Below are 101003 nucleotides of genomic sequence, written 5' to 3'. Positions count from 1 at the left end.
TTCCCCCCCTTGCAACCGCCCCTGCTCGCTGTCGCCCCATGCGAGCCCCCCGATTGCTATGCTCCTTGTGAGCCCTTCTGATCGCTCTTGCCCCTGGCGACCTCCCCCCTTGCGAATGCCCACGTTCGCTGTCACCCAAACCTGCTTTAGCCTCTGTCTCACACCCAAACCACTGTCTTACGCCTGCTAAGCTAACCCATCCCACTCTCGCCTGAGCCTTTGTCACACACCGGCCTCACTCTTGTCCCAAGTAGCTTTGGTGCCGGCCCACTGTTGCCTCAGCCTGAAGGCCCCCTGTCCTCAGCCTGGGCTGCTGTTCCAGATATGAAGCTTGTAACACAAGCCTATAAGTAATGTAAGTCTATCAAAGATAACAAACGGAAACAGGAGAATCAGAAAAAGACGTAGCATCAAACTTTTCATACTTGTTGTAGGAAGACACATTTTACTGTAATGTGGAAGTAACCAGAGGGGTGTTTAAATGGAACACCTCTCTGCAATGGGCTGCACGAGTGAAGAGGGGGAAGGGAATACACAATTGTGTCACATTACTTGGTTCTCATTGTGTACTTTTATCAGGCTCGAAAATATGTGAATCATGTGAAAAAACAAAGAATTGGAAAATTGTCAAGACAGTGTTTGAACTGGCAAACTCCTATACCAGAGACCAGCACACTATCACTGAGCTATAACAACATACTGTCATTGACCTGATGTGGGCTACTATTCTCTAGAATAACACTCCACAATTAGGTCCCAGCACCTGAGGAGAGGTAATTTTTGGTCAATTTTCCCTCTCCATTTTCTTGATTGTTGTCGACATAGTCCCTGGTGTTGCCTCAATAGTTGCCCTACTATCCTGCCATTTCTTTAGTTATGCAAATTCTGTAAGCGTTCTTTCCACTTTTTTCATGAGGGTGGGACCATAGGTGCTGAATTATGTAATTTCCAGTAGGTGCCGAGGGAAAAAAAAATAGATAAAAATAGTAAAGGTCAGAATTGATCCAGCAGCCTCATGGTTATGAACCCAATGCTCTACCTATGACACTATACAGGCACAGTTAAAACACTAGCTGAACAAATGAATTTCTTATGAAACTCCCCGTGCATTAGAAATGTTAGGACTAGCTACCTCCTTCACCTAAGACGACCTTTTACCACTGAGATATAAGTCCATACAAACATGGGCCTGATGAGGGCAAGGCTTCTCTAAATTTCTGGGCCGAAATTAGGGGACAGCATCCCACTGGAGGAGAGGGAACATTTCCCCATTTTTCATGAGGGTGGGACCAAAGGCGGTAAATCATGTTCTTCCCAGAAAGGGCCAAAAAAAGAAAGAAAGAGAAAAAAAAAAAAAAACTTATGAAGGTCAGAATTGATCCAGGGGGCTCTTGTGTATAAACCCAATGCTCTGCCCATGACACTATACAGGCACAGACAATGTGTTAGTCGAACAAAAAAATATATCTTATGAAACACCCGCAGTCGTGGTCTTAGGCTGAAACAATGTGTACAGTGGTCCATGTAAAATGAGAAAGCATAAGAAAAGTGTGAAGGCTGTGTTAGGACTAGCTCATTCACTGACGACAACCTTGCTACTACTGAGATATAAGTCCATACAAACATGGGCCTAATGAGGGTGAGGGTTCTCTCAATTCTCAGGCCAAAATTAGGTCACAGCACCCCACTGGAGGAGAGGGATCATTTCCCCATTTTTCATGAGGGTGGGACCAGAAAGTACCGAGTCCAAAAGGAAAAAAAAAAAAGGGTGATGGTTGGGATCGATCCATCAACCTAACGTATAGGAACCCGGCACTCTACCAATGGAGCTTCACAAGCTTAGTGAACACTGCAGCCAATTTAACATTAATGTTATGAAAGACTGCACTTGTGTATTTGCAGAAAACGGAAATTACAGCTTAAGCATTAATATATTTCATTCTTTTTAATTAGGGTAAATTCCTCTGACCGCCCAAAGATTTGATGAGAGGGTGCACCAGCCCAGCAGCACCCTCCATATAAAGAATATTTCGTTGAGAGCGAAATAGTACGAGGAACACACAGAGGGACGGACAGGAAACGGGTAAACTAAACTTCCTGTCACTATAAACTTTAGAAAAAGTTGATTTTGGAGTCAAAAACATCAAAATTGAAGCATCTTTCTGTGACAGAGGGGTAGTATAAACATGTACGAGTCTAAAACTGTAGCCGTTGTGAATAAAGAAGGAAATTTGGAAAAATTATGAATTTCAGAGAAAACTCTTAGAGAGGCCAGCGTGCTGCCTGGCTAAGACCTCTGGCCATTTCCACGGAGGATGGGTGGGACCACTTAGAACCACTTAGAACCACCAAAGGCGCGAGTGTGTGTCCAAGTTGGTGGAGGCTCTCCGTCACTGAATTATTTTTTTCAATTTTGCAGGTGGCGCTGTTGTGCCATTTTGCACGTCCCACATTGGACACTCACATTTTCGTCAATTTTTCACCAGACCGGATTTTTCGGTGATTTTTTATTGAGTTTTCGCGCATGTTCAGGGGGTCAAAATCCAGTTTCCGAGAGAGGAAAGCAGAAAGATAGAAAGAAAAATAATAGGTTTTTTGCCAAAAAAACCTAAGCTGTTGCCGTTACCACCACATGCTATACACCATTGGAAAGCTCTGGCTGAGGCGCACAAAATACTTGTGGGTCATTTTTTCCTGGCGTGTACGTGGAGCGCGCGGTTGGCCGCTGAAGCCCTCGGGAGGGCTTTTCTGAAAACACAGAAACAATAGACCCTACCGCCATGTATGGCGCTCGGGCCTAATAATAATATTTTTTGCAGAAACAATATAGCCGTTTTCCCACCCACCACATTTTATACATTTTCGGAAAGGTCTGGCCTAGGCCTATGCGTCTGTCGGGGTCCTAGGTCGCTGTCGTGTCCCTTGTGCGCTCCTTTCGCCCCCTGGTGGCCCCCTGCGTTGCAGAAACAATAGTCCCTATCGCCATGTATGGCACTCGGGCCTAATAAATCTGGGACCGCGGTGCACGATGTGGGCACACACTAAGCTCAGCAAGACCCTGAGCTCCGGCCCTGCTCCGGGGAGCATGTATCTGATATAATGGTGTCAAATGAGAGACAAATGAGCACAGAATGATACCAATATGAGAAGCTCAAATTTACCTCAAGAGATGAGATTATTCCCATAGGAAAAATGTGATGCTCATGTATGGTTCAGTCACCAGGCAAGATTTGCAAACTCAAACATATGCAAGTGGCTCCAGTCCAAACACAACTCCAGGTATGTTTTTGATAAGGGAACATGGTAAAAAGTTCGAAAAACTTTATTTTGCATAATACCCCCTTTCCTTTTAGCTAAATGTAGACTACACCAGGTAGGTGTTTGATGAGAAATGCAAAAAGAAAAAAGTTTTTGCACAATATTTTAATGTAGTGCATTAGGAGGCTGTAGAAGTAAAGCACTGCTCCTGTGTCGTCAAAGCAGCTCATCCAGACAGACCTTTAAAGAAAATATGATGACAAACAACATTCTGGCAACTGGAGAGTGAAAACATAGTTTCATAAATCCAATCTATCAAACCAACTGGATCATCTCGTCTCAAAAGCTGATGTTTCGCCACATGCATGTTTTGTGGCGAAACATTGGCTTTTCAGTTGAGAGTTGCTTTGATTTATTGCACTAATGACTTACCCAGTGAGCCAGTGCACACGACGTTCCCCAACACTTACTACATTGGTTGATTTCTCTTAATAAATTCTCAATATCACCATTTTCATTATCGGTTATGAAAATAAATACATAAATAATTCCATTAGAAGTTGCACATTGTGTTGAAGGGACAATATATTATACAAAGAAATCACAGGCCAAATCTGAATCAAAAAGAAGTACAAAGCTTGGCAATTTAAAACTAAGAATCAAGTTTTTAACCAAAATCATAGTAACAGCATTTTTTGATACATTACATTTTCCTTTCAGTGTGATCTTTCAGTGTGACTTTAAACATAATTTCTGAGTATATTTCTGTGTGAATTCTATAAATAATTATAAATATGCAAAATTATTTTCAGGAATGGTAGAAGATGCACAGTTTTTATAATATTTTTTTTGTTCTTTTTCCATGTTTCTCCCTGCCCGCCCTCGACGACATTAATAAAGCCTTTTTGGGCTGCTAGCATAGGAAAAGTCTCTCAATAATGATCATCTTAAGCTCAAACTCTGCATCTCGGAGCTGGGAGAAACGGGAGAGGACTACTCGTCTATCCTAAAGGCAGCGTGTCACTGAGGGCGTCAGAAGCGGGTCAGGAGCAAAGCGATCAGGAAGAGGTTTGAACACAGCAAAAAAAGGACAAATCTACACAAGTCAAAACAGCTCGTGTGGAGACTAGCTCAGATTTGCCCACCAGATACTCCTGCTTGTAACAGACAGTAGGAGTGGGAAACTGCCTTCATATTTCACTCTATGCTCATGTTGAGAACTGCTCTGTGAGCTAAATTTGGATCAAAAAGAGAATATTGCAAATCTAATGGCAGTTAAAACAACCATTGGGTGGGGAAAAAAATCAATTTAATGCGTTTTGACTCAGAGATTCTTTTTTTGCTGTGTTTGTTTCATAAATACAAATGCGTAGAGTGTTCCTGAAGTACATGCCCAGTCCACCAGGGGGCTGCAGTAGTCCTTTTGATCGTAGGTACATAAGACAGTCAAAAGAAGGAGCACCATTTATCAGTCAGGAGTTCAAGTGTGACGTTTCAGTCGCGTTGTTCAGTACAGTGTGAGCAGCAGCGGCTCTTGTGGACGGAGAACTGTCTGAAGTCCAGAGAGTGGTCAGCCGGGCTGGTGGTCAGCCAGGCCAGTGGTCAGCCAGGCCAGTGGTCAGCCGGGCCAGTGGTCAGCCAGGCCAGTCGTGCGGTGCGTGTCCTGTGTTCTGCTGAGTCATCAAAAGTCATTTTGTGGTGAATCTTTTGGTTAAACGACCCTATTTCTCCTGATTCTCGCTCTCACTTATATGCATGTGCATGTGCACGTGCACAGCTTTGTCAGAATGAAGCAGGGAAACTGGCCACAGAAAATACCACACGCTGATTTAGTCAGTGGAGGATTACATGCGCATGTGCATACAGCAAAGAAAGGTTTGCCGTCATCACAGCAACAACACAGCACATTTTGGGGTCTGCGATCATGAACATAATTTGTTTCATAAATTGCTTTCACTCTATGGGAGAAAACATATTTTTACTCTACTAGAGTAAGTTCAATCCAGGAACTTAAGTGGACATCCTTATAATTGCGTCTTACAGAGCTGCTTTTTGGCACGTAAGCATTAACATTTAAAGTTTCATGACTTAAATGAAAATGGAAACAAATATTGCTGAGTAGAGCTGCACGATTAACCTTTATCGAATCAAAATTGAGGTTTTAGTTACTGTGGTAACCTAAGGTTTGTGCCTCCGCCATGTGACTGAAAGACATGTTCGTCAATCAGAATGATTGATTGATGGTGGTTGGAAGGGCTGATGGCGCAGACTGGCAGCTTTGCTTCTGTCAGTCTGTCCCAGGGCAAGAAATTGTAAAGTGACTGTAAGTGTTTGGAAAAGTGCTATGTAGGACTTATTATTACTATTGTAAAAACAAACTCCACGTGGGCCTCATGCAGAGCAAACTGCAAACGATTCTCAGCGCTAGGAACAAACGAGTGTCCCGTGACCTGCAGGTCGGATTAGGTCATTTTAATTTAGTCGCGAAGCAGGTTGGGGTGGTCAAAAAATGCCGATCGCATCAGCTCATCCCTGTATGTGCGGATCATTGTAAAATCCTGACAGAAGGTTTTTCACGTATATATGAGGCAGATTTTCATAAAACAAGCTTGTGATTCGGAGAATGCTTTTATGTAGTTGAATAGAAGAAAGAGTGTGAAAGCGCCAGGTTTATTAGAGAGGATTAAAACTAAGGAGGATGTTTATCTGACAAGTCCATAAATTGTCTCTTTACCTCTTGCAGATGTGTATCTTGTTGCTGCATGAAGCTGAAATGTAATTAATTAAATGCAAGTAGCATGATGTTTAACAGAAGTATATATGCAGCTCAATGCTTAGTTGCAAAAAATACTAAAATTGCAAATTGAATTGCATTATCGGTCAGAAAAATCCCTATTAGGTTTTCTGTTAAATTTGTGCAGCCCTAACACTGAGTAAGGACTTCTCTTTTAGCATCTTGTATGTTACTTGAGCGCCAATTTGGCAAAAAAGACAGCTAATGCGAGTTGTGTTCCTAAAGCTATGTCTCTACGCCTTCATTGGTCCAGAGAGAATGCGTTGATGGAAGTAAAACAATCTTTGGAGCAGTCCCAGGACACTCTCTCCAGAGAACACAGGAGAACACCACATGACCAGCCTGGCTGCCACAGAAGATTCTGTTCATAAATAGGATCATTTTCTCCACATAGTTTCACATTTCACATGGCACAAGAGAAGAGTTTGCCCAGAACTGTACAGCAGCGGCCCCAGTCACTGTCCATCTTGTAAATCAATAATTGGAATAAATAGTTCCTTGTCGTATGGCTAAGCCCTGGAGGTTTAGGTTCTTAAGCTCCTCTCTCAGCTCTTCCTCTGGCAGTGCGGCTCCAGTCCGGCTCCCTGCTCACTGACTGGCGTACCGCAGGAGCCCGTTTGGGGGCCTCCTGAGCGTCGTGTGGCTGCAGTGTGGTGTTTGAGTCAGCAGGTGGGGCTCTGAGCTCACTCTTCAGTGTGTCTGTCTTTCCCTCGGTTCTTCTCCAGCAGGACCTTCAGCTCCTTGATCTTCTTCTTCATCAGAGCACGATCCTGGGACGAGCTCACCCCGAGAGCCTGCACAGATACATGCTGAAGTCAGATGGGGTAGAACTACAGAGGATTGACAAGAATGGTCAATACACCTTTTCTTGAATATACATTATTTAACCAGACATTCCCCTTATCGATCCAAAGATCCCCCAATAATAACTCAGTCCATGTGTTTTTACACTTAAAATGACAATTAAATATATACTATTGTAGCAATTACCGACAGTAAAGTAGTATGTGGGTTGGGGTTAGATTTACTTATAAGCTCAATACAATTCCTTTCAATGGACTTGTGTATGCCTCTGAGGCTCCACAGGGAGCCCGGTCCAAAATCCTACTTTGGAAACCATTGTTAATTCAACAATACAGGTGCTCGTCATATATTAGAATATCATGAAAAAGTGCATTTACTTCTGTTATTCAACTTAAACGGTGAAACTAATATATGATAGACTCATTACATGCAAAGTGAGGTATGGATAGCCTTTATTTGTTTATTGATTATTATGGCTCACAGCTTGTAAAAACCCAAATTAAAAATCTCTGAAAATCACAATATTTTGGGTTAAGGTTATCAAAATATGTATCAAAATTACAAAATAAAACAAAGGCTTCACTTTGCATTTAATGAAACTAATATATGATATAATATAAGAGCATATATATTAGTTTCACATTTTAAAGCAGTACTAAATAACTTGTTTACCTTAATAAATCATTTTCGTAGTCCCTCTGGCGGTGACACAAGTGTTAATGGTATGATTTTTTCCACATGGAGGCACGTGTCGGCCAAATGGCTCTTTCACCCGCTTTGTCGAGCTTTTCCATAACAAAGGCCAGGGCCAAACTGGTCTGACCAGGTATAGGTTTTGTGACCGACCTCTGGCTGTGGCCAAAGCACTGACCCGTGTCTGACGTGACGTGAACAGACTCTGGCCTCGGTTTGGCAACGAGAGAGTGGACAGTTCTCACTATTGACCTGCAGGTCATACGGATTTCATATTTCACAGCATCATACGGCTGTTCTAAAAGGGGATTTTGCCAATATTACCATTTAGCCACTGTTAGCGCAGCTTTAGCTGATGTTAGCATAACATTAGCATATGTAGCTATCTTTTCTGTTTTAATACAGCTTGGCTCCTCTGAATGATTCCATAAGTCCCACCAGAGGGCAGCATTTGTCCACATTTGTTCTCATCGCGGGTCTAAACACTTTCCATGACGATCTGTACAGCTGCTCCTCGTGGGGGCGTAGACCACAGCAAATGTGTGGTGGAAACAGAAGTGTGTGTGGGGTAGAGTCGATACGTGCACGTAGATCGTGCCGTGCGCGGCCGGGTTGCGCTATGTGGAACGATGGCTCAATAGAATCACAAAGAAGAAGCTAACAGGCTAACGGGCAAAGCAAACTGCGGGCTAGCGCCACTTAAAGAGTATTTACAGCCAAGTTTGAGTGAAAAAAACGATCTCCATTGGTTAAATAGATGAACAATATCCCTCTGTCCCTTTGTCTTTTCTGTCAGCGTAGTATTTACTCTCACGGACAATTAATACGTTAAAAAATCTAACTGGCTACGACACCTGCAGTTGCGCTAGTACTGCTTTAAGTTGAATAACAGAAGTAGAACTTTTTCATGATACTCTAATTATATGACAAGCACCTGTATATCCCATGGACACATGGGATTATGTTTACTGTACTTGAACACAACAAATCAACTAGTGTCCAAACACTGTGCTAAACAAGAGCTCTAGGAGCATTAGTTTGTGTCTGGGCAGATGCATCCACCTTGTAGGGTAGTGCCACGTTCTGCTGCGAGGTTTTTCTCAAAACAAGTATTTAAGAAAAAGGATCCAAAAGCATCCCACATGCAACGCAAACAGAGGCAAAAAAGTGGCCCAACATAAGCAATATGAACTTTAAGTTTGTTACTTTACATTTTGTTGTATTTCACAATTCAAGACCTTTTTACACAAAGAAGTGTGATTAGCATTTTCATGAAAAGCATTTGGAACCTTACACTGCCCGTCATTTACAGTTTGTACCTTGAGGTCAGTGCTGTCCAGCTCGAGCAGCTGTTGTCCGTCGATGCTGTTGGCAGTGAATTGCGCGATATGTTGCTTTAACCCTAGGCCCATGAGCCAGAGGGACACCTGCTCAGAAGTCCAGTCCGGGACAGAGTGGCAGTGCAGCTGGGACTGTTGGGCCAGTGAGGGCTCGTCCTGGAGCTGCAGGGCAGTGCACACATCATCAGACAATAGTTCATTTTGCATGATATAGGACCTTTAAATAAAGAAATTGTATATATTATTACAGACTGATAGTTGTCACCAGTGTTGGGAAAAACCACGTTTATAAATAACAGCGTTAGTAATCTAATGAATGACTATTTCCTCTGTGAGAACGGCATTCCCGTTACTGTCCAAGAAATTCATTATGGCTGCGTCCCTCAGATCCTGCTCTCGTCTCTTTTGTTTCAGGAAGTGAGAAAGATCATGAACCAGATCATGAACCAGTCACATTGATTGGCTGACAGAGTGATTGACTGCACAAAGGGCCAATCAGAGGAGGTGCTTTGCGATGTGTGTAAGTCAGAGCAGAGATATTAGGTGTGTTTAAGATGCCGTTGTGTCTCGCCTGGATGATCGGCGAGAGTAGCCGGCGCAACGGGGGCGGAGAAAAAAGTCTGAAGCCCATCCGACCCTCCACATGCAGAACAACGAGAGCCTCAGATCAGCAGCGTCTCGCTCAGATATCGCCTTCATTTAAAGTTTATCCTAAATAAAAGTCATTCACCTCCTGCTCTGTTGCCTTTACTCCAGAGACGTCATTCTTCATCAGAGGAAACTTTCCCATTCGTTTGTTTGTTCAAGTTTGTGAGATAAAACACGTCCTTTTAAATCATGAGTTTGTTCTGAAAAGCATCAAACATGAGCTCTATTTTAGGGGCGATGCATAACTTTAATAGTTTCAGTCATAGTTTATTTGTTCAGATCTAAAGAGGAGAGAGGAGGGGGAGGAGCACGTTTCTGATCACACAGACTCGTATCCAATCACCTGAGCGTGAGGACAGGTGGGTGTTTTCCCATCATGCACTGGGCCGTGGAGCCGCTGCAGTTCCTCTGGAGAGATGCAGCGGCTGATCCAGTCGGCTGCTCTCGTTGGGGTCTCAGATCTTTCCGTGCCCCACGTGCCCGTGACGTCAGAGCCTCTGGAGCAAGTCGGACAGAAGTCTAACCGGCACCGAGAGTCTGCAGTCGGCTGTGAAACTGCGTCCGTCTGGCTCATCTCAAACACACCTATTATTACTCTGAGCTTCATCTATCATAGCCTGAATATGTTCTGATATCATTATGAGTATATGTGCTGTTTGGCCATTGTTGTATTGCTGAAAGATGTCAGATCAGTCGCTGTAGCTTTTACCGTAGTGTTTGCTGTTGTGTCAGTGGCTGAGCTCTGGGTCAGATTTGCAGATTTGTTTGTGACTCAGTATGACTTTGTCATAGTGTAACTCAGTTACCAACGCAGTTACTTTTCATTACTTTTTAAAGTAATCCTCCCAACACTGGTTATTACAAAAAAGTTGTATTAGCTGAGAAGTACATGACCTGCTACTCCCAGAGTGTCATGCAGAACATCAACATAAAAAAGCCTCACCTCGTCGTCGATACTGTCCAGACTCTGAGCAGCACAACAGAACAACACCAAGTGTTAAACTATCACAGGCTGGAAGTATATATGCACAATGTCATCAACCAGTGAACCAGTGATCATGATTACGGTGAAAATCCCTTGAAACATGTTATACAGTTTTAGTTTCTGTTTGTGGAGGTTTGCAGAGATAACGAATGGTTGTGTTGTGTAACCTGTTCTGTCTGTATTTACCTCGTCTGAAGAGAGGGTCAAAGGGGAGGGGCCCACTTTAGTCCCGCCCATGTCCACCGAGCTGCTGCTGCTCGCACTGAGGTCATCACTGAGGGACGGCCCCTGAGCATAAACATCATAACCATGGTATTATTATCTAGATCACAAACCAATGGTTCTCAAACTGTGGTCAAGGTCCCACTAGTGATTCTTCAGGTACTACTGAGAGCCATCTGATATTTTCGACTTCAGACTTCATTTCTGTTGAGCTTTAGTAATGGATTCAAGTTCGAGGTTTCTGGTTTCGACAGATCTCTAATTCTGATTTAACCCAGACCTGCTTTGAGCTTGGTCTGGTTGTATTTAGTGTGAGAAGTTTAAGAACAACTGATTTATTGATTAATAGACATTATTGTCTAAATCATCATCATCATCATCATCATCATCATCATCATCATCATCATCATCATCATCATCATCATCATCATCATCATCATCATCATCATCATCATCATCATCATCATCATCATCATCATCATCATCAATCAGGTTTAATTTGTTTGGTTGCACGGCTGTGAATCTTTAATTTTATTAACTGATAACATTTACAGTATTATGAGCATTCATTTCAAATTCCATTCCATATTGTCGGTGTATTATGTAAATGTTAATCTTACTCAGCTTTTAGGTTGCGTTCATGTTAGAATTTGTCATAAACTCTAATGGACAAAACCGCTCACTTAGAATCAAATCCACAAACATTGAACCTGATCGTTCATTGTGTTTTTTGTCTGTTTCCTGTTGGAATTGAATCCACAAACTCATGAAAGAAATACAGTATTAGCCCTTGTTAGCGCTAGTAGAGAGTGAGCTGTTTGCAATCGAAGCCAGTCCTCACCAAGTGGCTGAGGTCTCTTGCTATGAGCAGTGTTTTGGATCTTCACCTTGGATACACTCAGTCCTAAGGGACTCGATGAAGATTGATGACACAATTAAAATCACAATATCTTCATAAGCCTCGGGGGCCTGTGCCCTCCCACTTGTATCTGTGGCCCACCCTACGGTCAGCGCCATTCAGCGTTCATGGCCTACACCTTTGTCTGCAGGACCTCTCTGTTTCCCTTCATCATGTCCCCGACCCGGGCCTTGTCATCCCCACAGAGCTGTTCGTGACAAGTGTGGATCAGAATCCAGACAGTGATCATTCATCTATAGTGTTGAAACTTATATTAAGCCCAAAGACACAGATGTTTCGCCGAGACGTGTCTTTCCCCTCTCCCTCTCTGCAGGTTGCTAACTTTCTGTCTGAACAAGCCCGTTGGACTTCGGTCGGGATGCAGCACTCTAGTTCACACAGATTTTTAGACGTCGCATTGCACAACAGGGGTAATGGTAACATCGTGAGCTGCATTCGTCTCTGCTGAGCGATTGTTCAAACAGACAATAGCAGCTGTGACCCAGGTTTAATCATAGCAGTTTCAGTCTTCAGAAGGCGCGTGTTTATTTCCACAGAAAAGTGCAGAGAAGTCCTGCTGAGTCGGACCCGCTCATGTCCGGCCTGTGTTTCTGGTGACTGGTGGCTGCGCTGACACTGACAGAGATCCTCTCTGTAGCGAGAGGAGGCTCACTCTTCGACTAAAGCCAATCAGGACGCAGAACACAATGCGTGGATGGCGTCCACACAATTGTATTAAAAATAATCAGCGAAAAAGTGCGGCTGCGAAAGGTGAACCGCGTTACAGTAAGAGACCACGTTCTATCTTTTTAATGCTATTTGTGGTCTTCACATTTCACTGACATAGTACCCTGATGCTTTGTTTTTGGATCAATCAGATTTCAGAAATATGCATTATAAGTAAACATGCCTTGCCTTTGGGTTCCGTGTCATGTGACTGCCTTGTTCAATTAGTTACACCACAAATACAGGTGTGCATACCAATGTATTCATGTCTGATGAAGGGTAAAATAAATAAATAAATATTTGAGTTGTGCGGACAGTTGTTGATCATCTGTTCACGACTTTTAACTTGCATCCAGCAGCTCAAGGTGACCCTGGTGGAGGTGGGCAGGTGCTGCTCCCCCACTGAGCACTACTATCTGACATGAACGCAACCTCTCTCCCATAAATGTTAGTATGCTTTAGTCTTATCTCGTATATGATCATTTATTGCAATCATTGCAGTTTTCAGCGTATATAGTATATATATATAGTATATATAAAAGCAGTACCACATAGTATGAATAGGAGAAGAAGTGTGGCCAGGTGAGCACAGTCTGTCCAATACAAACACACTCTTATAGTTTTATACAGTGACATGTTGCAGTTCATATATGTCTGTAATGTTTACCTTGGTCTTGAGTTTCTCAGGGCTGTCCTCTGCTGACGGCTCCATGGACCTAAACACACACACAACCTGTGTGTGATTGATGAGAATTTCACAGTGTCATTGGGACACACTGCCTACAAAAGTTTGTTTTTTGCACCATCAGAGTGCTCCATACATTTATGGGCAGTTATTATGTCGTTACGTTATTACTTGTCATAAAAACAAGTAAGCAGAAATGTAAACTTTGCTTCATCAAATTCAGAGTTTGTTGCCACAAATAGAGGCAATTCAAATATCTTGTTTCCAAAAGAAAATGTGTCATAATAACATTTTTTTTATCTTATATTTATATTTATACAATCTTCTGGAAAGGTTTAAATTTGAGATCTTTCTTTCTTTCCTTTTGAACAGAATAGCATATTTTTGCTGTGCCCATTAATATAGTCCCATACAGAACACATACTCTCACAGCTGGAGCCTGGGCCTTACCTGTTTCCTAGTCGTTTTTTTCTGGATGAGAGTCAAAAAATCATTTGACATACATTGATACATTGACATTGATAAGTCATGACAACCACGCCCCCTATTGGCCATATTTGGTGCCTCTAACATTCCAGGCTTGTCTAAAGCTGAGTCAGACTCCATTGCCTTCATCTCACTTTTGGCCCGTCGAATTATTTTATTCAAATGGAAAGATCGCCTGCCACCCACCAACACACAGTGGGTTCATGATTTTCTTTTTTTTCTAAAACTTGAAAAAATTACGTTTACCCTGCGCGGAAACTTAAATGCTTTTTATGTCCAGTGGAATCCATATCTGTCTGCCTTAAAACAATGTGTTCTGCAACCTCCAACTTCATCTTTCTAATACATATGTACAACGAATCGTATCCATAGCCCATGAATCAGCCTTTGTCTGTGTGCGAGAGAACGTGTGTGACTGCGTTATTAGTATTATTTTTGATTTATTTATTTTTTCTCTTCTTTCATATTTCTTATTATTTCGTTTTTTTTTTTTTTCTTCTTTCCATTTGTTTGCTCTTCCTTTTTTGTATCTGTTCTATGTTTTAACCAATATCATTTCCCATGTACAACTAATGAAGTTAAAAGAAAAATAATAAAAAATATATATAAAAAAAAAAAAATCATTTGACATTTCGATGATCATGAAGCACAAATAAAGTTGAGCTGGTTATGTCTTTATGTGGATGTGGATTAAAAATTATTCTTTCAGCTCATTCATGGTATTATCATCAGACATTATTCTCATGGTTGCTCTTAAAAATCATTATTACCATATTTATAGTTACACTGTTTGTAGCAAAGAACATTAAACAGTTCCACAAGAGAATGTACCAACACCACAGAGCAACAAGGTGAAACGTCCCCTACTCTGAACAACCAGTACAGATGAGGACTTGAACAACCTCTGTGACTGAAGAACCTGTTGACAGTTTTGCGGTGGCTCACCCCGGCTTCAGAGCTCTGAGATCCTCCACTCCTCGAGAGGGGCTGGACCTGCTCGGAGAACCTGCCACAAAAACAGTCACGTTCAAATGGAAGTCGCACACTCAAGGAGCCCAAATTCACAATTCAATCATTCCTGTGTCTGCATGAGTGGATCAGTACAGTCCTGAAGGAGAGGTTTGGACTGAGGATCTGTACTTCACTCAGGTAGAGTTTTGAACATAGCACTTTTACTCCTACGTTATTAAAAGAAAAGTATAATGCTTTCTACTCTGTTACATTTCCATAAAAGCACTGAAGGATAAAATGTCAAGTTGGCAGCACATTTAAGAACCTTATGATCCACACTCCTACACTGTAGGTGGCGCTGTGCAGCTCACTGTCAGTGCAACTCACAACACAGAAGAAGGTTTTTCCTCGTCGTGTACAGGTGCACGTGGTGACGTTGGGTGATCTTCATGTTTTTGATGCTGCAAATGTATTAGTCAGGACTTGAAATGAAGCAGTACGTTGACAGAATACCTTTTGGGTTTTGTTGGAGTAACATTGGACTAGTATCAGTAGTGATGGATCTTCGAATACACTACCACTCACACACACAAGTGGCTCTCAGCTGAAGCATTGGGCCCCACCTGCTGCCACTTAGACAGCCTTAAAATAGAAACTATTGGCCATGAGTCAACAGAGAATCGACGATGGCAGGTCAGATCTCCTCCTACAGAGTCTGTAGCTGAAAGGCAGGAAAGTGCAGTTTCTCGTTCAGAGCTCAAAACACTTGGTTCTACTGCCCTAAATCATAAGATGGTCATTTCGGAAAGTGTCGAAATGCATCTAACTTTGGCGACAGTGACTGCCATGTCTTTTGGTGCCAGCAGAGGTCACAGTTGCTGACTGAGCTGTTTTCCTTGGATTGTGATGGGTTACTTTCTCTCTACCCTCCCATGTGTCATTTTCAGTTGTAAAATGAAATACCTATTCCAAGCGGTATTAGTCATTAAAGGGGGAACTCTAGGATATGAAAACACAATAATGGTCTGGGCAGGGGTGATGTGTGCTGTCTCTGACCCTCTAGGTGGCCCCCTGTCCTCCTGGGAGACCCCTCTGCACTGCCCGGCCCCCTGGCTTCACAGGACATCCCGCTGCGTACCAGTCCACTGCGGCTGTGGGCCGGACTCCCCGCTCCCTCCGACAATACCTGAACACAAACACTTCAACTGTTACAAACGCAAAATAATACATCAGTGTTTGGAACTGTGTGGGAACATTATTATCTCAGTCAAAATGGACTTATAAATTATTATTCCTTACTTAACGTCAATGACATATTTATACAATTAATTTCAATTAAAATAAAATGAATAACAGTGATCAGTGTATTTATATTGCTGTGATGTAATAGGATCAAGTTCAGTACGTGGTTTGTATGTTTCCTTCTTGCTGTGTTGACATTGTAGAATCTACGATATAGATAAGGTCAGCATAAGATTTTAAAAATGAGAGGAAAGGATAAAGGACAGACATGTAGGACGTTTCCCCGTCTCGTTGATGAAATGTGAGAGTCGGGTGTTCATACGGGGCGAGGTGAACACCAGTGGACCAGCACCCACAAGGAGCTCGAGGTTATTTACGGCCGACAGCGGGTCACATGCTTATGCGCAGTTTACATGAGGACTTTGTGCTCCTGTTCGGTCTTTAATTCATACTTCGCATGTGTGTGAGTCAGCCGCTGTGTTCTGATGATGTGCATGAGAGCGCACGGCTTTAAACACCATGAGGCGTTTATAAACTAGGTTCTGGTGTCGGAAGATTTGAAAATGCTGTTTCTGTACATCTCCATAACTACAGACCTCTATACTATGGACTTCTCCTCAAGTTAAGTTATATTTTATTCATCTCTGTAGAGAAATGAGTTCTCTAATTTGTCGCTGGGCGACCTGTAGGAGCTGTGAGCTGCCCGCATGGGCTGGCGCTCGGGGACCCATCTCCATGATGTGGAGCCAGGCTAATGGTCAGAAACACCTGGCTGGAGGATTAACCTATTGCACATGTTTTTACCACTAACCTACACAGACATGGGGCACCCACACAGACATGGGGCGCCCACACAGAAAGGCCCCGTCCAGGTGGGAATCGAACTCAAACCTTCAAGCTGTGAAGCACTAGCTCTAACCGCTGCGCCACTGTGACTGTGTTTAAACACTAGCACTAAAATGATGGTGAGGATGATGCTGATGAAGAAGATGATGATGGTCTTATTGTGCACATGAAAAATGCACATACATACCTCTCCTTCTGTGGAGCTGATGCTGCCTCGGAGCCCTATGTGGGACTTCCTACTGGGAGACGCCTCCATCTCTGCACTCACACAAACAAACAAAGTCAAGAGTTTCCATGTGGAGGATTAAAGAAAGGCGTCTGTATAGGATGCACTTTTACTGGTTTACAAACAACCGGACATGGGTTTGCCGAAGGTCCTGAGTCCAGACTCACAGCCTCAGGATTCTGTGACAGACCCAGATGTGAGGAAGTCCAGGATGAGAGTTTAATGCTGCGTTTACACATAACGACGACAAGTCACGAATGCCACGAATCCACATCCGTGGCCGAGGATCACGAATGTGAGTGATTCGGGGTAGAGGTTTCACGCGCCGCCACGAACTGTTGCGACCTGTTACTGCGTGTTACGATTAATGGCACGAATTATTACGCACGGTCACGAATATGCGTCCCGCACTGCTGCGCGCTATTGCGAGCTGCTGCGAGTTATTGGGAATTGTCGCGTTCTGTCAAAAATCTGTCAAGAATTGGGCGAATGTGGACAAGATCGCCTTCCGCGCACACCGGGCTGGAGGCGGAGCAGGGACGTCTCGCTCCGCCTCCAGCCCCTGACTCGTTGGGCTCTCGCCAAATCGGGTTAAACAAAAAGCAAATAGAGCAGCTCAGGCCTGTCCATATACTGGAGAATAACAATAGTTTTTCAGTCTATGGGACAGTCACACCTGTTCAACCCCGCTCCTGTCAATGCGTAACACGGGCAAACGCATCAACAAACGCACGCGCTTCATGTCAGATAAGTCCGTGCAACAGCCGCACAATTTGGGCTGACTTTGCTCCACAGAATAAACATAAAAACCCTACACTCACTGTGCACTCGATCTCCTGAGGATCCGTCGTCGAACTTGCTGCTCTTAAACCTCTTTATCCATGATTCTCACTCGTCTGGTCAGTCCTCAGCTCCAGCTGGAAAAACTTTATAATCCACAAAAACAGTCCTGTCTTCACCTGCCCCGTGCCCACCGCCGCTTGCTTTACGTGTCTAAGGTTGTAAGCCTTAACTTCTCCATGGTGTAGCTGTTGGAACCATGCGCTGTTGTTTTGGTGCGAGGCAGCGTGGGAGATGCATTCAGGGGCCGCGGGAAAGGCGCACTTCTTACTGTCCCTTTTCCCCCACAAACGCGGGGGAAATCGTGACAAATATATAACAGTGGGGTTCTCCAGCGGGGGGGCAATAGGGGTGGCAGGAACTGGCTCCTAAACATCAGGAGGAACGACCGCAGGAGGAGGAAAAGCACCTGAGGAGCGGCGGCGGCAGGTGCTGCTGTCCTGGGCCTGGAGCGCGGACTGGCCGAGTTTGTGTGACTTTTCTTTTGCTGCTGCAGGTCCGAAAACTTTTCAGTGTAGCGTGTGTTTACATCAATTTTGTGCGTGAAAAACAGTGATTCTGCTCTACAAATGCTCTCACGTTGAATTACGAAGCGCCACTACGCATCACGAAAGGACGCGCTCCGCTGCGAACTCCACGAACAGAGGGTGAATCGTGACATTCGTGGAAGATTTTTTGACAGACAAAAACTTTCTCCACGAACATCACGAATGTCACGAACTGATGCGCTCTGTTAAGAATCCCATTAAGACGCGTTAAGTCATATTACGAACGTCACGAATGACGAAAAAATGTCATTCGTGACGCATCGTGCCTATGTGTAAACGCAGCATAAGACCAGATGTGTTTGGAGGATTAGAGTTCACAGGGGTCAAAGGGAGAGTGGTCAGGCTCAGGTCTGGAGTTGAGTAGAGGATTAGTCGCTCTGTTTACTATGAACGTGCTGTAATGTGAAAATGTCCAGTCGCAGGACTTTTTTTGAAAGGCTGTTTTCAAAACTAAACTCCTTTTGTCCCCCTTGTCGGGTAGGAGGGTCTGAGGACAGGAGACGCCTGGGGCATGTTTCTATCTGCCGCTGACTGCTTATTTAGGTCATCTGTTATGATCTGTTTGGATGTTATATTTGCCTGGACACTACATTTGCTTGGACATTACATTGGTTATTTTGTCACCGTTTTAATGTTTGATCCAGCCCTGTGAGGGAACTTGTTTTCCAAAACAACTTGATTGATTGAAATGTCCTTATAATATCACCAAAGTACCAAACTGTAACAATGGTGGGAAAATGGCCATGAATAAGTGCATGAAAAGGAATACGTTATGCATGTATGTAGTTTGTTGCACACTGACATTAAAGTGTTCCAATGTCAATTCACTTGTTGAGTAGATGAGTTCTTGTTCATCCTGGTGCCACCCTAAAATATCTAAGTACACCTCCAGAGGCCCATGAGAAAGGTTAGTTGGGACACTTCCCTGTCTTTTGCCAGTCCTCATTTAAACCAAGATGTAGTTTAGTCCGAGTTTAATCCTTAATCTTAATCTTGGAAAGTCTAAATGCTTAACCTCAGATCACGAAGGGAAACTACCATTGCCATGACGTTCAAAGAAAAAGTAATGTGCATGGAACAGACCTGTAGATGGTGCTCTCACACTGCTCTGGACTGCCTGCCTCTCTGTACTGTTGCTGTTGTTATTGTTGATCTGCAGCCCATTCTGCTTCATCAACTGCATCAACTCTGATTCCAGTGTGGTAATCTGCAGAGAGGAGGACCAGGGTTAATGACCAGTGTGGTAATCTGCAGAGAGGAGGACCAGGGTTAATGACCAGTGTGGTAATCTGCAGAGAGGAGGACCAGGGTTAATGACCATTGTGGTAATCTGCAGAGAGGAGGACCAGGGTTAATGACCAGTGTGGTAATCTGCAGAGAGGAGGACCAGGGTTAATGACCAGTGTGGTAATCTGCAGAGAGGAGGACCAGGGTTAATGACCAGTGTGGTAATCTGCACACAGGAGGACCAGTGTTAATGACCAGTGTGGTAATCTGCACACAGGGGGACCAGTGTTAATGACCAGTGTGGTAATCTGCAGAGAGGAGGACCTGGGTTAATGACCAGTGTGGTAATCTGCACACAGGAGGACCAGTGTTAATGACCAGTGTGGTAATCTGCACACAGGGGGACCAGTGTTCATGACCATTGTGGTAATCTGCACACAGGAGGACCAGTGTTAATGACCAGTGTGGTAATCTGCACACAGGAGGACCAGTGTTAATGACCAGTGTGGTAATCTGCACACAGGAGGACCAGGGTTAATGACCAGTGTGGTAATCTGCACACAGGAGGACCAGGGTTAATGACCAGTGTGGTAATCTGCAGAGAGGAGGACCAGGGTTAATGACCAGTGTGGTAATCTGCACACAGGGGGACCAGTGTTAATGACCAGTGTGGTAATCTGCACACAGGGGGACCAGTGTTAATGACCAGTGTGGTAATATGCACACAAGGGGACCAGTGTTAATGACCAGTGGGTAATCTGCAGAGAGGAGGACCAGCGTTTATGACCAGTGTGGTAATCTGCACACAGGGGGACCAGTGTTAATGACCAGTGGGTAATCTCCAGAGAGGAGGACCAGGGTTAATGGCCAGTGTGGTAATCTGCACACAGGGGGGCCAGTGTTAATGACCAGTGTGGTAATCTACACACAGGAGGGTCAGTGTTATTGACCAGTGTGGAAATCTGCACACGGGAGGACCAGTGTTAATGACATGCGTGGAAAACTGTAGAGAGGAGGGTCAGTGTAAATGACCAGTGTGGTCATCTGCAGAGACGAAGGTCAGTGTTAATTACTAGTATGGCAATATGCACAAAAAAGGGCCAGTGTTTATGACCAGTGTGTTCATTTACACAGTGGAGGACCAGTGCTAATGTGATTGTGTTAAGCCGAGCCACTGTGTGTGTTACTTTTTTTTATTTTTTTTGTTTATATCTGTTCTCTTTTGTAATGTGTTCATGTCTTTGTATTTATGTTTCCTCCAAGTCAAATGTGTCCCATGGGAGAAATAAAATAAATAATCCTGAACTGTGCAGCGCTCCAAGTTCGGTGCAAGTGTGATCATACAAATAATAAGTTGAAATAAAGTAGCCTAAATGTTCTTTATCAGAATAAAATGGTTATTTGTTTTAATGCTGTTTACAATGCAAAACAAAATAGAAGAATAGAAGTTAAAAGTATAAAGTATAAAATAAATAGCATCACACTGTCACGTGTTGGCCATTAAGTGTTCATTTTTTAGTTTTGCTTCTACATCAGCTAAAACACGTGCAGAGCAGCGCGTTTGACGCCTTTATTTGGGCTGGTCCTGGACAATATTCTGCTTGTGCTTTTGTCCGACAAAGCTTTTGAGGCAAATTATGACCAAGACTGGATCTTATGCGCTAGTACGATGCATATCGTCAGATTTTAGCACTGTGGTGCGTCGTGGCATGGTGCATTGTTACACAGATACACAGAAGTCATGACCACTTTACATCCTCTATGCTGACAATTGCACTGGTCTTCCTCTGCAGCAATGGCCAGAGGTCATTAACACTGGGTATATCCTGTGCAGACCACACAATTCAGTACACAGAGGATGACCAGTGACCCTCACTCTGTTGTTTACTGTTCACTATCACTCATGTCACGGTAGACGGGTCTGTTCCCGCCCAGAACTGGCTGTACATTTTTCACAGGATGTGCCTCCTATGGAGGACACACAGTCATTATTGAAGTTTCATGTGCTAGTGAGGAAAGGTTGAGTCACTCAGTCCCAGTCCCCATCAGACTGTAGTTCTTACTGCTCAATTTAGATTTATCTTCTTTATAAGTTGTTCAAATTTTGAATAAAATCTGACTTGAATTTACTGAACTTCAGCGGCTAAACAAATGCATGAAGCAAAGTGACCCATACGTACATAAGAGTACACAACTTTGTAATATAGCTAGGAGTTTACTGACACATACTGCACTCATCATTTTAAATGGAAGGAGAACGGGTTGTTTTCCTTTTGCTACCGTTTGATGCAGAATTACCTATGTAGAATCGAAGAGGTTAAGATTAGATTAAACTTTATTGTCCCTTGTGGGAAATGTGTCTCGGGCTCACAGCTGCTTGCTGAATACAACAACATTACATACAACATGGATACATACAGTATACTACAGCACAGACAGTTCTGTGCATCTAACAGTACAGAAAGTACAGCCAAAAACACAACACGCATGTAGAGATAATTTAAAAAACAACTTAGAATAAAAAGACATTATTGGCAGTAAGTAATGCCCAACTTGGTCAAAAAACTCACCGATGTCGGTGAGTTTCGATGTTGTTCTTATGTAAAAGCGCCCTGAACCGCCTGCCAGGGGGAGAACCTCATATTCGGCTCTATGTTAGTCTGATTGAAAGTGTCCTTGTTTTTAATATCACCGCATGGTTCGGGTATCTCACGGTGGCAAACAAAGACAAGCTACAAAGAATCATAAAAAATGAAGGAAAGGTGATTGGCTGTGGACAAAAATCACTGGACGTCCTTTATCAAACATCTCTGTGTAGAGCAGCCAAATCTATTGTCAGTGACTCAGAGCATCCTCTGTCTGATGAGTTTAGTCTGATGCCTTTGGGCGCCGCGACAGAGTGCCTTAGCTACAAAGAAGGTGTATAAGGGCTAATTTGTGCCTAATGCAATAAACCTGCTGAATAAGTGCTAGTGGAGTACGCAGCACAACTGCTTTAATTGTTCTTACTATTAACTTATGGTCTTTGATGCTGTCTGTCGTGTCTGTTATGACGATGTGTGATTTGAACCAAAGACAAATTTCCACCTCGGTGGACAATAAAGTTAAATCTAATATAATATAATCTAATCTAATCTAATCTTCCCCGTTCAGTAGGTGGCCTGGATTTGTGATGATTTTTCTTGACTGGTCAAGAGCTAATCTGTCGTAAATGTTTTTTAAAGATGGATATTCTATTTTCACTTTCATTTCTTTGCATTTTAGCTCTGTGTAGTCTCTGAGAGTGATCCATTTCATATGATTGTCAACACAGACCCCCAAATATTTAAAAGGTTAAATATTTTTAGGTTAAGTTTGGATGAATGAGACTTGATCAAAATGCAACACTTGCACTACTTTTCACCCAATCTATTATAGAAAACGCAATCTCAATGGCCGCCGCCTGGGCGCCGCCATTTTTATTTCCCATACCGACTTTGAAGCTAAGCAGGGAAGGGCCTGGTTAGGACTGGGATGGGAGACCGTTTGGGAACACCAGGAAGCCTGACGAGAGTAGTGAGTTTGTGCGTGGTTGGTGCTGACCGTATTCCGTCTCCAAAGCTTTGTCTCCGAAAAAAAGTACACGCAAAACATTGCCCAAAACCTGCTCAAACACGAGCCTCTAATCAAACGCGCTGCTCCGAGTGATTTATCCTCCGTGTGAGTAAAAGCGAAAATGAAACTACCACTTAACGAGCGCATGGCCTGCACTGCGTAGTTTTTTTTCTTTTTTTTTACTTTGCTGCTGGACCATTTGTTTTCTATTTTGCTTTCACGTATTGTGAGCCCAGAGGTACATTTTATTCTAAAGCAGCTTGGAAAGCATTGCCAATTTTATTGTAAGGTTATAAATACTGTCTAACAACGATCATTAGGCTATTTCAGTTCAAAACCAACTTATTATTTTTTTGATTGTGCACTACCGTGATGCACCAAACCACGGGTCCTGCACCGTGACCCAAACCGTTAGAGCTGAACCCCTAATATTTATCCATATTTATTCCACTGTCTCTTGAGTTCGATTCCCTGAGTTTAGCGAAAATATTGTCGTAGTTTATAAGAAAGGAGCACGGGTGCATCAAACACTCCAATTGCAGTTTGTTTGAAATTATTTTTAGCATTCATTATTTTACACATTTGTAGTGCCCATAGTTTTTGGAATGGGTTGGGAACCACTGGTCTACAGCTGAACTGTGTGACGGGTTGGACATTTCTTTGTAATCACTCATAATCTCACAATATCAAATGTAGTAAATAGAATAAAAGACAAGCATTTAGTTTATAACAGATATTTTTAGTGATGAAAAATGGCACCAAAAAAAAGAACAAACAAACATGTCTTTTCTGTGAGCGGCTCACCTCTCCTAAGACCTGACTTGTAGTATCTTTACTGGGAAACAGATGTCTCCATCCCGTCACCAGGGAGATGGTGACTTAAAGCAGCCAATTATGACATTTTAGGTCGTCATCCAAGTCTATACTTTGATTACCCACAGCAAAAAAGTAGCATTTTTTTGTGTCTCGCCACTCATCAGGAGCATGTTTTGTAACAGTATAATCCAAAATGTTAAGCAGTGTGACTTTAATGTAAGATTGATTGTGTTTTTATTAATTTTTTTATATGAAGGCAAAACGAATGAAGGCTTGGTTTACTTTTTCTTTTTAAGGGTAGTTTCCGCTATTGCCAGAAGTGGGCGCTTCACTCAAGGACTAATAATCTAATATAGACTTTATTTTAAGATACAAGTACACAAAGACAGGTTTAAAAGCCCAAGTTATGACAGGTCCAGTTTAAATTGTGGGTTGGGTAAAGGTTAGGTAATCTCGCCTCGGTAATGGCACACAGGCCAAGAGGAAATGTTACCCGAACTTGCAGGCCCTGGATCTCGGCCAGATGAGCCTTCTCTGCCTCTTCCAGCCTCCTGCGCTCCAGGTCTTCCTTCTGCAGCAGCTCCACCTCCCTGTATCCACCGGAGGAGAGAACACATGAGAAAACATGGCCTCACCCAGCACGAGAGAGCACAAAACACCACAGAGCCGCCAGAGGAAAGAACACATGGGCATCAGCAACTCTGACTTTCTGCCTTACAGTCAGTAAACAAGCTGGACAATGAATGAAAGCAATCTAAATAAAACCATTCTTCTTTCAAATGAAAAAATATTCTATAAAAATACTACAAATATACAAAATCTACATATTGAATGCAAAGTTTTGTTTTGTTTTTCTTTTGTTGTTCTTAAAAAAACAACAACCTTCAAACCTCATTGTTATAAGGGGGGTTAAAGCTAAATAAACAAGACTGCAATTGAAAAATGTATGTTGTGGCGTCTGTAGGAGTGACTTTAAGGGCACAATGTAACGAAAATGGTGTTTCAAATTACACAGAAGTCTACATAAAACTATACTTATATACATTTAAATATTTAAACACCACGTTGTGAAGATTAGGAAATTTATTTGTTTCCAGGTGAAAAAAATAAATAAAAATGGCAGCACAATCTCCCCTTAAATAAAGGGGGAGACGGTGCTACCATTTTGCCTTGTCTATAACAAACAGACAATTTGTTAAAGTGTGTGTGTGTTTCCGTGTATGTGTGTGTTTCCGTGTATGTGTATGTGTGTGTTCCCATGTGTATGTGTGTGTGTGTGGACTGACTTCTGCTGGTAGTCCTTGATGAGCTTCTTGGCCTTGCTGTACTTCTTCTCCAGAGCCTGGTACTGCGCCTGCGCCTCCTTCAGGTGTTCGTTGACCGTGTGGCAGAGCGTCTGGGCCTCGATCCAGTAGCTCTCCAGTTTCAGCATCCTCTCCTTGTTCTCCTCGATGCTGGCCTTCAGCTGACTCTTCTCCTTCTCCCAGCGCTGCTTCTCACGCTCCACCGAGGCCAACTGAGCGGCACACAATCACACAGACATTTCTTAAAAAATGTGAAACTGTAAACCGGAGAATCATTAGGGTGAGACCAATTATTCCAAAAATGATCTAATTTTACAAATTGCAAAAACCTTTGGGGAAAAAAGTATTAGTATTAGAACAGGGGCCACCAAATACATTTCACCACGGTCCGAATTGAAAAAAAAAAATATCAAGCAAAGGTCCTGAACATATGGGGTTAATTCACGGTGGGGATTTTTAAGCCTTTATGTAAAATGTCTGTGATTTGAAAATAATGCAATTAATTGAATCCTGATATTGTTTATTGCTCTAAAAATAAGTTTTGGCTCCTAATGCATATCGCCTCTAGTATACACAATGTGCACATAATATATGACAGTGTGTTTCTCAGTTCAACACACTGAGCCCTGCTTAGTCCAGGTTTAGTCCGGGTTCAGACCTGCTCACTGCTCACAAACAGTTGTGCTTTTCGCACACTACAATCGCGCGTGCATATTTAATTAGGGCATTCTCCGCTTTTTTTTCTTTCTTTTTTTTAGCAAAACGTATTTCAGTCATTCTGAAACTGTTTCTAAAAATGTGAACTGCATCATGAAGCTAAGAGGTAGGACTTTCTCTTTACCGCTCTGCAGTCAGGGAGGGAGGGAGGGAGGGAGCACACGCAGCCGCTCCACTGAAGGGATTCAGGGTCGGGTCCAAAGTTCAGATCCAAGGTTCAGGTCCGGATGTGCTCGCGCATGGGTTCAGATCCGGACCAAGGTCCGGCGTTTAGTGACGTCTGCGTTAGAAAGTACTACCACCCCTGGTCCCTCTAACGTACCTCTGTGCATTATGGTGCGGGGCGAATATTCGAATCAACTCCACACTTTACTCCGGGAGAAAATCTGAGGCGTGGGATTATTTTTGGATTGACAACAAAAGAAACTTTATGATGAAACTCCCACATGAGGAACATGTGGAAGGAAAGAGTCTATCCCGAGAACTAACGTCACGAACTTACAGGTAAACCCATCTTTGGAACAACCACCGGCATGGCAGGGCCCAACTCTAGGAAGAGTCCTGGTGGTTCTGAACGTCTTCTATTTATGAATGATGGATGTCACTGCGCTCTCTGGGACAGTTTCTCTGTCCGTCCCCAGATCTGTGCCTCGATACAAACCTGTCTCTACAGACAGCTCCTTTGACTTCAGTTTAGTGTTGGCGATATGGAAAATAAAACATATATCACGATATGGACTATTTTATATCACAATAACCATATATATCACGATATAATACAATAAGTATGATATTCTTTCAATATGTGGACACAAATATACTTTCTTACTTTTTATACATTTTATTTTGGAGCAGTGGTTTTGTCAGGGATCATTTCTCTCCTTCATTTTGACGGACAGGGTTGTAAAAAATCTGTCATGAGCTATTTCTATCCAACATGAATGTATTAATTGTGCAACAGAAATGTGCATAAGCTCGTGCGTAAAAGTCTCAGAGAAGAACGACTTATTCAGCGCGTCATCTGCTCATCAATATTAAAGCTCATATTACACTAATACAAATGCAAATGGGAGCTTATTATTTGCATTTTAACATAATGCTTAAGATAAACTTTGAGGATGCATAGAGACAAGACAACACTAATACATTCTTTGTGGCCTATTTAATGAAATATTTGATTTAATAATTTATCAAATTAGTTTAGAAACGATAGAAATGAGAGAAATAGTGCTATTTCTCCTCTATCATTGATAGACACTTTTCGATATGTATGGTCATTTCACCCAGCACTACTTCAGGGTTCAGTTTCTGCTCTGACATGCTCTGGCAGCTATAGAGAGGTGTGTGTCTTTCCAAATCAAGTCCAACCCATTTATTTTAGCAGAGGTGGACTCCAGGAGAGCTGTAGAAGCATCTCAAGGACCATCTGTGGAAAAGGATGGTCCTGAGCTCACGGTGTGAATACTTATGTACTTGTGATATTTTAGCGTTTTATTTTTAATACATTTGCAAAACAATCTTAGGAACAGGCCACCGTTTTCACATACTGAGATATGTTCTTACCTGAGCTTTCTTTAGTTCTTTAGGACCTGTCTGATCTTCACCCGTGCCTTCAGTCACGTAAACACAGCACAGACGGCGTTAGCATTTAGCCTCTCCCTCTCTCCTCTATAGCTCCAAAATCCACGCAGGAATCTTCACTTTACTGTGTGGATGCCAAATTACTCCTGGTATTATTACGCCTTACAATATAGTTCCCCCTTTTATCCACTTAGAAAATCCACATTGTTTAATTTTGTGTAATTATACTTTGTAGTGGAACACTTCACGTAACCATATTTAAATAGGGAAAACGTGGAAGAGCTTGGTAGCTTCTGTCTTGACCTGTTTTGGAGCTATAGAGGAGAGAGGGAGAGGCTAAATGCTAACGCCGTCTGGCGTCTGCGCTGTGTTTACGTGACTGAAGGCACGGGGGAAGATCAGACAGGTCCTAAAGAACTCGTCAAAGCTCAGGTAAGATCATATCTCAGTATGGAAAAACGGTGGCCTGTTCCTTTAAGACTTTTTTTCACTTTGCCATGATGGGGTATTGTGTATAGATTGATGTGAAAAAAAAATGAATCCATGTTGGAATGACACTGTGACATAACAAAATGTGGGAAAAGTGTCGGGAAGTTAATACTTTCCGGATACACTGTACATGCACCTGCTTCAGACTGGTTCATTTAAAAATGTAAACTCGAATGTGGAGAAGCTGAAGTAAGAACTCAGTTTTACATATCTATTTATTCAAGTGCAAGTTATTGATTGATGATTTTTGAAAAAAAAACAAATAATGAAAGAGAATCCACAGAATTTAAATGTTACCTGTGGTTCAAACTCATTCTTAACTTCTCTAACATATTTGTGGCAGAGTGATTCTTTACAGGATGGGTTTATTGGCATATTTCTCAACTTGCAGGGTTACTTTTCAGGGTGTCTTTCACAGAAATGCTACAAAACTAGCCTTCAAGTTCATATAATTGTTCCAAATCTAAATTATCATTAGAGGCACAGTGTTTTTCTGGGTTTTACATACTAAAGGTGGACAAAGCACATTTTGTTCCATTACTCAAACAAAAATCAGATGTAGCACAGACAACGGTAATAGTTTCAATCTCTTACAATTACTAACTACTTGAGTACTATTATTGCAACCAACAATACTCCATTGTAAATACACTTGTCCACTCTGACTACAGACAGTATTATTAACTGTTCTGGGATTAGAGCTGGAGCAAAGTGAGACAGGAAAGGTCGAACGTCTGTGGCATTTCTGCGCTGCAGAAATAAAGCGGTAGTAGATACAGGAAAGGGTCTTACCTTGTTCTTGAGCTTCTGGATCTCAGCCTCGGTCACAGTGTGTTTGATCTGCAGCTGTAGGGCGCAGAGACAGACATGGAGTGAGAGACTGAGAGTAGAGAGAGGGGACGGGGAGGGCACGTGGCCCAACATTTCCCCCTGAGGCGGAACTCAGTGCACTTGGTAAGGCAGGGGCCACAAGCGGGCTGATGGCCCTGCGAAAAGTCATCTGAAATAAGTACATGTGTCCTTGATTTGAGTAAGAAATCTGTGGAATTAAGAAAACAGATCTCATTGCACTCAAAATGAAATAAATAATCTTAATGAACTTGAATAACTGTTGTAGGCATGAGATTGGTCAGCCAGAATTTTAAAGACTTGTTTGACCACAACCTCCTCATGCAAAACCTTAAAGAACCAAAGTGTGTTTTTCTGCGACGGGAGCTACAGAAGAGTGGATTCAGACATTACTGATGACATTACATCTCAGATCGAGTTTTCAGTCCGTTGTGTTGAGACCAGTTCAATGACCTGTGGCTGTTTTCCAGTTTTCCTCTGACTCTCGCAAAGCATTTTGGTCTATATTGACCAACTACTCTCCAACATTCATTCACTCTTTGGTCCTCTGAACACCACAAGGAAAATGCTATGACCAGTAGATAGAGCACTAGGCTTAGCATTCACATTCATATTACATATATGAGTGTCCAAAAAAGCACTAAACAAGTTTGATGTATATTATTATTATTATTATTATTATTATTATTATTATTATTATTATTATTATTATTATTAGTCAAAACATAAATGAGTACAGAGTTCATAGGGACAAGCACAGATGGAGCCGAGGTGGTGTTCCTGCACCTGTCCCTTTCTCAGGAGTGCATTACATACTTACATTTTTTTGACATTTTAGTTTGCTTTAATATTTATTCAACAAGGCAAACTCTGCTGAAAATACAATAGACCTTTCGCAAAACCCCGCCCCAAAACAGTCATTGTCCAATCATACCTCATAGCAACGGTTGCTCTCATAGAAACTAAAGGCGCGGGACTCATTTCACACTGGTCAAAGCTGATAAATAAGTTAAAAAAACACAGCCTGCTAAGCTAATACTTTACCACTAGTCTTAAAGGAGCAACAACACTCTGTCACCGTGTTCGCCCTGCTCTGTTAGAGAAGGCAGTGCAGCCCCTTGGCTTTGAAACAGAGTCATTATTCAATACCTTATACAAACTTGTTCGGCAAGAACGGTTGTTATGAGGAATTGCTGAAACTGGCTTAAATGAGGAGGGGGAGGTAAAGGGGGAGGAGCACAGCAACATGAACAGCCCAGTTTTAAGATTTAAGAGCATGTGATTGACTTTACAAGACAACGTAAGTCTTGTAATCTATCTGTGCATATTAAAGGTAAATTATGGAACTTTTTTCGAGAAAAAAAAGAGTTATGTGTAGTTCTTTGACCTTATTGTGACTGAGTGGTTAGCATGGCCACTTTACTTTCAAATATAGGTCTCTTTAATGCTTCTGGATCAGTTTCTTTTAGAGTTTCTGGTACGTTTTCCTAGACCCTCTCACCAGATAACCAACAACACTTTTTATCCTGGAGCGTTGTAAAGGCCATAGTGATGGGCATCAATGGAACATCATATACCAAAAATGTTCCATACAGCCATTTTTGTGACCCAATGGCTGTATGGAACATTTTTGGTATATAATGTTCCATAATGACAATTACTTAACAGTGTCTGTCAGTGTTGGTTATTAGATACAGTAAACACAGTATTAACTCTTTATTTTAGTGGGTGGTGCCCATTTTTTCTTGGTTGTGGACCTGCCACTCAAAATATACACTAATCAAGGCAAAAGCAAATCTATCTCAACATCCACAATTTGATGTCTGTGTAAGCTCTCAGTCGTACAGGAGTTGTTCATCCTTAATGAAGGTATTCAAGTCGTCTTCTGTACTCTGTACTTGAATACCTTCATTGAAGATCCACAATTTGAATTTCAGATAAAGTGTTATGAATCAAATCAAATCAAATGAAACAACAACATAAACTATGATAGATAAATCCTCTGCAGATTTGAGAATAGTTTTTGACACTGTGCCTGGGGGAGTGGGCAGGCTGTGTCGGTCTTCTGCAGACTGTGACTAATGGCGTTGCTGCGGGTTGCCATTTTGATGCCAAGTCATGTGTCACCCATCGACACCCAATCGCAGCACCGTTGATACAGTGCAGCATGGTTGCGTCGGGGTATGGAGTCGCCCAGTCGTGTTAACTAAGTGCTGAACTCTGGGGTGTTGTGTAAAAACAGCAGAAAGTGGGGGTTGTGTGTCGAGGTAAATGGGACAATAAAAGCAGGAAGAGAGCTGTGAGATCCCTGAAGAGCTGAGCAGTGCAGAGCTTTGTCTCCGCTGTCAAGAGGAGACACTCGACGACGAGGCGAGCGGGAGGAAAAGTCTGGCTCACTAACACCTTCGCTAACACATTACATCACTAACATTGCAAACGCTGATCGCTCTGCGTGTCATCTGTCTCTCACGGTCTGGTGCAATGTTCCCATTCTGATTGTAAATGATGTGAATACAAAACTAATAGAGCTTTAACGGTAAAATCACCATGGGGCTGGTTGTCTCACCTGTCTGACCTCACCTTAGGGCTGGATGTCTCACCTGTCTGACCTCACCTTAGGGTTGTTTGTCTCACCTGCCTGACCTCACCTTAGGGTTGTTTGTCTCACCTGCCTGACCTCACCTTAGGGCTGGTTGTCTCACCTGCCTGACCTCACCTTAGGGCTGGTTGTCTCACCTGTCTGACCTCACCTTAGGGCTGGATGTCTCACCTGTCTGACCTCACCTTAGGGCTGGTTGTCTCACCTGCCTGACCTCACCTTGGGGCTGGTTGTCTTACCTGCCTGACCTCACCTTAGGGCTGGTTGTCTCACCTGTCTGACCTCACCTTAGGGCTGGATGTCTCACCTGTCTGACCTCACCTTAGGGCTGGTTGTCTCACCTGTCTGACCTCACCTTGGGGTTGGTTGTCTCACATGCCTGACCTCACCTTAGGGCTGGTTGTCTCACCTGTCTGACCTCACCTTAGGGCTGGATGTCTCACCTGTCTGACCTCACCTTAGGGCTGGTTGTCTCACCTGTCTGACCTCACCTTGGGGTTGGTTGTCTCACCTGCCTGACCTCACCTTGGGGCTGGTTGTCTCACCTGTCTGACCTCACCTTGGGGTTGGTTGTCTCACCTGTCTGAACTTCTGGTAGAGCTTGTTGGCGTCCAGGTCAGAGGGAGACAGGACGTCCTCCGACTCTGGCAGGTCGAACACCTCGATGCTCTTCTGTCCTGGGGCTGTGTTCTCTGTGTTCTCTGTGTTCTCGGCGTCCTCGTCGTCAGTGGCGTACTCTCCGGTCTGCTGTAAACAACCACAAACCATCAGAACATCACAGACATGCACCACAGGAAATTGAGGTCCCAAGGCCTGAAAACCCAGCCCAGGGGGGAAGTCTCAGCAGTCCAAGGGCTAAAGTGCTCCATCACTACGATGGATTTCCATCATTTTGAATAATAAGGGAACAATATCAATCACCTGGAAGCTGTCAGGATTAAATATGATAAAATAAAAGGTATGACTGTCTTAATGTCAGGATAGCACATCAAGTCGACACTTCTTCATTGAAGCAGCTCGACCGGTGCTTTCAGCCTGGTTGGTTAGAGGGATGTATTGTGCACTCTGGGCTAGCCCACCTTCTAAGCTAAAGAATGCGAGCTGCGATACCAGTTGTTGATGGGGGGGGGGAGGTGTCAGCGAATGGCTGTGCTCCATTGTTTTTTGTCATCTTAGAAGTAAGCTGCCCCTCTCTGTCTGAGCACGAGCAGCGTGAAGAGTGAAGAGTATGTCTGCTCAGAGCAAACATATACAGGTGAGATACAGCACATCAGTTATTCATGGATAAAATGTACATGAAGCGCTTCTGAAACGGCCGTTGTCTTTAAGTGCAAATGTTCGTTTATTGACCATCAAATTTACAGTAAGCACCCCCGTAAGCAAAGATCTAATGAGATGTGGCATTATGGAGTAGTAATGTTTCTCATTCGTTCATGCATGTGACTGTCTGTGGTTTAGTTTTGTGAGTTATTTTAATGCAGCCTGATAATGAAAAAAATAAAAAATAAACAAAATGATTATAACAAAAGAAACTAAATAAAAAAGAAAAGAAAGAAAAGAAAATGCTAAAACCTTTTTTCAGGTCTTATACAACATGTGCACAGCCATTCCATTGTTTATACAGTGTAGTGTATATAAGTATATCTTTTTGACCACTTGAATAAATGTATTTTTTAACGTCCTGTGGTCTTGTTTGGCCATAATGACCATGGTCATGTTTGAAGGAAAAAGCCTGAGCTCACCATCCCAACTGTGAAATACGGAGGTGGCAGCATCATGCTGTGGGGTTGTTTTGCTGTGGGAGGGACTGGTGCACTTCACAAACTAGATGACATCATGAACAAAGAACTCTCTGTGGAAATGTTGGGGCAACATCTCAAGAGGTAAGTTAAGTTTAGTTCAGTCCAGTTGAAAATGTATGGGCAAAGCTGAAAAGGCATGTGCGCACAAGGCGGCTACAAATATGTCTCAGTTACACCAGTTCTGTTTGGAGGAATGGACCAAAACTCCTGCCAACTAGTGAGAAGCTTGTGGAAGGAAATCCATAACCCCACACCACACAGGGAGAACCTGGAAAGTAATGATAATCACACTAATCCTTCACGGAACGGGAATTAACAATCGACTGGTGTGGTTCCCAAAGTGGAAAGAATGTCTATAAAACAAATGTTGAGTGAGTTAATACATTTTTTTGTGTATTTGTTTCATTTGAGCATGCAGCCTTCATTGTTTTTGTTTTTTTAGATTGTAGGTGGTTAAACTTAACAAATTGTAATATTTCCAGTTGGCTGATGTTTCAAGCCTAAAAAAAAACTTTGTGTAAAGAAATCCATAAATAAAATATTCCCAGCAGTGATGTGTCTGAAAGCCCTGTGTCCCTAATAGAATAAAGAGGACAAACACAAAGCGCTGTAGGCTGGACGTGTTTTTATCAAATACATAATGTAGAATCGATGCGGGCCATTAGCAGAGTGGATGTGCACAGAGTCCTTGGCTCTGGTCCATCAGACAGGCAGACTCTACTGGACATTGGAACTCTCTCATACATGAAACACAATGAAATGCATCATTCTCCACTGCTATTGTTTACTGTTGGTGATCCTGCACATGCGCCGTACGCTGACGTATTCTCAACTAATACAGCGCTTTTCTACCTTCATTAGGACCAAAGCGTACATCAAGGAACCAGTCACCCCATTCACTCTCATTCATACACCAGTGTACGCAGACACTGGAGGCAAGGTGGGGGAAGTGTCTTGCCCAAGGACATGACAACAGTGTGCAACTTCAGGAGCTGGGAGTCAAACCCCTGACCTTCCGATCATGACGACCTGCTCATGATTGTCTGGATCGGACTGCTCCAACTGCGTAGCTAGTCCAAATGAATTACTTATACTTGAGTCTACATTTTCGCCTTAACCTGTCAACGCTACAATATTATCATAAATAAAAAAATATTTCTCAAATCACTGAGGTACATTGTGGCCATTTCAGGCCTGTCCTCAGTATTTGCCACTTGTTCAGTATGGGAACATCTGCTACAACTATTTGATAAATACTCCACGATTTACCTGATGGTGTTAACTTTTTGTCTGTGTATGTAAGTATGTATGTAAGTAAGTAAGTGCTTTATTATTATTGTACAAGCACACAACGAAATAGTATCATGAGTGTGTCCTGAGCTGGTGTGGCTGAGCCAACTGTGCACTCAATGCTCATACCTCACGCCCCTGTCTTGACTGCACTGTCTTTTTTACTCTGCATTTACTGCATCCGTTTATGCTGTATAACCTAAAGCCATCTGTATAATGACTGTGCTGTTGCCATAGCACCAGCAGACACTACATTTAGTGACGACACACAGAAGAGAGAGGTTCTGGCAAGAGATTAATGTACATTTCTAATCTGCAAAGGGGGTTCTTTGACAAATGTGTATAATATATAAAATCCAGACCTTGACTTCAGTCTGATGGAGGATTAGCAGGAAACTGATGGGACCGTGTCGAAACTGAATGAAGGTCTCGGAGGAAAGTTCTCTACTGTGGCAGACACCTTCAATGCCTCCTCCCGTCAGACACTGAACAAACCTGCTTCCAATGTCAGCACTGGTTGTTCGGCCTGACAGTAAACGCTTCACACCAGCATAATCATCAAAGACAAGGGTGCCCTAAGTTATTCCATTTAAGATAGCACAGTCTTTGAATGTGCTTCCTCTGGTTAGTTCAGCGACCACCATCAACCTACATCGAGCACAGTGATCCAACTACATCAGGGATGTGTCCGCACATTTTAACTGGAGTCATGTGGTGTCTGTTTATTATTTATTGTGTTGCTGCTGAAGGTTATCCTCCAATCAGAAAGCAGAATGAGACACACACTTACGTCTGGGAGACACTCGAAGATTTAAGAATCTTTTCTGATTGTAAAATATGATACAACGTGTAAAGACCACAGACATAATCAGGCTAAAGCGTTTCCAGATCTTATAACTAAAACCAGTTTGGAAGTAAATGGAAGGGACTCCTAAAACCCTGTCCAAGGATGTGTGCCCATGTGTTACCTCATCATCATCAGCATCATACTGGGCATACTGCTGTTCCAACAGCTCCCTCTGCCTCCGCTCCTGCTCCAGAGTCTGCTGGATCAACGAGGCCACTTCACTCTGCTGCCCCGGGCGCTCCCGACCAATCACAAACCTGCGGACACACCAAACAGCCAATCACAAACCTGCGGACGCACCACACATTCAATTCTAAAACATTTCAATTCTACATGGTACACACTTACAGTGAGAACCATAAAGACACAATTGCATCTTTTCTCTCTGTCAAACATGAAACAAGAAGTTACTTTTATTTATTTTTGGTCAATTAGACTTTTTCTTTTTTTTTGTCTGTCTAACTTGGATTAAACATTTTGGATTTCCTTCCGCAAGCTTCTCGCAATAGTTGGCAGATATTTTGGTCCATTCCTCCAAACAGAACTGGTGTAACTGAGACACATTTGTAGCCACCTTGTGCGCCTATGCCTTTTCAGCTCTGCCCATACATTTTCAACTGGACTGAGATCAGGACTTTGTGATGGTCAGTCCAAAACATTGACTTTGTTTTCCTTAAGACACTTTGTGACCAGTATTGGCAGTTTGCTTTGGGTCAAAAAAACATCTGCGCTCAAGCTTTAACTTCCTGGCTGATGCCTTTAGATGTTGCTCCAATATTTCCACACAGTGTTCTGTCTTCATGATGTCATCTATTTTGTGAAGTGCACCAGTCCCTCCCACAGCAAAACAACCCCACAGCATGATGCTGCCACCCCCGTATTACACAGTTGAGATGATGTTCTCAGGCTGCAAGATTCCCCCTTTTTCCTCCAAACTCCAAACATGACAATGGTCATTATGGCCACAGGATATGGCTACAAAAATTAAAGTCTTTATCCGTTTTTTATTTGCAAACTCCAAACTGGCTTGTTCACTATTCTTTTGGAGTCAGAGCCTCTTCCTGCAGAGTTCCCTCTCAGCCCATGTCGGTAGGACTTGTTTCACTCTGGATAATGACAAACTCTTACCAGTTTAAGCATCTTCACCAGGTGTTCTACATTTGTTCTTGGGCTGATATTCACATTTCAGACACAGCACGTTCATCTCTGGGACACAGAACCCGCCTTCTTTCTGATCTGTATGATGATTGGTCATTTCCATCATTGTTTTAACCAATGAACCTGAACCTTCAAGTGTCTTGAAATTACACCCAAGGATGAACCAGACTGGTTTGGTTGAGTTTGGGGGTGGGTGCTCATCAGCTCATTGCTTCAGCCCACTCCTTTTGAGCAGAATGTATACTGCTCAAATTGACTAATTGAAAACTTGAGCAGTAGATTACTGAAATATGAGGTCAAATGATGTATTTTCTCTTCTGAACACATTGAACACAATCAGCAAATCACAAACAATTTCTCCTCGACATTTCATGTCATTAAACACTTCTCATTCTCAAACCACAAAGTACACAATAGTTTAATGTTTCTTTTTTCAAATGACTTAAATATTGTATTATTATTAATTATCGTTGTGAAGCTTAAATCGTCGACCAAGATTGGTTTAGTTGAGGACGTTTCACTTCTATTCAGTCGAAGCGAAACTTCCTAAACCAAACCCGGTCCATTTAATCTTCAAAACGATGAATACTTGCAGGATGAATGAGAGCCTTCACCATGATTAAATATCATTCTAATTATTATGAATCTAGTAAAAAATAGTTTAGTCAAAGAATAAATAGGATATCCACAGTCCTCACTGAAAAAAATCTTGTCTGTGTAAATGCAACACATTTTTTTTTTTTTCATATTTCATTTCACCGTATGAACTAAAAAACAACAACATATTCCCTTAATATTTATGTCATAAATCTACAGAAGGTTCCAAAGTGATATCTCAATCTCTACTTCAGTTTACTTTTGTGTTGTCTCTTGAATGTAACTTTGAGTCGGATGTGCTCAAGTCGCAGTGGGAGGTCTCCAGTTGGCCTGAGCTCCGTCCTGTGATGGATATTCCCGAAGACATTGGGGTTTCCGCTCCAGCAGATAGCCCAGTGAGGTCCATAACTGAGGGGAGGACGCTGCTAAGAGAAAGCGTCCCAAAGCTGGCCGTGAGCTATGGGGCTGTAGACGGGACAGAGGGGGGTCAGGAGGAAGAGCTGACCCGGAAACAGCGCCTTTCCTCAGGCATAAAGGAGCGCAGTTAGCCTCCTGCTTCTGTGGATGTCACACGCACAGATCTGATCACGTAATAGGTGACACTAGTATATAACCAGGCCGTTCCAACATAATACACAACATTATCTGTTGGATTGTTTTGCTGAGTAAATATACGGGATTTGTAACTTCAACAGCAATTTTCTCTAAAATGTATGTAGAGACGATATCACCACTTACAGTCGCACTTACACACAGAAACTACATTTCCAGTTCTGGACCCTCAAAAAACTACGTACAATTTCTACTCTTTTCCCCAGTAAAACCTAGTTTATCAAAATACCAAATCAGTCATTTATTAAGTTATATGTGTGTCCGCACTCAGGAGACGAGAAAGCGCCGCAGTGACATGCCGACTCAGAATCTGTTTTAAATATAGGCTGAGCTGAAGAGGTGAATGTAGGACGGAGGCGGAGGAGTGAGGGGGAGGAGACAGAGAGAGAGATGGCAGGAGAGGCAGAGAGTGGAGGAGGGAGAGAGAGTGGGCGAAGAAGACAAACCAGGTCGCTCTGACGATGATGAGAAGTGTTCACGATGTATTAGAGCTCTGGTTAAACCATGACACTGAAGCTGTGGGACCTCACTGTAGTACATCAGCGTGGACATCAGGATGAGCTGAGGCCTTGCACAGGGGCGTGTTCTCTAGGTACAGTCAGGTCCGTAAATGTTGGGACATGGACTCAATTCTTATGTTTTTCGCTCTATAAACCACTACAATCAATTTCAAATGAAACAAGATGTACATGACTTGCAGGCTATAAGGTTTCATTTGAGTATTTACATCCAAATCTCTCCAGGTGGTGTATGTGTCAAAGTCAACAATCAAGAGAAGATTCACCAGAGAGAATACTGACCATTAACCACAAGGTGTAAATGGAAGGCCTGGGCTGGTTTGGGCCAATGGAACTGTTCCCTTTTATTTATTGATGATGTGACTGTTGACAAAAGCAGCAGGATGAATTCTGAAGTGTTTCAGGCAATATGTGCCCCATGGTGGGTATCCAGGGACACAAGTCGGCTGACTCAGTTTCCCACAAATCGAGAAAGAAGTTTGCAAGAGTTTACTGAGCAGAAGGTACGCAAAGGTCAGAAGTTTAGAGCCCGTTTTCTCTGCTTAAAAATATCCTGAGAGGTTCATATTTTCACAGGTTCTCCAAATATGATCAGATTTCCATGTTACACAACATTGGAAAGCTTGGAGGCTACAGTTTCATAATCTCTGAATAGCTCAAAAGTCTTTACTTTCTGTGTCTGATCACATTATGAGTCAAATGCTCGGACGTCTCTTTCACGGTGCAGATGGACAATGACCCAAAGCTACTGCCAAAGACACCAAAGAGCTTTTAAAGGCAAAGAAGTGGAATGTTATTCAATGGGCAAGTCAATCACCTGACATGAATCCAATTGAGCAGCATTTCCATTGCTGAAGACCAAACTGAAGGGAAAATGTCCCAAGAACAAGCAGGAACTGAAAAGACATTTACAGGAGAGGCCTGGCAGAACATCAGCAGGGATGAAACCCAGAGTCTGTGACGTCTGTGCCTCTAGACTTCAGGCTGTAAATGACTGCAAAGGATTTGCAACCAAATATTAAAAAGGAAAAAGCTAGATTTATAAAATATTTTAAAAATGTGAAATTGATCAAAATGAGGAAACAATTGTGATGCCTTGTCCAGCCCTACTTTCTGTAGTGCACATAATTTGGGCCAGATGCATAGCTTTTTATTTGTGTACAAATCAACAGTACAATACCAAATAAAGTAATAAATTCACTATTTGAAATTAGTTTTCACCTCAAATCTCGGGATACATAAGGTTATAATTAGGAACTGATTTTTGGGGAAACTATCCTGATCATCCTACACAGGGTTAATAGCAATAGTAGCAGACTAAGTGAATGATTAACTGTTCACTTTAGGAATGCTCCTGCTCTCAGTACAGCCACATCCTGGAGGTCCAATGAAAACGCCTCAGGTCAACATTAGCAGCGCAAACAGAATGTGTCAGCTGCACGCGTCCACAGCTGAGAGCATCAACCACACAGAAGGATGGAACAAGGTGTTTTCATTGTTTCCATGTTTTTGAGGGAGATGTCATTCAAATAAGCTTTTCTGAGCTCAAGTGCTTTTGTTTTGAGTAATTCCGTTTAATATGGTTGTTCCTTCTACAAATGCTGAAAAGTGTCCCAATCTATGAATGAGTGTGTGCGTAGGGGACGACGGATGGAAATTAGCCCAAGGCTACAATCCAGTTTGGCTTGTTCATTAACAAGCACTGTCCCTGCCAAATAAACCAATAAACTAAACTAAACTAAACTAAGCTAAAGGATGATTTAAATGTAGCGGGCTGAAAGTCCTTAAGGGGCCAGTGGAGTCTACAAATACAAACACAAATCTAGAAGTGAGGGATGTAATCTGTCTGTCATTAATATTTCGTTGACCTTTCCAAATCTTCATGTTGGTGTGGATTAAGGCCTGTAAAGCACTTCTTAGCCCTGGCTGTGCAGTCGGGTGTTGGCCTGTGCTCCCTGGCTGAGGCTAAGGACTTGTGGACTGGCACTTGTCTGTTAATCCAGCCCTGACCTTCTCACTTATGTGGGCAAACATGTGGCGTACAGATCCTGTTCACTTGAGCTACAACGACTCAATATGTAAAATTAGGTTCAAAACAGGGCTAAATGGGACAAACCTGGAAAACACATTTTTTTAAGCTAACCAGCTTTTGTTTTGGATATCAAAGACCAAGCTAAAAATGTGTCTCCTTGCGAAATGGATTCACTGAATACAGGGATAATGATAATTTGCCCAAAAAACTTACCGCACAATTCCAGATGTGTTGCGGAGCACGGAGGCTGCGAAGCTCTGAGTGACCCCCACCAGGCTGGTCCCATCCACTTCCACAATCTGGTCATTCACCTTGATCCTGCGCACAAGAGACATAGCTTATCAGCATAGGACAGGATATTCTGCCCCATTGGGGAAATGTTGCTTGTTGTTGTTTCAGCTCAAATAAATGATACAAATTGAAAATTAATGGTATTTTATTAAATAAATTAACATTAATGTTTTCTTGCACTAGATGACATATGTTTGAATACAGGTATGGGAAAATGTATTGTTCAAGTATCATTAAAGTACCGGTATTGGAAAAGAAGTCACGGTACCCAGCCCGAGTGACAAAACATACACAGAACGTTATTACATACAGTATACAGCCTTACTGAGGCCTTTAAGAGCCTTACAGGCAGGAAGAAGGTCTGGTTCTCCTTTACTAATACTTTACTATCTTCATCTATATCATATCATCCCAATATCATCCAAGTCCTGGATGTTCTCCACTTAAGTACCATAGTAAGAAATCCTCAAAGAGTGTGCTGTTACAAGCCTGAGTTGACAATATTCTCAAACTACTACCTCCAGTTATTATTCATTCACTCCACACAACCTTTTCCACAACACTTATGCAAAGGCAGGTTGTGGGAAGTGTCTTGCCCAAGGACTCAATGGCATTCTAATGAACCTCTGACCTTAGCACGCCCTGGCATTGTTAATTGTGTTGAAAGTTGTCACATCTCAATCATTAGGCGCACTAATAAAATGGATCTCTGAATGTGACGTGATACATCCGAGATATGGAAAGTACAAGGTGCAGTTAAAGTAGCAGTAAAATCAAATCAAATGTAGCCTCTATTCCCAAAATAGAAATGTTCGGCCATGGATCACATTCTGCTGCGGTCCGCTAGAAATGACCTCTGATGGACGGAGCCTGTATTTCAGCCTGGCAGGACAAGCTCACGCAGCAGTGCACTGCGAGGGGCTTACACACCAGTTAAGCAGAGGGGCAGAGAGGAAGTGGAGGCAGGGAGTGAAGGCCATGGATAACTAGCCCGGGACGAAGCACAAAAGATAAAGGTATTTCAAATGTAATAAACTGAAGAATGGAAAGGATGAGGCAAAGGAAGAAAGAAACGAGAGGAATGAAGTGTAACTGGTGCAGGAACTGTGCAACCTTCTCTTTTGTCCTGCTTTTTTTAATGACAAGGACAATGCACACACATCTGCAAAGTGAGTGCAGCTGGATTTTAAAATATATAATAATAATAATATTTTTTCTTTTTTTTTTTTCAGTAAAATATGTATGCACAGTAATGCTACTTTTCTGTATCTGATTTTTTTTGTCAAACTGTGACAAAGGAAACTTGTTAAATTCAATGCAAAAGGTACTTTTGGGAGCGTTTAATCTGGTCATGGTGGTTTCCCTGTCGTTAGGACTTGGGTGTGGTTAAATGATCGATTCATGCATGTCTGAGCAATCCTGTCCCTGCCCGAGACCACAGACCTGCTCTCACGCAAGGTTTTCCAATGTTACGGCCATCGCCAATGTTACGGCCCTCGCCAATGTCACGGCCGTAGCACTGGCGAGGGTCATAACATTGGAAAGACGCCTCGCCGTGAGCTGCTGAATTTTGTAAAAGTTATAGACCTGAGATCCTCTGTTTGGGAAGACCAGAAAGCAGGGCATTACAGTAGTTGATACGACTGGTGATAAAAGCATGCATGAGCGTCTCCGTGTTGGCCCGAGAGAGAATGGGGCGACTCTGGCTATGTTCTTTAGATGGTAAAAACCTATCTTTGTGATATTCTTAATGTGTGCAATAAACGCCAGCTCAGAGTCAAAGATCACACCCAGGTTCTTCACCTGTGAGGAAGGATTCATAGACAGTGACTGTAGTTTGGGTAGAAGTCTCTCTCTCAAGGCGTCTTTCCAATGTTATGGCCTCAGGGCCGATGATTAACATTTCAGTTTTGTCCTGGTTAAGCTGGAGAAAGTTTTCTGCCATCCAGGGTTTGATCTAAAATGCAGTTAAAAAAGTGCATCTATTGGCCTGGTGTCATCAGGAGACATGGAGATGTATAACTGTGTATCATCAGCATAACTGTGAAAATTCCCCAGAGGAAGCGGCCGTGTGGCATGAAGCCTGTACCTGCCATCTCTCTCGGCCGCACCGCCCTCGATCACCGTTTTGACAAAGATGCCGAGCTTCTCCAGCCCTGCATCAGCTCCCACTCCCATCCCGATGATACTGATGCCCAGGCCGTCATCATCTGAAACAGAGCAATAAAGAAACAAAATCAACACATCATTAGCTATATTTACATTTAAACAACCTGTATCATTTTTTGTTTTATTTGTTTGTTTGTGTATTTGTACAGTACATGTTAATGAACACGTCACACCGGAGTGTGTCCATGGCCTTATTTGCATATGTTGTCCCCCACTCACACTCTCAAACACGCTCTCATTCATTTTTTCTAATTCTACTTTACAATGCTTTTGGACTGTGTCATCTGCCCTGTGAATATTTGTACAGTTCTGGCACATTAACCCTGATGTTTCTGTCCCAACTTCCTGTGTTTGCCCATGTGGAAGCTCGCCTCAACACTGACCGAGCATGTATTTTGGAAATGAGGAATTGGTTATAATCTCAATCAAATCTTGATCATTATATTGCACTTCATTAGTTAGAAAGTTATATGTTGATTTATCCTCCATAGCCTTACATCCTGGTTCAACAAGCAAACTTGCCCTTACATTCTTCACTCATCAGACACTGAATAAATGCAACAGTACATATTTTGAGTGCAAGTCTTTTTAACTGGACAATCAGTTCTTACAGCATAGTAAATCAAAATAAATGGATTCATCTGTCGGTGACCTACAGTGCATGTGGTCAGTGGAATCCCCTTCCTCTGAGTGCCCTGCATAATTCAGGAGCAGCTGGTATAACATCCATCCTCTGACATCCACAGAACGGCTATTTCTGGAACCTTTTCTCTTGAACACTTTGGAGTTTAGATACACTACAGGCACAGCTCCCACTGAGGATGTGTTCACCTGATTAGAGACATTTCAAAAGACCTGGACCAATCAAACAACTAGCATTGAACATGTCAGCACCAAGAGGTTGGGTTAATATTAAGTTATTTAGGGTTGTTCCGATGGACGTGATAGAGGAATGAACATTGTTTATTGGTTTATTTGGTTTGGATAGTGCAAGTTAGTGAACAAGCCACACCGGATTGTAGCCTTAGGCTAATTTCCATCCGTCGTCCCTCATGCGCACAGTCAAACACACTCTCATTCATCCTGGCCTATTGTACATGTTTTTAGTGGTGGGGGAAACCGGAGTACCCGGAGGAAACCTACACGGGGAGAACATGCAAACTCCACACAGAAAGGCCCCGTCCCTGGTGGGAATCGAACCCGGACCTTCTAGCTGTGAAGCACAAGCAGCAACCGCTGTGCTACCGTGCCGAGAACCTGCCACGCCCCCTTCTGTCAATCACGCACTGATCATCTGTAGGCCTAGTGTACAGATGAACCGTGCAGGAATTGCACTGTTCAACTTTAGGTTCATCAGTCCACTGAATATTGTCCAGTAGTGCTGTGGAGCATCCAAGAGCTCTTTCGCAAACCAAAGTTGAATAGTTTGGGAGGAACACACAATGTCTTGTGAGGAGGACAAATGGAGCAGCACATCAACGTCAAAACCCTCTCCTCACTGTGAAGTCTGGAGCAGGAGAATCATGTGGGGCTGTTTTTTTTCCTCAGGGCCTGGACAACGTGACATCATCAATAGAAAAATTAATTCACATGTTTTTCATGATATTTCTCAGAAAAACCTGAGACATTCACAACATGCATTTGAATTAGTAAGTGAACCCCTGTATTAAATATCTGCTGATCCTTCTTTTGCAGCAATAACTGCTTTTCTGTAGTTGCAGATCAGACGCTCACAACGATCAGGATGAATCTTGGATCATTCCTCTTTACAAAACTGCTGCAGTTCAGTGAGATTCAGGGGGTGTACTTACTTATTCCTCCCTCTCCTGTGAATGTTTACATGTTATGGCCAATAAAAATATGGTCACAATGTAAATGGGTGGTATTAGTTTAAGCAGACACTGTTGAATCATTCCTGTGATTTTGATGAAGATCACACCACATTTAGTGACCAATTCAGGCAGAAATGTGAGAAATTCCACACTTACTGTTACTTACTTTTTCTCGCCACTGTATAGCGAGCGCTAAGCATTTATACGTAGACTACAGTTCATGCCTGTAGTTCATGCTCATTATTGTTGCCTTAATCTGTCATTTGTCCACATATAAAATAAAGCTCAGAAGTGAATCCACTGTGCTATGATTGAATACAGTTGCTGTTTGCGTGAAAAATCAGGAAAAATGATCAATAAATGAAGGTTATATATAGGTAAATAAATAAATAACCTGACCTAATGTTGCTTTGAGTATTGTAATGCACCTGACTTGTTTTGTTTTTTTCTTACCTCAATTATTGAGTTGAATGAGGAACTCTATATTGTTGATGTGTGTTGTATAAATTACCCTCTGTACTGTGTAATGTCTATAGAATGAGAATGGACCCCAGGAAGAGTAGTCTTTGCGTTGGTAAAGACTAATGGGGATCCTTAAATAAAGAAACAAAGAAAGAAATATAGGTGTTTATTATTGGTAACGCATGAGTACTCTAACATGTTACCTTCATAATAAAGTTGCGCAGTAACAAAACAAGCAACTTTTCCAGAGGAGCTAACTTTACTCTAACCCAACACTGGACCTAACTGAGAGGGCATGGGCTTGGAGAATCACACGAAGGACAAAGAGAGGGAAGAGAGGAGAGAAAAAGAGAAAGAGAAGAGGCGTGGTGCGGTGCAGGAGGTTCAAGCGGGCATGAAGAGAGCAGCTTCAAAAATGTAGGTTATGATGCAAACTGCTAAATATGTTCACCTGTTCACCCACTGTTTCTTAAACATTATGTTGAAATTGAGAATCTGTTTATATTGCGAGGACAAAAAACATGCAGAGTTTTAGACTTAGTTTCACATTTAACAAACTATAAACAACTGTATATCAATGCATGTACTGTGACCCCAAGATCATTTTTGTGAAATGTACACAACAGCGATTTCAGCTCAAATGTAAAGGAAGAGGACAAACACAGAGCCTGTTTTATGTTGCTTTTATCTACAGCACTGTCATTTGAAGAAAGTGGTGTCCAAGGTGATACAAATATCAGATATAATCAGACTGAGTGCTGTGTGCAGACTCACCTTTCTCCAGCTCCACAGGGAACAGCTCCAGCTTCTCCACCCTCTTCTCCAGCTCATACTCAGCTGAGGAGGCCACGGGGTCCACCTCCTCGTTCCGCCGATCGTAGTCCTCGTTGGAGTAAGTGCTGAACACCTGCAGACCACAAGCTCTGTCAGGACAAACTGTTCCTGTTTAAGCCAGGCATTCAATCCATTCACCCATATTCTTCTGCTTATCCAGGGTCATGTTTGGAGAAAGCAGTGCAAGCCAGGACTCATACACTTCCCTCACCCCAGACACTTCATAGATAGATTTATTGATCTCACAGATGGAGAAATTACATATTTAATATAATTACATATATTCATCACTTCACCTTGAACCTCAAGCAAACCAGGCAAATCCAGACATAGTCCCTCCAGCCTGGTCTTTTCCGTTGGGACATGTCTAAACAAATCCAGAGGGAGGCGCCCAAAGCATGCTTTAAAAATGCTTTTTTTTTTTTTATGACCCCACTGGTGAAAGAGGTCACCTTCCGCAGGTGGAACTGTGTTCGGAGCTCTTTAGAGACTGAATATGCAGGATTACTCAAACACAATCTCAGGTCTGTTTTTTCCACAAAAAAAACAAAATGATGTTAACAACAAAAGGACAACTACAATATAGTAGGAGCCCTTCATGAAAAGAACATACAAAATGTGCACTGTTTAGCACAACATTGTGCCGTCATCAAAAAACATTCTTATACCGAGTAGTATGTTTGCTTCAAGTGGGAGTAGTCCCACTTAGGCTGTCTCTTGTTTAGTTTATGTTTTAATTTTCCACAGCTTATTGCATGATAAATAGAACTGGGAAATGTCCTCCACATTTTAAAGTCATTGCATCTTCACTGGACTTTATCTTAGCAGTTATTGTATGCACTCAAACTCTGTCCTTAATGGATCATTGATTTGAGCTTACCTTTAGCTAAATGTTATAGCTTGTATTCTCAACAGTTCTCAAGACGTTCCTACCCACTGGAACTCGTGTTATGACATGATTGAACCGTACCTTGAACAGCAAGCAGCTATATATTCAGCACTCAAGGAGACATCACTCAGTGATGAGGATGTGACTATGTTATTGAAGTGCTCAAACCTCTAAAAACGATCACAACTCTGATGAGCACTGAAATAAAAGCATCAGTGTCACTGATACTCCCACTGAAAGCCACTGTCCTCCACTCTATGGCACCAAAACATGAGGACTGTCCAACTGTGAGAGAGGTCAAGGTAGCACTAACAAAGAATCTGGAGGACAGATACTCTACATGCTGTGACTTCTTGCACTGCCCTGGACCCCAGATTTAAAGCCCTGCCTCATGTAGATGATGATGATGAACAAGAGAGGATATTCACTGACCACACAACAGAAATCATCTCCACAGAAGAACAGGTATTGTATTTAACACACTTTTTTTTATTTGCAATGAAAATAGGAATTTACCTAAAACAGCAGGAGCATCTTCATCTCCTGGGACATCCACCTCATCACCTCCAGCTAAGAAGTCTGTAATTACTGACCTCTTTGGTGAACATTTCCAGGGACGGGTGGGAAGTAGTGAGGTACCCTTTTGGAGCAGGTCCAAGAAGGTACAGAGCTTCAGGGTGCCTTTCCCTTGAAGCTGACCCTCTTCTGAGGTGGAAAAGCAATGAGGCCTCATATACTACCTCTCTATTCCAGCTACCTCTGTTTTTTCTACTGCTGGAGATATTGTCACTGCAACCAGATCTGTGCTCTCTTCAGAACATGTGGATAGGTGCAACTTTGGCATCCAAAAACTTAGTTAGTTTGTTGATATTCAAGCTCAGGAGTGTTTCACGTCCTAACTAACTAACTAACTAACTTTTTTTACAAGTTGTAAGCCATAATCATCGAAATTAAAACAAACAAAGGCTTGTCATATGTCACTTTGCATGCCATGTGTCTATTATATATTAGTTTTACATTTTAAGTTGTATTACAGAAATGAACTTTTTTATGATATTGTAATTGTCTGCGTTTCACCTGTATGGTCAAAATGGACTGTCCAGCTATTACTGTGATATATTTGCTAAATTGTAAGCTTTTTGATGTGTCAAAAAATACCTTTGAATTAATAAATCAGAACCAAATAGACCTGACATTAAATACATAAGGAAAATCCTACCAAAATGTGCCCTATGCACATTTTGAAGTTATGATAATAAAAATAATAATGACTTACATTTTTGTGCTTTTACAAGCCTGTGATCACTATGCATCATACTCTGTAGTGGTTACCTACGAGCTGACCTAGGGTAGACTGACGGAATCGAGGCTTCCAATCTGCGCCATCGGCCCTTCCCACCACACCCTCACTCACACAAGTAAACACGCCTTCCTGGCTTCTTCTTCTCTGATATGGAGACTTAATATTGTGATAAGAACCAGCACTGTAAGTGACTATATTTATTCCACCGCACCATTGTGTCCATGAGCAACACACTTCCCCCGCCTCGCCTGATGTGTCTGTGTGCACTGCTGTGGGTGTGGTTTATGAGTGCAAATGTGGGACAGCGGATGAACATCGGCCCTTAGCTATCCATAATCCAGCATGTTTACATGCGTGACTTTCACGTACAGGATGTGCCTGAACACACCATGCCCCACGAACTAAACAAATAATCAATGATGATCTCTCCAGAATGTCAGGTCACCAGGTCATATCACAATTCAATACATCTATTCTAGTCATCTATCCCCGTGACTGAGCCATGTTGACCATAATGGATGACCCAAAAAGTCACAATCCCTCATGGCAGAAAATGTCCCCTCCACCAAAACGGCTATAAATATATATATGGGCCTGGGAGAGTTCTGTGCAGTATCTTTGCAGTTCCTAGAACTGCACTTTTCTGGACCGAGATGTCTGATGTATTTCCACAGAAATTTGAGCTTTAAGGAAAGGAAGGTCTAGAGCCTTTCATAGACACAAAGCACCTGGGACAATTTACATTCACCCCATTCTTGGGGGGGGTAAGCATTGGCTCCCTAATTTTAATCTAATTTTAAATTAGATTTAAATTTTAATCTAATTTTAGCTTACATTTTTAAAATTACATTACATTTTAACCTAATTTCAGGTAAAACATTAAAATTAGATACAAATTTGAGATAATGTTTTTATTAATTTGAATGTAAAACTAGATTAAAACTTTAGCAAGGTTCATGCACCACTAAAAAACAAAACAAATAAAATGGAGGCAGAAAAGATGATAGCCTTCTTAAACGTTTGGGCAAAATATCTAAACGTGATATCAATCAGAGTTCACAGTACACCAGGAGAAGGAGCAGTATTTCACAGAAAACTGAAAGATCCACTGCTGAACTAAGACAAGCATCCCCTGCACGGCAAAGTCCAGGGTTGGCATTTTTTTGTATTACAAGGCCCAAGTTATTTGTTTGCAGAGGGCATTGCACTGCCTACGAAATGACTACAGAGTAGCGCTTTGAGAAACTTGTCAACACAGGCTTGTAAGGCGCAATGCAAGCGTAAACCCTTAATATCAAGTTCAAGTATTTGTTTTTGGGAAGTTTATGTTTAGCAGTTTATATTTCAGTCCATGCTCCACAGTATGTTTGAAATATGCTCTGTGAACTCAATCTTGATTCTTTAAAGGATCTGTATCCTGCTATTTTAGCCATTCCAAAGTTAAGTATAGGCATTTATATGATATATTGTACCTCTACCATTATGGAGCACTCATTTTTGTGATAAATATAAGTGTTTTCTGGAGGTATTTTTCAAACCCAGAAGACACAACGCTTCGATTCAGTTAACTCCGCACATATAACTTTACCGTAATATAAATAAACAGTGAAGTTACTTCACGATGCAGTTATACGGAGTTGACATCTGCAACACAGCTTCATAAATGGCTAACACACAAGCTAATATGCTAACACACAAGCTAACCGCTCTGGTCCATCGCTGTTTACATTATGGGACTCGCGTTGGTTATAAAAGTTAATACACTTTGGTTCTGGTGAAGGTTCACCAAACATCCATCAGAGACAGTCACAGAAAAACAATATTTTGCTGATAGTCGCTGAATTCCGGAGAAAAAAATAACTTCTGACGAGTGGCCTCTTTAGAAAGGTTGAATAAACTCCTCGTCCTCGTAGCCAAACGTGCTTCTTTTTCTCCGTGACATTATTGTTAGGTAAAAATAAAGAACAGGTGTGTCCAGTTATAACGAGCTCCATCTTCAGCTGCAGCGCAAACATGACTGATCTGTTCAGACGCTCAGGGTTTGTTTGTTTTGGCCACGGCTGACCTGGAAGCACCTCGGACACATCCTTTTTATTTTTTTCCTTTTTTTCCTCTTTGTTTCTTTCTTACGACAGAAATAATGAAAAAGCTGTTTTACAAATTAAAATCAGGCTGTAAGCATAGAATTAAATCAAATGCCAAATGCTATATATTTTACAATATAAAATGCACAAAATCAAGCTTAGGGTGTAGGTTATGACCACAGTTACTACATTCTGTTCAGTATCCGGCTTAATATGGTTCTAATACTGTGCTGTCAAGTAAAGTGCTACTGCAGATGTGTATTCTTCTGAGCAGGGGTGCTCTGCCCTGCCCTCTGCCCAGTCAGCACTGACACAGACAAGCAGATTGGTTACTATGGAAACACACACATATCACTTCATCCATCCATGTCCGATGTCTCTATGCACAGCCCTAACATTCAGTGGCTCTGTGGGGCCCCTCACACAGAGCTGGGCCCCGGGGCCATGGCAGGACAGGTTCCCGGGAGACGGGCAGGTCCTGCACTGGTATGAAAGCTGCACAGCCAAGAGCCACAGTTATGGTCAACGGCAGAAGCCTTTATCACAGTGGGAACCTTGCTCTATTGGTATTCCTTCAGCAAAAGCAGCTGAGAAAGAGCTCAAAACGCTCTGTTCCACCAGCTGATGTCATCAGGTCATGTCTACTGTGTGCTTTTAATGGAGGCACGCCTTCTAAAATGGACCTATTTGATGTTTTAATGTTATGGTATTGTTCCCTTGCTAAGTAAACTACTTTTATTTTTGTATTTGATCTTATTTTGTTTATGTCAGTAGAGGACAGTACACAGGACAGTAGTTATCTTCGTGCATGACATCATCAGTAGTGGCCCAGTCTAAGCTATGGTCTATTGTGGTTAATAAAACCACAGCCGTGTTGTCTTTCACGGAACTCAAATATTCATGTCCCCAGAGGATCATGTGTCCCAGGACAACACCCCCAAGCACCACACATCAATAATGGACAGGCTGGGACAGAAACAAACTGCCTGCACACACACAGTAAAGACCGACCCGGAGAAAGGCTCGGCAAACAGTACAATACTGAATCATTGGATCTGTTTATGGATCATATGATGCCCACAGGTTTCCCCTGCCCACTCTTTACATTTTGTGTGAACTGACCCAACGTTGACAGAGAAAATTGATGCTAAAGTCATTCCACAAAGATTCAGAGGAATTAAAGGGCCTATATCGTGCAAAATCTTTATGGAGCTTTTAGCCATGTTGTTATGCTATTTCCTTATCAAAAACAGCCCCAGAGTGGTTTGTGGCTTCATTCACGCAGTTCTCAGCAATCCTCCTGAATCCTGCTCTCTGAGCAGCTGCTACGTCATAGTATCAAACAGGAAGATCACAACTGCTGTAATGTAGTGCCTTACAGCCTGATTTTAATTCATAAAACAGCTAAAAACATTTTTTTTAAAAAGGAAGCGCTTCCAGGTCAGGGCTGAAAACAAACGCAAAACAAACGCACCCCTGAGCGTCTGAACAGATGTCATGTTTGCACTGAAGGATGTGAAGATGGAGCTCTTTCTAAACTATTCTGGTCACACCTATTCTTTATTCTTACCTAACGATAATGTCACGGAGAAAAGTGCGTTTGGCTATTTGGCGCATTGAGTTGCCTTGTGTACAAAATGCGCGGTATAATTAAAGTTGCCTTGCCTTGCCTTACGAGAGGTGCAGGACTTTTTTCAACCTTCCCAAAGAAGAGGCCACTCGCCAGGAGTTGGATTGTCCTTCCAGGATTTCACTAAAATAGTGTTTTTCTGTGACTGTCTCTGATGGATGTTTGGTGGATTAACTTTTATAAGCAACGCGAGTCCCCAATGTGATGGAGAGGCCAGGACAGAGCGGTGGTGAGTCAAAACGTGTGTTAGCTTGTGTGTTAGCGTGTGTGTTAGCTTGTGTGTTAGCTTGTGTGTTAGCGTGTGTGTTGACATTTGTGTTAGCTTGTGTGTTAGCGTGTGTGTTAGCTTGTGTGTTAGCGTGTGTGTTGACATGTGTGTTAGCTTGTGTGTTAGCGTGTGTGTTAGCGTGTGTGTTAGCGTGTGTGTCAGCGTGTGTGTTGACATGTGTGTTAGCTTGTGTGTTAGCGTGTGTGTTAGCGTGTGTGTTAGCTTGTGTGTTAGCGTGTGTGTTGACATGTGTGTTAGCGTGTGTGTTAGCGTGTGTGTTAGCTTGTGTGTTAGCGTGTGTGTTAGCTTGTGTGTTAGCTTGTGTGTTAGCGTGTGTGTTGACATGTGTGTTAGCGTGTGTGTTAGCGTGTGTGTTAGCGTGTGTGTTAGCTTGTGTGTTAGCGTGTGTGTTGACATGTGTGTTGACATGTGTGTTAGCGTGTGTGTTAGCGTGTGTGTTAGCGTGTGTGTTAGCCATTTATGAAGCTGTGTTGCAGATGTCAGCTCCTTATAACTGTATTGTGAAGTAACTTCACTTATTGCTGATATTTATATTTATTTTACTGCTAATAATGCATGGGCAGATCCGCTTGGAGAGAGGGGGCGGAGTTAACTGAATCAAAGCGTCTTGTCTTCCGGGTTTGCAAAATACCCCCAGAAAATACTGTATGTTTCTCAAAAAAAATAGTGCTCCATAGCGGTAGAGGTACAATATATCATATAAATGCCTATACTTGACTTTGGGATGGCTAAAATAGTATGATACACATCCTTTAATGAAAACATGATGTGAAACAGACGAGCGTCAAGGCGTCTAATTTGCAGGCTCTGAGCACAGAACTAGTTGTGTTTGAGACTAAAATATATTGAAGGGCAAAAGATGAAATCAAATGGAATCAAGAATTTTGTGATTCCCGGTTTTAGCAAGCAGACTCACCCACACAACATCAACAAGAGGAACTGCGGATGGAGAAATATTTTTGGCCTGGTTTTGAGGGCACTTGAGTCGTGGGAGTTTCTGGGCTCATGCAGTTTTAGCTCAAACTGATGAGCGACTGTCCTTATACCAGATAATCTGTGGCTCAGACAGAGCAGTGGACATGAAGTCACTCCTGCATACAAAGTTTGGATATGGTCCAGTCCTCACAAGTGCCACAGCGGACACGGGCCTTTCCAACAATTACACTTTTTCTTGATTGAAGAGAATATCGAATTGAACATTGCACACAATGCAATTGTCAATTGCAGTTTCATGTGAAAACACATTGAATGACAATGACAATTTGAAAGCTAAGACCTACGAAAGTGATCATAACTTTTTTGTCACGTTAAACGTCACATTTTTGAAGCGCTTTTGTTGTGTTACCGTCTCTTTTTTGTCATGTTTTTCCACATTTCTGTCACTTTTTTGTTTTTTTATTTATTGCATTTTTGTCACTTTTTGTTGTGTTTTCATCCTCGTTCTCATGCTTTTTTTTAAGCCAAACTGGAGAAAATGTGCGGTTTGGGCGGGAGGTAAGAGGTTAAAGCAACTGCACACTGTCCTTCAAATAAATGAATAATCTAAAGTAAACTATGGCAACGCACTGTATGCAGATGTGAGGTTCTGGCAGTTTTTATCATTAGATAATTGAGGAAGTGGGTGTGGTTTCACAAGGCACTTTAAATCGACACAGTGGGGTTGAAGGGACATCATTCTTCCCTTGCCATCCAGTAAAAAAAAAAAAAAATCGATAAAAAATTGATATTAACAATGTTCTTCACGCAGGGCTGGTTCATTCATACTGTACGGAGTCAATTCTCTAGCAAACCTTAGTTCAGATGTCCCAACAAACCTTTGCACCATGTCGTGTTCTGCAAGTGACAAGTGAAGTAGGGGAAGGCGCAGAGAGAGAGCTGAACTGTTCCAATGGTGTCACATGAAAAATATGATCATGGATGTATTGAACTTTAGCCAATGGCATTCCTCCCCACATTAGCGGATTGTACAGTGCTTCTTTCAGTGGTGCTCTTCCATCCTAATGCCCTCCAGGGATCAGGACTACACTCCAAATTAAACTGGCACCAAGAGAGCTGGATGTAGAACACTCCCTCTGCGCCCTACATCCTTTACCACAGCTCAGGGAAGGACAGAGGGAGGGAGTGACAGTGGCTCAGTTGTTTGGAGTGGTTGCTATTAAGTCCACAGGTCAGAGGATTGAACCCCAGCTTCCACTGGTCAGACTGTCCTTAGGGAGGACACCTCTGCCCAATGACCATTCTTGTAAAACAGAAGCTGCTTTATGAGGGATTGTCTGCAGTGGAAATATGAGCATTTGAAATAACCAGAACCACAGCAACAACGTACAAAAGCATCCAGCAAAACAGTGATGAACACAAAAACCACCGTTGCAGTTCACAGAAAAAGGCAAAAAACGCTGCTGTACCGAGGCAGAGGAAGTTGCTGCTTGTTTACGCATTGCCATGACGCAATCAGGCCAATGCTAGCTTAAAAACAATAATAGCTCCAAAAACTTTGAGCACTTTGCCATTTTATGTTTACATATAAAACAAGGTGTTTTATGCCTAAAAATGCCTCAAATTTCCCATCTATTCGGCGACAAAATCTGAATAACGGATTGAGCTCCATTCAAATGTATTGTATTGTTGTATGTATGTATAATGTATGGTTTTATTTTATTGATATATGAGACAAGACTTTTTCAGAGGGGATTTTGGATATCTTGTTAAGTTTTAAAGGGGCTAGATGCAAGTTTTTGATTTTATACTCTCTACTGCCATCTCAGGCCTTATGCGTAACTGCAGCTTTTATATTAAGCTCGTGCACTTCGGACCCGAATGAACACCTTTTTGAGTGACAGTGCAGGATTTTAGAGGCAGTTTTGGCTCGTAGGTCTAGGCTCATCATTCTACACATTAGGACATGGCTGGAACATGTAGGGGGAGGAAAATGCATTATTTTAACATTTTTAAACTCCGTATAGTCCCTTAAAATAAGCTGTTATAGAATTTTCGCCTTATATTTTGACATTCAAAACTCAATAAATCAGGCTAGAAATTAGTTATCAAAAATCTTCAACATTTTGTTCAGTCCAATGCTGATAAATTGCTAGTGCAACTGACGTGGAGATAGTGTCGCCACAATGAGAGAAAAATGTGTTTTGAGAAAAAGGCCCTTGAAATTAAGTTCAACCTGTTATTGTAAAGATTAGGTATATTTCTGTTTCCAGGTGAAAGCGTATATGTTCAGAGACCAATTTGACCCAAAACCTGAAAACTGAAAAAAAGAGTTTTGCCTGTCTCCCCTTAAACAGAACTGCTCAGTCTTGTGACAGGAGTCAGCAGAGAAAACAGAGAAAATAAGCCATTATCAGGTCATTCTCACAATCTGCTGTGTCTGTGGGTCAGCGTGAACAGAGGAGCAGCTGTGAGTGCTGCCTGTGTGGGGGCGGGTCTTTGGGTCGAGTGGGCGGAGCGTGTCTAACTGTGTGATGAAAGAGCGCGTGGCTCTTTTCAGTTCTTGCTATCAGGGGTTTCAAGTGGGAGCTTTCCAATACACTTGGCTTTTCTTTTTTCATGCACTCACATCATTTTCATTCTAGTCATAGCTTTACAGTAAAAAAAAGCTGCTTAACAAATTCAAATATTGTATTTGTCAATTCACAATGAATCAAAACAGTTCATTCTCTCGTCCTTGTTGTGGAGCAGGCAGTGGGGGTAAGGGGTGGAAGCACAGGGAGGGCAGGGAAGGGAGGGAGTTCAGCTTCCTGACAGCCTGGTGTATGAAACTGTTCTTCAGTCGACTGGACCTGGCCCGTGGATTTGTGAGTCTTCTCTCTGAAGGCAATACTTTGAAGAGACTGTGTGATAATAATAATAATAATGCATCGGTTTTATATAGCGCTTTTCTGGACGCTTTACATTGCACTATTCATTCACTCCACTGGTAAGCTACTATTGAAGCCACAGCTGCCCTGGGGTAGACTGACGGAAGCGAGGCAACCAGTCTGCACTATCTATCTAATGATATAAATGGTTTTCATTAATGTGCCTGTGACTGTGGTGTTTTATGGTGATTACTGTATGTAACTTGGAAACCTAGTAATGAAACCAACGGAACTGGGGATGCAGGTTTTCAAGTATTTAAATAGTTGGGAGTCCTGAGCCATCAGTAATTGTAATTGTCTGCACACAGCTGGAGGCTCTCGTAATAATCCAGGTCTCTGTCTTTGCTGTAAAAGCCCAAGTGGGGGCAAAAAAGAGCTCTTTCTCCTCCATGGTAGAACTCTTCCTGTGTCTCACTAGATTCTAGTGTTACTCAAGCGGACACGCATGCGCTGCCATCTAGCAGGCGGGAGTAAAAGTGCAGGACCAAAGTGAGACGCTGCAATGAATATTTCCCCAAAAATGGATGTTTAAATATCAGAACGGCGCTTTTTGGATCGATATAAGAATCGCGCGACGTAATATCGCAATATATCGGCGGATCGGTATTTTTCAACACCCCTATGCGGAAGAAGGATCAGCCAGCTATTTAATACAAGGGATCACTTACTTATTCATATGCTGTCGTGAATGTCTGAGGTTTTTCTGAAAAATATCGTGATAAACTTGTGAACACATTTTTCTATCGATGATATCACGTTGTCCAGGCCCTGAGGCAACAAAACAGCCCCACACCATGATTCTCCTGCTCCATGGTAACGACAACTGGGAAGTAGCAAGATCTCTAAGTATAATATTAATGTGCCTTTATAACATAAAAGTCACTATCTGTAATAAAAACAGAAAAAAAGTGATGGACATGGACATGTATGTATGGTCATGTCCATTTAATAAATGACTTTTAACTAAGTCAGAGTGCCTCAGATCATTTTTCTCCTCTGCTTTCTATCGGTAATGTTTGGCATTGATAAGAATCTGAAAGAAATATATTAATGGTAGCATTGTGCTCGACATCGTACATGAAACGAAACCGTTGTTGTAGTTGTGCTTCATTTCAGTTAATTATATGAACAGTTCAAATAATGGTTTGTAAGTTTAGTCTGTGTTAATATAGCCGCTTGAAATGTAACAAGTTCTCTTTTGTCAATGTCTTCATCATTGTTGTTTGTAGCATTAATCCTTTTTGGGAATTTATACAGAGACAACGGCTAACTTTTCTCCGCTCGCCTCTCTCCGCTTTCTCCGCTGTCTACTCCATCTCGGGGCTGAGGCCCGTCTCCTTTTCTTACTAAATCCACTGAAATACAGTATGTCCTGCTTCTTCGTGTTGCCAACTTTTATCTCCACTTGACAGCACTATAGCTAAGTTGAAGCTTCGTAGCAGCAGTATCCCTGCACTGCGATGTTGTCACATTGGGAGGGAGTTCAGCGTCCAGATAGCCTGGTGTATAAAAACTGCTCTTCAGTCGACTGGACCTGGCCCGTGCATTCCGCAATCTCCTCCCTGAAGGCATTACTTTGAAGAGGGTCCCCTTTGCGGGTGAGACGGTGGACTACATCTCCTTAATTGAGGGGAGAGGGGCTCCACAGATCTTCTCCGCTGCTATCACGATGCGCCGGAGGCTCCTTTGGCAGCAGGCAGTACTGGAGCCGTGCCACACAGTGATGGAGCTGGTCAGGATGCTCTCTATAGTCCCTCTGTAGAGGAACCACACAGTGATGGAGCTGGTCAGGATGCTCTCTATAGTCCCTCTGTAGAAGAACCACACAGTGATGGAGCTGGTCAGGATGCTCTCTATAGTCCCTCTGTAGAAGAACCACACAGTGATGGAGCTGGTCAGGATGCTCTCTATAGTCCCTCTGTAGAAGAACCTCACAGTGATGGAGCTGGTCAGGATGCTCTCTATAGTCCCTCTGTAGAAGAACCACACAGTGATGGAGCTGGTCAGGATGCTCTCTATAGTCCCTCTGTAGAAGAACCACACAGTGATGGAGCTGGTCAGGGTGCTCTCTATAGTCCCTCTGTAGAAGTTGCACATAACGGAGGCCGGGACTCTGGCTCTTCTTAACTTGCAGAGAAAGTAGAGACTAATACTTTTAATACTCAGTAATGTGGTTTGATCTCTCTATTTTATTTTATTTTATTGTTGTTGCATATTATAATGGCGCTTTTTATTCTTATTTTGCCTGATTTTACTGTAAAGCACTTTGGCCACCTTGTGTTGATTGATTGATTAATATATTCCCGTATTTTGTGTTAGTAATATGTTAAACTCTTTAAAAATATATTTTTGTAACTCATTATTTTTGTATCTTGTTGCCCTCTACATGCACACTATAGCAAAAAAACATAATCATTCTCCACTTAAAGCAGTACTAAGTAACTTATTTACCTTAATAAATCCTTCCCGTAGTCCCTGTGGGGGTAATACAAGTGTTTATGGGATGATTAGAGGGTCTTTCATCTCCCCCTGGTGTCTCTGGCCAGAAAACCATGTTTGCAACTTGACTGCCCCCGGTGCGGAGAAAGCAATACACACTAATGTAATCACGAAGAAGAAGCTAATATGTATAATATTGTATAATTGGTTGCACAGTAACCCTCTCTCCCTTCGCCTTTCCTGTCTACTCTCCAACACAATTAATAAGTTAAAAAATCGTAACTTGCTACTACACCTGCAGTTGCGCTTATGGCCTCTAGGGGCAAGAGTTACTTAGTACTGCTTTAACAATGACTTGATGATCCTGTCTGTCAGCTGCATAAAAAGGATCATGAAGGGGGAGGAGTCAGCAAAAGGGCATGTTTACCACGGAGTGTACGCCATTATAATGCTGCGGATAAGGCTGGAAAATATTTGTTTAATCTTCCAAATCCCGCGGCTCAGTGAGCAGACACACAGAGGGCCTTTGTTTGTCCCCTCACTCTAACAACAGCCGTATACAGCCCATAATATCCATGTGCATGTGAGGCATATGTAATCGCATAAGGAGCTCCAGATCTATGGAGATAAGGCAGGGTTTACTCACAAATCACACCCAGTATGTGAAGCACAGGCTGAGAACATTCCATGCTTTCGGACTCCTGCAGGTTTTTAACTCCCCTTGGAGAGAGTTCTCTGCATTACATGTTAACAACAGCTAAACCCAAGGCTCTGGGGTTTGATTATCTGGTTCCTCAGTATTATATAAGTTTCTGTTCTTCTAAGGAAATTTGTTTGCAGTGAGTGCAAGGTTTTCAGCAGACACGAGTACATATTCCAACTTGAAGTACGTGACAATTTAGACAACCTCCAATATAAGATCTGATTATTAAACCGCTGCATTGTAAACACTATGTTTTTTCACTTTCACCAATCAGTCTCTTATTACAGTAGTGACCCCAGCATGACTTTTATCCCAGGCTTTGCTAAAGCTAAGGCTTTGCTAAAGCTAAGCCTGGCTGGAACAGTCACAGCAACATTAGCAATGCTAGAGCTGCTAACTGTGGTATTTTGCAAGATGATCTGTTATGCGTCTTTGAACTGTAAAACTGATCAAATGAGATAGGCGTGTCCAGATTCATCAAGTTGTCAAGTTGTGATGGTTATTTGTTTGAATGTTTGCCAAAACTGGTGTAACTCGTTCAAAGAGTCACTCAATGATCAGTGTTGGACATGTTGTTATTGATACCCAATAAAGCATTTTTCCTGGATTGGCACCAAGTTCTGTATTGGTGCATCCCTACTTTAAGAGAGATCGGGAGTCTGTATTCATAGCACAACATTTCCATTTGGTGCTATAGTACGCTAATGGAGATTTAGCATTCAGTGTTCTATTGTATTGAATGAAGAATCTACTCGAAGTTGTTCTTTTCTTACAAGGAAGCACTTAACAGGTCAAATTTGAAGAAATATAACGCTATTTACCGATTTTTTTTGGTTTACAAAGAAGGAAATAAAGCAAGTTAAGTTAAGTCCAAAGTCATTCCTCACTTTCCTGACTTGTTTCAAACATTTCAATTTCATATGTGGAACCAGAAGCGCTATATCACGTGACTTGCCCGAGCTAGTTTTAAAAGCTACGCCCATAGCCTCTCATAGTAGGAGCCGTGGCGCAGTAGTTGGGCCGTGGCCTAAGCCTCTGTACACCTGGGGGGGAGGGGGGGGGCGTGTAAGTTTCATTTTATCTGTTTCTGTACACCCGTGACTAAAACTTCATCCTAAATATTCTGAAACCTTTTACTGTTTGTTCACAGGGGACCTGTGTTTACCTGATGTTTGCCCATCTGATTGCCCTGGTCATTTTGAGGGGGCAACAAAATCTGCTGTTGAGCTGTTGCTCCCAAGTTGTGGAATGACCTCCCTCTGTCGCTACGTGTGACCGACACTGTTGATTTCTTTAAAAACCAGCTGAAGACATAGCTGTTTGGATGAGCTTTTAGTTGAGAAGGCTGTGATTGTTTCATGTAATTTTATTGTTTGTGTCCCTGTGAAGCACTTTATCATTATTTTATCTGTGAGAGGTGCTAAATAAATCAAGTTTCTTCTTCTTAAGGTCTTCTTAGGGATGAGTTCAAAAGCATGTTTCACAACTTTTTTAGGAAGCAATACTGCAACGATTATGCAAACAAGATATTAAATAAAACTGAATGGCTATCAGCATTGTTTTTTGTTTGTTATTTTCTTGCCAGCTATAGCATAGTCACAATAACTCAAAATCGATCAAAACCGTATCAAGGAAGTAAGTGGTGTTTCTCATTTTATTACATTGCATTGGGTTAGAAAGGGCCGGTCAAAACATGGCTGCCAGAATTGCCATTCATTCCAACGTGTTATGTGCTATCTAGAGTTTTATTAAAATTGTTGGCAATAAAGAACTACTAGCAGCTCCTGCTAATTCCACATACGAGGGCCAGACAGGACCTTTTTGTGTGGAGTTTGCGTGTACCACTAAAAATATGTACAATGAACAATGAATATGTACAAATATATATGTGAATGAGATGCTTCGTCTCAGTGGTACGTTCCTTGTTAAAACAAAGGGTGAATAAAATGGCTTTCAATAAGGTCTAAATCTTCTTTATCAGCTTTTAACAATATAATCAAGGAGGATTTCATTTTAGCCTGGTTTTGGTCTTAAATTAGTCGTAAGTCGTTTTTGTAACAGATCTTTTTCACCTGGTGCTTAGGAGAGTTTGTGCATAATTGCGTATTACTGTACAACTTAAAAAAATAATAATAATCTTCCGCACACTGCCAATCTTGCACAACAAACTATTTTATCATCATTATCTTGATTAAATTTGATTTAAAACAATAAAAATAAAATAGATAAAAATCGTCATTGCGATGATCATGAACCAGCATGTGTGACTAACACCTGATTATTGCCTGATAGGTCTTGATAAAAGCATGCGTGGGAGCGGTGTGACTAACAGCCCTCACACGTACGTCTCCCGAGGCACTTGCTCCAAAACAGCACAGCTTCATCCGACCACATACAAGAATCTATTTATCTCTCTGCTATTTTCAAACAGGCAGTCATGGAGAATGTACTGTTAATGGTTTTTAAAAGGTTCTACAATGCCTTAAGCTGCAGGACAGGAGTACAAGTTTGTGGACAAACCAAACCTTGAGGTCAGAAACTTCAGTCACTGAGATCCAATAGGAGCTGATTTGGGACAGTCATTTTTTGAAAGTTGGTTTTAGCCAAAAGATCTGGCAACTGAACAAACAAAAAAGAAAGCACTTTAACATCTTGTAAAATCGTCATTCTAAGGTCTGTATAATTGTTGACTGATGAGAATATTGCCCATAAACAAACCAACCTCCTAGTCTGTTTTGAAAGGCATAATCATACATTTGAGTCCATATTAAGAAATGCCTTCATTTGCATAGCACCTTTCACAGACATGGTCACGTTTTGCAATATACATTCACTCCATACTGTATTCTAAAAAGCACTTCTGTTTCATTCTAGCATGCTAATGGTCAGCCGAGCAAGATGCTGTAGCTCTACCTCCCGTCCAAGGCCCAAACTCTCACGCTTTCACCGCGAGACACACAGATTTGAGTGCCTTCACACGCTCTCACACCACACTCGTCATATCTCACGCTCAACCAAAAAATATTCCTGACTATTACCAACGAGCGGCTAGCCTGGCTATCGCCAGACAAAACATCGCAAATGCGTTAGTCTGGGGACCACCAATTCATTTTCTCGTAGGAGAGAAAATGCGTATATCGGGCGCTATGAATGTCTATGATATGTGTCTGCACGTAGCACAGCCCAGGGTTGCCAGGTATGGACAGCCAAACCCGCCCAAAAATATCTGAAAACCGCGGAAAATATTGTTTACTAGTTAGCAGAGCCCATGTGCTCCTACGATGATGAGAAACCGCCCCTACTCCCCTCCCTTATTGAAAAAGCAGCTTACAGAGCTTTGGATTTGCCTTTGAAATAGAGATTTTGATCAATTCAACATTGATTACAGCAAGGCAAAAAACCGCGGACAGTTTTTTTCACCCGCGGAATGGCTTTAAAAAACGCCCAATTCCCGGTTTAACCGCGGACCTGGCAACCCTGGCACAGCCAATCGTATCAGATGACGCGGTAAACTTTGGAGCTTAACTTTTTTAGAACACGGTCTAAAGCTTGATTAAAATATGGAGTCGCTGCTGTCATGTTGGATCTGTAAATACACTTTTAAAAAAAGAAAAAAGTTTTATTCGTAAACAAACTAAAAGCTTCCGTATGTCGAATAGCTCGTCATCGTCTTGCCGTCCCTCCGTCGTCTGTGATTGTTCCCCAAATCCATTCGAAACTTTAGGCCATGGTCCCCAGGCTGTTGTACATGTATGTGAGAGAGTACAAGCTAAAAGGGCCACGAGTTAAACATCTTCCCTGACCTTTGATGAAGAGAAGTCGGACTTTTTGTTTTGTTTGGAGCTCTGCCTCATGAAGACTGCTGGCCTGGTGAGTCAGTAAAGCTAATAGGCAAGGCAAGTTTATTTGTAGAGCACAATTCATACACAAGGGAATTCAAAGTGCTTCACAGTTGCATAAATATAAGAAAAAAATACAATACAAATACAATCAATAAAAACATCAACATAGAATTAATCAATTACAGTAAGAGGCAAGAGTGTAGATAAAATACTTTCAGTTATATGTATTTTTAAGTCTTGTTTTGACTCGCTCTGTCTTGAGCACTATTTCACTCTGTCTTGACACTATTTTTTAAGTCTTGTTTTTACTCGCTCTGTCTTGAGCACTATTTTTCTTGCTCGTTCACACAAAGTTACCTAACCTCTGTTAATCAATTACAGTAAAAGGCAGGAGTGCAGATAAAATACATTCAGTCATATGCTCGGGCAAAAAGAACTGTTTTCAGCCTGGATTTGAACATTGTCAGAGTTGAGGCCTGTCTCACATCCTCGTGAAGACTGTTCCAGATTTTAGCTGCATGAAACTGAAACGCAGCCTCACCATATTTATTATTGACTCTGGGAACCACCAGGAGGCCCCTCCCTGAAGTTTTCAAGGCCCCTCATGAGATGGTTCATACGGCTGTAACATGTCAGAGATGGACTTTGGTGCTAAACCTTGAAAAGACTTGTAACAAGCAGAGCGGTTTTAAAGTCTATTCTCTGAGTGACAGGAAGCCAGTGCAGAGACCGGAGCACTGGACTAATATGGTCGTATTTCCTGGTTCTTGTCAGGACTCGAGCAGCAGCGTTCTGGATGTACTGCAGCTGTCGTTACAGTAATCTAACCTGCTACGTTTTCCGTTGTTGACTTATTATGTTATCTACCTGACAATAGTTTGAATTATGTCATAAACAGACTGTCTCACCTCTACTGGGCAAGGGAATGATGTGTTAACGACCTGCCACATTAATATGCGCATTTTCGCGCATATGAATGTGTTTCATCATCCGCCAATTAGCTACGCATTTATGTAGCGTCTTTCTGCGTGCTTTGTTCTAAAACAGTCACTCCTAATGTGAAGCGCAAACTGTTTATGTAGCCTAATATTTGTAGACCTTTTGATGGCCATAGAAGACTCCCTCAGAATTCCATTATTTGGAAATGATTAATATATTTCAGTTATAGCATTAATATTTATCTAAACCCTAAAAAGAAAGGACGACTAAAAAAAAAGTTGTTAGCAGAGAGGGCAACAATTCGGGCGTTCTGCTCTCCCAAAATTCCACCCGATGGGCGGGGGGAGCGATAAAAAAAAACATCTGTCGTTGCCTATTTCACTTCCGGTTGATTTAATGTAATGGCGAATATGGCTGACAAGCGACTGACAGTGCCTGAATTGCGTGGAAGGTTGAAGAGAAAGGGTATTTGGAGTGTGGGGAAACGAAAGGAGGAATTGTTGTTGCTAGTTGAACGAGCGGATGGTGTTTATGAAGATTTAGAAGAAGATGAGAGCGAGCAGAGCGAACAAAAACGTCTGTGTGCGAGTGAAAGACGGTGACGATGTGAATGAAGTTCAGCTGAGAGGGAAGAATGTGATGATGAAAGATCTTCAACTATGGCTATACACACGATCTGCACAAGGATCTCCGCAGTATTTAAGCACATATCCAGCCCATATGTCCGAATAAAGGACTATTATTTGTGCCAGTGGACAATGGTTATTCCAAGTTAGCCCCGTTAGCTTGTTACAATCGCCTACAGCTCATTGTTGATGAAAAGTCCGCAATAAACCACAAATACATCAAGCCCGGCTCAGTGTGTGATCATCTCAAAGGCTGCTTTATATAGTTACCGGCTGTATTTATGTTATTATTGCATAATACTTGTTTTCACCGGATCTATGCGCTGCTAAGGAGCTAGTTAGCTCCGGGCGAGCGGTTAGCAGCTCGGCTACGGACTTATTTTTTGACATGGCTGATGTTCTCACGTTGAAAACACAGACTCGATAAAGTTGTATTGGGCAGAGAGATAATCAGAGGCTGTCAGTGCTTATGAAATGGCTGCTTTTTACTATAGTCTCCCAGGGACAGCTCACAGACCTCTGGGGCAACGGTTAGTTATCCGGCCCAGCCTTCGAGGCTCCGAGCCGGGCAGGAGACTGTACAGCGGGGCAGTGCATGGCTAAAAGTGTCCGCTGAAGGCAGGAGGGGAGGCGGGAGGTACGAGCCCCAAATGTAGGGAGTCGGAACAGTTGAAGTCTGCATCGTAAAATATCTGCTACAGAATTGTATTCCTCTCTTAGCAGAAGATGAAGCCAGCAGAGCGAGCGAAAACCATAGACTGTAAAAAAAAATGGACGTCTTATGCTCACTCCTCCCCGTTTACCAGAATGACCACGGCCGTGGGGCAATTCATGGCGGATTTACAGACTCCCCCTCCCCAGCTCTGACGTAGAATGTTCCTAAAAAGGACATACAGGCGGGATTTTCACCGTAGACTCGGCCCTTGCGTGACGTGTAGCTCGCACTGCTCCAATGCTAACGGTCCGAGCCTCATTAAGTACTAGATTTCAAAAATTCATATGACGAAAACCAGCCTGGTTTCATATATTGTTATTAACCCAGCGTTATCTCAGGAGGAATATCTAGCCTTGTCTAGTGTTGAAACAATTGAAACCAGGCTTTGAAGTATTTTTTAACGTGTCTAAAGTCCAATGCTTTTCAATGGGGGCCTAGCGGCGATATGGAGGTACTGCAGCAACGGCGGAGCAATGGCGGCCCCCACGTTTGTGGTCAAAAAGCAGGGCAGCCAGCGGCCATTGGCGAAAACGCTCCAGCAGAACCGGAACTTGCGAAGACTATTGGTCACCCATAATGCACCGCAAACTTCAGTCGCTCCCCCGCCCATCGGATTAAATTTTGGGAGAGCAGAACGCCCGAATTGCAGCCAGTATTGCAGACTACAATGATTTCATGTACAGTACAGAACAGTACAGGCTACACTGTTTCATTCCTAAGATGAACTAAATGGAGGTACCATTTTGCAGCAAAAGCTCTGCCCGGATTATCAATGCAGACACTCAACAGAAAACTAAACCTAATGTCACTGTCAGCACCAGCCAAATACAATCAAACCATTCTCATCAGTTGAATGTACTTGAGTATGTTCTTTATCAAGTCTATTTGCTGATAATCAATGTCTACACTGACGTTACACACAGCAGGCTCATGTCTGTGCTGCATCTACTATAAAAGTCCTGATATAGGAGCACACAGCCAGCTATGACCATTATAACACTGAACACACCAGCTATGACCATTATAACACTGAACACACCAGCTATGACCATTATAACACTGAACACACCAGCTATGACCATTATAACACTGAACACAGCCAGCTATGACCATTATAACACTGAACACACCAGCTATGACCATTATAACACTGAACACACCAGCTATGACCATTATAACACTGAACACACCAGCTATGACCATTATAACACTGAACACACCAGCTATGACCAATATAACACCGAACACACCTGCTATGACCATTATAACACCGAACACAAGAGCTACTTATAAATAGGGATGGGTATCGTTAAAGATTTATCAATACTACTACACTTATCGATACTCCTTATCGATCCGGTACTTTAACGGTACCCTTATCGGTGCTTTAAAAGGTGCTTTATAAGTAAGGTTCGGTACCCAACCCTACTTATAAAGATGTACATATACATACACATTACATATACAACTGTTCCATCACGCAGTGCTTGTAGTTCAGCGGATCAGATGCGCTCACACAAACAAACCGCGCTGTATGAACTTTCTGCGCTGATCGGATGAACAAGCGGGAGGGCATCCAAAACAATACTAATCGTTTAGTGTAATAATCAAAATCATAATTGAATTTCAATTAATTGCACAGGCCTAGTTAGCTGTGTCTGTTTCTCCCAGTGGTTAGCAGTGTGTTAGCTAAGTCTGTTTCTCCCAGTGGTTAGCAGTGTGTTAGCTGAGTCTGTTTCTCCCGGTGGTTAGCGAGGTGTTAGCTAAGTCTGTTTCTCCCGGTGGTTAGCAGTGTGTTAGCTAAGTCTGTTTCTCCCGGTGGTTAGCAGTGTGTTAGCTAAGTCTGTTTCTCCCGGTGGTTAGCAGTGTGTTAGCTGTGTCTGTTTCTCCCGGTGGTTAGCAGTGTGTTAGCTAAGTCTGTTTCTCCCAGTGGTTAGCAGTGTGTTAGCTGTGTCTGTTTCTCCCGGTGGTTAGCAGTGTGTTAGCTAAGTCTGTTTCTCCCGGTGGTTAGCAGTGTGTTAGCTAAGTCTGTTTCTCCCGGTGGTTAGCAGTGTGTTAGCTGTGTCTGTTTCTCCCGGTGGTTAGCAGTGTGTTAGCTAAGTCTGTTTCTCCCAGTGGTTAGCAGTGTGTTAGCTGTGTCTGTTTCTCCCGGTGGTTAGCAGTGTGTTAGCTAAGTCTGTTTCTCCCGGTGGTTAGCAGTGTGTTAGCTAAGTCTGTTTCTCCCGGTGGTTAGCAGTGTGTTAGCTGAGTCTGTTTCTCCCGGTGGTTAGCAGTGTGTTAGCTAAGTCTGTTTCTCCCGGTGGTTAGCAGTGTGTTAGCTGTGTCTGTTTCTCCCGGTGGTTAGCAGTGTGTTAGCTAAGTCTGTTTCTCCCGGTGGTTAGCAGTGTGTTAGCTAAGTCTGTTTCTCCCGGGGGTTAGCAGTGTGTTAGCTAAGTCTGTTTCTCCCGGTGGTTAGCAGTGTGTTAGCTGAGTCTGTTTCTCCCGGTGGTTAGCGAGGTGTTAGCTAAGTCTGTTTCTCCCGGTGGTTAGCAGTGTGTTAGCTAAGTCTGTTTCTCCCGGTGGTTAGCAGTGTGTTAGCTAAGTCTGTTTCTCCCGGTGGTTAGCAGTGTGTTAGCTGTGTCTGTTTCTCCCGGTGGTTAGCAGTGTGTTAGCTAAGTCTGTTTCTCCCAGTGGTTAGCAGTGTGTTAGCTGTGTCTGTTTCTCCCGGTGGTTAGCAGTGTGTTAGCTAAGTCTGTTTCTCCCGGTGGTTAGCAGTGTGTTAGCTAAGTCTGTTTCTCCCGGTGGTTAGCAGTGTGTTAGCTGTGTCTGTTTCTCCCGGTGGTTAGCAGTGTGTTAGCTAAGTCTGTTTCTCCCAGTGGTTAGCAGTGTGTTAGCTGTGTCTGTTTCTCCCGGTGGTTAGCAGTGTGTTAGCTAAGTCTGTTTCTCCCGGTGGTTAGCAGTGTGTTAGCTAAGTCTGTTTCTCCCGGTGGTTAGCAGTGTGTTAGCTGAGTCTGTTTCTCCCGGTGGTTAGCAGTGTGTTAGCTAAGTCTGTTTCTCCCGGTGGTTAGCAGTGTGTTAGCTGTGTCTGTTTCTCCCGGTGGTTAGCAGTGTGTTAGCTAAGTCTGTTTCTCCCGGTGGTTAGCAGTGTGTTAGCTAAGTCTGTTTCTCCCGGTGGTTAGCAGTGTGTTAGCTAAGTCTGTTTCTCCCGGTGCTTAGCAGTGTGTTAGCTAAGTCTGTTTCTCCCGGTGGTTAGCAGTGTGTTAGCTAAGTCTGTTTCTCCCGGTGGTTAGCAGTGTGTTAGCTAAGTCTGTTTCTCCCGGTGGTTAGCAATGTGTTAGCTAAGTCTGTTTCTCCCGGTGGTTAGCAGTGTGTTAGCTAAGTCTGTTTCTCCCGGTGGTTAGCAGTGTCTTAGCTAAGTCTGTTTCTCCCGGTGGTTAGCAGTGTGTTAGCTGTATATGGGATAAAGCCTATTCAGACTTACTGTGATGGGAGCGGTGCTGAAGCTGATCTTCCTCTTAGAGGGTATGTCCTCTGAGGTCTCTGAGGGAAGTCCAGGGATCTCCACCAGCTCAGATCCCGGATCATAGACAAAGTCCTGATCCTCCCCGTACAGGTCGTCCTCTGGATCAGTGCAGCTCTCGCCCCAGCCCTGATAACAGGCGTCCCCATCTGCCGTATAGATGACTCGCGCTGGGCCGCAGTATTCCTCATCCTCTTGCTCCTCCTTAGCTCCAGCTGCGTCGCCCTGTGAGGTGAGGCTGGGCTCAGGGCTGATGGCTTTGTCACTCTCCTTGTCGAATTTGGAGGGTTCTTCCAAAAGTTTTACTGTTTCAGAGCCCTCACTCTGTTTATGGTCTTCATCATAAGAACCATTGACCTGCACCCCGTTAGTGCTAGCTCCAAAGAGATGCTTTGGACTGTCAGCGTGGCCTGGTTTGTCTTTGGCATGAATGTCCTGAGAGGCCTCTGCAGGAGGACTGTGACTGAGGAGAACTTCTGCGGACTGTGATGGTGGGAACTTTCCACCTAGTCCCCTTCGATTCGTCCCGCGCACAGGGGAGAGGCGGGAGTCATCCTCACTGAGGTCCCCAGGCCTCTGAAAGCCATCAGGGGAGTATAATACCCTCCTGCCATGCCCGCGGTAGGATGCCTGGGCGTGGTTCTCAAAGACTGCACTAAGCTGGCTGACAGTGGGCGAGGAGGCGTCTGTCCTGGAGCACAGGGAGTCCAGAGAGTCCTGGCTTCCCCGGTTGGACCGTATCCCTCTCCAATCGTCAAGGTTCTCGTGAGACCCTCGCTTGTCCCGCCCGTAGGAGAACACTGGGGACTGAGACTGGTCTCTGGACTGCTGTTCGAACAATCTCCTAGTCTCACAGAACTTGTGTCCAGCCGCTCCGATCCGCTCTGCAGAGGTGGAGTGCTGCAGCCTGACCACAGACCCATCGCTCTTGTTGATGAAGTTTGTTGGCTTTGCTAGTTTTTGTGGGGAAGTTTCATCACAGACCCTTGCCTTGGCTCCTGTGTTCTCAGAGCCCATCTGCATGAACATGTCCTTGATGCGGCTGACATGGGCCCCGTACTGTCGGCCCCGGGGTTGCCTGGGCTCCTTGGGTTTGGACTCTCCATCGGTGCGCGGCTGGTCGAAAGCTTTCTTCAGTGCTTGGAACTCAGTGCGGTAGGCATTACGGTGAGGGGAGGCACTGCGGAGGGTCCGCTCCCCCGAGGCTTCTGTCTTCAACATGCTGGGGGGTCAGGGGGTCACCATCCTGCACACAAAGAATTATAGAACTATGACGGTGCACTCGACTGAAACCAGTCACACCTGTGTACTCCTGTGTTTCTCTTTGGGCCAGGGTTTTATGTTTGTTTTGAATGATTAACAACAGACACAATATTAGCAATGACCATAAACCACCCACAAAAAAAGCAGATTGTATCATTACATTCCTAATTGTCAATGTGAGAAACATCTTTAGCCATAATAAGGTGTTTTCTTTTGAATATTTTCCAAATTGATTGAGTTTCATTCCATGACTAGTTACAGTGGTGCGGTCTTCACAGCCCACTGTAAACTCTGGTTTCTATAGTGATGAGCTGCCCACTGCTCCAAAATCAGAACAGGGGCATGGACAGATCTGTGTATGCGTGTGCATGTGAGCGTGCACATGACCCATAGCTAGAACTGTGTCACTGCACAAACAGAATGGTGCTGGACTTGTGTGGAGCTGATAATGGAAATGAGAAGTGTCCATACAGCGAAGAGGCTTCCCTCTGAAGTTCACACATTTTACTTCTTTTATACACTATTGATTTACTGATAGGTTGATTTGAAGAACAAGCTGACAATAGTGAGGGGAAAAAATATATTTGTTATTTGTGCTGTGTATCTAATTTTTTACTTTTTTATTTTTGGTGTACTAGAAGCGGTTGTTGACATTATGGTGAAAAAAGTTGCAAAATGTGTTAAACCCGTGTGAAGATTTCTGATGTGAGAAATGTATTAGGAATGTTATGCATGAGTTTGGACCACAACCATTTAAAACAAATCAGGGATAGGGCCTTTAAATCCACAATTGCTTGCAATGATTTTCCATACGGAAACGTATTAACATTGTAGGGAAGTCGTTTTGATGAAAATCAGTACGATCAACGGGCCTCATTCACGACAGTTCACAACACATTCTTAACTCTTCACTTCTTAAAAGCTGAAAACGTTTTTCTCTAAGAACAAATCCTAAGAAAGCCAAATTAGGATTCACCAACTTCAGAACACATGTGTAATCAAGTTTCCACCAGATACAAAAAGTCACACTCACCCAATAAGTAGAGCAAATTTACCTGATGTGGACAGTGCATTTAGCTGAACACACATGGTCTTCATGCACATTAACACACCGTGCCAGAGTGGAGACAATTCAGCTTGCAAGCACGGTTACACTAGTCTCTGTGCAATGTTACATTTAATTCAGTGCATTCAATGCATTAAATCTTAAAATGTGACTCTTTGGAGAAAACTTTGCTGTTCTCTTGGATCAGAGCAGGCAACTGACATCACAATGGTCACCCTTATCATTATCTTTAGTTGGCCGTGTGAATTCTGTTAAAATGGTTATTCTGCCAAAATTTCTGTATTTTTTTTTCAAACACTGCCAATTTTTCTTCCTTGCTCTTTCTTTTAACATCTTGACTCAATAATATCTTCCTACTTATGGCAAGGCAAGCGACCACGCTTGAGTAAAACTTATCTCCAGAAGTCTACTGTTGGTCTTGCTTTGCCAAACTTTCGTTTTTTATTATTGGGCAGCCCATCTGAGATGTCTAGTTCATTGGTCCTTCTATTACGAACAGCCTGAGCGTCCTGACTGGGTTGCACTGGAGTATTCTTCAAACAGCTTTTCTCTTCTGGCTAGTGTGGGCTCTGCCCTACCTTTACCCTCCATTAGTCAATTTAATAATCCTTTGGTTAAACATACTCTGAAAATCTGGGGTCAATTTAGGAAACAGTTTGGTCTTGGTGGCTTTTCGCTTTGGAGTCCTATGTTAAATCAACTTTTTAAACTTTCTACAATGGACATTGGCTATCAGAGATGGCATCAGGAGGGTATCACTCATTTTAAACATTTGCTCAAAGACGGCATCATTGCATCTTTTTCAGAATTGAGAGATAAATTTAACCTTTTACAATCTGATTTTTTCTGTTATCTTCAGATTAGACATTTCCTTAAGCCATATCTGTCTAATTCTGCAATTACTCCACAAACAGCTGCACTTGCCGAAATTCTGTCATTAAAGCCAACCAAAGGACTCATTTCTTGGTTATATAATACTATGCTAGAACTTAAAAGCCCCTTGATGGACAAATTTAAAAAAGCTTGGGAAGAGGATTTGGGCATCAGTATGACCGAAGATGCTTGGGCTGGTGCACTCAAACTAGTCCACGATTCCTCTTTCTGTGCTCGCCACAGGTTAATCCAATTTAAAATGGTACACAGGGCACATATTTCCAAGTCCAGACTGTCTTCCATGTACCCTGAGATTAGCCCACTGTGCACCAGATGTAAACGGACGGAGGCCTCCCTCAGCCACATGTTCTGGTCTTGTTCGCACTTAAGCAACTTTTGGGGGACCATTTTCAGCACATTATGTCAACTACTGAGCTTTAGGCTCGAGCCAAATAAACCCTATTCGTACGGGATTAGAATTACCTAAGGGCCTGGGGTAAACTGTAGGTAATATGGAAGGTAAAACAATCCTTAGGTGATTCTTGTGCAAATCAGCATGTCGAAGTTTGGAAAGTTTTTAACCAGCATAATGAAATCTTAATAAGGGCAACATTGATTTGAAATGTCTTTTTAACAGTATGTTTATGTACAAATTTAAGCTATGACCTATAGTATGCCATCAAAAGGTTTCTCGGACCCAAAGGCTGTTTTTTTTTAATCCATTTAAAAAATATGAAAGAGGAAACAAACAATGATGTTTTCAAAGTTCAAAGTTTAGATGAAGGGGGAAAATCTCACAGACATGATGTGGATGTCGTCACATCATGTCTGGCTTTTGTCGCTAAAGCAAAGCAGACACAAACAAACCTGATAATCAGCGCTTGCAACCCGAATGAATAAAAGGCTTGTTGTCACCGCTCAGTGTTGTTTTCCCCAGAGGTTAGGGAGTTAGGGCTTTAGGTTTAAATCCTCTCCCATTTTTTTTCCATATAAAAATAACTTTCTATGAGGCTTTGCGTGCTTCTGATACCCTAAGCCCGAGCAGCCTATAACTGTTTGGAGTTTACAACAATTTAGACGCTCTTGTAACACAAAGAAACAGCAATCTTCCACAGTGTGGCTTTAAGTAAATTGTGCACCTGTTTCACCTTTTATCATCACATCAGCACGGTGGCACAGCGGTTAGCACTCCTGCTGCACAGTCTGAAGGTTCCGGGTTTGATTCCCACCTGTACGGGGCCTTTCTGAGTAAAGTGTGCATGTTCTCCCCGTGTCTGCGTAGGGTTCCTCTAGGTTTTCCCTACCACTAACATTTACAATATGTTCCCCTCTAGGGCTAGGAGCTCCCTGAAAAAGAGATTCTTTATTCTTAATCTCAGTGGGAGTTTCCTGGTTAAATAAAGGTCAAACTTCATGGCACATGTTAAAACCACCACTGGGGCCATGGAGAGTAAATGAACTAAAATAATATGAATAGAATAAAACGGTTCTTATAAGTCATGTTCTGGGTTTTGCCTAATGCCTAATGCTGGTGCCTGGAGGAGCACCAGGCCTGGACAAACCCAGTCCAAACGCACGGCTCCCGACCAGACCTGCGCATCATCCAGCCCTCAACATCCGCACACCGCTGCTAGGACAAAGTTAGAGATGAGGGGATCACGGCTGCAGGCAGGCAGCAGCCATCCTCAGACGCCTACCCGACACATCACAGCTCCTCGGGCACAAACACACGTATTTAGCATGGTTTCAACACGTGAGCTGCGCGCTCCGTTACCTCTCACCTTCCAGCATGACAAAAGAAAGCCCAAATACATGAACAGTGACCCTTAGCGCCGCGGTGCACCGCTACAACAACAAAAGACTCACAGCCGTGGCTCCAGCGTCATTCCGACACCGTGCTCCAGAATAGCGCGCAGAGCGCTGCGTGCAGCAGCTCCCAGCCTCCACAATAGCGCCGCGCCGCTGCAGCGCCGCTGGGGTACGGTTCTGGTGGTTCGGGAGGGGGCTGAGGACACCGCCGAGCCGCTACCACGGGGTCATCATCGCCGGGCTCTGGGTGATGCTCCAGCCGCTGCTGCACAATGACCGGTCCGCTCTGGGCACGGGCCTACTCCGCGGAGGCTGCGCAGAGGCGGCTTGATGTCCGTCAGTCCGTGCACGGCTCCAGGGCACTCCGGCAGGTGCATACACGCACACACACACGCACACACACACAGCGAACACGTACATGCATACGCTCGGCTCATGTGACGAGGCTGAACTCGAGGAGTCGCGGTGGTTTTTGGTCCTAATCCAGAGCGGGAGGAGGGGCGCAGCCGCAGTGTGATCCAGCGTCTCTCTCTTCGCTCTAGTGTTGCTCAGGGGCCGGGGAGGTTTGACTGACAACTGCACCTCTGCGACGCACTGCACTGAGGGCTGTAAACATCATGTGTTTAATCTTTTCTCCATTTTACAACCTCACCAGTGTAGCCCAAAGTACTACAATTTCTGCAAATTCCAAAATTGTTCATCAGTGGTTGTCAAGTGGTTTGGGTTCAGGACCCACCGGTAGGCTATAATGACAAGCCAATGTCATATATCGTATAACATATTGTATTTTTCACATAAATACTCACAAATACTCTCAACTTTTAGAGTATTTGATCTCTTATTTGCTAAATTATATTTCTCAAATTCTTCTTAGGGGCCAGAGGTTCTGTGCTGGAGGGCTGGATTTGGCCCCCGGGCCTGACGTTGTCTACTCCTGATCTAGTGCAATCTCTGCTGAACGTCCGGTTCATGTGACTGTGTGAGAATGGCTCTTTGAGAGGAGCTTTAGTCTTGTGTCTGAGGAGAGATCTGAGGCGAGCCAGGGAGCAAACTTGTCGAGCTTTCGACAATCATCACCGGTACTGCCCCCCCCCGGGGTCAAATCGCAGCCTCCAACATAAAGGTTTTACAGAGATATCCAAAGAAAAAAATCAAATTCAACAGATATGAATAAACATAAATAAGCATAAGGTAAATAACTAGAAATGCAATGGCTGCGCCAGTGCGATTGACTGCGGAATTGCGGGAAGCGAATGCAGAAATTGCATAAACTGTTCAAATTGCATAATTTGCATAATCTAATTTGCATAAACTTGTAAAATGCATAAAATGTCATGTTGCATAAACTGTATTCACCTTATTCCGCCCCGCCCACTTTTGCCTCTTTTTGCGTTGTCTCGGCACTTCCGTTTTCCTGACACTTCCGGTCGAGCGCGAAGCCCGTTCATTTAAACAGAGAACGAGGGAAAACATTCTCCGCTCAAATCTGATGTTTAGTCGATTGATTTGTGTAAAATGTTCAATGTTCATTTGCACCGACATGTCGACACTGCAGCGTTTCTCTGCGCGGCCGAAAAACGGCTTTGTTTTCGTGTAGTGACTGATTTTATGTGGACTTCTCCAGTCCCATGTTAACACATAGAAGAAAAGGGGCGGGCACAATTCATGGCGGTGCCCACGCGAACGTCCTGAATAAGGTGAATAAACTGCATAAAGTGGTAAAATGCATGAATGGGTTCATTTGCATAAATTATGTAAATTGCATAAGCTCTTTAAAATTCATAAATCCTAAATGGCATAAACTCTTAAGTTGCATAAACGGTTTGAAATGCATAAACTGGTTCAATCCCATAAAGTGGTTAATTTTTAAATTATTAGTATTGGTATATGGTAAATGGTCTCAACTTATATAGCGCTTTTCCACCTACATTAGGCACTCAAAGTGCTTTACATCTACTCACCCATTCACACTCTCATTCATACACCAATGTACGCAGACACTGGGGGCAATGTGGGTGAAGTGTCTTGCCCAAGGACACAACGACAATGTGCACTTTCAGGAGGTGGGATTCGAACCCCCGACCTTCCGATCACGAGATGACCCGCTCTACCATCTGTGCCACTGTCGCCCCTTTACCGTTTATTGCATAAACTGTTCAAATTGCATAAACTGTTTAAATAATCTGTTTTGCATAAAGTGGTAAAATGCATAAATGGCTTAATTTGCATAAATTGTGTAAATTGCATAAACACTTTAAAATTCAAAAGTCCTAAATGGCATAAACTCGTCAGTTGCATAAACGCTTTAAAATGCATTAACTGGTTAAATCCCATAAAGTGGTTACTTTGCATAAATTATTAATATTGCATAAACTTTTTAAATTCCATAAACTGGTCAAACTGTTGAAATGGCCTCAGTGCTTCAATGCTGCACAAATGGCTGAAAGTCCTGGAGTCTCCCCATTGGCTGGATTCCCCCCATACACACTAATGGGCCAGGTCCACATACACACCAATGCAAACATTTCAAACTCCCATATAAAAACAACTGACAGAAGCTGAACATGCACAAAGTGCAGAAATTGCAGAAAATGCAGAAAAAAGTGCAGAAAAGCATGGATTTGTGGCAGCCCAATTATAAGTCAATGGGAAAAATCGCCGACATTTTGGCCGATTGCGGAAAAACCGTAAGTTGCAGAAGTCCCAAAAGTAATAGCACCTTCTCCTCAACATGCGGAACGTTTTGATGCATAACTTGCATAAATTGCACAAAGCATGAAAGTGCTGAAAGCTGGTGAAAATCGGGAAAAAGATGGAAGAGGAATAATAATAAAGAACATGAAAACCAATAATTGACTGCGGAATTCTTCCGCAGTCAATCAATAAACTGGCGAGGACTGGAGAGGACCAGGATTTGAAGGTCTGGCCCCAACATCAACAAACACACCCAATAAAAATGTGCGGTATTAAAACTGTATGTTCAATTTATTTGTCACCGACACAATTGCAGTATAACTGAAGGCATCTGGGCTACATGACCAAACTGCTGGCATCTCCAACCCTGTTGCCCTGTGAGTGTCTTTAACCAAAAGTGCCCCAAGCTACTATGGAATATGTGTGCGCTGGGAATTAGTTTGGGAAAAGCCCGAAGAGCTGCCAGGGTTGTCGCAGCGTTGGTGATAGCGCCGCTAAGCAGAAGGTAGAGCCTGTATTTTTCAAAACAATAGGTTACAACTAAACAAAGACAACTAAACATGTTTTCTTTTTTTTCCCCTCCCCCTACTATGGTGACCAAAAGGTAATTACTGGAAGATAAGATAAGAAATAACATAAATAAATAAATAAAATACTTATATTTATAAGTAATATTTAATATTTATTTTATTTCCCTCGTATTTCCATGAAATTACTTCATAAAATGTGTATACAACATTTCCATAAAATTACTACTGTATTACAGAAGAAAGGTATTCATGGATAATTACCACATAATTTCTTTTACATTTCACTCTGAGTGAATATTGAATTTGTGTATAATTTTGTGTATAATTATTGTTAATAGCGTTGGTCTTAACAGTGGTAACCAAAGGGACTACTAATTTACATGCAGTTACTATTTAATTTCTGTTAAATTAGAGTATTTCCCATAATTCTAGCTACAAAGTGGTAATGGCTGTGTAATTTCTTTGTAATTTCCATGACATTCACTTATTGTGACAACAGGGTAACAACCACCTTACAACGTAAGCTAGTATTTGAACTTATTTCTACAGAAATACCCTTGTATAACATGTGTTATATAATCTAAGTAATTTACTAAAGAATCAGGGCTGCAAAATGAACTTTTGACTGTTTCACCTCTATTTCATGGAAACAAAACCATGAAGCATTTTTACTAGTTTTTATGTAACAAACGGGAATCAGGACTGCAAAGTTCACTTCATGCTGTTTCTGCTTTCTCTCTGAGTAATAACTCAGGCTAGGTACCATTAAACAGTACTTGGTACCGACCGAAAAGCTCCGGTGGGGGCAGTATTGAAAAACTTTTTTGTGTGTGCTTTTTATAGGTACTTTTTCTCTCCAGATATCAATAAATGATCTGCAGTGGGTCTAAAAAAGCCTAAACTCATGAGCAGCTTCAGCGCAAATGCAGCCGTTATCTTAAAGCGAAGCAAGCTCTTACTAACACTTACTTAGTCATTATGGTGAGCGCTCACTCTGCATTAGCCATTTTTGGAACCGTTTTGGTACATTTTTAGTGACAGAGTGAGCGCTCACACTATGTAACAGGTCTTTGACGTATGGAGTGCTTCCCCTTTGTCGAACAGCGCAGTGTGTTTAGAAACATTTATCTGAAATAAAACGGTGCCTGATGTGGATCTGATCTGTCTCTTATGGAAGCCCGTTTCCGCCATGTTAAAAAATAAAAGCCCAACAAGATTTAAAGTCATAATTCTGTGTTTAAAACACAAAATTTCAAGTTTAAATCTCGAAATTACGACTTTTAAACTCCTACTACGAATTTAAATCTGGAAATTACGAGTTTAAATCTCGAAATTATGACTTTTAAAACTCGGAATTTCGAGATTTAAACTCGGAATTACGAGTTTTTAAGATCCGTGATCATAGACGTCAGCCCTATTTTACTTTGAAAATCCGGATGTTGTTGCCGTTCTCTTTCCTGTCTGATGCGTCTGAACTGTGGAGCTTGATCTGGCCGAGACGTATCTTGGAATCGTATCATGCCTGAAAAACAACTGCTAGTTTGGGGCAAACTCGTCCCTCTTTGCCTCTGCCATGTCCCATGGGGGTCCCCCTATGGTCTCCCCACTTGATAAAAGGGCGATGCCGGTGGACAATGGCAATTAACCACAAATGTCTCAATCCCGACCCAGTGTGTGATAATCTTCAAGGCTGCATTATGTGGTTACGGCTTTATTGACGTTTTTAGTGTATATTACTTAATTCCACAAGATCCATTATTGGAGCTGGATGTTAGAGCTGCTAAGAAGCTAGTTAGCACCGGGTGCTAAGCAATCGGCTACGGCCAGTTGTACATGAAGTGTGAGTAATAAACCAGCCCGGCTCAGTGTGTGATCGTTGTTAAAGGGATGCTTTATGTAGACGGTGGTTTTATTTACTTTATTCATGCATATTTCCCATTTTCACATGATCATGATCCGCACTCTTGCATTTTACTGTAATTGATTCATTTTTGTTGATGTTTTTATTGATCCTATTTGCTGTGTATGAATTGTGCTCTACAAATAAACTTGCCTTGCCATGTATACCTTGCTTCTTGTAGTTATGTAAGTCAGGAGTAATTTCATGGAAATGTTGTATACACCCATCATTCTATGATGTAATTTCATGGAAATAAAGTCAATATATTAAGTATTTTATTGTAATCAAAATTATTTGGACATTTCATAGAAATGACATTTGTTATTACATGTTATCCATGTTACATGTTAACAGTTTATCTACAGTGGTGCAAGGGTAAATAGAAGGAAAGGACAGTATTTGATTGAATAGAGTTACGAATTTGAAAATATCTAAAGAGATGATTTTTTTGGAAGAGAGTACTTGTGACAAAGCTCATCAAAACTGGCAAAAACATTATTAATATAAAAGTCACTTTATTTTGCCAGTCCATGGCTTCTTCACAGTAAAAAGGCTGGGTGTGGAAGGTGGTTGTTTCTCGGGTCCTATGTTCCCCGGGTGCGTTTTTTTTTGTGGGTGAGTTGATACATCAACCAATCACAAGTCATGAGAGTGAGCCGTCATACATATATCAATTTATCCAACTGAGACACATACTCATGCCTCCTGTCGTCTGAAGATCTCAATTCAGCAGATATTCACTTTTTTTAACATATATTTTTTGAAGAAGGAAGACAGAGAAGGATTTTCATATAGATCATTGCTTTCCTCTTGAAATAGAAGGTACATGTTTTCTCTATATGTAGTACATCTCTCCACTCTTTAGTCCACTAAAAGGCAAGGCAGTTCAAGGACCGTAAACTATGCCTTTTGTCACAACACATTATTTTTTTAATACTTTATTTATTTTATGTTTGTTTAAAGGAATAGGTCACCGTTTTTCCATACTGAGATATGTTCTTACCTGAGCTTAGACGAGTTGATGTGTACCTGTCTGATCTTTACGCGTGTGCTCAGTCACACAAAAACACCACATGTTGTTAGCATTCAGCCTCTCCTCCTCCCCTCTATGGGGCCAAACGGGGGTGAAGTGAGAAGTGACCAAGCTCTTCTATGTTTACTGTTTTTAAATACGGTTACGTGAGCAGTTATACAATCCAAGTATAGTTACACAAATGAAAACATGTCGATTTTCTAAGGTTTCTATGGTGTAAGGCGCAATAACACCATAGGAACTTGTTGTAGCGCTTCTTCATGCACTGAGGGTGCCTCAGTCTTCCACTCCCACCCACTGCAGCTCCTCTACAGTCCCGTGCAGTGGGTGGGAGGTGTTGTCCATGATGGAGGTGAGCTTGGCTAACACCCTCCTGTCCCTCACCTCCTCCACAGAGTCCAGGGGGCAGCCCAGGACGGAGCTGGCCCTCCTGACCAGCTTGTTCAGTCTGTTCTTGTCCTGCTCTGTGCTGCCCGGGGCCCAGCACATTGCAGCGTAGTGGAGAGCAGAGGCCACCACAGAGTCATAAAAAGTCCTGAGCAGAGGCCTGCTCACTCCGAACGACCTCAGTCTCCTCAGAAGGTGGAGGCGACTTTGACCTTCTTGTACAGGGCGTTGGTGTTGTGGGACCAGTCCAGTTTATTATTGAGGTGAACACCCAGGTGCTTGAAACCGTCCACCTCCTCAATGTCCTCCCCCTGGATGTTCAGCGCACAGGTGGTTGCGCTCACACCAGTCCACAAAGTCTATGATGACTGACCGGTTCTCCAGGTCGTTCCCCTCAGACACACAGCCCACGATGGCGGAGTCGTCGGAGAACTTCTGGAGATGACAACTGTCCGTGTTGTATGTGAAGTCCGATGTGTAGATGCGCAGCCGCACATACTGTGGTCGGTCCGTGAGGTAGTCGATGGTCCATGCAGTGAGATGTTCATCCACTCCCGCGTCCTCCAGCCTCCCCCGCAGCAGCGCCGGCCTGATGGTGTTAAAAGCACTGGAGAATAGGGCTGGGTACCGTTAAACGGTACCTACGTGGTACCGGCCGAAACACGTCGGTACCAAGTGGTATCGAAAAATAAACAATCTTTCGATACCAATTTTCGGTACTTTTGCTTAAAAATCCACGTCAGACAGCTGATTAAAACGCCGCTGATGTCCTTTAAATGCGGCGTGAGTGGTCTGCTGTCTCTCTCTCTCTCTCTCTTTCTCCTTTGGTTTGACACGTCCCACGGAGAAGTCATAGAACATGACCCTCCCGGCGAGGCGGGCAGGTGCTGGAGGGAGTCTGTGTGGTGGGGGCTGGAGACATGGGTGCAGGTGAAGGTGGTCGGGGGAGGGGGGCAGTGTCCCCTGGGCTAGAGACGTGCGAAGAGGAGGGAGCAGGAAGGGGGGCAGAGGGAGTGGGGGGAGAATCAAAGCGGTTGAAATGTTCATTGAATTCATCCGCTGGTCCCCATCAGCTGTCCCTCTGGCACTCCAAACATCTTCCAAATCCGAAGATGTTTTTTAGACCTCTCTACACGTTGCCATATTCCTTCTTGGCCCTCCTGATCCTCCACTGGAGCTCGTGCAGGTCTCTCCTCTGCTCCACTCTACCTGACTTGAAAGCCCTTTTCTTCTGGGGTTTTAAGTTAAGGGGTCACCCAGGGGTGGTTGTTGGAGAAATACCGTGGTCGGCACAGCATTTTCCACACAGACGTTTATGTAGTCAGTGATGGGAAGGGAATCTTATTTGTATAGCGCTTTTCATATGACACAAGTCACACCCAAAGCGCTTCACATAAAAGTGAGGGGGGTTCTTTCATTCCATGCTGATGGTGGAAAGATGCAGTTGTAGCCACTGTTTCCCCTGGGGTAGACTGACAGAAGCAAGGCTGCTCACATCTGCGCCAATGGTCCCTCCACTAACCACTCACACATAGGCATTGGGAGACACAACTCTATCTGACCTGCAGGAGGCGGGATTCGAACCCCCGATCTTCCGATCATGAGATGACCCGCTCTACCATCTGCCCAACTGTCGCCCAGTCAGTGGGTGATGCAGTGGGTCAGGCCATCTCCAAGTCCCTGGTGCAGATCTGTTCTTTCACAAACACTGCGACTCCCCCACCTTTCTTTTTTCCACTCTCCGCCACACACTGGTCTGCGCGTCAGCTTAAATCCGTCCAGAGAAACCACAGAGTCCGGTATTTACCCATTTAACCACGTCTCAGTAAAGCACATGATTCCGCACTCCCGATAACCCCTCTGATGGCCAGTTAGCGCAGCAAGGTCGTCGCTCTTAGAGATTAGAGATGGAGTGAAAGTTCCCCATGATTATAGCGGACAGAAAAGATCTTCTCCGCTTCGTATGTCCACACCTGTAGCCTCTGCGTTTCCTCTCGGATCACCGGCTTCTCCGCATGCAAGAGAGCAGAGTTGTGAGGTCTGAAGAGCTGCTCCCTGGTATAATCCATGGGACCTCATTTGTTGCTGTAGGGGTTCCCCGGTGCAGGTTCCAAAAGTGCAGAAAACAGAAGGTATCCAAATAAAAGTGCCACAAAAGTACGCTTCTCATATGCACAATTGCACAATGTCTTGCCTTCTTTAAAAGAAATTTTTAGAAATAATTGAAACAAACAAAAGTGAGAGAGGACTGAGCCGAAGTAATAGCTGTGCTATCTTGAAAAAATTATATATTATATTAATTATATGTAATCTTCACACTTGTTTACATTTGTTTTTTAGTACTGTCTTAATTATTATTATTTGTCTTTTTATTCTTTCCAATCTGTATGATTGTGTTTCTGTATGTTTCTACTGGCAGCACACAAATTGCCCCTCGGGATCAAATAAAATATTGATTTTAATTGAAAAGCTATAGGCTTGGAGGTGCAACAGATCCACCGTAATAGTGCGCCCTCTGCTGGCACATCATGTCTAGACAGTCAGCTTGACAATGATCACATTGATCTACGTTGATCTACTCAACGCACGTGAGGAGTGAGTAAGTTAATTACATTTTTTTCCATTGAAAATCAATGCAATTTCTTATGATCAAATTTGGAAATTGTAGATAATGCATTTGCTTTTTTTAAATATAGTGCTTTTCTGGACACTCAAAGACGCATTATTCATTCTCCTACATACTTGGTTGTGGAAAGCTACTACGGTAGCTACTACAGCTGCCCTAGACTGACAGAAGCTGACCACAACCAACCACTCACAATCACCCAGGCTTCCTTGAGTTCCCAAACGGTCTCCTATCCAAGGACCAACCAGGCCCAGGACCTGCATAGCGTCCGATATCTGACGGGATCGGGCAGAGCAAAGGTGGGATGAAACAGATGTTTCTGTTGAATGATAAAATAACATGAATTCGAACAGCATATGAATTGCTTGTTACTTATGTTCCCTAATTACCCTAACCCCAAACAATACAATTGTAAAACATACAATAATACTGCTGCACCAGCAAAGCAGTGTTAATTTCGTCGACTAAAATATTTACTCTTAATTTTAGTCAAAGTGATATTTTTGACGACTAAAATTGGACTAAAATTAAACGTTTTTCATGAGACTAAAACTATGACTAAAATGTCCAGATATTTTAGTCGACTAAAATAAGACTAAATAAAAATGAAAAGGAGAGACTAAAATCATCCAAACCTCTATTGAGCGTCTGAAAGAGCCTCAGATCATGTAAATTCTCTGCCAAAGGATCAGCTCTGACCTTTATTCATGTGGAGCAGCTCCATGAAGCAGAGGAACAAGATTAAATATGATTATAATTAATATTATCAATGCAAAGTCGACTAAATTCGTCTTGAATATAGTCGACTAAAACTACTTGCAATTTAGTCGACTAAAACTAGACTAAAATTGAAGATATTTTTTTGACTAAAACTAGACTAAAATCGAATTACATTTTCTACTAAGGGGGCACTATCACGGCGAATCTGCTGCACCGTCATGGATCTGCTGCACCTGAATGCAACAGACTGAGGCGAGAGAAGACAGCGTTCAATGTGTTTAAAAATCAGTTGTATGGTGCACTATGCTCACGATTACATAACATGTCCATACTTTTTTAGTTTAGCTTATTAATGCTTGCTTTCATTTCTTCTTTCGGCCTGTTCAGCCTTACTCCTGGCTGCTAGTCTTTGGTATTTAAACAGTTTGATCTAGTCCAAACTGTACAATGTTAAGTGCGACTGTGTCTTATCACCTGCTGCAGCAGTTCAGTTTGTAGAAGCCATTTGGAACACACAGGGTGAATGTGGAGAGGAGACAGAACCCCTGGCACAGCAGGGATCCCTACCCAGACGGTGAGTGTACTGGTGTGGTCCTATAATGTGTCAGTAACTGGCTCTACTGCTTCATTGATTCAGCAATTAACAACTGCACAGCAAAACAGTGGCTTCAAAACGCATAAAAATATCAAGCAACACTTTAAATAACTCAACCTATTGACAGCCAATGAGGTTTTTCAGGGTGGACAGGTGCAGTAAAGCCTTTTCCAACTTAAAGATCTTACTTGTAGACATGTCATTGAGTCAGCAGGTGGCAGCAGTGCTATTTGGATGCGATCACAGGCAGAAGTAGTAACCGTGGCTCCTTGTTTTGATATACCCTGATCTCAGACGAGAGAGAGACTAGCATGGCAAAGAGAGTAGGAGAAGATCTAGACTAGAACAGGTTTTGGTTAGCAATGGTTCTCGTAGTAAGAGAACCATTCCCCATGGTGGAGGAGGAGGCTCAAGGAAGCAGACAGGTAATAGACCTAAAAAAGCCGCTGACAAGCATGCTAAAAATGCTAACCCCAAGCCCGTATCCGGATAGCATCCGGCGGCGCCTGTAATCACAGCACACATGAGAAAGACAGTTATTTTGCTAGTGCGCTTCTGTTTTATAGAAGGAAACCACTGTTCAGATGCTTAAGGTGTCGTTAAAGCAACACATATTAGTGTCAAAGTGTCAGAGTCTACTCCAGGCTGTTTTCCTGTGCCGGTCTCCTATTCCTCTCCCCCTTATTTGGAATCTGGCTGGGTGTGGTCGTGGCTCCTCCTCCTGCTCCAGGGCTGGCTCACACACCTGTCTCCAATCTACTCGTCATCAGCTGTATAAAGACTGGCTTCTCCTCAACACCTCTGCCAGATTGTCAGTCTTCCTACGCGGTGAACATTGTACCGACTTAGGCTTAGTTTTTGGTGATATTTTGTAATACTTACCTTACCTTTTTTTGCTTCAGCTCCTGCGTCCAACTCAGCTCCAGCCTCAGCCCTGCCGAACTCCAGCCCCAGCCAAAGACTCCAAGAAGAACCCCCCATCTGCACATTCTTTTGTAAAAATAAATACTTACCTTTTTCCGGCCATCGCATCTGCAATTTGGGTCTTCATTCTTGTTGAGCCGTGACAGTACGATCTGGCCAACATGGACCCAAACGACCCGGATTCTGTTTTCCAAGCCATTTCCAGCCACGGGAACCTCCTTGGACAGCACAACCAGTCACTTAATCAATTAATGGGAAGTCAACAGGAATTAGCCACCCAGGTGAGCCAGATTGGCCTACTCGTTGAAAGTATTGCTAAGCATTTATCCCCTCCTTCAGTTGTCACACCTGCTGAGCCAGTCTTTAATGTCAGCCATGCTGCTTCTATGGCTAGTGAGTCCCCAGTTCCGACCCCTGAGCCCTTTAACGGAGATTTGGGAAAATGTAAAGGGTTTTTGCTTCAATGCTGTCCGGTGTTTGATCGTCAACGCAGGGTTTTCTCTTCTGACTGCGCAAAGGTATCGTACATGACTGGGCTATTAAGAGGAAGAGCTCTTGACTGGGCCGAGGCCTTTCTTACCGGGGAAGAGGGAAGTTCTACATCCTATGCTGATTTTGTGAATGAATTCAAGAAGGTGTTCTCCCATCCGAATGTGGCTGCAGATGCTGCTAAGAGACTGCTTAATCTTCGTCAGGGCCCACGAAGTGTTGCAGATTACGCTGTTGAATTCAGGATTTTGGCTGCTGAATCAGAATGGGATGACCAAGCCTTAATGGGGGTGTTTTTGAATGGCCTCTCAGATTCTATGAAGGATGAGCTGGCTGTGCGGGATGAATGCTCTTCCTTGGACACTTTAATCTCTTTGTGTATACGCTTAGACAATCGTATGAGAGAAAGACGGGAGAGAGAGTCCAGGACCCAACGTCTGCCCCCAAGGTCTGTGCCGCCACCTATCAGAGTTTTTGACGGTGTCTCTCCACCGTTGCATCCAACTCCAATACCCATGCAAGAGGAACCCATGCAGGTGGGCCGTACTCGTTTGGATGCAGCTGAACGTCAAAGGAGGATTTCGGCAGGAGAATGCATTTATTGTGGGGAGTTGGGTCATTTCCTGCGAAACTGCCCTGTTCGCCCAAAAGGTCCAGCTCATCAGTAGGAGTGGGAGTACTGGTGAGCGAGCTTCCCAAATCTGAAACACAACTCCCACGACTCTTGATTCCGGCTCTTCTCAACTACCAGCAACAGTCCCTTCCACTTCAAGCGCTGATAGATTCAGGAGCAGAGCAGAGCTTCCTTGACTCAAGTCTGATCCATCAAGCTGGAATTGCCACTGAACCATTACCGCAGGTGACCCGGGTGAGTGCCCTTAATGGTAAACTTTTGGCCTATGTTAGTCATCAGACTGAAACCATAGATCTTGTTCTCTCTGGCAACCATCATGAATCTATACGTTTTTATGTGTTTGATTCTCCTCAATGTCCGCTGGTTTTGGGTTTTCCGTGGCTTCAAAAGCACAACCCTGTTATCGATTGGTCTTCAAGCAAACTTGTAAGTTGGAGTACATTTTGCCATGCTGCTTGTCTTCATTCTGCCATGCCACCAGCAGAGGGAGCAAAGCTGTTGAAGACTAAACCTCCTGATTTGTCTAATGTTCCCACAGAGTACCACGGATTGGCTGCAGTTTTCAGTAAGGAGAAGGCGCTCAGTCTGCCTCCACATCGTCCTTATGATTGCCCCATCGACCTCTTACCTGGTTCTCCGCTTCCCACTGGACGTCTGTACAACCTCTCCCGACCTGAAAGAGAATCAATGGAAACCTACATTAAAGATTCACTTACCGCAGGTATTATACGTCCGTCGTCCTCTCCTGTTGGTGCTGGATTCTTTTTTGTGGACAAGAAAGATAAAACTCTGAGACCTTGTATTGATTATCGTGGTTTGAACAACATTACGATAAAGAACAAGTATCCACTTCCTCTGATTTCTTCAGCTTTTGAACCTCTCCAGGGTGCGACCATCTTTACCAAACTTGACTTGCGGAATGCCTATCATTTGGTGAGAATCAGAGAAGGAGATGAATGGAAGACAGCGTTTAACACTCCTTTGGGCCATTTCGAATATCTAGTCATGCCTTTTGGATTAACCAATGCTCCAGCGGTGTTTCAGGCTCTAATCAATGACGTCCTCAGAGATTTTCTTAACCGTTTTGTTTTCGTCTATCTTGATGATATTCTTGTGTTTTCTCAAAGTCAGGAGGAGCATCAGAGCCATGTGAGTCAGGTCCTGCAGCGCCTCCTAGAAAACAAGTTGTTTGTCAAGGCCGAAAAGTGCGAGTTTCACTCTCCTTCTGTTCCCTTTCTGGGTTACATAATCCAAGCTGGTCAGGTTAAAGCAGATCCAAGCAAGATTGAAGCTGTTTCAAATTGGCCTGAACCGACCACTCGTAAGCAGTTGCAAAGATTTTTGGGTTTTGCAAATTTTTATCGACGATTTATCAAGAGTTATAGCTGCATTGCTGCTCCACTTACAAAACTCACTTCGTCACGTATACCATTTTCCTGGACATCGGATGCTTCTGCTGCTTTTGCTGACCTCAAGCATCGCTTTACTTCAGCTCCTGTTCTTGTTCATCCAGATCCAAGTAAACAGTTTATTGTTGAAGTTGATGCTTCCGACGTGGGGGTGGGAGCAGTTCTCTCACAAAGTTCTAACACAGATGGCAAATTTCATCCATGTGCTTTCTTTTCCAGACATCTCTCACCTGCTGAAAAGAACTACGATGTTGGAAACGGGGAACTATTGGCTGTCAAGTTGGCCTTGGAGGAATGGAGACATTGGTTAGAAGGATCCGAGCAACCTTTTGTTGTATGGACTGACCATAAGAACTTGTCCTATATTCAGTCTGCAAAAAGACTTAATTCTCGCCAAGCTCGCTGGGCTCTGTTTTTTGGTCGCTTTAATTTCACTTTGACATACCGACCAGGTTCCAAGAATACTAAACCTGATTCCCTTTCTCGCCAGTTCGCTTCTGAGGATTCAAACGGTCCAGTTGAAACCGTTCTGCCCACCTCTTGTGTTCTAGGGGCCTTGGTTTGGCAAGTGGAGTCCGCTGTCCGAACTGCTCAGACGGTTGAGCCTGATCCTGGCTTGGGACCTCCGGACAAGCTTTTTGTGCCACAAACTGTTCGAACGCAAGTATTGCAATGGGCACATGACTCTAAACTTGCTTGTCATCCCGGTATAGGACGGACCCTTGGCCAGTTAAGACGTCGCTTTTGGTGGTCAACTATGGAGGCAGATGTCCGTCAATACGTGGCTGCATGTACTACATGTTCCCGAAACAAGTCCTCAAGTCAACCTCCAGCTGGTCAATTGCGCCCTCTGCCCATCTCGTCTCGGCCATGGTCCCACATTGCAGTTGACTTTGTCACTGGTCTACCACTGTCCAAGGGTAACAGTGCTATTCTAACCATAGTTGACCGGTTTTCGAAGTCGGCTCATTTTGTTCCTATTCCAAAGTTGCCATCTGCCCTTGAAACTGCCAATCTTTTGGTCCAGCATGTTTTTAGAATCCATGGTATTCCTCAGGATATTGTTTCTGATCGCGGGCCTCAGTTTGTTTCACATGTCTGGAAAAGTTTTTGTGGTGCCTTGGGAGCTTCAGTGAGTTTATCGTCAGGATATCATCCCCAAACCAATGGTCAGACGGAGAGAACCAACCAAGACCTTGAAGCTGCTCTGCGTTGTATTGTTGGCGATAATCCTTCCTCCTGGAGTGACCATCTTGTTTGGGTTGAGTATTCCCATAATTCACTAATCTCCTCGGCCACCGGTCTTTCCCCATTTGAATGTGCTCTAGGCTATCAGCCCCCACTATTTCCCACAGAGGAAGGAAATGGAGATCTCTGTGCCTTCAGTCCAGTTCCACCTCAGGAAGTGCCGCAAGATTTGGTTGGACACACGGAAAGCCCTTCGCCGCACTGCCGTCCAGAATAAGTTCTATGCTGACCGCCATCGAGCTTCCGCTCCGTCCTATGTTCCAGGTCAGTCCGTGTGGCTTTCCACTAAGAATATTCCTTTAAAGACTGAATCCAAGAAGCTATCTCCCAGATTTATTGGCCCCTTCAAGATCTCCAAGGTGATCAATCCTGTTGCGGTTCAACTGGAACTACCCCGTTCCCTTCTTATTCATCCTTCTTTCCATGTATCCCAAGTCAAGCCAGTCTCTTCAAGTGGTCTCTCCCCTCCGACCAAACCCCCTCCACCCGCCCGGCTTGTCGAGGGTCATCCTGCTTTTTCTGTACGGAGACTTCTGGATGTTCGTCTCCGGGGGCGTGGCCTGCAATACCTGGTGGACTGGGAAGGGTATGGTCCTGAGGAGCGTTCCTGGGTCTCCCGGTCACTTATTTTGGACCCGAACCTGATCAGGGATTTTCATGAAGCTCATCCGGACAAGCCTGGTGGCCCGCCTGGAGGCGGCCATTAGGGAGGGGGTACTGTCAGAGTCTACTCCAGGCTGTTTTCCTGTGCCGGTCTCCTATTCCTCTCCCCCTTATTTGGAATCTGGCTGGGTGTGGTCGTGGCTCCTCCTCCTGCTCCAGGGCTGGCTCACACACCTGTCTCCAATCTACTCGTCATCAGCTGTATAAAGACTGGCTTCTCCTCAACACCTCTGCCAGATCGTCAGTCTTCCTACGCGGTGAACATTGTACCGACTTAGGCTTAGTTTTTGGTGATATTTTGTAATACTTACCTTACCTTTTTTTTGCTTCAGCTCCTGCGTCCAACTCAGCTCCAGCCTCAGCCCTGCCGAACTCCAGCCCCAGCCAAAGACTCCAAGAAGAACCCCCCATCTGCACATTCTTTTGTAAAAATAAATACTTACCTTTTTCCGGCCATCGCATCTGCAATTTGGGTCTTCATTCTTGTTGAGCCGTGACACAAAGTAACTGTTTTGCTTGATTACAAGCTTCTTTTCTCAGCTTTTTGGACAGAAACCAGCATTTTGGGTGATTTCACCAATTTTCTACGGACGATTACTAAAGAATGGAAAGAGGTACAAACCAACTTTTTTTAGATGAAAGAAACGAGTCTTATTTTTCTTTCGGTAGGTTTGGTGTTGACATAGACCTAGAACTTCTTGAGAAAACAGTCAAAATCCTGAAAAACCTCTGGCTGTGGGGAGTTCTGATTTGGAAATGGCTGGCAGTCAATGAGTTAAGCACTGGGTCATAGGATAGGGCTGCACTAAATGAAAACAAAATCTTTGTAGTACATGAGCTTGCAATTTGTTTTTCAGCAAATTGTATCAAAACTGGACTTGAGAAATACTAAACCAAGGAAAAAACAAGGCTAAAATGGAACACATTTTTGAAAAGTGTGTCCATGCCCTTTTAGCAAAACTATGAATCTTAGCCAGATGGAAGACCTCAGTGGTTTACTTGCAATGGTGAACGCAAGTAAATTTAAGGAGGTGTTTGTTTTGATCAAGGCAGTGGTAAAAGTGATCATTTCGTAGCCTTCGTTTCCTTTTTAAATAGGTCTCCACAGCAACATCATGGCTGCCTCGCCTTGTGCCCTTGTACCTACGTTGCGTGGGTTGCTTCCTCCACTGTGGTCAACCTCTTGGCATACTTCGACAAAAGTAAATGAACAATTGTGCCCACGTTTGTCACAACCAACATGAGAATGTGAACTGAACATAAACATGTTTTTATGGTACAATGAAATGAAATGAAACCCAAAATAATTCATTGAACTTAACACAAAGTAAATAATTACTATATTTTTCATAATGGAACTGTCTATGCCTCTCATTCAATTACACACCTGTGTCCTTTAGTGCTTGTTTATTCAAGCTGGCGTTGTTGGTATTTTAATTATTAAGTATATTATGTTTAATTTCTAACACCTTAACCGATTGTCTTGCCACGCTAAGTAATATGAGAATGACAGGCATTTCAGATGTTTATGCAACTTTGTGGAAGATTTGTCAACCTACTGGTTGGTGGGCTCTCCAGCCCTTTTATGGTAGCCTCCCTAATGCTTTCTTCATGTCTACATACGCTTGATGAATCACATTGTAGATGTGTTCTGTTTGTTTGTCCCTTTATTTGTCATTACACATGAACTGTACAATGGAGCAGTGCGCAGCGGCAGTGCTGCGCCCGGGGAACCATCTTCATGATGTGGAGCCAGGCTGATGGTCAGAAACACCTGGCTGGTGGATTCACCTATTGTACATGTGTATAGGTTTTTTTCTGTATTTTGAGGAAACCAACCAGACATGAGGAGAACATGCAAACTCCACACAGAAAGGCCCCATCCAGGTGGGAATCGAACCCGGGACCTTGAACACAGTCTGCAAAACTTTGGTTCAATAAAGACAAGAATAAGGACAACACTCTTGTATCAGATGTATCAGAAAAGGACAAAAGGCAGGAAACTTCTCCACAGTGCTCCAGGGCCTGTCAATCAAGCTCAAACCTACCATGTTTAAAATGTTTGCCACGAAAAACCTGTGAGGTTTCATAAACTGTACCCACCCCCTACCCCAGGGCAGCTGTGGCTACAATAGTAACTTACCACCACCAAGTATGGAGTGAATTAATAATTAGAAAGGCCATGTGTAAAGTCCCCATAGACTTGTGCATGAAACAGGCTTTTCTGAATTTGCACCGTAGCCACTGGGGGGTGGTATTGCAGCAACGTCAGCCCCCTGCCGGCCCTTGCCCATTGGTTCAACTCCGACAACAGTCAGGAAAAGGTTCTCATGTAGCCATCTACCCATTTTGTGGCCAACGCTATAACCCTTCCCCACACATTCACAAACTAATTGCAGAAATGAATCAGTTGAGTTCAGATGTAATATTTTAATTGTTGCTGTCCTAAGTTTCTCCCCCTGCAGCCTCACACGGGTCTTGCCTCTCTCTCTTTGCGCCCACACCCTTTCCTCTACAATGAATGGTGGCACATTGTCCCTCAGAGCACTTGATGCCCTTTGCACAGCATGTTACGAGCGTATAGCAAGCACTGCATCGCTTAGGAATAGAAAACTAACTTACCTCATTTCACTGCTGTCCTTCATTTCAAAGTCAATTCTCTCTGACTTTTGCTTCCACATAAGTGTCCTCCGCTCCCTCTCCTCAGCCTGGCCCCTGCAGCTCCAGTGGGCCTCACATGGGCCCCTCCTGACTGCAGCGGCACACAGCAGAGCAGCCGTCTGCCTCTCTCTCACTTCTGCTTTAACAAAACAAGCTTTTTGAGTGTTTGTAATTGTTTCCTTCTTACAGGCAGTGGAGCAGATAATCCAATGGTCAAATGCCACTCGCCAAACCCCAGGCTAACCTTATTATGGCTGCGTTTAGAATTGAACTTGCATCATGTGCTGTTGACATGAGGGTATGCTCATTTTAATCAATTTTAAACAGATATAGAACCTTCAACTTTTCAGATGTGAAAAATCAATCAATCAATAATATTGTAGACTTTCCACTCAATTTTCTGCTGTTGCCATGATGGAATGCTAACTGCCATGGTGTTGTTATGTTGTGACATTACATAACTTCCATAGAAATGTGCTTTTTTGGTATTCTTGATGACACTGCTAGACAGTTGTACAACTGTGCAACAGTTAGACATTAACTTGAGCTGGTCATTCATTAGCTTCAGCTGGAAAACAGGGACTAATGCCAAGGGTTTAGATCCAACAAAACAACTTAACCCCTTTACCTAAAATAAGATGTGTGTATTTGCGTTATGTAAAAAAACTGTTTCATTTATCTATTCAGTCTCCAAGCTATTGAGCATACATACAAGGGGCTCATTTGTGCAGGAAGCATTCATCATTGTGAAGACGTAAAGAGTCGACTCTTGGTTGGTTGAGTTGAGGACATTTCGCTTATATTGGCAGAAGGCTCTGTGGATACATGGAACATAGCAGCTAACTTCCCTTTTAACAGTGTCCTAGCCCATCTGCACCTCTGGTACCACGTTTGGTCAGCTCTTTTCTCTCCTATCCCTATTTTAACATCATTTTAAACCAGTGGTTCTCAACCTTTTGGAGCCGTGACCCCCATTACAACAGGTAAAGGGATTCGTGACCCCCGCCCAGGTCACACCATGCGAAATAGGAACATTAGTCTACATAATTCTTTAAAAAAAAAAAAGGCTGAAATAAAATTAATGAAACTACGAACAAATAATGGCACACATGCCACAATAAAACATTAGAATATTTGCTAATGAAAATATGTATATTTTATCTAAATGATCTGGCAACCCCCCAAATTTGTCTCGCGACCCCCAGGTTGAGAACCACTATTTTAAACAAATTAAAATTGAAAAAGTAATTGACCTCTCACATTGACCTTACACAACAAATGTGAAAAAAATAATATTGGGTGGGATAGCGCCCCCTCTAGGTTGAGAAAAGGTGCATTGGCAGAAAATATTCCATGGCGCCCTGATAAAAAAAAAAGAAACGGGACCCATGTTGTATTTTGTACAGTGTTGCCATGGTGACGAGCATGGAGCCCCACGTTATTCTAATGGAACACATAAATATCCATTATGTAAGGATTAAACAACGAGGAATTAAAGGGTTATAATGCTGCATCTCCAGAATCATCACAACAGGACTAACCAGCACTTTTCTGTGGAAGTAAACACCGATATGCGGCACTGCTGGGCAGGAGTTATTTCACTTTTACATTGTTTAACCTGACGCGAGCTAGCAACCTGTAGCTCAACGAGCTCAACTGTTTATTGAACAGTTTATCGAAGCTGCGGTGGAGTCGCTCACACCTGGGCCCCACGAACTGAAACCTTTTATGTTTGACTTTACTAATCCACCCAAATATGCTTAAATGCTGTACGTCAGAAAATAATAAATAGCCTAGTGCCTTAACCGTTTTCAGTAGAAATGGGAAGCTCATATTTTATTAACATTAGGCGAACCTAGCTGCTTACTCTCTACTTCCCATTTATCAAACGTTTTTTGGCCAAAAACGTTGAAATGAAACAAAATCCATCTCATACGTTCCTGTCAGTCACTAATTACGTGTTTATCTGATTCAGCTGTGTCATGCGTTGCTATGGCAACGCCACAGCGGAGTGATATCCCAGTGATTTAACTACCGGACTACGTGTGCGGTTATATGAAAACAATGCACGCCTGTTAGCCCCAAACAGCCAATCAGAATCGAGTATTCACCCAGACCGTGGAGCAAATATTACCATGGAGAGGTTAAAATTTGGATGTTCACTGACAAAGGTAAACGGCACATCAGGGCAATAAGGCAGGTACACGATGTAGTTGGTAGGGTTATAGAGGAGCAGAAATTGGGGCATGGCCTACGTTCAATGTCGTTTGCAGCTTTAATTTGACTTGGTTCATGATACCAGTAACATACACTGTGCTCCAAATGATTATGCAAATTGTAATTTTGTGTCAAAAAGGTGATTTCTTTTTTTTTTTATGAAACTCATGGTTTTGTGTCTCAGGGCTGTTTGACATTAATCTCAGAGACCTAAGATGATTAGTTTTCAGGTTACGCCCAGTTATGGGAAAAACTACTGAAAAAGGGTGTTCCCCTTGATTATGCAGATCATCATTTTCAAGCTATATGGGAAAGAAAAATGATCTCTCTGCTGATGAAAAGCGTGAAATAGTTGAATGCCTTGGTCGAGGTATGAAAACCTTAATCATCGTACTGATAAGAGATTTGTGAATGATTCAGACACACGCGGGTTTGTGCCAGACAAACACATCACATTAAGAGAACAGATGCTACAAAGCAGCATACAGGTATTTGAAGCTGCTGGTGCCTCTGGAGTCTCCCGAACATCAAGGTGTAGGACCCTCCAGAGGCTGCAGTTGTGCATAAACCTTCTATCTGGCCTCCCCTAAACTGTTCATTGAAGCTGAAGCAGAAACGGCTGCAGTGGCTCAGAAATACATGACGACTCATTTTCAAACAGTCTTGTTCACTGATGAGGCCGTGTGACCCTGGATGGTCAAATCAATGGAGTAGTGGATGGTTGGTGAATGGCCACCATGTCCCAGCAAGGCTGTGACGTCAGTAAAGAGGTGGCGGAGTCATGTTTTGGGCCAGAATCATGGGGAGAGAGCTGGTCGGCCCCTTTAGGATCCCTGAAGGTGTGAAAATGACCTTTGAAAAATATGTGGAGTTTCTGACTGACCACTGTCTTCTATGCTACAAAATGCACATGCACCATGTCCTGCTGTAAAGAAAACCTCTGCATCACTGGCTGCTATGGGCATAAAAGGAGAGAAACTCATGATGTGGACCCCCTCCTCCCCTGACCTCAACCCTATTAAGGCAGTTTTCATCCAAACAGCAGCTCTCGGAGGCTATTCTAACATTCTGCAAAGAAATCCAAGCAGAAACTGTCCAAAAACTCACTAATTTAATGGATTTAAGAATTTTGAAGCTGCTATCACACAAGGGCTCCAATGGTAAAGTATAACTTGACCTGTTAATATTTTTTGGATTGAAAGAGCTTTTGATTTCAGTAAATATGACCTCCTAATGCTGCAAATTCAACAAATGACCATTTTCAGTTAATTACAAGCTTTAAAATGTATTGAAACGATGAGTTGCATAATAATTTGGAACAGTAGATTTTGAGTTTTTTTCCATATTTATTTTTGAAAAAAATACTGTTATCACTGGGAGATTTTTTCAACTACATTTATATGATCTTCTACCAGTTAAAGACTTGAAAATTATGCTGACTCTCATTTGAGTTGACAATTTAGAACATCTTAGAAACATGTCATTTGCATAATAATTTGGAACGAAGTGTATGTATCTTTGCATAAAAAGACAATTTCTTCACACTTTTTAGCGCTGATGTACAAAAACTAGCGTGGTTAAAACTACCAATTTTTAGAAAAAGAAAAAATCTTTGGAGCCAGGCTTTTAAGCAGTGGAAGGTCAAAGTTGTCACTGAAACACTGTCTACCAAGTTTCTTTTGGAGCCGCCCCTAGCCACAAGGGGGTGGTATTGCAGTAATATTAACTCCCCGCCATGAGGACCATAGAGAAGCGCGTTCCTCACACATTGGTCAAGAGCTTCTCCTCACCCGCCCTGGGCTCCTCCTCCCCGCTCCGGGAGGTTAGGGTGTCATAGTTGGGGATCGTGCTGCTGTCTATGACTCAGAGAGAGATGAGATACTGTCGATGGGACTGGCCTTCATATGTGTTCTATTTATTTGTTAAAGGAAGTCTCGTCAAGGATGCAGACTGCCTTGAGAGTGCATGTGACAGAGAGCATCATGGAGCAAAGTGCACAGCACAGTTTCAAACTAAACTGTTCACATGACATCACAACGTTCCAAAGAGCCTATGTAGTTTGACATTGAGGTGGAGGGCAGGGAAGAATTCCAAGGCGGTAAATATTGTAACTGTAACTATGGTCTAATTATTTGTTCATGAAGGTGTCCAAAAGTGCAGACAGCATCCAAAAACATGAGTGTGATGTTCGTCAGTAGAATAATATGTGAATCCAATCACTGTCAAATAATGACCAGGGAAACATTTGGACATTTGCTTTCTGGAAATTTCTTTCAAAAAACTTTCTCTCCCATTTAGTTGTATTGGCCCCTGTCCTCCAACTGAATGTTGAATTCTATAACATGAATGCAACCCATTAAATAGTTTTTTTTTTTTTTTTTTTACCAATGTCGAACAACCAATACACTTGCATTACATTTGTTGAACAGGTAGTAAATGACTAAACCTCAGGCTGATTTCTCTGGCCAATAATGTCACAAAGGCTATATTTTATTGGCACGAAGAAACTGGAAAAATGTAAAAATGTGTTTTATTATTATTATTATTTTTTTCAGTGTGTGGGCCTTGTTTATGTAAAAAAACACCAAATCCTGGACAAACAACAGTCATAAAATATCAAAAATCGAATTCTGAGGATAACTCGGATTATCTGGTCAGTTTCCAAGTGGAAATAGTCAAAATTTTGTGTTAATGCAATTTTTGAATTTTCTCATACATTTGAATGAGAACAAATAGTTACACTCGTGGTCACCTGGGCTCATTTTTGACCCCATTTTGTTTCTCTAATATTTCACTCATAAAATAACATTTTGAAATAAATGTGGGTTCGATCTTTAGTTTGACTTCATCAAAATGCACTGATAGTAAATTGACCAGTTTTTATTATTTTTTGGGTCGGTGGGACATGTTTATGTAAAAAAAGTCAAATTTTGAGCCAAAAATGGCCCTGTAACACTGAAAATCCTGAAGTGGATGTAACTGGAAGTATTTGGTGAATTGGGCACTGGGAGAGGCTCAAAGGTAGAGCAGGTTCTGTTTTTGAAAAATGTTTCATTTTTGAGTGAGAGCAAATAGTTACACTCGGAATTCGATTTTTGATATTTTATGACTGTTGTTTGTTCAGGATTTGGTGTTTTTTTTACATAAACAAGGCCCACACACTGAAAAAAAATAAAAAACACAACAATTTAGTATCAGGCCATTAGTCTGAAGTTACACTAAAGCAGGGGTGGCCAACCCGCGGCTCTCGAGCCGCATGCGGCTCTTGGCCAATCAGAGTGCGGCTCTTTGCATGATTGGAGATGTTTAATACAATGCGGCTCTTTGCAAAATAATTGGTCAATATTTCCCATAAACTGTAACAGTCTGACCCAAAATCCAACCATCGTCCTACAGACCCTGTTTCCATCTCTACATGAATGAGCTCGTATCTCTCTCCTTTTCGAGGCGCGTGTAAAAGGAGCCCGTGCAGCCTCACTCAAAGCGGGATGTGGGTTAAACAACAGGCAGGCAGATCGTGGCACTAGGATCAGCTTCTGTGCTTTTCAGGTTTCTGATCAGCTACTCTTTATCGTATCTAATTTGGCCTCATATTCACAGAAAAAGATCAAAATTAGGAAATGTAAAAAAGCGGAGCTCTTATGTAGCATATGATGCGAAGCGCAGCATCGTAACGCGGAAATACGCAAAGTCATGACTTTTCTTTCACACGTGCTATAACTGTAGCAGATGCAACTTAATACAGACTCTCAAATCCTCCAGAGGCTCCTGGTTAAAGTTCATGAACTTTGTGCAGCCTAGAGTGCGTTCTCTCTGCACAGTCCAGTCAGGACGAAGCTGCACTGAGCGCTCAGGCCAGGGGCGAATCAGAGAAGGGGGCTCAGTGGGCAGGGCCCCACACACAAACACACCCCAGCATTAAAAAATAAATACAAAAATAATAATAATCTAATTCTGTCTCAGTCAGAACAGGAAACACAAAATGTCATTTAATATACATGTATTTCAATCTTGTTGAGGAGTAAAACCATTCAATCTAACACAATTATTTAAAGAAAAAGGCATAAAGTTATAGTTTATTGTGATTAAATAAAACGGTCACATTCTATTTAATCACAATAAACTACCGCCCCGGAATCTCGCTAATGGTTGGTGCCTTTGTGGCTCTTCACAGGATCAAGGTTGAAAATTTCGGCTCTTGGTCTCTGACTGGTTGGCCACCCCTGCACTAAAGATTGAACCCAAACTTATCGAAACATGATATTTTATGGCTGAGATATTAGAGAAACAAAATGGGGTCAAAAATGACCCCAGGTGACTCTTTCTCATAACATTGTAATCACTTAATCCAAAAAAATTATATATATATACCGGTAAAAGTCATGGATGTTAACGCATATCCGAAAATTCAGACCATTTGATAAAACTATGACAGAGATACGCATCGTCAAAGTGGCCGTGGGGTCATTATTGACCCCAGGGACGACACAAGGGTTAAAGGTCCTATATCATGCAAAATCGACTTTTTGGAGCTTTTAGCCATGTTGTTATGCTATTTCCTTATCAAAAACACCCCCAGAGTGGTTTGTGGCTTCATTCACGCAGCTCTCAGTAATCCTCCTGAATCCTGCTCTCTGAGGCTCCGCCCTCTCCTGGTGAACGACTGATCTGCTCAGTTGTGTCGTAACAACGGAACGGAAGTGCTCGACGTCTGTAATGTAATGTCTTAATTCTATGCTTACGGCCTGATTTTAATTTGTAAAACAGCGTTTTCATTATTTCTGTCGTAAGAGAGAAACAAAGAGTAAAAAATGTAAAAAAAACAAACAAACAAACAAACATCCCTGAGCGTCTGAACAGATCAGTCATGTTTGCGCTGCAGCTGAAGATGGAGCTCGTTACCTACTCTGGACACACCTGTTTTTTATTCTTAACTAACGATAATGTCACGGAGAAAAAGAAGCGCGTTTGGCTACGGAGTTTATTCAACCTTTTTCAGGAAGAGGCCACTCAGCTGTTTTTTTCTCCGGGATTCAGCGACTATCACCAAAATATAGTTTTTCTGTGACTGTCACTGATGGATGTTTGGTGAACCTTCACCAGAATCAAAGTGGATTAACTTGTATAACCAACGCAAGTCCCATAATGTAAACAGCGATGGAGCAGAGGGTGAGTCAATCCAAACGCGGGTTAGCATATTAGCTTGTGTGTTAGCATATTAGCATGTGTGTTAGCCATTTATGAAGCTGTGTTGCAGATGTCAACTCCATATAACTGCATCGTGAAGTGACTTCACTTATTGCTGTTTATTTATATTACGGTAAAGTATGTGCGGGGAGAGAGGGGGCGGGGCTAACTGAATCGAAGCGTTGTGTCTTCCGGGTTTGAAAAATACCTCCAGAAAACACTTATATTTATCACAAAAATGAGTGCTCAATAGTGGTAGAGGTACAATATATCATATAAATGCCTATACTTAACTTTGGAATGGCTAAAATAGCAGGATATAGATCCTTTAAGAATCGCCCAACCCGAGATTAATCCCATTTGTTTTTGTAACGCAGGTTAACAAGTGTCAGACAAGAAAGGAAATTATTTATTTATCATCTATGTATTTAATTCTGTCATGAATACAAGTAGTACAAATAAATATTTCTTTTTATCTAGAGAATCAACTCAACAAACGCTATCTTCCTAACGTGGAATTCATTGATATCCACAAAGAAGACGGAAGGTAAAGTGAGTAACTATTGTCGTAGTTTTGTTAATACGAAGTGTCCTGACCTCAGTATCCTGTTTGTCCATTTCACAAATACAGGAGGAGGTGCTTCAATGTTTTTGTTATAGTCGACTTGAGGCTGATGGGATCTCGTGCACTGACATTAGAAGCTCTGCGTAAATTAGGATGAGAAGCACTCCATGAAAGACTCAGCTCTTCGCTTTAAAAGTGAGTCAATGTAATGCACTGGCTAAAGTACATTTTCATCTTTACTCAAGCATTTAACATTTTTATGTGGTCGCATTTCCATGCACTAAGTCGCACATTTATACAAGGTTGGTTCCCAACCTGGAGCAGGTGTTCCTGGGATTGCAGGGGGGACCATGATATGGTTAACTCATTGATTGTCAGCCATTTTCAAATCAGAGATCTCCCCACTGCGAGGTTTTTCAGGATTTTTACTGTTTTTTCAAGACCCACAGAACATTGATTCATTGGTCTATGTCAACACCAAACCAACCAAAAGAAAGATTAGACTATCTTCTTTCATCTAAAAAAAAAGTGTGTTTTTAATCTTTTTCCATTCTTTAGTAATTGAGAAAACATTTTGGCAGAACAGTTACTTTGAGGCTAATATTTTTTGCTTTAGTGACACCCCAAACATCTGAAAAGCGGTTTCCATAAAACAGGCAAAAGGCGCCACCGGATGCTCTGTCCGGATGCGGACTCAGAGTTAGCATTTTAGCATATACTGTATATCAGCGGCTTTTTTAGGTCTAATATCTGTCTGCTTCTAGCCTGGCTAACGGCAGACTAAATTCATTATTTCGTAGGAGAGGTGTGGTTTACGATCGTCCATAGCCGTTTATTGGGCGCTACGAATGTCTATCATGCGTCAGCCAGCCAC

At 42.7% G+C, this 101003-nt stretch overlaps 1 protein-coding gene across 3 annotated transcripts; it reads right to left on the bottom strand.

The window, feature by feature from the left end:
- Window positions 1-6244: 6244 nt before the first annotated feature.
- On the bottom strand, window positions 6245-73803 carry ppp1r9a (protein phosphatase 1, regulatory subunit 9A). Of its 3 annotated transcripts, none has more exons than XM_079570535.1 (19): window positions 73705-73803; window positions 68598-69882; window positions 45753-45885; window positions 42605-42725; window positions 40438-40542; window positions 35429-35564; window positions 31948-32115; window positions 28713-28766; window positions 25116-25345; window positions 24323-24419; window positions 19276-19399; window positions 16766-16836; window positions 15547-15676; window positions 14485-14545; window positions 13036-13084; window positions 10709-10810; window positions 10481-10504; window positions 8869-9051; window positions 6245-6846 (listed from the first exon to the last, which is right to left on the bottom strand). In XM_079570535.1, exons 2-19 carry the CDS (start codon window positions 69855-69857, stop codon window positions 6736-6738), a joined length of 3159 nt encoding a protein of 1052 aa, XP_079426661.1. In that variant the 5' UTR covers window positions 69858-69882; window positions 73705-73803; the 3' UTR covers window positions 6245-6735. The 3 variants fall into 3 exon arrangements, with proteins under 3 accessions (XP_079426661.1, XP_079426662.1, XP_079426663.1); XM_079570536.1 differs by having other exon boundaries at window positions 31948-32112; XM_079570537.1 differs by lacking the exon at window positions 10481-10504.
- Window positions 73804-101003: the final 27200 nt, after the last annotated feature.

This window comes from Gobius niger (genome assembly GCF_951799975.1).
Source record: "Gobius niger genome assembly, chromosome: 14".
In the NCBI taxonomy this organism is placed as follows: Eukaryota; Metazoa; Chordata; class Actinopteri; order Gobiiformes; family Gobiidae; genus Gobius; species Gobius niger.
Note: the sequence above shows the minus strand (reverse complement) of the source record. Positions and strands in the feature narration are given on the sequence as shown.

What these genes read in the sequence shown, in the direction of transcription:
- ppp1r9a (XM_079570535.1), bottom strand. Translation starts at nt 69,857, where the DNA reads ATGTTGAAGACAGAAGCCTCGGGGGAGCGGACCCTCCGCAGTGCCTCC. An exon ending in TCCAGGGCCTGCAAGTTCGG is followed by an intron (nt 19,400 to 24,322) that starts GTAACATTTCCT and finishes TCCTCTCTGCAG; the next exon opens with ATTACCACACTGGAATCAGA. An exon ending in CTCAGAGCTCTGAAGCCGGG is followed by an intron (nt 13,085 to 14,484) that starts GTGAGCCACCGC and finishes GTGTGTGTTTAG; the next exon opens with GTCCATGGAGCCGTCAGCAG.